The sequence below is a fragment of the Bubalus bubalis genome, chromosome 6 (genome assembly GCF_019923935.1).
Source record: "Bubalus bubalis isolate 160015118507 breed Murrah chromosome 6, NDDB_SH_1, whole genome shotgun sequence".
Classification (NCBI taxonomy): Eukaryota; Metazoa; Chordata; class Mammalia; order Artiodactyla; family Bovidae; genus Bubalus; species Bubalus bubalis.
In genome coordinates this window covers 113,475,657-113,619,835 of record NC_059162.1, presented here as the reverse complement: position 1 = coordinate 113,619,835, position 144,179 = coordinate 113,475,657, and the positions used below count along the sequence as shown (strand labels likewise).

Genomic DNA, 144,179 nt, shown 5'->3' with positions numbered 1-144,179 from the left:
TTAGTTGCTAAGTTGTGTCCAGCTCTCTTGCGATCCCATGGACTGTAGCCCACCAGGCTCCTTTGTTCACGGGATTTCCCAGGCAAGAATACTGGAGTGAGTTGCTATTTCCTTCTCTAGGGGGTCTTCCTGACCCAGGGATTGAACCGCTGTCTCCTGCATTGGACTGCGGGTTCTTTACCACTAAGCCACCAGGCAAGCCCTTTAGAAAGATACTAGGAGCCAAAATCCTCTCCCAGCCATCTTACCAATAAGTTTAACCATAAAGAAGGTCTGTTTGTCTTGGGGAGATACTTCTGTTTTTCTAACTTAAGAATGGATGAAATGATCCTTTTTCCTTTTTCCCTTAGGAAGCCAGCATTGAACTTAATGTTATGCTTGCTTACTCTGTTGTTTATACGACCCCTTGAATAACTGATAAGTGCATTGCCCGGTGTCCAGCTGCATCAGCACAGCAGAGCCTGGGGATCTGTCTGCCCTGTGAACACAGCCAGGGGGAGGCAAGACTAGACCTCTGGTTGGCAGACTTTTTCAGAGGCAGGGAGAAGAGCCTGCTGTCTCTTTGTTTTGTGGTTGCTGTTTGGGGCTCTCTGCAGGCATAGGGGAGACATTAAGGGTAAAGGAATTGTCCCTTTATTATGGTTTATTTTAAACAGCTTCAAGGGGCTCTTTATTGTTTCTTTGTTTTGTTTGCTCCAATTGCTTCAAAGCTGGAGTGTCTTTCTTGGGAATAGAAGATGAGGTCAGCAGAGTCCTAAACAATTCAAGGGAGGATGAAGTTGGTGAGTGGACAATGATGCTTTTTGACAAACAGTGAAAAGAGAGAGGAGATAAAAAAATAATTGGTATTGTATTTATTATGGTAAGAGAGATTAACTGACACTTGAATTCAAAACCTTGGTAAAGAAAAAGATGGTTTGTACCTCTGGGAATAAATCATCTCACACTTTCTCAGATGAACCAATCACCTGGATGGATTTCTTTAAAAAGTTGATTCACAGGGCTTCCCTGGTGGTTCAGTGGTCAAGACTCCACACTCTCAATGCAGGGGGCCTGGGCTCAATTCTTGGTCAGGGAACTAGGAACTCACATGCCACAGCCAAGACCTGGCACAGTCAAATATATATACAAATTTTTAAATTAAAAACATAATTGGTTTACAAGGCCCATCCCAAGGGGAACTGCTCATTCTGTACACCTGTAGGAGTATGCATATTAACCTAGGCCCCTGGGAGGCCGGGGCAAGGTGCCTTAGGAAGGCTCGCTTAACACAACACAAAAGTTCACAGACAGCTGGTAACTTCATTGTGTGCGATGATTACTTTGCTCTGGATTCCTCACCCCCTGAGGTCTCTGGGGACTGTACCAGGGAAGATTGCACCAAGGAGGATAAAAGAGGAGCAGAACCTTTTCATCCTTCCTGGAAAAATAGCTCCAAGCACTTTGGCAGATTGACCGGCTGGGTTGAGGCCTGGGATATTGGGAAGGAGGAAATGGAATCAGTCCACATAGTTAGTGGCTCAGGACAGTGGCCGCAGGGTCCCTGGGCAGTGTTTAACCCGCCCCCAGATGCAAACAGCCTTATAGGACGGCCTCTGACAGGCTCCCCACCTGCCCTGAGGAGTCAAGTAAGGTGCACACAGCACAGGTGTCCACAGGCTACGTGAGTTCAAAGATACAAGAGTAACTGGAAAGATTCATGGTTAATGAAAACAACAAAAACCAAAGTGGGCTGAAATCACACTAAGGAAAGAGATACATCTCTATAGATATTATGAGGTCTATGGGAACATATTTACACAGAGATGGCACCATAAACCTAAATGGATTCAGTTATAAATAACTTCAAGTAGTCAACTTGAGGCTTTGAGATATTGTGCAGTTCATTACTCACCAGGGAAGTGGTGAGACTCTTCTGTGAGAAGTGGGGAGGGGGCGGAGTGTTTTCAAAGTGTTTTGCAGACCTAATACTGTTATTAGGCAAGGAAAGGACTATAGGATAAAATGTTCAGAAGACTCTGGGTTAAAATAAGTGGAATATGATTTTGTTTTTTATGGCAAGACTTCTCTCTTTTCATTGCAGATCTGTGGGTTTGACTACTAGACCCCTTTGGCAAAGATCATCTTTCAAAATTAGTATCTCCTGGACTGGTTCTGGGAAATGCTGGACCACACAGCTCCAAGTGTCTCCTCTGGCTCTTACACCCCGCAGCCCACAGAGAAGTGAGACATGGGAAAGCCACAAATGCCGCTGTGAGTGCAGCGGGAAGAGAGATGGCTGGTGCACAAAATGAAACATTAAACGTTAAAAAATCTATACATACCACTCCCAAAATAATTGCCTCTCCAGAAAGCATATCAGGTAGAAAAGAAAATCACTAGTGTGTGTCCTCAAGAATCAAAATGAAAACCTACTCAAATGCGTTTGTAGTGTGCACATTACAAAAAGAAATTACACTACCTCAAGAGAAGAAAAGACCCCCGTTTAGTAAATGGCAAGTCTCATTGAAGGAAAAATAAATGCAGTGGCCCTCTGTGACATCCAAATTCTGATGTACTGGGCCTCAAGGAATCAGACACAGTCATGCCAGCAGCAACTGGACCCCACAGAGCAAGGCAGCCCCTTCTCAGGAGAGCACACATTGCTCTGCTTCACCCACAGCAGCAGGAGCCTGGGGTGGGGGCAGTGTCCAGGGAGGTCAGAGAAGGGAGACGGAATGGACACAGACAAGAATACCTTGTGCTTTCCTTTTTTCTTCTTCTTTTTCATTTTTCTTTCCTTTGTATAGGCAATGATTTGGCAAATTTAGAATCTTGGTCAATGAAATGTGATAAATAGGGATCATTAGAGCAATGCTACATTTTGCAAATTGAGTGAAGATAAAATTAAGAGAAGACAGCTTTAAGGAAGGCAAAATTACAGCAAAGTTAGCTTCAATTTAGAGAAAAAAAGAAAAGTGTAGACTTCATTTTACCAGGAAATGAGAGTATTAGCTCTAGCTTGAAATAGGCCAGTAGCCTCACTTTTCTGCACCTCGGTTCTTTCCTTTACAGTATAATGTCAGCACATACTGGGACCTCAACAACTTGGAGGTCTTAAATAGGGAATGATATTTTTACTGGAAGGGAGAAAGGCTACTTTCTTTAAAGAACACTTAATATAAATCTCAAAGAAACAACTAGAATCATATTTAAAGCTGAAATGCTCCAGAAAGATCTGTTTAAGATAAGACAGGAAAGGATGCTCATTATCACCACTCCTCTTTAACTTTATTCTAGAAATTATAGCCAATGCAATAAGACATGTGAGAGAAATAGCTTTTTTAGAGAGAGAAAATGCCTATTGTCAGAAGACTACATAATTGTCTATCTAGAAATCCCGAAATAACGAACAAAAATAGCCAACAACAAAAAAATAGAATTATAACTTAAAAAAGTAGAACTTAGAAAGACATATATGTTAATGATTGTTATCCAAAATATACTAATGACTCTTAAAATTCAACAATAAGAAAACAATCAATCTGATTTTAGAAATGGGCTGAAGGCTTTAACAAACACCCCACCAAAAATGAATCACAGATAGCAAACATAGAAAGATACTCCATATCGTATACCAATAAGAAAATGCAAATTAAAATGAGATAGCACTACATACCTATTAGAATGGCCCAAATTCAGAACATCGACAACAGCAAGTGCTGAATGTATAGTAACAGGGACTCTCATTCATTGCTGGAATGAAGAATGATACAGCCACTTTGAAAGTCTGACAATTTTTTTTCTTATAAAACTAAGCATATTCTCACCATATAATCCAGCAATCCCACACTTTGGTATTTATCCAAAGGAGTTGAAAAGCTGTGTTCACACAAAAGCCTACGTAGGGAAGTTGTTTAGTTGCTAAGTCGTGTCCGACTCTTATGACCCCAAGGACTGTAGCCCGCCAGGCTCCTCTGTCCATGGGATTTTCCAGGCCAGAATACTGGAGTGGGTTGCCATTTCCTTCTCCAGGGAATCTTCCTGACTCAGGAATCGAACCCTCATCTCCTGCATTGGCAGGCGGATTCTTTATTAATACCACTGAGACACCAAGGAAACTCACAAGGACGTTTGCAGTAGCATTATTTATAATTGTCAAAATTTGGAAGCAACGAAGAGGTTCTTCAGTAGGTAAAGAATGAATAAACTATGGTACATTCAGGAAACAGAATATTATTCAGCACTGAAAAGATATGAGCTATCAAGGCTTGAAGAGACATGGAGGAAACTTAAACGTATATTACAAAGAGAAGGAAGCCAACTTGAAAAGTCTGAATGCTATATGATTACAACCATATGATATTGTGGAAAAGTAAAAACTATGGAAGCAATAAAAAGATCAGAGATTGTCAGGGTTGTTGTGGGGGAGGGGGGAGGGAAGAAAGAACAGAAAAAGTACAGAGTGTTTGTAAGTGAAACAATTCTATGTTGTACTGTGGATACACATCACTATGCTGTTACTGCTGCTGCTAAGTCGCTTCAGTTGCGTCTGACTCTGTGCAAGCCCATAGACGGCAGCCCACCAGGCTCTGCCATCCCTGGGATTCTCCAGGCAAGAACACTGGAGTGGGTTGCTATTTCCTTCTCCAACGCATGAAAGTGAAAAGTGAAAATGAACTTGCTCAGTTTCACACATCACTACATATTTATCCAAACCCATAAAGTAGACAACACCAAGAATGATCTCTAATGTAAACTATGGACTTTGGCTGATCGTACTGTGTCATTTGTAACAAATACAGCACTGGGCTGGGATATGGACAATAGGGCTGGCTGTGCATGTGTTGGAGCAGGGAAAATTTAAGATCTTTTTCTTGACTTTCTGCTCAACGTTGCTGTGAGCCTGAAACTGCTCTAAAAAATAAGGTCTATATTTTAAAAAGAACTCAATAGCTTGTGAGATGTACCTAAATAAATGAGAACCTCCTTATGAATGGCAATATCTAGTAGGAAGAAAAATTCACTGTATCTGTGTATCCAACAAACTGAGGGTTGAAAAGAATTGCTGGAGGCTTTCAAAAAGCAAAACTTCAGTTTGCTATGCACTGAGAACTATTTACATAATATTTACATTGGGTTTATAACTATTTATATAGCTTTTACATTGTATTAGGTATTTAAGTAGTCTAGAGATCATTTTGGAGAAGGAAATGGCAGCCCACTCCAGTACTCTTGCCTGGAAAATCCCATGGATGGAGGAGCCTGGTAGGCCACAGTCCACGGGGGTCACGAAGAGTCGGACACGACTGAGCAACTTGACTTTCATTTTTCACTTTCATGAATTGAAGAAGGAAATGGCAAACCACTCCAGTATTATTGCCTGGAGAATCCCAGGGACAGAGGAGCCTGGTGGGCTGCCGTCTATGGGGTCGCACAGAGTCGGACACGACTGAAACGACTGAGCTGCAGCAGCAGCAGAGATCATTTAACTTATTCAAGAGATGTGCACAAGTTGTATGTAAATACTATGTCATTTTATACATGGGACTTGAGCATTGTCATACCATCCACAGAGGTCTTGGAACTGTATACAACCTTGTAGATTATGTATATATGTACAAATATGCCTTATGTATATCCAGGAATAAACTTAGCATAAAAGTGTAAGAATCCATTCAAGGAAAAAAGAAAACTATAAAAGACATCTAACAATAAATAACTGAAGAGGCTTGGAGAAACCTACCGTGTTCTTGGATTGAAAATCTCTTCAGTGTTGTAAATATAACGCTTTTACCCCAAATTGGCTATAGGTTCAATGAGAGACCAGTGAGCTTCCATTTTTCTTTTTAATATAATGACAAAGTGATTCTAAAGATAATCTGAAAAAATAAACAGGTGGAAGTCCTAATAATTTCTTTTAAAGATGAGTAATGATAAAGGCCTTAAAACATATTATAAACATAAAGTAATTAAAATATGAATACATCTAAATAAAAGAGACAGCTCAGTCACAACTTAATGTGAAAACAGTGACATAATAAATTGGTGGAAAAAGAAGGATCATTTAATAAATAGTGCTGAGAACATGGTTAGCATCTTACGAATAAACAAATGAAATTCAATCCTTACCTAATGTAGTCTAAAAACTAAAGTAACAAGTTAAAGAATTTTAAAAATAAAAATGAAAAACATCTGCTTTCTTGGTCTGCATTAGGAGAAACTTTCTAGGAACAAGTGCAATGCAAGGGTTTACAAATTTAAAGATCAATACTTCTAGAATCAGAAAATTTTAAACATATAAGTTTTGATAATGAGAATGTTACAAATTAAACATATATATGAGAACTAATGTTATAGTCAGGGTCAAATTTATAGCCTTAAGTTCTATTATAATTAACTAAGAAAAAATTGAAATAAAGATACTAAACATTCAGGAAGGGAAATTATAACAAAATTCAGAAAAAAACTAATTTGAGAAAATAGTAAAAAGAAAATAAGGAAACAAATACACGTATTAATAAGCTAAAGGCAGCTTTTGACAAATAAATCCTTTAAGAAGCAATTAACAAAACAGATGACATTAGACTGCTTGTATCATGAGGGTAGGAATCCTACACATTTCATTGACCTTGGGATCCTCAACACATAAAAGATTGCGTACAATTTAGTAAGTCAATAAAAACCACCTTTGAAAGAATAAAAATAGATATACAACTTAAAAGTATAGTGAAAAGATGACAGAAAACATAATCATATAAAATTAATAAAAATGTGGAGATAGCATGATAGGGAAGTTAAAAATTTAAATATTTCCATAAATTTAAAAATCTCTATGAAATAGAAAACAGTGGAAGCCAACAAGAAAAAAAAAAACAAAACCCTAAAGTAAAATCCATGAGAAACTTGTTTAAAATATCTCCAAATAAGAATCTAAGGCCAGACAATTCAATCTGTGACTATTACTTTAAAATTAGAAAAACCTACAATATCCATGCAGTGTAAACTGTTCCAAAATTTAGTTTTTAAAAGTGTGTTTGGAGGCAAGAAGGAAGGGAAGGACAATTCAAGCTATAAACTGAGGAAGAACATATTTATAATATTATAAATATTAGCCGTCTCACATCTCATGCTTAAAATGTTTTGGCTATCAAAACATTTAAAATATTTTTATATGTCAAGAAATGTCATAAAGAATGATGAGTAAAGTAACAGACTTGGAAAAATGCTGGTCATGCCAAGAGATAATTAGAGAAAGGAAAGTATATTCCTGACCCTGTATGTTCTCTCACTAAGTGAATATATGCAACAAAAGAAGAGATGCAAATAGATTATAAACATTGTTTAAATATCAGCATCATTCAGTTCAGTTGCTCAGTCGTGTCTGACTCTTTGCGACCCCACGAATCGCAGCACACCAGGCCTCCCTGTCCATCACCAACTCCTGGAGTTCACTGAGACTCATGTCCATTGAGTCCGTGATGCCATCCAGCCATCTCATCCTCTGTCGTCCCCTTCTCCTCCTGCCCCCAATCCCTCCCAGCATCAGAGTCTTTTCCAATGAGTCAGCTCTTTGCATGAGGTGGCCAAAGTACTGCAGTTTCAGTTTTAGCATCATTCCTTCCAAAGAAATCCCAGGGCTGATCTCCTTCAGAATGGACTGGTTGGATCTCCTTGCAATCCAAGGGACTCTCAAGCATCTTCTCCAACACCACAGTTCAAAAGCGTCAATTCTTCTTTGGTGCTCAGCTTTCTTCACAGTCCAACTCTCACATCCATACACGACCACTGGAAAAACCATAGCCTTGACTAGATCGACCTTTGTTGGCAAAGTAATGTCTCTGCTTTTGAATATGCTATCTAGGTTGGTCATAACTTTTCTTACACGGAGTAAGCGTCTTTTAATTTCATGGCTGCAGTCATCATCTGCAGTGATTTTGGAGCCCAAAAAAATAAAGTCTGACACTGTTTCCACTATTTCCCCATCTATTTCCCATGAAGTGATCATTAGGGGATAAAAATATTAAACAAGATCAAATTTGCAAACATGAAAAGAAAAGATAATACCCAGTTTTGACCAGGGTTGTAGGAAATAGTACTCACATATAAGGCTAGTTGGAGGTAAATTTGAATAACTTCTGTAGAGGATGATTTGGCAATATGCTCAAAAGTCTTAAAAATATTCAAATCTATCAGCTTCTAAATCCCACTTTTTGGAATAATACTTTTTATCCAATATGTAATATCTCTTCTTGGGATAACCAGAGTATACCCAGGTTGCACCAAAGATGTTCATTTTAGCATTGTTTATGCTCACAAATATGGAACCATGTCTGATATTTTGTTGATATAAATTCTTCGAAGTGTTTTCAATTTCATTTTCTCATTTAATTCTCAGAAAAATCTCTTGGTACTAAGATTATAATGCCCATTACAAAGCTTCAAAAATGATAAATATCTCAGGCAAGTTATAGAACATACTTGAAACACTTGGGCTAATTGAGCAGGAGCTTGGACTGAGCCCAGGTCTCTGGAGGTCTGGTCCACATGGTCTCTACCATGTTAGGATACTAGAGATGGATCTTAGAAATTACATGGGTCATGCAAATCCCAACGTTGGATCAGTAACTTGGGCTGGTTAGCAAATGACTGAGCATACTTGCCTTCTTATTATAACAATAATCTTCAGACTGCATAAAATGTTGGTCTGTAACTCTCCAAACAGAGCAGAGAATGGTTTTGAGGACAAAGCCACAGGGAAAAGATTTGGGGAAACTAAGAAGTACTCCAGAAGTTTGTTTCAGGAAAACCCAGCTTCCTCAACAAAAATATTTTTATTTTAAAATAAAGTAATAGCATCATTCCTTTAATTATTAATATCCATGCATGTGTGCTAAGTCATTTCAATCATATCCAACTCTGCAACTCTATGGACTGTAGCCCGCCAGGCTCCTCTGTCCATGGGATTTCCCTGGCAAGAGTACTGGAGTGGATTGCCATTTCTTTCTCCAGGGAATCTTCCCAATTCAAGGAGTGAAACTATGTCTCCTGCCTCTCCTGAATTGGCAGGTGAATTCTTTACCACTAAGCCGCCTAGGAAGTCCTTTAAACTATCCAATAGACTTTAGATATCAGAATGAATTAATATACACTATCATCCAAACACCCTCTTCCAACAACACAAGAGAAGACTCTACACATGGACATTACCAGATGGTCAACACTGAAATCAGATTGATTATATTCTTTGCAGCCAAAGATGGAGAAGTTCTATACAGTCAGCAAAAACAAGACCAGGAGCTGACTGTAGCTCAGATCATGAACTCCTTATTGCCAAATTCAGACTTAAATTGAAGAAAGTAGGGAAAACCACTAGACCATTCAGGTATGACCTAAATCAAATCCCTTATGGTTATACAGTGGAAGTGAGAAATAGATTTAAGGGACTAGATCTGATAGACAGAGTGCCTGATGAACTATGGACAGAGTTTCCTGACATTGTACAGGAGACAGGGATCAAGACCATCCCCATGGAAAAGAAATTCAAAAAAGCAAAAATGGCTGTCTGGGGAGGCCTTACAAATAGCTGTGAGAAGAAGAGAAGTGAAAAGCAAAGGAGAAAAGGAAAGATATAAGCATCTGAATGCAGAGTTCCAAAGAATAGCAAAGAGAGATAAGAAAGCCTTCGTCAGGAATCAATGCAAGGAAATAGAGGAAACCAACAGAATGGGAAAGACTAGAGATCTCTTCAAGAAAATTAGAGATACCAAAGGAACGTCTCATGCAAAGATGGGCTCGATAAAAGACAGAAATGGTATGGACCTAACAGGAGCAGAAGATATTAAGAAGAGGTGGCAAGAATACACAGAAACTGTACAAAAAAGATCTTCATGACCCAGATAATCACAATGGTGTGATCACTGACCTAGAGCCAGACATCCTGGAATGTGAAGTCAAGAGGGCCTTAGAAAATATCACTACAAACAAAGCTAGTGGAGATGATGGAATTCCAGTTGAGCTATTTCAAATCCTGAAAGATGATGCTGTGAAAGTGCTGCACTCAATATGCCAGCAAATTTGGAAAACTCAGCAGTGGCCACAGGACTAGAAAAGGTCAGTTTTCATTCCAATCCCAAAGAAAGGCAATGCCAAAGAATGCTCAAACTACTGCACAATTGCACTCATCTCACACGCTAGTAAAGTAATGCTCAAAATTCTCCAAGCCAGGCTTCAGCAATATGTGAACTGTGAACTTCCTGATGTTCAAGCTGGTTTTAGAAAAGGCAGAGGAATCAGAGACCAAATTGCCAACATCCACTGGATCATGGAAAAGGCAAGAAAGTTCCAGAAAAACATCTATTTCTGCTTTATTGACTATGCCAAAGCCTTTGACTGTGTGGATCACAATAAACTGTGGAAAATTCTTCAAGAGATGGGAATACCAGACCATCTGACCTGCCTCTTGAGAAATTTGTATGCAGGTCAGGAAGCAACAGTTAGAACTGGACATGGCACAACAGACTGGTTCCAAATAGGAAGAGGAGTACATCAAGGCTGTATATTATCACCCTGCTTATTTAACTTCTGTGCAGAGTACACCATGAGAAACACTGGACTGGAAGAAGCACAAGCTGAAATCAAGATTGCTTGGAGAAATATCAATAACCTCAGATATGTAGATGACACCACCTTTATGGCCGAAAGTGAAGAGGAATGAAAAATCCTCTTGATGAAAGTGAAAGAGGAGAGTGGAAAAGTTGGCTTAAAGCTCAACATTCAGAAAACGAAGATCATGGCATCTGGTCCCATCACTTCATGGGAAATAGATGGGGAAACAGTGGAAACAGTGTCAGACTTTATTTTTGGGGCTCCAAAATCACTGCAGATGGTAATTGTAGCCATGAAATTAAAAGACGCTTACTCCTTGGAAAGTTAGACCAACCTAGATAGCATATTCAAAAGCAGAGCCATTACTTTGCCAACAAAGGTCCATCTAGTCAAGGCTATGGTTTTTCCATACATGACTGGTTTTTCCAGTCATGTATGGATGAGAGAGTTGGACTGTGAAGAAGGCTGAGGGCCATAGAGTTGATGCTTTTGAACTGTGGTGTTGGAGAAGACTCTTGAGAGTCCCTTGGACTGCATTGAGGTCCAACCAGTTCATCCTAAAGGAGATCAGTCCTGGGTGTTCATTGGAAGGACTGATGCTGAAGCTGAAACTCCAATACTTTGGCCACTTCATGCGAAGAGTTGACTCATTGGAAAATACCCTGATGCTGGGGGGGATTGGGGGCAGGAAGAGAAGTGGATGACAGAGGATGAGATGGCTGGATGGCATCACCAACATGATGGACATGAGTTTGGGTAAACTCCAGGAGTTGATGATGGACAGGGAGGCCTGGCGTGCTGTGATTCATGGGGTCGCAAAGAGTCAGACACGACTGAGCAACTGAACTGAATTGAAATGATCATCCATTAAAAGACAACCAGCACGAAAAAATTCTTTAGCCATTGAAAATTTTGCATGCTTCCCTTTCTCTTTGAATTTATATTTCCATTCCTATAGAATTTAATCTGATGTGAAACATTTTTTGTTTGAAAGCATTCCATTTATTATATGTCTCTGAATCAAAAACGAATGTGTCCATGAGCAGGAGCTAAAATATGTTTTTAATATCCCATGTCCATATGCACTGTGATGCTAAAAATTACCTCTGGATCACATTACCATTACAATTATTAGTAGCAAAGAACTGACCAAAATACAAGTAGATTTCATATTTTGATGGATAAATATTAAAGGGGAAAAGTTAGAAGAAATTTATCTCTTCACGAGATGAATGATGCTATCTCAAGTTTCAATCGTTTCTTGAGTAGGAATATTCTCCTTTTAGAATAAGTTAGAATTCACAATGAAACTACTTCTATGTTTTTCATTTTTATAACTACCAGCACTAAGGATTTTTCTCTTGCATGCAGAAGTTGGTTTTTTAAATTTTTTAATTTAATTTTTTAAATCGGTCAGTGTCACTCAATTCTTTGAATTTTCTGAGTTATGTGCCAAAAGCATGCACTGCTTTTTCATCAAGAAAGAAAATAATTTTAATGATAATCAACTGTTGACTTTTTGGAAAGCAAACATAGAAACTGCCACCTGGTGTGTGAAAGGATTTTTATCTAGCCATTAAAGCCTTTCAATATTTTCAAGATCATCCCTGACATTAAATGGAGAAGTAAATGGCAACTCACTCTAATAATTTTTGACTGGAAAATCCTATGGACAGAAGAGGCTGGTGGGCAACATTCCATGGGGTCACAAAGAGTCAGATATGACTTAGCAACTAAACAACAACCAACATTAGAATGTCTTTGCGCAAAGATCCTGTAGGTGAGTAGGAGGCAGTTCCTTTTTAAAATATACCAAACAGGAAGTGCGAGAGGGGAACCCCAACTTCATCACCTGTTGAGGACACTAGACTGTCCAGATGACTCAGTTCCTCCTGCCTGATCCCCACTGGAAACTCTTCTCATTTCTGCGGGTGTGTGGCCCCTGGCTGAAGACCTCTGGTCAACAGGGCTACTGATCACCTGAATCAGGAACCATAGTCAAAAAGAAAAATCAAAGAGGGTCCAGGCTAGGATGGCAGACTGACCATCAGAATCTAGTTTTGTTCTCTCCAAACAACACCTAGTCTCATTTTGCTAAATCAGTGAAAGACTGGGGAGGAATTAGAGGAGGAAGATGGAGACAGGGCCCCAGGTGAGCAGGAGCAAAGATGAAACATGACCGCAACAACTTTGGGAGAACTGGAAAGAAGATGGGTGCAGTGATGACTGAAGAGCTTAAAAAGTTGGCTTCACTTTCAGGAAGGAAGCTGAGAACCGATCTGACTCTGAAAGGCCCTGGGAAGAGCCAGCTCTAGGCACCTGTGGAGCTGGTGGTGAACCCAGGGCAGCCTGTGTGTGCTAACGGAGGCCAGTACTTTCAGGCTGGAACCCTGTGACTCTGGAGACCCACCGGGTGAGGTCTGTGTCCTGGACTCACTGTCTTTTACTCGAGGACGGACCTCCTGGGTCAGCCTGACCCGTCTGGGCTTGTCTTCCTTGTGTGTTGATGAGGTTTCTATTCTCCCCTCAATATACTGGCCCCTGGTCCACCTGAGGTCCCTAATTTTACCCTACAAAAGTGTTCACATTTGGCCTCCTTGACAGCTGGAGGTGAGCCAGCAAGCTTAGAAGCTTAGAAAGCGTGACCAGCTCCCTGACCTTGTTCCTCCTGTGGTCCCCAGTCCACCCCTCCCATCTGCCTCATGCCCCAGCTAGGATGGTCCCTGTGGCCCCCAGAACCCACTCAAGATCTTGCTTATGGCTGCCCCAGAAGGGGCTCTTGTAAACTCTCAGGAAAGTGGAAGCCAGGCTCTACAATAGAGATGGTTCCATTTCCTCTCCTGGGAGCTTTCATTTCCAAGCAGGGTTACAATCTTTTCTTTATGTCATAAGCACTAAATTTGTGCTTATTACCCGTTTCTCTAAACCAAACAACACGTTGCTCAGAAATATATACATAGGTGGTAAAACAATAAAGAAAGCAAGGGTGTATCTAGCCTGAAAGTACCGGAAGGAAGTTCTTGGTGAGAGGCACCAGGCAGCCCTGCAGGACTGCTGATGCCTTACTTTTTATCACCAAGGTGGATGCACGGGTGTTTGTTTTATTACTGGCTTTCAATGTTTGTATTTATTTCATACACACGCACACACGCACACACACACACACACACACACACACACACACACTCTGCTGAGAGCTCAGCCAGTGCCATTAATTCTCCCAGGGAGGACCAGTTCAGAGTCTCTGCGTGATTGAGGTTCTGACCTGAACGTTTAAGGAGCAGTTCAGGGCTTTGGTGACCCTCTTACGATGTCACTCTGGGTGTCCTGCTGCAGGGACCACCCAGTTTCCCTGCTAAGTCTCCAGGTGCTTTCACCAGCTCCAGAAGCATTGCTGGAGAAGAGCTTCTCTTCTTAGAAATCTGTCCTCCCCAACGCCTCCGTGTCCACCAGTGACTTTTTCCTCCACATTTCCTTCAAAGCATCCCGCCTTTCTTCCTGTTGAAGAAATAGGGCAACCAAACTGCCATCAGTCTGGAGAAACCTGTGCAAGCTCCTTTCCTCTCCAACTGCCTGGGTTTGAGGCCTTAGAAGCCTTGACTTAGGGAGTCAGTGACACAAGCATCCTCATTACTGGAAGTGCTGCTTCCCTGCAGAGGAGAGCAACTTGGGGACCAGTTCTGGATAGTTCGTGAGCTTTGGGCACTGGTGTCAGACTGCAGATGGCGTATCCTGGCTCTGCAGCCATGCCCAGCTTGATTCTCCCCCCTCTGCTTGTTCCCTCGTCTTTACAGAAGATGCTGAGATGCAGCCCAGTAACCCGCCTCCAAACACTGGTCCTTCCGGCCCTGCTTAGCTCTCAGGTCTCCAAGCCACTGTCGCGTGCTGCTGAAAGCCAGGGTGAGGGTGTGCTCCTCCTGGCCACGGAAAAGTGGCTTCCAGGAAACATCCCATATAATGACACTGCACGGATGCAGTGCTGGTGGTCCTGAGACTGGGTGGAGCAAGCCTTTGTCCTCCAAGGCTCATTTTGGATTCTCCCCCTCTGTTAACACCCCAGGGTTTACAGCACACAAGCTTTCATGAGGAACGCTGCTCTCCAATCATACTCTCCTCCTTCTCACCCTTTAGGCTGGCGTTCCTTGAAGACATCCCTTATGCACACTGTGTTTGGCATACAGTTCATGCTCCCCAATTTTTCATTAATCTGATTTCTAAGTGAATGAGCTTGGAACCAAGCAGGAAGCGTGTTTTTTCTCAGCCAAAGCCATTGATGGCAAATTCCTCCCTCACCTCCACATTTCTAGAGCATAAGCAGGACAGGAACAAGCAGAACACGGAGGCCACTGAAGTGGAGATGTCGATCCAGGACCCGAAACCCCCCACTCCTAGCCCAGGACACTCACCCCACACAACAGGGAGTAACCTGTTTTGCATGCTTGGTGGATGAAGGGCAGAGCTTGGTGCAGTGGTGAAGGAGAGGAGAGGGAACAGGAGGTCCTGAGTGTCCTGGAGGAATGTCACATGGGGAGGGGATGCCCTGGAGTAAACCTGCAGCTAAAGACCATCTAGTCAAGGCTATGGTTTTTCCAGTAGTCATATATGGATGTGAGACTTGGACTATAAAGAAAGCTGAGCACTGAAGAACTGATGTTTTTTAACTGTGGTGTTGGAGAAGACTCTTGAGAGTCCCTTGGACTATAAGAGATCCAACCAGCCATCCTAAAGGAAATCAGTCCTGAATATTCATTGGAAGGACTGATGCTGAAGCTGAAACTCCAATCCTTTGGCCATCTGATAGGAAGAACTGACTCATTGGAAAAGACTCTGATGCTGGTAAAGATTGAAGGCAGGAGAAGGGGATGACAGAGGATGAGAGGGTTGGATGGCATCACAGACTCAATGGACATGAGTTTGAGTAAACTCCGGGAGTTGGTGATGGACAGAGAGGCCTGGTGTGCTGCAGTCCATGGGGTCGCAAAGAGTCGGACATGACTGAGCTCCCTCACTTCATCATGTGAGCGCAGGGTTGCCCCACTCTGATGTCACACCTCTTGAGCAGGTAATTCAAAGAGGATGCAGATGTGGCTTCAGAGACCCCAGGCCACGTCCAGGCTCTGTTGGCTACATTCCTCCAGGAACCTACATCCCCCAAAGTGGGGACGATGATGCCTGTATCAGTCGGGTGACTGGAGACAAAATGTGTGTACATTTTAAAGTAATTGGCCCTTGACCTTTTGAAATTAAAACTTGTTTTTGACAACAGAGACTGGCCAGAAGATTGGATTTGGGGGAGGAGGGGAAGAGGCAAAGGCTGTTTGTGGTCTTGACCATGAGTACAAAGGTGCCCAGAGGAACCGTCAAATGAACTGGAGAGCCGGAGGTGGGCAGATTTAGAGGGCCTGTGATTGCATAGACTTCTAGCTCCTCCAGACCTCGCTGCCCAGAGCCCGTGTCAGTTCATTTTCCTGAGACAGTCTGACCCTGTTTGCACGGCTCCTCGTGTCTCTGTGGTTCTCCTCTCCATCCAGTGTAAGCAGGACTCTGCTTTGTCTATGGAATGTTCTAGAAATCATCTCATCTTCAGTCCTCTCCGTGAAGGCCATTGAGGCTTCCCTGAGAATCAAAGCCCCAGTTTCGCCCCCGCCACCCTCACTGCCTTCCACGATGCTGACCCCGGAAGTGGTCCCCACAAACCTCCACTAGCTGCATCTACTCATGCAGCTTCTGGCTTCCGGAACAGATGGGCGGGGCTTGGATAAGCAGACCCTGAAGCTACAAACACATCCCATAGGAGGCCTAGTATAATTCCAGGTGCAGAGAGAATTGATGAAGCCCCCAGCAAAGCCTGCCAAGGGGTCTGGCCCACCAGGCCGAGGCTCAGCAAACTGGCTCCCACATCTTTCAGAAAGGAAGAACTTACCAGGTTGCTGGGGAGGCCGGAGCCCCTGACGCTGTTGTCTTGATGCACAGTGAGCCGGAGGCCGTTGTCCTGACCTTCTCTTGAGTGCTGACTTCTGAATCTGTCACAAACCAGCTATGTAAGATAAAATGACAAAGCAAAAAAAAAAAATGCAAACACAAAACAAAGCAGTTGTCTAAGCTTTAAAATCAAAACCAGATGTCTGATCATCAATGAATACCTACTTTTATTGATTGACACTTAACTTCTTGCTGAGATATAGGAAACATCCCACTCTTATGATCAACACGCAGTTTATCTCACGGAGGGCCTCTTTCCTAGAAACATGACTAATAGGCATTTGGGTGTGATCCCTGCTTTCCATGTGACCAGGGGAAAACCAGGGTCAGGATAGCGGTCATGGGCAGTCTTCCTAGGGCGCTGCTGACACTTGGTGTTCTGGGAACGTCATTCCCACATTCTAGAAGTCTCCCTACCCGGCTCTTTTGAGAGGACCCCAGTGCTCTCTAGGCTGCTGCCATCAGCAATCCTGGGGGCTCCCCTCCCTGCCAGGTCCTAAGCTATGAGCCGTCACTGGGGCTGAGAACCTGGAGGCATGGGGGCTGCTCTCCTTCCACCACGCCTGAAGCGAGGCTGCCAGCACCATTGCTGGGTGCCCTGGGCTGCCTGAGGTCCCTGGGGGCAAAGCCCTCCATCACTCTCGGGTACCAGATGAGCTGCAGGCCGCGCTCTGTGCCTCCGGGTCATCCAGCCACTCCTTAGTGCGCACTGCCCCGTGCGGAGCTCCAAGCACAGCCCCACCCTCAAGGGCCTCTCAGGACCCAGGCGCATTTCCCATGTGGTGGCGTCAGTGCTTTGATAGAATCCATCAGAGGAGTGTCCACAGCAGCTTTGGGGTCCCAAGCTCCCCAGAAGAGAGTCTGGAACGTGAGCATGGGTGATGAGTGATCTGGGTGAGAGGCAGATAGGAAATGGGGTGTTCAGGCAGTGGGACTCACCTTTGTGCTGGGTTCATCAAGACCTCAGCATGCTGCTTCTCCACCCCCTACAGAGAGGCAGCTACCATGGCTCCCTGCCTCCTTCGTCCTTCCTTAGGAAGGGGCTGAGCTTGAGTTACGGGGCAGACCATGCTCAAAACGGCCCTTCCCCTCAGGGCTGTGGATTAAAGGACTGTCCCACCTCCTGAGCCTTCCTAGGGGGTGTTAGTTCATTGTGTGAACAGCCCAGCTGGCCTCCCCTCAGGAGCTCCTAGAATCCACAGGTCTTTTCCCCTATGGGATGGACCCCAAGTCCAGTCTAGCCCTCGGAGGGTCCCAAACACCCCCTTGTCCCAGAATGCTCTTTATGATACACACAGCACCAAACCATAAAACGTGTGCAAGAAAGCCCAGTGTTAGGAGTTCCATCTCTTTTCTCCATATCACTGACCTCAAGGCTTTTGTTAAATGTCACCTATCATACATTTTCAATCCCATCATTATTCACCAGACCTGCATGGCTGGCACCTTAAGCATGAGTTTTGTGGGTGACCAGCTCCACGCACATGGCCTCGGTTCACATGGAGACCCCGGCCAGGTGCCTAAAGCTCTCACATCAGAGACCGATCTGAGTTGTCCCAAATTTTAGTGGTAGGTTTGGAGCCAGAATATGAAGCCTTTATTTTTCAATTTGATATTTTGATGTATAGATTTGAAAAAGGAATAAAAGTGTGTTCTAAAACAGGGGTCCCCAACCCCTGGGCCCCTGACCAGTACGGGTCCGTGGTCTGTTAGGAACCAGGCAGCAGAGCAGGAAGGGAACAGCGGGTGAAACCAAAACCACACCCCTACCCCGCTACCCCCCTACCCCCATCGGCCAGCTCCCCCATTCCCCCTTCCCCCTCCCATTCCCCTACCCCCTCACCCCCCAGCCTCCCGTAAACCCCTACCCCTCTCCACTCTTCCACCAGCTCCTCCCCACCCCAGTCTTTGGAAAAGTTGTCTCCCACAGAACTGGTCCCTGGTGCCAAAAAGGTTGAGGACTGTGGTTCTAAGAAGTTCATCAAAACTGAGCAGTGTCGTGGGGGCTGGGGAGACCTTGTAGAAAGGTAAGACTTTTGACGGGGGCCTGGCCGTCTGGTCCTGTCCCTCCCCAGTGTGAACACAGCACTGGTTTCTCACGAATCCCAGCAGGCACAGGCAAACCCGCTCAGCCACACACTCCGTGAGGATGAATGGGACAGGACACTGTGCTGGGCTGGGCCCAAAGAGGCAGAGAAGCGCTCTCTCAGACCCGCGGCTGGAGGAGGAGGGGGCGCCGGTGCACCGTGTCAGTGGGGACTCCTGACAGCAGCGGATCCAGCGGGAGGGCACAGGCGCCCTCCCTGCCTTCCCTGCATCCTGGTCTCCTCGCTCGGGGGCCAGCACCACCGTCGGTCATTTGCAAGAACGGGGACGCCCCTGCAGCCTCTCCCACCTCAGTTCTGCTCATCCAGGTTTCTCCACGGCAGCACTATTGACCTTTCGCATCACTTTTTGTAGAGGGGCCGTCCTGAGCAGGTAGGATATTGAGTAACATCCTTGGCCACTAAGATGCCAGTCAGTGCCTCCCTCCAAGTTGTGATCCATACACTCCGTGAGGATGAATGGGACAGGGCACTGTGCTGGGCTGGGCCCAAAGAGGCAGAGAAATGCTTTCTCAGACCTGAGGCTGGAGGAGGGATTTGTCAGCCATCCTTTGAGGGTCTAAATCGTCCCTAGTTGAGAAGCACTGCATTATTTTTCTCTCCTTAATCTGCCTACTTCCCTTTATCTCTGCCTTTGTCACCCTGTCTGGTCTCCCCAATGGTCACTACGTTTGCCATCCAGCATGTCTACATTTTATTATTCCTACTGCAGCAACGTCGACATTTTCTCAATAGAAGTCCGGTCATGTCACCCTCTGCTGAAAATACGTCCGTGGTTCTTGTTGCTCTTAAGACAAAGCCCCAATCTTCCACAAGGCCCACAAATCCCTATTCGTGAAATGCACGTGTATCCCTAGCCCCATCCTGCCTTACACTCTTCGTTTCAGCTGCGCTGGTCTTTAAGTTTCAGACAGTCTTACAACTCCGGCTTCTCCTCCATTCAGGCCCCTCTCTCCCTCACTTAGTACCTGAGCTGTTTTTCCAGCATCACACTCATTCGCATACCTGTGCTCCATCCCCCATTGAGAGAAGCCCCTGGTTCCTTGCTTGTTCGTGGATGGAGGGAGGGCAGAGGCAGGAGGCAGGCTCTCCAAAGAAGAGCCTTGGAAATGCTCAGAAGTTCACCTGGGGCGTGTACCAAAGAGAAGGCTATTGTTTGTGAATCCTCATGCATTAATTTGGTTTCAGTCCAGATACAGTTTTGGAAGGAAAGAAACATTAATTCTGTCTGACTTGCTAAGTAGGGAGGAGTCTTTCATGTCAGTGACTGATGTAGTAATCGGTAACCAGTGAGCAGAAGGTGGTCCCTCGAGATGAGAGTTGAGCAAATGGACACCTGAGCAGGTCATGCCTGGGCAGATCCCACCTGGGCAGGCACCTAGAATCCAGATCAGAGTGAGCACATCCTGGGCTTAATTGTAATTTTAAACTTTTTTCTTGAAAAATTGTTTCTTATTTGTTTAGTGTGTAACTATGTGTTTGTTGCCCAAATTTTGAGAAATGTACAGAATAGAAATAAGCAAATTTAAATCCCCTATAATTTCACCTCACAGTCCCTGCCAATTGGTTCATGTCATTGTTTTAATTGTTAGCTTAAAAACAGGAGTATTTGCTCCATGTTGTTCTGTAGCCTGTTTTTGCACCTACGCTGTAAATCTCGCATTTCCCAGTGCCATTTTAGAGTCTCTGAAAATGTGATTTTCATGAACATAGGGTCCTACCTTGCAGATGGCAATGAATGGTCTCAGAGCATTGACATCACTAGCAACAATTTACAGATCTTGGCATTTTCAAGGAATTAATCATTTCTTTCTAGACAGAGTTGATTAAAACTGTGTTTAAAGTTTCCTGATTATTTTTGTGGTGTTTTCAAATTTTAGTTACTAATTTCAATTTAATTGCTAAGTTCACACGAAAGAGCCACTTTCGTAATTCCCAGTTTTCCTGTGTGTTATTTAATAGTCACTTTTGTAAATATCCCATGGATTTTTGAAAGAAGTTACATTTGTTTTTGCATGTAAATCTTTTTAATAATTATCCTTTAATCAATTATATTATTTTATTATCCAAAATTTCTATGCTTCTTAAAATTTTCTGGTCATTCCATGACTTGCAAATGAAATCTTCTCTTGGTTTGTTAAAATTTTCAGTTACAAATTTTTTTGTATTGAATTTCGTCTTAGATTTTTAAGTTTCTTCCTTAAATATGTCAGTGCTGTTTTATTTGGCACATTAGGATTCAAGATCACTAGTTTCATCATAATTATGTCTTTAGCAACCTGAAATAACCTTTTTTGTTTAATAATTTCCCCCGCATCCCATTTTATCTGATAAAAGATTTGAAAATTCTGCTTCATTGTACTTATGTGTGCCTAATATATCTTTGTCCACCTTAAAAAAAAAATCTGTTGTGTCCTTTTGTTTGGGGTGAGTCTCATAACAAAATTGGAGAAGGCAATGGCAACCCACTCCAGTACTCTTGCCTGGAAAATCCCAGGGAAGGAGGAGCCTGGTGTGCTGCAGTCCATGGGGTCGCTAAGAGTCAGGCACGACTGAGAGACTTCACCTTCACTTTTCACTTTCATGCATTGGAGAAGGAAATGGCAACCCACTCCAGTGTTCTTGCCTGGAGAATCCCAGGGACGGGGTAGCCTGGTGGGCTGCCGTCTATGGGGTCCCACAGAGTCGGACATGACTGACTCGACTTAGCAGCAGCAGCAGAAGCAGCAGCATAACAAAACACATTTAAATTTTGCTTTTGATCTAGTCTTAGAGTCTCTTAAAAGAAAACTTTATTTTGTTGTCTCGAAAAGGATGTTTGCTCTTACTTTTACCATCTTATTTTTATGCTTTTGCTTTTTTAAAAATGCACACTTGATATCCCTTTTCTGTCTTTTGCTCTATGGAGTATCTTTTTTTTTTTTTCTTACTATAATTTGGAAGATATATATCCTGTCCTTCCTGTCCCAGCTGCTGCTGCTAAGTTGCTTCAGTCGTGTCCGACTCTGTGCGACCCCACAGATGGCAGCCCACCAGGCTCCCCCGTCCCTGGGATTCTCCAGGCAAGAACACTGGAGCGGGTTGCCATTTCCTTCTCCAATGCATGAAAGTGAAAAGTGAAAATGAAGTCGCTCAGTCGTGTCCGACTCTTTGAGACCCCATGGACTGCAGCCTACCAGGCTCCTCCATCCATGGGATTTTCCAGGCAAGAGTACTGGAGTGGGGTACCATCGCCTTCTCCGAGGCTTCCTTAAAATTGAGAGATAATTGATACATTATCTGTGTAAGTCTGAGGTGATCTATTTATACATCACAAGATGATGCCAGCAATAGCTTTAGCTAACACCTCGTGTCCCTGTTTAAATTCTAACTTTACCTCTAAGTTGTGAGATGCTTCACCCTTTGCCCAAAGCTGCCATCTCTTTGCTGACTTCATATCTACTAAAATGGCATTCTTTGCCTGCATTTAGAACCAGGCTGTGGAAGCTGAGGATCCACCCCCTGACCCCCTTCCTGACTGCCCTGAGGCTGACAGAAACTTCTTGGAGCCCCAGGGGAAGGGAAGGCCATCAACCACAATTCTGGGGTCAGTAGGTGTTTGATGAGGCCCTTCCCACCTGGAATAGGAGAAGTATTTCCAGAGAACCAGGAGTGTCAGGCGGCCTCATTGGTGATGAATTTAAAAAATACAGACTGGCAGAACTGTTGGTGGTTGAGAGAAGGAAGTGATCACCTTCACCTGGGGAGCAATGTCTGGGAAGGGCCTGGCTCCCTCTGGTCTGACTCAGAGCTCTGTTTCAGAAGCCTCATTGTGCATCAGCTAATGAGCATTCCTCAATCTGTCCTCATCTGCACCATCATTGGCAGAAATCCCTCCTCGACTGGGGCCAAGCTTCATAGATATTCTTAGCTTCTGGTGCAGTTGCGATTTTGCACGTGCCTTCATGCGTCTTTCAGTGGGAGGATGGGAGAGGGTGAATCAGGCAACCAGGCACCTGCTCTGTACGCCCATATCAACCAGGAGTCTTCAGGTTTGGTTCTGAGTGACAGAGTGAGCCATGACGTTGTAAATGTTTGCTCCAAAAGCTAATGGTGCTCATTTCAGCAGATACCGCAGTTCAGCGTTTCCCAAAGTACATGTTGAGGGGAAAGAGATAATAAAGCATGCTGCATTTGGAAAAGAATTAAAGCAAGGGAAGGAGAGAGCTTCCACGGTCAACCTTACTGGGGAATCAGTATGGTCTATGTTCCTTGGACATTCAAGATATACCTCAGTGTCTTAAAGGCTAATGGTATTCTGCAGCAAACTGATTTCACTTTATCGAGACCAGCACATCTCAAGTTTAGGCTTTGAAACCTTTTTGGTAGGGCACCTGGTAATGTCTAACAGAACTGGTGTTTCTCCCCAATGTTTATTGCAGCACTATTTACAATGGCCAAGGCACAAAAGTAACTTAAATGTCCATCCAGGAATGAAAGGATGTAGAATATGCGATACATATACACAATGGGATATTACCTAGTCATAAAAAAGAATGAAAATGCCATTTACAGCAACCTGGATGGACCTAGAGATTATCATATTAAGTAAAATGAGCCAGGTGGAGAAATACAAATATCATATGATATCGTTTATATGTGAAATCTAAAAAAAGAAAGATACGAATGAGTTGATATGCAAACCAGAAATACACCCACAGACATGGAAAACAAACTTATGGCTATCAAAGGGGAAAGGGATAAATCAGGAGTCTGGGATTATCAGATACATACTACTGTATACAAAATAGATAAGCAACAAGGATCTACTGTATAGCATAGGGAAGTAGAGTCAATACATTGCATTAACCTATAAGGGGAAATAATCTGAAAGAGAATATGTATATTTACATATAGACACTGAAACTCTTTTCTGTGCACCAGTAACTAACACTGTACATCAACTATGTCCAATGTCTGTCCACGCTCAGTCATTTCTGACTGCTTGTGACCCCACAGACGGTAGCCTGCCAGGCTCATCTGTCCATGGGATTCTCTGGGCAAGAATACTGACCCAGGGATGGAACCCACATCTCCAGCAGCTCCTGCCCTGGCAGGCAAATTCTTTACCTCTGAGCCACCTGGGAAGCCCAAATCAGCTATACTTCAATTTAAAATATATAAATTACTTAAAAAAAAAAAAGAACCGTTGATTTCCATTATACATGTGGGAATCTGTGGTCAGCGTGGGCATGAGAGAGTCTGCCCACAGTGGGAAGGCAGCCCGTCTCCTCTAGCCACTGCCCAGTTTCACCAAAGCTCTGGTCTGGGAGCCTAGCTAAAGGCACATAGCTTGTTGATGCTTCTAAATTTTTCAAATTCGTTAGCGCTCCAGACACCAACATACCTAGAGCGTGTTTTCTTAACCTTCCACAGAACCAGCGTTACTGACTTATATTTAACAGTATGTTTTCAAACAGCAACTGAAAATGCTGACTTCTATGTTACTCAATAGGCAAATATAACCTTTGGAGGTATATTTCATCACAAGTACAGTTTCATCATAAACACAGATAAATGTGTCTCATTCCCTTTTCAACTATTGAGGGTCATCTGTGTTTTTCTCTTAGCCTTGGTTACCAGGAAACTCAAACAAATACAGTGTTCTTTCTCTAAGTTACTTTCTCACTGTTGTCTGGAAATAGCGGATTTCTCTGTTCATTTGGCATAATCTCTGATTTTTTTTCCGAGCTTTATTAATATATAACTGACATATTGTACTGTGTAAGCCTAAGTTGTACAAAGTGATGATTTGACATAGTGTGAAAAGATGACCACGATAAGATTAGGTGTCTGTCGCCTCCCGTAGTAACCACTTTTGTATTTGCGTGTGATGGGAACTTTAAGGTCTACTCTCCTAGCAACTTTCAAGTGTGCAATACAGTACTGTTAACTACAGTTGCCGTGCTATGCTTTAGATCCCTGGAGCTTAGCTACCTTCTAACTGGAGATCTGTACTCTCGGACCACCTTCACTCAATTCCCACCCACCCCCGCCCCGGAAGCTATCACACTACCCCAGGTTTCTATGAGTTTGTAACCTCTGAACTTTTAAATCCTCAATTCTCCTGTTTTACTTTATGACTATTTTTTATACCATTAAGACTCCCTTTAGAACCAAGTAGTAGTCACAGTCTCTATCTTCATGTATTCTTTGTGAAAAGGAAGTCAAGAAAAATCTAACATTTCCCAGTCCAGACGCTAGAAACAAGTGTCATGAACTCATGAATCAAGAGTACAAACAGTAATGTTAACAAAGAAAAAGGTCTATTTTTCAGTGTCAACAAAATCTAGAATTATTCTGATTTAATACTTTAAGCTCCAAGATTATTCTGATGTTCATTTCCATAACTATAGCCAGTTTGAGTTTTTCTTTTTACTGTGAAAGTCACAAACATACCCAAAGTTGAAAAACTCCCTGGGCCCATTTGCCAGCTTAAAGTTCAAATCATCAGCGTTTTCCTAATATTGTGTCACGTTTTGTGTCGGTTTCTGTTGTTCAGTTGCTCAGTCATGTCTGACTCTGTGACCCCATGGACTGCAGCACGCCAAGCTTCCCTGTTCTTCACCATCTCCCAGACTTTGCTCAAACTCATGTCCACTGAGTCGGTGATGCCATCCAACTATCCCATCCTCTGTCGCCCCCTTCTCCTCCTGTCTCCAATCTTTCCCAGCATCAGGATCTTTCCTAATGAGTCAGCTCTTCACATCAGGTGACCAAAGTATTGGAGCATGTCTTTCCAATGAATATTCAGGATTGATTTTCTTTAGGCTTGACTAGTTTGGTCTTCTTGCTGTCTAGGGGACTCTCAAGAGTCTTCTCCACACATTTAAAAACAGTTTAAAGCGAATTTCTAAATCATGTTTTTAACATACATACGTAAATTTTTAGCATAACCACCATGCCATTAGCACATCTTTAAAAATTAACAAGAATTTTTAATATCATCTTATTGGAAAAGACACTGATGCTGGGAAAGACTGAGGGCAGGAGAAGAAAGGGGCAATAGAGAATGAGATGGTTGATTAGCATCATTGACTCAGTGGACACACGTTTGAGCAACCTCCAGGAGATGGTGAAGGACAGGGAAATCTGATGTGCTGCCATCCATGGGATCACAAAGAGTCAGACACAAGTGAACAACAATATTCATTCCATAATCAAATGTCTCCAGTTTTCACAAAAATCTCTTTTTACAGCCAGTTTGTTCCAATCAGAGTCCCCTGTAAGGCCTATACTCTGCATTCAGTTGTTATGTTGGAGATATACATATCATGTTTCTTACATATCATGACTTTCTATAGTCTGGAACGAGACATGTAAGGATGGAAAAGCATTCTCTTTGATGATGTGACTCGTTACAAATGCTACAGAAAACATCACAAAGCAGTTTCCTTTTTAGCCTAAATATTACACCACGCAAGTGTAGCAGAGGAAAAAGCTTTCCTGGCCCTTCCTAGAGTCCCTGATTAGATGTGAAGATCAAATTGACAAAGACAGATCAATAGAAGCAAATCATACCAATTTACTTAATGTAAGTTTTACATGACTTGGCAACTTTCATAAGGAAATTAAGGCCCAAAAGAACGATTTAACTTGAGTGTTTCTATGCTGGGCTTAGCGAAGAAGGGGCAGCATGGAAACACGCTAGGACAAAGGCTATGAGCTAACGGTAGGTAAGTGGGAGAAACAGCAAGGGCTGTGTGTGTGGAATCTTCTCGGCGTCCCTCAGTCTTGGTGATAATGATGCTCTTCTCCAGGTAGAGGAAGGGCACCTCTCTCATGCTATGATCGGCTCTTGGGGAAGGTCCCAGAGCTCTTCCTGAACCTGCTGTTCCCTCAAATCCCTTCATCACCTTAAAGTATTCAATATGCCAATATTCAAATATGTGCCATATTTGAGGGTGGTCTGCGAAGAATCCCATGGAATAGAAGAGCCTGGTGGGCTCAGTCCTTAGGGTCTCAAAGAGTCAGGCATGACTGAAGCAACGAAGCACATTCTCATTAGCACATTAGTCCTAAGCCTTATCATGAGAAAATAAAAAAATTCTGTTATTACAATTATGTACTCTTTTTAAACAGCCAACAGAATGCACAGTGAATTTCATATTTTCTTTTTATCATGATGTGTATCAAGGCCATTTCTGTTTTACCAGAGTCTGCATAATTATCATTTGAAATAGGTACATATTATTTCACCTTCTTGGCCACTATTCTACTGCTTTAGCCATTTTGGAGCCCTGGCTGGATCCATCAGGGGATGGAAACGGGATTGCTAGCCAAGGTTGGAAATTTTTGTCCCCCACCCCCAGGCTTTTGGCCCCCTATATTGCTTTTAGCCCCCATTGGTTATGGGTCTATGGGGGCTTCCCAGGTGGCCCAGTAGTAAAGAACCTGCCTGCCAATGCAGGAGACATAAGAGACTCAGGTTTGATCTCTGGGTCAGGAAGATCCCCTGAAGGAGGGCATGGCAGCCTACTCCAGTATTCTTGCCCGGAAAATCCCATGGATGGAGGAACCTAGCGGGCTACAGTGTATGGAGTCGCAAAGAGTCAGACGTGACTGAAGTTACTTAGCATGCACGCAATGGGGGTCTATGGAGGTGAGGAGGAAGAACGCGAGGGTGGCAGCAGGGAGTTGAGGGAAGTTCACCATTTTCCTGGGATGCACCTGAGAGGTTTGCTTCTCTTCTGTCCTCTGGGATGAGGCACCCTCTCCCTGAAGGACCAGCCGGGGGAACCGCGTATTCACCCCTCCTCTGAGACTAGTCGTGGTTAGAGACGAGACCAAATCTGCCAGCTTGTGTGTCCATGACAAGCTTGGAGGGTTCAGGCCCCAAGCGGCAAGGAATAGGTGGGACCACGATCACTCCAGTTCTGTCCCCAGTGAGGGCAAATGGGTGATGGACATGGAGTTCAGGACCTACAGAAAATCAAAGTTCTTAATGTTAAATAACGTGATGTCTTTCTTTTTCTCTCTCTCTTTCTTCTTTCATCGGAGTATAGTGACTTACAGTGCTGTGCTAATTTCTGCATTATAGCAAAGAGACTTAGTTATGCAGATACTTTCGTTTTTATTTTCTTTGCCATTATGGTTTACCCCAGGACATTGAATATAGTTCCCCGTGCTCTACAGTAGGACCTTGTAGTTCATCCACTCTCTATATAAATAGCTTGCATCTGCTACCCCCAAACTTCCAGTCCATCCCTCTCCCAACCCTGCAGTCCCTTGGCAACCAGGAGTCTGTGCTCTGCATCTGTGAGTCTGTTTCTACTTTGAAGACAGGTTTATTTGTGTCATATTTTAGATTCTACATGCAAGTGACGTCATGGGGTATTCGTCTTTCTCTATCTGACTTACTTCACTTAGTTGGATGATCTCTAGGTCTATCCAGGTTGCTACAAATGACATTATTTCATTCTGTTTATGGCTGAGTAGTATTCCATTGCATGTATGCACCACATCTTCTTCAACCCTTCATCTGTCTATGGACATAAATAATGCAATATCTTCTCTATCATTAGTTGATCATCTTAGAATAATCCTGTGCCCAAAGGCTGGTTTCGCCAGGTGTGATCTGTAGGAAAACAAAAACAAAAACAAAAACCACTATCATCTCATTTGTTGTGGCAAATGATGCATCCCACATAAAACAAGGATCACAATCTGGGTGCCTCTTGTGACCACAATTGTAAATAATAATACTTTGATAATATTATTTTCATTGTCATCAAAAAAAGGATTTTCTAGGAATATTTTTGTGCATTTAGATATTTGGGGGGTTGAAATGAATCTTGAATTAAACATTTTTAGAAAGAGATAAAGAGGGGGAGAGAGAGATATTGTTTATCAAAACAGTGATACTAACCATCAGGAGGCAAATATAAATACAAGGCTCAAATGAAGCCATTTTTAAACACCAGTCACAGAGGTTTTAAACAGCAGCAATTACATTACAGAGAGAAACACTGAAAACAATTTTGTCCCACACCAAGTTCTTCCAATGCAACCTCTCAGACATAGCTCCATAACCCTGTTTTAATGAAAGGAACCTTGACAACAGAATTAATCAAGCCAACAATTCAGTTGGGAAGGACCTGCCAACTGAAGCTCCCAGAGATGAGGTCGGATGTAGGGAGACCACTGGAACAGCGGTACCCTGTGGGGGCTGCTGCTGCTGCTAAGTCACTTGTCATGTCGGACTCTGTGTGACCCCATAGACGGCAGCCCACCAGGCTCTGCAGTCCCTGGGATTCTCCAGGCAAGAACACTGGAGAGGGTTGCCATTTCCTTCTCCAATGCATGAAAGTGAAAAGTGAAAGTGAAGTCGCTCAGTCGTGTCCGACTCTTCGTGCCTCCACGGACTGCAGCCCACCAGGTTCCTCCGCCCATGGGATTTTCCAGGCAAGAGTACTGGAGTGGGGCCCCGTGGGGGAGGGGCTCAGAATTCTTGCACCTTAATATTTTGAATCTGCCAAAGCTCGAGCAATGAGAAAAAGCCTTAGAAGTCACCTCACGACATCGTTTTGATTTCCAAAGTGGCAACGAACTGTATTACTTGCAGTATCAGCATAACTGAGCCAGCATCGTTAGGAAGTCTGAGCGAGGCACACAGCTGGCACATTGTGCGTTCAGATTGACGCGCTTCCAGCGCGAGTGTCCCTGATGTTTGTTCGGGAAAACCGAGCCCTGTCACAGAATCTGCGAGACGACGCTTATCTGACAGCTCTGGGAAGTGCAAAGCCAAGCACGAAGGAAAGAAATATGTTCCCAACAGTAAGTAGCAGATGTTCTTAGATCAAATATTTCTGTGAAAAACTATAGAAGAATCAACTGATGAAACAGCAGAGGATATTTTCAAGGCTTACATCATGGTTTAAAAAAAAAGAGAGGAAGAAGAAATCTCTTGAGCTCAGCTTCCTTGGCTTCTTCATCTGTAGAGGGAGGGTCGGGGCTTCTGCTAGTGGTAAAGAACCAGCCTGCCAACGCAGGAGGAGTAAGACACATGAGTTCAATCCCTGGGTTGGGAAGATCCCAGGGACAAGGGTATGGCAACCCACTCCAGTGTTCTTGCCTGGAGAATCCCATGGACAGGGGAGCCTGCAGGGCTACAGTCCGTGGGACCACATAGTCTGACACGACTGAAGAGACTTAGCACACAGGGAGGCAGAGGGAGTGTGGAGGTTACATCACACCTAAAACCACGGCTCTCAATGTGGTTCTGGGCAGAGGCAGGTATGTGATTCCAGAAGGAAGTGTTTTACTACCAGACATGGATCAGAGGTATTAGTACTAAAGCAAAGATGCAGAAGCAGAAGATAAAAAGGCAAAACAAAAACAAAAACAAAAAAAAAAAAGGAAGAAAGCAAGAAACAGTGAGGAGTGGTCACCCCTAGGAAAAGTGAAAATATTGTCTCAAACATAACCCTCTTGGCTACTGCTAAAACGCCACAGCATGTGAAATTTTTGCAGAGTTGGGGTGAAAAAAAATCAAGAATCCCACAAACCTGGCGTTCAAACCAAAACACTTTTGCAATCTTTTTTTAAAAAAATATTTGTTTTATTTTTTTAGCTGCACTGGGTCTTAGTTGTGGCATGTGGGACCTAGTTCTCTGACCAGGAACAATTTAACCCGGGGCCCCTGGAACTGGGAACGTGGGTTTTAGGCATTGGACCACCAGGGAAGTCCCCATTTTTGCATTCTTCCGCCCTTTCTACCTCCGGGCCTGATCTACCTACTACGTGTCACCCAGTCTTGAAACTCGGACCCTTCCTTCAAGAACCCTCTCTCTCTCTAAGCCTGGGAGTGTCGGAGATATTACCAAGGATGCAATGGCCCTGTGAGGACCCACTGGTGACCCACACATGGCCATCTTTCTGGTCCTTCCTTTCTCGTCCTTCTTCCCTTCTCCATCCAGTGGAAACCGAGGCTTCTCTCCCTTATCCCTGCTCCATCTCTGAACCTGTGCATCCAAACAGGTCCAGGGCTCAGCTCACCTGTCTGCTGTTTGTCAGGACCACTGTCCTGGAGGCCCTTATAGTTGCGAATAACAAAGCACTCTGCTTGCTCCCTTGTTTTTTACAGTTCATTTTGTCACTACCAGCTCCACAGTTAAGCTTTGCTGCTGCTGCTGCTGCTAAGTCGCTGCAGTCGGGTCCAACTCTGAGCGACCCCATAGACGGAAGCCCACCAGGCTCCCCCGTCCCTGGGATTCTCCAGGCAAGAACACTGGAGTGGGTTGCCATTTCCTTCTCCAATGTGTGAAAGAGAAAAGTGAAAGTGAAGTCACTCAGTCGTGTCCGACTCTTAGCGACCCGATGGACTGTAGCCTACCAGGCTCCTCCATCCATGGGATTTTCCAGGCAAGAGTACTGGAGTGGGTTGCCGTTGCCTTAGCCAAAGTAAATTTGGCATCTATTTGGAAAGAGAGAGACTGGGAAGCGTACCCATCCCCTGTCCCTGCTGTGTTTGGATTTTGCCTCTGTTATTCCCACCTCCGCATATCTGTTATTCCCACCTCCGTGTATCTGGGACTGCTAATAACCCACACCTGCAGAATTGGCCCTGCCCCAGTGCTGAATTCTGCGAGAGGCAGAACACTTGCTGAGATGCCCAACCACATGTCCTTTGTTGTATTGAGGTGAGATTGTAATTAACTGGCCTCCCAGGCCTGAGACTCAGAAGCTCACTGGCCATCACTGGTGTTCTGAATTGTTCTCCAAGTGTCTCTCTACAACAGCACCCCCATCACTCAGCTTCTCAAACCAGAAACACGAGGACAGGGGGATCACCTTTTTCAGTTTCCACTTCTTCAAGGCTCTGCCTTCCATGGGATCAAACACTTGGTCTGCCTCTGGGACATTCTCAAACCTGCTCCACATTTTTCTGACTCCAGGCACCACCCATGTTCATGTCTCAGCAAAATTACTATGATTGTTTCCTAGTGGGCTTTTCAGACCTTCCTTACTTATCTCAACCTAACAAACTATGTGATATTTTAAATAAACACAAACCTGATCATATTAATCTTACAGTTTTCCTTCTGTGCTTTCCATTGAGTTTGGCATAGGAGTGGCTTTGCATTTGGGGTTGCCTTGATGCTAAAGCTGAAACTCCAATACTTTGGCCACCTCATGAGAAGAGTTGACTCATTGGAAAAGACTCTGATGCTGGGAGGGACTGGGGGCAGGAGGAGAAGGGGACGACAGAGGATGAGATGGCTGGATGGCATCACTGACTTGATGGACATGAGTTTGGGTAAACTCCGGTAGTTGGTGACATACAGGGAGCCCTGGCGTGCTGCAATTCATTGGGTTGCAAAGAGTCGGACACAATTGAGCGACTGAACTGAACTGAACTGAACTGGCTTGGAACACTTTGCCCAAGCTGTTTATATGACTCGATAGCATCACTTTCTTCAGATCTTTGCTCAAGTATAATTCTGACTGCCGTACATAAAACTGTAGCTCCCATACCTCTTATTCCCCATGTTCTTTCCATCTCTCTATATAATTTCTCACTATCTGACCCACTAGAACTTTTTTTTTTAATTTAAGTATAGTTGATTTAAAATATTATGTTAGTCTCAGGTGTACAATGAAATAATTCATCAGTTCAGCCTCTCAGTCTTTGCGACACCATGGACTGCACCACACCAGGCCTCCCTGTCCATCCCCAACTCCTGGAGCTTGCTCAAACTCATGTCCATTGAGTCAGTCATGCCATCCAACCATCTCATCCTCAATCCATCTTATTATCTCTTCTTGCTATTCTTTGGAACTCTGCATTCAAATGGGTATATCTTTCTTTTCCTCCTTTGCTTTTCACATCTTTTCTTTTCTCAGCTATTTGTAAGGCCTCCTCGGATAACCATTTTGCCTTTTTGCATTTCTTTTTATTGGGGATGGTCATGATCACTGCCTCCTGTACAATGTCACGAACCTACGTCCATAGTTCTTCAGGCACTCTGTCTACCAGATCTAATCCTTTGAATCTATTTCTCACTTCCACTGTATAATCATAAAGGATTTGATTTAGGTCATACCTGAATGGTCTAGTGGCTTTCTGTGCTTTCTTCAATTTAAGTCTGAATTTGGCAATAAGGAGTTCATGATCTGAGCCACAGTCAGCTCCCGGTCTTGTTTTTGCTGACTGTATAGAGCTTCTCCATCTCCTTATTGTTATATCTATTTTATATATCAGATCAGATCAGATCAGTCACTCAGTCATGTCCGACTCTTTGCGACCCCATGAATCGCAGCATGCCAGGCCTCCCTGCCCATCACCAACTCCCAGAGTTCACCCAGACTCACGTCCATCAAGTCAGTGATGCCATCCAGCCATCTCATCCTCTGTCGTCCCCTTCTCCTCCTGCCCCCAATCCCTCCCAACATCAGAGTCTTTTCCAATGAGTCAACTCTTCGCATGAGGTGGCCAAAGTACTGGAGTTTCAGCTTTAGCATCATTCCTTCCAAAGAAATGCCAGGGCTGATCTCCTACAGAATGGACTGGTTGGATCTCCTCGCAGTCCAAAGGACTCTCAAGAGTCTTCTCCAACACCACAGTTCAAAAGCATCAATTCTTCGGCGCTCAGCCTTCTTCACAGTCCAACTCTCACATCCATACATGACCACAGGAAAAACCATAGCCTTGACTAGACGAACATAGTAGTATGTATCTATTAATCTCAAATTCCAAATTCTTCCCTCCCATCCTTTTCCCCTCTGGTAGCCATGAGTTTGTTTTCTATGTCTGTGAGTCTATTTCTGTTTTGTAAATAAGTTCATTTGTATCATTTTTTTTTGATTCTACATATAAGTGATATAATGGGGTATGTGCTTTTCTCTGACTTATTTCACTTAGTATGAGAATCTCTAGGTCCATCCATGTTGCTGCAAATGGCATTATTTCATTCTTTTTTATGGCTGAGTAATATTCCATTGCATATATACCACAACTTCTTTACCCGTTCATCTGTGAATGGACACTTAGCTTGTTTCTACGTCTTGACTATTTAAATAGTACTGTTGTGAACATGGCGTGCATGTATCTTTTCAAATTAGAGTTTTTGTCATTTCAGATACATGCCAGGAGAGGGGTTGCTGGGTCGTTTAGAAACTCGATTTTCAGTATGATTCTCCATAGTGGCTGCACCAGTTTACATTCCCAGCAGCAGTGTAGGAGGGCTCCTTTTCTCCGTGCTCTCTCCAGCACATGTTGTTTTCAGACTTGCTGGTGATGGCCATTCTCACAGCCATGACCACTTTATTGTTCCCCAATGACTTCCTCTTCCACTTCATCCTGGGCCCCCAGTGTGAGCTCAGTAAAGCAGGTACCTTGTACCTTTTGCTTATTACTCTGGTCTCAATACATACAATGATGCATGTCACGTGGTAAGCACACAACAAACATTCACCAGTGTTGAATCAGATCAAGAACTTAGTAGTGAGTGGTGGATCAGGGTTTAAATTCAAGCAATCAGACCCCAGAAATCTTGATACTTGCCATTAATACGCTTCTATGAGCACTTCTAGAAGTGCTCAGTCGCTACAGTTGTGTCTGACTCTGTGTGCAACCCTATGGACTGTAGCCTGCCAGGCTCTTCTGTCCGGGATTCTCCAGGCAAGAATACCGGAGTGGGTTGCCATGCCCTCCTCCAGAGGATCTTCCCGACCCAGGGATGGAACCCAGGTCTCTTATGGCTCCTGCATTGGCAGGCTGGTTCTTTACAACTAGTGCCACCAAGAAATCACAGTAACAGATCACAGAAGGTATCTCCTGCAGATACACAGGAGACAGGTAGTAAAATGTAATTTTGTAGCATTTATAGTTGAGAATTTTAGATTCCATCAAAAGAAAACACAACTCTGTGAAAATCTGTGAAATGGTTTCCAAAATTACCAGAAAATGCTGTGTGGCAAAGTTTTGAAAGAGAAACATAAGGCTATTTACTATTTCTGAGGGAGACGACATTGAACCCAAGCAAGCAAATAAAGAAAAACAGTAACAAAACAAAGGAAAATGCAGTTGAGTGCTTGTCTTGAGACAGACGCAAATGGAAGAGAGTTCTCCATCATCCTTTCTCCGCTGATGGGGGAGAGGAAAGATCCTTCCTGCCCCCGCAGTGGACAGGTCAAAGGCAATCCATAGATGCGGATGGAAGCATCAGAAAGATAGAAACAGTTGCAGAAAGTAAGCTCCTCCCCTGGTGGCTCAGAGATAAAGAATCCACCTGCAATGCAGGAGCCACAGGAGACACGGGTTGGATCCCTGGTTTGGGAAGACCCCCTGGAGGAGGGCATGACAACCCATTCCAGTGTTCTTGTTTGGGAAATCCCATGGATAGAGGAACCTGGAGGGCTACAGTCCCTAGCAATCTCCTCCCACCTGAAGGGTTTGAGGGTGGGGGGATGTCGCAGAGAGCAAATAGCTTATTACTCATTCAGCCAAGAAGCTTAGACATTCCTTTTACAAAGAAACAAACTGACACAGGAAGGCAGAGTTCTCTACCCCAGGGCCTTAAGTCAAAAATTAATAACATTAGAAAACATCCTGACTGTTTGGAAATTTTTTTAAAAGTCCCCTAAATAGCAGTTTGTGAATCTTTATCAAAATTAACAATATACTGACACTATACCCAGCACATCGGTTTCTTTTTTTAAATATTTATTTTTGAAATATAGTTGATTTACAGTATTGTGTTCATTCCAACGTATTTGTTTCTGAGTCACCAACCTCCAGAAATATTTGCCCATTCAGCAGGATATATGTCTCTAGGATAGTCACTGGAGTCTTGTGTGTGACAGTAAAAACCCCGGGGGAATCCAGATACCATCCATAAGGTTGTTGTTAATGTTTGGTTGCTAAGTCACGTCTGACCCTTTTGTGACCCCATGGACTGTAGCCTGCCAGGCTCCTCTGACCATGGGATTTCCCAGGCAAGAATACTAGAGTGGGTTGCTATTTCAGAAGAGGGCGGGACTGAGGCACCCCACCTCCCGCCCTGGAAGAAGAGGAGGATCAGGATGGGTGGAGGGGTGGGGACAGTGGAGAGGGATGGCCCCTTCCTGTTCAGAATACTCCTGAGTCTTTCAATATTTTCCAACAAGAATGTTTCCATCCATGTATTTTTTTTAAAGGCAAAAATGATAAAGAGAATAAAAGAGAATGAATACATAAAACTCTAAGGATGGGCTGGAGAGAGGTCTAGTAACTTCATCAATAAAAGTTATACATGAAAACCAGAAATGAAAAAAAAAAAATCTGTGGATATTACATTACATGAGAAGACTGGGCATAATCACATGCCAATAAACTTTAAAGTGTCAGTAAAGAGGCATCTCATTCTCGCCTGTGTGTTAAATGAAAAATGTTAATCCAAAGGGAAACATGAATAGACTTTTTAAAGATAAAACAATTTTAAACAAAAATCAAACAGTAGAAAAATATTATTTTAAGTATTGCCTCACCCCCAAATTCACTGGGGAATTCATTTAAATTTTCAAGGAAATGAGTCTCCCTTCATAAAATTTCCAAAGAAAATGACACTTTTTTATGTAAATAAGCTATTTTCTAATGTTAACACTTTTGTCAAAGGTAGCATGTTACTAATAGAATTTCAAATATCCTAAAGTACCTGCAAATAAATTCACAGATACATACAATAGTTCAGTTTGTCAGGGAAGCCTTATTCCAGAGAGTCAGAGGCAACATAATGGTAGAAAATCTGTTAACACAAATTTCAGATTAAAAGATAAAAGCAGAAAACTAGCAATCGATGCTGGAGAGACATTTAATAAAGTTCAACAATCATTCCTATTGGGGGCGGGGGGGGGGGATAAAACCTGTCAAGTAACTAAGTACTAGAAGACTATATCTTATACCAAATAGACAATACCGTGCTTTAAGACTGAAGAACCAGAAGCATCTCCAATAAAATATAAAATGGAATTCTATCATGTTCTACTACCTAACGTTGCTCAAGAAAATCTAGCAATAATACGAGGCATAGCTTTTATTAAAAAGACCGCAGAGGACAAAATTATCTTTGAGATATGATCGCTTACTTAGAACACTCATCAGCCACAAATTTTAAACTATCACAGCTAATAGGAGAACCCATAAAAAGGCTGGATTTCAACAATGAACACAAATCAATGATTATAAAATACATTAAGTCTGACTTACAAAAGCAGCCTAAATTGAGGATTCTCAAGATTATGGGTAGCTTATGAACAAGGTTTAGAATGCGGTCTTGCTGGACCTCTATGAACAGGATGGACTGTGGGAGGGTGGCAGCCTGAAATTGTCACTTCATGATGGCCTTGAGCCCACCAGGACTGTAGCCTGCCAGGCTCCTCTGTCCATGGTATTTCCCAGGCAAGAATAGTGGAGTAGATTGCCATTTCCTTCTCCAAGGGACCTTCCTGATCCAGGGATTAAACCCATGTTTCTTGCATCTCCTGCATTGGCAGGTGGGTTCTTTATCAGTTGAGCCACCAGGGAAGCCCTGAGCCCAAGACAGTATGAACTCTAACAGTTGAAACCTTGGTCATAATTTGAAACCTTTCTCACTGTTGGCTGTTTTGTTGCCCTCTGTCTGTGGTTTCATAGAGATGATCTCCTCTAAAAGAAAAGAAAATTGTCCAGTCACCCCAAGAAGAGATCAAGGCAAGAAGTGTCTAGCTTGGCCCCCAGAACACTAATCCCAAAAAGCATTTTGTGTGGCCCCCCTGAGTGAAAGGCCACTGCAGAGGGTTGGGGGTGATGCCTGAGCCCAAGGGCTGGTCCCAGTGGCTCAGCAGGAGAAAAGTCCAGGAGATGACCTGGGCGTTCCTCCTGCATGGCTCTAGGCAAGCTCAGTAACATCCCGAGATGAGCTTCTCCTCCAGGAGGCAACCTGATGCTGGTCCTGCTTCCCCTGTCCAAGCATCAGAGGACCAATGGCATAGCTGGGGTGGGGAGCAGAGTATTGCTTTCTTGGTTTCAGGCAGGAAATCTATTCTTGTCCACTGTTGTCTGAAAGAGTGATTTTCAAAACTGTGGGCCATGATCCAGTAGAGGATAGAGAATCTATTTGGTGGGTGTTGAGCAGCATCATTTAAAAAATGAAACTGAATGGAAGAGAAGAGAATACAGAACGCTGGCTGATTTCACAGATAGCGAGAGCAGTGCTCTTCTGTAACACACCGGTTTCAGTTGTGAGTGTGTGGGCCAACATGATGGAAAAGTATTCATATTGTGGGTTGCAAGCATCCTTTGCCTTGGTTTTGGAGGAAGAACTGGGCAAACCCCTATAGATAAGGGGCTCCTGGGAAAGGAGTTACCAGAAATGTAGGAAGCAGGATGCTGTAAGCATGAAGGCAAACACTTCCCTAAGTACCTGGAGATACAAAGTCGCTCCAGCCAAGCCCTTGGCATCATCCTTGCCTTCCGTTCCTCTCTCATCTCTGCTTCTAAACTGTATGCAAATGATGTCTGGTGTTGTTCAGTCGCTCAGTTGTGTCCAACTCTTTGCGACTCATGGACTGCAGCACACCAGGCTTGCCTGTCTTTCACCAAATCCCAGAACTTGCTCAAACTCATGTCCATCGAGTCCGTGATGCCATCCAGTCATCTAATCCTCTCGTCCCCTTCTCCTCCTGCCCCCAATCCCTCCCAGCATCAGAGTCTTTTCCAATGAGTCAACTCTTACATGAGGTGGCCAAAGTACTGGAGTTTCAGCTTTAGCATCATTCCTTCCAAAGAAATCCCAGGGCTGATCTCCTTCAGAATGGACTGGTTGGATCTCCTTGCAGTCCAAGGGACTCTCAAGAGTCTTCTCCAACACCACAGTTCAAAAGCATCAATTCTTCAGCGCTCAGCCTTCTTCACAGTCCAACTCTCACATCCATACATGACCACAGGAAAAACCATAGCCTTGACTAGACGGACCTTTGTTGGCAAAGTAATGTCTCTGCTTTTGAATATGCTATCTAGGTTGGTCATCACTTTCCTTCCAAGGAGTAAGTGTCTTTTAATTTCATGGCTGCAGTCACCATCTGCAGTGATTTTGGAGCCCAGAAAAATAAAATCTGACACTGTTTCCACTGTTTCCCCATCTATTTCCCATGAAGTGATGGGACTGGATGCCATGATCTTTGTTTTCTGAATGTTGAGCTTTAGGCCAACTTTTTCACTCTCCACTTTCACTTTCATCAAGAGGCTTTTGAGTTCCTCTTCACTTTCTGCCATAAGGGTGGTGTCATCTGCATATCTGAGGTTATTGATATTTCTCCCAGCAATCTTGATTCCAGCTTGTGTTTCTTCCAGCCCAGCGTTTCTCATGATGTACTCTGCATATAAGTTAAATAAACAGGGTGACAATATACAGCCTTGACGAACTCCTTTTCCTATTTGGAACCAGTCTGTTGTTCCAAGCCCAGTTCTAACTGTTGCTTCCTGACCTGCATACAAATTTCTGAAGAGGCAGATCAGGTGGTCTGGTATTCCCATCTCTTGAAGAATTTTCCACAGTTTCTTGTGATCCACACAGTCAAAGGCTTTGGCATAGTCAATAAAGCAGAAATAGATGTTTCTCTGGAACTCTCTTGCTTTTTCCACGATCCAGCAGACGTTGGCAATTTGATGTCTGGTTCCTCTGCCTTTTCTAAAACCAGCTTGAACATCTGGAAGTTCATGGTTCACATATTGCTGAAGCCTGGCTTGGAGAATTTTGAGCATTATTTTACTAGCGTGTGAGATGAGTGCAATTGTGCAGTAGTTTGAGCATTCTTTGGCATTGCCTTTCTTTGGGATTGGAATGAAAACTGACCTTTTCCAGTCCTGTGGCCACTGCTGAGTTTTCCAAATTTGCTGGCATATTGAGTGCAGCACTTTCACAGCATCATCTTTCAGGATTTGGAATAGCTCAACTGGAATTCCATCACCTCCACTAGCTTTGTTCATAGTGATGCTTTCTAAGGCCCACTTGACTTCACATTCCAGGATGTCTGGCTCTAGGTCAGTGATCACACCATTGTGATTATCTGGGTCGTGAAGATCCTTTTTGTACAGTTCTTCTATGTATTCTTGCCATCTCTTCTTAATATCTTCTGCTTCTGTTAGGTCCATACCATTTCTGTCCTTTATCGAGCTCATCTTTGCATGAAATATTCCTTTGGTATCTCTGATTTTCTTGAAGAGATCCCTAGTCTTTCCCATTCTGTTGTCTTCTGCTATTTCTTTGCATTGATCGCTGAAGAAGGCTTTCTTATCTCTTCTTGCTATTCTTTGGAACTCTGCATTCAGATGTTTATATCTTTCCTTTTTTTCTTTGCTTGTCACTTCTCTTCTTTTCACAGCTATTTGTAAGGCCTCCCCAGATAGCCATTTTGCTTTTTTGCATTTCTTTCCCATGGGGATGGTCTTGATCCCTGTCTCCTGGACAATGTCACAAACCTCATTCCATAGTTCATCAGGCACTCTATCTATCAGATCTAGGCCCTTAAATCTATTTCTCACTTCCACTGTATAATCATAAGGGATTTGATTTAGGTCATACCTGAATGGTCTAGTGGTTTTCTCTACTTTCTTCAATTTAAGTCTGAATTTGGCAATAAGGAGTTTGTGGTCTGAGCCACAGTCAGCTCCTGGTCTTGTTTTTGCTGACTGTATAGAGCTTCTCCATCTTTGGCTGCAAAGAATATAATCAATCTGATTTCGGTGTTGACCATCTGGGGATGTCCATGTATAGAGTCTTCTCTTGTGTTGTTGGAAGAGGGTGTTTGTTATGACCAGTGCATTTTCTTGGCAAAGTTCTATTAGTCTTTACCCTGCTTCATTCCATATTCCAAGGCCAAATTTACCTGTTACTCCAAGTGTTTCTTGATTTCCTACTTTTGCATTCCAGTCCCCTATAATGAAAAGGACATCTTTTTGGGGTGTTAGTTCTAAAAGGTCTTGTAGGTCTTCATAGAACCATTCAACTTCAGCTTATTCAGCATTACTGGTTGGGGCAGAGACTTGGATTACTGTGATATTGAATGGTTTGCCTTGGAAACGAACAGAGATCATTCTGTCATTTTTGAGATTGCATCCAAGTACTGCATCAGACTCTTTTGTTGACCATGATGGCCACTCCATTAGAGTACGATATTTATCTTTCTCTTTCTGACTTACTTCACTCTGTATTATAGGTTCTAGGTTCATCTACCTCATTAGAACTGACTCAGATGTGTTTCTTTTTATGGCTGAGAAGTATTCCATTGTGTATATATACCATAACTTCTTTATCCATTCATCTGTCAATGGACATGTAGGTTGCTTCCACGTTCTGAGTTCAGTTCAGTCTCTTAGTCGTGTCTGACTCTTTGCGACCCCATGAAGCGCAGCATGCCAGGTATCCCTGTCCATCACCAACTCCCAGAGTTCACTGAGACTCACATCCATCAAGTCAGCGATGCCATCCAGCCATCTCATCCTCTGTCGCCCCCTTCTCCTCCTGCCCCCAATCCCTCCCAGCATCAGAGTCTTTTCCAATGAGTCAACTCTTCGCATGAGGTGGCCAAAGTACTGGAGTTTCAGCTTTAGCATCATTCCTTCCAAAGAAATCCCAGGGCTGATCTCCTTCAGAATGGACTGGTTGGATCTCCTTGCAGTCCAAGGGACTCTCAAGAGTCTTCTCCAACACCACAGTTCAAAAGCATCAATTCTTCAGCGCTCAGCCTTCTTCACAGTCCAACTCTCACATCCATACATGACCACAGGAAAAACCATAGTCTTGACTAGATGAACCTTTGTTCGCAAAGTAATGTCTCTGCTTTCTATGCTATCTAGGTTGGTCATAACTTTCTATGCTATCTATGCTATCTAGGTTGGTCATAACTTTCCTTCCAAGGAGTAAGTGTCTTTTAATATCATGGCTGCAGTCACCATCTGCAGTGATTTTGAAAACCAAAAAAATAAAGTCTGACAGTGTTTCCACTGTTTCCCCATCTATTTCCCATGAAGTGATGGGACCGGATGCCATGATCTTTGTTTTCTGAATGTTGAGCTTTAAGCCAACTTTTTCACTCTCCACTTTCACTTTCATCAAGAGGCTTTTGAGTTCCTCTTCACTTTCTGCCATAAGGGTGGTGTCATCTGCATATCTGAGGTTATTGATATTTCTCCCAGCAATCTTGATTCCAGCTTGTGCTTGTTCCAGCCCAGCATTTCTCATGATGTACTCTGCATATAAGTTAAATAAGCAGGGTGACAATATACAGCTTTGATGTACTCCTTTTCCTATTTGGAACCATTCTGTTGTTCCAAGCCCAGTTCTAACTGTTGCTTCCTGACCTGCATACAAATTTCTCAAGATGCAGGTCAGGTGGTCTGGTATTCCCATCTCTTTCAGAATTTTCCACAGTTTCTTGTGATCTACACAGTCAAAGGCTTTGGCATAGTCAATAAAGCAGAAATAGTTGTTTTTCTGTTCCATGCTCTAGCTACTGTAAATAGTGCTGCAATGACAAATGGGATACATGTGTCCTTTTCAATTTTTGTTTCTTCAGGGTATATGCCTAGGAGTGGGATTGCTGGGTCATATAGTGGTTTTATTCCTAGTTTTTTAAGGAATCTCCATACCATCTTCCATAGTGGCTGTATCAATTTACATTCCCACCAACAGTGCAAGAACATTCCCTTTTCTCCACACCCTCTCCAGCATTTATTGTTTATAGACTTTATGATGATGGCCATTCTGACTGGTGTGAGGTGATATCTCATTGTAGTTTTGATTTGCATTTCTCTAATAATGAGCGATGTTGAGCATCTTTTCATGTTTTTGTTAGCCATCTGTATGTTTTCTTTGGAGAAATGTCTATTTATGTCTTTTTCTCACTTTTTGATTGGGTTGTTTGTTTTTCTGGTATTGAGTTGTATGAGCTGCTTGTATATTTTGGAAATTAATCCTTTGTCAGTTATTTCATTTGCTATTATTTTCTCCCATTATGAGGGTTGTCTTTTCACCTTGCTTAGAGTTTCCTTTGCTGTGCAAAAGCTTTTAAATTTAATCAGGTCCCACTTGCTTACTTTGGTTTTTATTTCCATTACTCTAGGCGGTGGGTCATAGAGGATCTTGCTTTGATTTATGTCATCGAGTGTTCAGCCTATGTTTTCCTCTAAGAGTTTTATACTTTCTGGTCTTACATTTAGGTCTTTAATGCATTTTGAGTTTATCTTTGTGTATTATCTTGATGTTGGGAAGTGTTTTAATTTTATTCTTTTACATGCAGCTGTCCAGTTTTCCTAGCATCATTTATTGAAGAGGCCATCTTTGCCCCATTGTATATTCTTGTCTCCTTTGTCAAAAATAAGGTACCCATAGGTGCATGGGTTTATTTTTGGGCTTTCTATCTTGTTCCATTGGTCTGTATTTCTGTTTTTACATTAGTACCATACTGTCTTGATGACTGCAGCTTTGTAGTATAATCTGAAATTAGGAAGGTTGATTCCTCCAGTTTCATTCTTCTTTCTCAAGACTGCTTTGGGTATTCGGGGTCTTTGTGTTTCCATATCAATTGTGAAATTTTTTGTTCTAGTTTTGTGAAAAAAAGTCATTGGTAATTTGATAGGGATTGCATTGAATCTGTAGACTGTGTTCAGTAATATAGTCATTTTCATAATATTGATTCTTCCTACCCAAGAACATGGAATATCTCTCCATCTGTTTATATCATCTTTGATTTCATTCATCAGTGTTTTATAATTTTCTGTGTACAGTTCTTTTGTCTCCTTGCTGCTGCTGCTGCTAAGTCACTTCAGTCGTGTCCGACTCTGTGTGACCCCATAGACGTCAGCCCACCAGGCTCTCCTGTCCCTGGGATTCTCCAGGCAAGGACACTGGAGTGGGTTGCCAGTTCCTTTTCCAATGCATAAAAATGAAAGAGTGAAAGTGAAGTCGCTCAGTCGTGTCCGACTCTTAGCGACCCCATGGACTGCAGCCCACCAGGCTCCTCCATCCATGGGATTTTCCAGGCAAGAGTACTGGAGTGGGGTGCCATTCCCTTCTGTTTTGTCTCCTTAGGTAAGCTTATTCCTAGACATTTAACTCTTTTTGTTGCAATGGTGAATGGATTTATTCCTTAATTTCTTTTTTTGATTTTTCATTGTTAGTATATAGAAATGCAAGTGATTTCTGTGTATTGATTTTGTATCCTGAAACTTTGCTAAATTCACTGATTAGCTCTAGTAACTTTCTTATACTATCTTTAGGGTTTTCTATGCACAGTATTATGTCATCTGCAAACAGTGAGAGCTTTACTTCTTTTATGATCTGGATTCCTTTTATTTATTTTTCTTCTCTGATTGCTGTAGCTAGGACTTCCAGAACTATGTTGAATAATAGTGGTGAAAGTGGACATCCTTGTCTTGTTCCTGATCTTAGGGGGAATGCTTTCAGTTTTTCACCATTGAGAATAAGGTTTGCTGTAGGCTTATCATATATAGCCTTTACTATGTGGAGGTAGGTTCCTTCTATGCCCATTTTTGAAGAGTTTTAATCATAAATGGGTGCTGAATTTTGTCAAAGGCTTTTCCTGCATCTATTGAGATTATCATATGGTTTTTTATCTTTTAATTTGTAAATATGGTGTATCACATTGATTGATTTGTATATTGAAGAATCCTTGCATCCCTGGAATAAATCCAGTTTGATCATGGTGTATGAGCTTTTTGATGTGCTGCTGAATTCTATTTGCTAAAATTTTGTTGAGGATTTTTGCATCAGTAGTTTTCTTTTTTGGGTTGTCTTTGTCTGGTTTTAGTATCAGGGTGATGGCGGCCTTGTAGAATGAGTTTGGACGTGTTCCTTCCTCTGCAACTTTTTGAAAGAGTTTTAGAAGGATAGGCATTAGCTCTTCTCTAAATGTTTGATAGAATTCTCCTGTGATGAGCCATCTGGTCCTGGGCTTTTGTTTTTCGGGAGCTTTTTGATCACAGCTTCAATTTCAGTGCTTGTAATTGGGTTGTTCATAATTTCTATTTCTTCCTGGTTCAGTCTTGGAAGATTGAACTTTTCTAAGACTCTATCCATTTCTTCCAGGTTATCCATTTTATTGCCATATAGTTGTCTATAATAGTCTCTTATAATCCTTTGTATTTCTGCATTGTCTGTTGTAACCCCTCCTTTTTCGTGTTTAATTTTGTTAATTTGATTCTTCTCTCTTTTTTTCTTGATGAGTCTGGCTAAAGGTTTGTCAGTTTTGTTTATCCTCTCAAAGAATCAACTTTTAGCTTTATTAATCTTTACTATTGTTTCTTTCATTTCTTTTTCACTTATTTTTGCTCTAATCTTTATGATTTCTTTCCTTCTACTAATTTTGGGTTTTTTTATTCTGCTTTTTCTAGTTGTTTTAGGTGTAAATTTAGGTTGTCTATTCGATGTTTTTCTTGCTTCTTGAGGCAGGATTGTGTTGCTATAAACTTCCCTCTCAGAACTGCTTTTGCTGCATCCCATAGGTTTTGAGTTGTTGTGTTTTCATTGTCATTTGTTTCTAGAATTTTTTTTATTTCCTTTTTTATTTCTTCAATAACCTGTTGGTTATTTAGAAACATGTTGTTTAATCTCCATGTGTATGTGTTTTTTACAGTCTTTTCCTTATAATCGATATCTAGTCTCATAGCCTTGTGGTCAGAGAAGCTGCTTGATATGATTTCAATTTTCTTAAATTTACTGAGGTTTGATTTGTGACCCAATATTGTGGTCTATCCTGGAGAATGTTCCATGTGCACTTGAGAAGAAGGTGTATTCTTCTGCATTTGGATGGAATGTCCTGAAGATATCAATGAGATTCTTCTCATCTAATGTATCATTTAAGACTTGTGCTTCCTTATTAATTTTCTGTTTTGATGATCTGTCCATTGGTGTGAGTGGGGTGTTAAAGTCTCCTATTATTATTGTGTTACTGTCAATATTGTGTAATTTCTCCTTTTAATGTCTGTTATGCAAAAGTAGGAAGTCAAGAAACACTTGGAGTAACAGGCAAATTTGGCCTTGGAATATGGAATGAAGCAGGGTAAAGACTAACAGAGCTTTGCCAAGAAAATGCACTGGTCATAACAAACACCCTCTTCCAACAACACAAGAGAAGACTCTACACATGGGCATCACCAGATGGTCAACACCGAAATCAGATTGATTATATTCTTTGCAGCCAAAGATGGAGAAGCTCTATACAGTCAGCAAAAACAAGACCAGGAGCTGACTGTGGCTCAGACCACGAACTCCTTATTGCCAAATTCAGACTTAAATTGAAGAAAGTAGAGAAAACCACTAGACCATTCAGGTATGACCTAAATCAAATCCCTTATGATTATACAGTGGAAGTGAGAAATAGATTTAAGGGCCTAGATCTGATAGATAGAGTGCCTGATGAACTATGGAATGAGGTTCGTGACATTATACAGGAGACAGGGATCAAGACCATTCCATAGAAAAGAAATGCAAAAAAGCAAAATGGCTATCTGGGGAGGCCTTACAAATAGCTGTGAAAAGAAGAGAAGTGACAAGCAAAGAAAAAAAGGAAAGATATAAACATCTGAATGCAGAGTTCCAAAGAATAGCAAGAAGAGATAAGAAAGCCTTCTTCAGCGATCAATGCAAAGAAATAGCAGAAGACAACAGAATGGGAAAGACTAGGGATCTCTTCAAGAAAATCAGAGATACCAAAGGAACATTTCATGGAAAGACGGGCTCGATAAGGGACAGAAATGGTATGGACCTAACAGAAGCAGAAGATATTAAGAAGAGACGGCAAAAATACATAGAAGAACTGTACAAAAAAGATCTTCACGACCCAGATAATCACGATGGTGTGATCACTGACCTAGAGCCAGACATCCTGGAATGTGAAGTCAAGTGGGCCTTAGAAAGCATCACTATGAACAAAGCTAGTGGAGGTGATGGAATTCCAGTTGAGCTATTCCAAATCCTGAAAGATGATGCTGTGAAAGTGCTGCACTCAATATGCCAGCAAATTTGGAAAACTCAGCAGTGGCCACAGGACTGGAAAAGGTCAGTTTTCATTCCAATCCCAAAGAAAGGCAATGCCAAAGAATGCTCAAACTACTGCACAATTGCACTCATCTCACACGCTAGTAAAATAATGCTCAAAATTCTCCAAGCCAGGCTTCAGCAATATGTGAACCGTGAACTTCCAGATGTTCAAGCTGGTTTTAGAAAAGGCAGAGGAACCAGACATCAAATTGCCAACGTCTGCTGGATCGTGGAAAAAGCAAGAGAGTTCCAGAAAAACATCTATTTCTGCTTTATTGACTATGCCAAAGCCTTTGACTGTGTGGATCACAAGAAACTGTGGAAAATTCTTCAAGACATGGGACTACCAGACCACCTGATCTGCCTCTTGAGAAATTTGTATGCAGGTCAGGAAGCAACAGTTGGAACTGGACATGGAACAACAGACTGGTTCCAAATAGGAAAAGGAGTTCGTCAAGGCTGTATATTGTCACCCTGTTTATTTAACTTATACGCAGAGTACATCATGAGAAACACTGGACTGGAAGAAACACAAGCTGGAATAAAGATTGCTGGAAGAAATATCAATAACCTCAGATATGCAGATGACACCACCCTTATGGCAGAAAGTGAAGAGGAACTCAAAAGCCTCTTGATGAAAGTGAAAGTGGAGAGTGAAAAAGTTGGCCTAAAGCTCAACATTCAGAAAACGAAGATCATGGCATCCAGTCCCATCACTTCATGGGAAATAGATGGGGAAACAGTGGAAAGAGTGTCAGACTTTATTTTTCTGGGCTCCAAAATCACTACAGATGGTGACTGCAGCCATGAAATTAAAAGACACTTACTCCTTGGAAGGAAAGTGATGACCAACCTAGATAGCATATTCAAAAGCAGAGACATTACTTTGCCAACAAAGGTTCATCTAGTCAAGGCTATGGTTTTTCCTGTGGTCATGTATGGATGTGAGAGTTGGACTGTGAAGAAGGCTGAGCGCTGAAGAATTGATGCTTTTGAACTGTGGTGTTGGAGAAGACTCTTGAGAGTCCCTTGGACTGCAAGGAGATCCAACCAATCCATTCTGAAGGAGATCAGCCCTGGGATTTCTTTGGAAGGAATGATGCTAAAGCTGAAACTCCAGTACTTTGGCCACCTCGTGCAAAGAGTTGACTCATTGGAAAAGACTCTGATGCTGGGAGGGATTGGGGGCAAGAGGAGAAGGGGATGACAGAGGATGAGATGGCTGGATGGCATCACTGACTGGATGGACGTGAGTCTGGGTGAACTCTGGGAGTTGGTGATGGACAGGGATGCCTGGCGTGCTGCGATTCATGGGGTCGCAAAGAGTCGGACACGACTGAGTGACTGATCTGATCTGATCTGATCTGAATGTCTGTTAGTGTTTGTCCTATGTATCAAGGTGCTCCTATGTTGGGTGAATAGATAATTAGAATTGTTATGTCTTCCTCTTGGATTGATCCCTTGATCATTATGTAGTGTCCTTCCTTATCTCTTGTCATCTTCTTTATTTTAAGGTCTATTTTGTCTGCTATTAGGATTGCTACTCCAGCTTTCTTTTGCTTCCCATTTGCATGAAATAAATTTTTCTATCCTCTCACTTTCAGTCTATATGTGTCTTTAGGTCTGAAGTGGGTTTCTTGTAGACAGCATATATGGGTCTTATTTTTGTATCTATTCAGCCAGTCTGTGTCTTTTGATTGGAGCATTTAATCCATTTACATTTAAAGTAATTATTAATACATATGTTCCTATTGCCATTTTCTTAATTGTTTGCGGTTGATTATGTAGATCTTTTTTCTTCTCTTGCATTTCTTGACTATATAAGTCCGTTTAAATTTGTTGTAAAGCTGGCTTGGTGGTAATGAATTGTCTTAACTTGTGTTGTCTGAAAAGCTTTTGATTTGTCCATCAATTTTGAATGAGATCCTTGCTGGATAAAGTAATCTTGACTGTAGATTTTTTTCTTTTCAGTACTTTGAATATATCCTGCTATTCCCTTCTGGCCTGCAGAGTTTCTGCTGAAAGATCAGCTGTTAACCATATGGGCTTTCCCTTGTATGTTACTTGTTGCTTCTCCCTTGCTGCTTTTAATATTCTTTCTTTGTGTTTAGTCTTTGTTAGTTTGATTAGTATGTGTCTTGGCATGTTTCTCCTTGGGTTTATCCTATATAGGACTCTTTGTGCCTCTTGGACTTGACTATTTCCTTTTCCATGGTGGGGAAAATTTAAGTTATAATCTCTTCAAAAATTTTCTCATACCCTTTCTTTTTCTTTTCTTCTTCTGGGACCCCTATAATTCAAATGTTGCTGTGTTTAATATTGCCCCAGAAGTCTCTGAGATTATCCTCAGTTCTTTTCATTTTTTTTTTTTTTTACTTTATTCTGCTCTTCAGAAGTTATTTCCACCATCTATCTTCGAGCTCACTGATTCATTCTTCTGTTGCAGATATTCTGCTCTTTATTCCTTCTAGAGTACTTTTAATTTCAGTAAATGTGTTGTTTGCCTATGTATGTTTATGCTTTAATTCTTCTAGGTCTTTGTTAATTGATTCTTGCATTTTCTCCTTTTTGTTTTCAAGGGTTTTGATCATCTCTACTATCATTATTCTGAATTCTTTTTCATGTAGTGTGCCTATTTCCTCTTCATTTATTTGGACATCTGTGTTTCTAGTTTGTTCCTTCATTTGTCTAGTATTTCTCTGCCTTTTCACTATTTTTTTTTTAACTTATTGTGTTTGAGGTCTCCTTTCCCCAGGCTTCAAGGTTGAATTCTTTCTTCCTTTTGGTTTCTGCCCTCCTAAGGTTGGTCCAGTGGTTTGTGTAAGCTCTCTATATATGCTGAGTTTGTTTGTTTGTTTGTTTTTTGCTTGTTTGTTTGTTTTTCCTCCAATGGGCAAGTCTGAAGTGAAGTGAAGTCACTCAGTCATGTCCAACTCTTTGCGACCCCATGGACTGTAGCCTACCAGACTCCTCCCTCCATGGGATTCTCCAGGCAAGAATACTGGAGTGGGTTGCCATTTCCTTCCCCAGGGGATCTTCCCAACCCAGGGATCGAACCCAGGTCCCCCGCATTCCAGGCAGACGCTTTAACCTCTGAGCCACCAGGGAAGCCATGGTAATCCTGTCTGCTGATGATTGTCTGTTTTGTTTGTTGTTCAGATGAGGCATGCTGCACAGGGTGCTACTGGTGGTTGGGTGATGACCAGTCTTGTATTCAAGTGCTTTCCTTTGTGTGAGTTCTCACTATCTGATACTCCTTGGGGTTAGTTCTCTGGTAGTCTAGGGTTTTGGAGTCAGTGCTCCTACTCCAAAGGCTCAGGGCTTTATCTCTGGTCAGGAATGAAGATTCCACAGTTGATTTACTATGACATTAAGTGAGATCAAAACAAATACCCCAAAACGAGAAACCAAAGATGAACCCCAGGCAAAGGGCAGTTAAAAAATTAGGCAAATAATAATTAAAATAATGGAATATACACATATACATATATACCTATAAGCAAAGTCAAAACAGTCCAACAAAAATAAAGTACAGTAGATTGACCTGGTGAACAAAGGAAATCCAAAATTATATTTACCAGTTAAGAACAATGCTGACTAAAGCACAAACTGGAAAACACAACTAAAGCAAGGTGCCAAGTGGGGGATAAAGCAATGAAAACAAAACTAACAAATATGCTGAGAGGAAAGGAAAGAAAGAAAGAATAGATATGCAAAGTTAAATAGAGGTAGATGAAGATTTATCTACATTAAAGATTATCTGCAAGGAGAAAAGTGCAGTAGGAAAGGCAAACAAAGGAATAAATGTAGAAAAAATATAATAGGTTTAAAAAGTTAGAAATTAAAATTACAAAAAGGAAAAAAGAACAAAAAGTGAAAAAAGGAAGAAGAAAGAAAAACAGAAAAAAAAAAAAAAAAAAAAGGAAAACTCCACAGAACTGCAGAAACCCAACGTAGAGGCAGATTTACGACAACAATAAAAAGTGTGACTGAATACACACACACACACACACACACCCATAAGCAAAATCAAAACAGTCCAACAAAAATAAAGTACAATAGATTGACCCAGCGAACAAAGGAAACCAAAACTCATATCTAACCGTTAAGAACAAAACTAAATAAACCACAAACTGAAAAACAAAGCTAAAGCAAGGTGCAAATTGGGGAATAAAGCAATGAAAATAAAACTAACAAATATGTTGTGAGGAAAGGAAAGAAAGAAAAGAGAATAGATATGCAAAGTTAAATAGAGGTAGATAAAGAAGATTTATATACATTAAAGATTAAATGCAAGGGGGAAAGGACAGTAGGAAAACCAAACAAAGGAATAAATGTAGAAAAAATGATAACAGGTTTGAAAGATTAAAAACTAAAATTTAAAAAAAGAGAGAAAAGAAAATTTCACAGAACTACAAAAGCCCAATGTAGTGGCAGAGGTTTATAACAATAAAAAATGTGACTGAGAAAAGATAAACACTCAATAGCTTAACTAGATTTCACAGTGGCAATAAACTCGACTTTCTTTTGCCTGTGGCATCTCTGCCCCAGTGAGAGTTGAGAGTGAAGATGGTGCAGATGCTTGGCTTGCAGGAACCTGGTGGCACCAACTGTGCAAGGATAAGGACTGCCTCTGCTGCAGGACGTAAGGCCTTATCAGTCTTTTTTCAAGCCTTTCGTAGCTGGCGATCAGAAGGTCTCTTTGGCCAGTCTTTCTCCATAGTTCCGCCCATTCAGGCACTTAGAGGGCTCCCTCGCTTAGGGTCCTTCTCTGTTGTTTGGCGCATCAGGCACTTAAAGGGGCGCCCTGGGTGGGGTCCTACTCTGTAGTTCAGAGCATCAGGCTTTTGATGGGCTGTTCAGCTGCCAGTGTTGGCGTGTTGCTTCCATGCCTGCCTGGCTTTCTTTCACAGTCACTTCCCACCGCAATATCCTCCTCACATCCCCTCAATCTGTCCACAGTCAACAGCAGCCCTCACCCTGGGATTGCTCCACTATCCCCAAACTCCAGCTCCCAGCCTCTGTGTCTTTCAGGGGACCTGTGTTCCCATCTAGGGTGTGTATGGCTGTGGAAAGGACTGTCTTATTCTCATTCCATTTCAGTCAGTTCACTCACTCAGTCATGTCCAGTTCTTTGCAACCCCATGGACCACCGCAAGCCAGGCCTCCCTGTCCATCGCCAAATCCCGGAGCTTGCTCAAACTCATGTCCATTGAGTTGGTGATGCCGTCCAACCATCTCATCCTCTGTTGTCCCCTTCTCCTCCTGCTCTCAATCTTTCCCAGCATCAGGGTCTTTTCAAATGAGTCAGCTCTTTGTATCAGGTGGACAAAGTATTGGAGTTTCAGCTTCAACATCAGTCCTTCCAATGAATATTCAGGACTGATTTCCTTTCGGATGGACTGGTTGGAGCTCCTTGCAGTCCAAGGGACTCTCAAGAGTCTTTTCCAACACCACAGTTCAAAAGCATCAATTCCTTGGCACTCAGCTTTCTTTATGGTCCAACTCTCATATCCATACATGACTACTGGAAAAACCATAGTTTTGACTCGATGGACCTTTGTTGGCAAAGTAATGTCTCTGCTTTTTAATATGCTGTCTAGGTTGGTCATAACTTTCCTTCCAAGGAGTAAGCCTCTTTTAATTTCATGGCTGCAGTCACCATCTGCAGCGATTTTGGAGACCCCAAAAATAAAGTCGTCACTCTTTTCACTGTTTCCTCTGTTTCCCCATCTATTTGCCATGAAGTGATGGGACCGGATGCCATGATCTTAATTTTCTGAATGTTGAGCTTTAAGCCTACTTTTTCACTCTCCTCTTTCACTTTCATCAAGAGGCTCTTTAGTTCCTCTTCACTTTCTGCCATAAGGATGGTGTCATCTGCATATCTGAGGTTATTGACATTTCTCCCGGTAATCTTGATTCCAGCTTGTGCTTCATCCAGTCCAGTATTTCTCATGATGTACTCTGCATATAAGTTAAACAAGCACGGTTACAATATACAGCCTTGATGTACTCCTTTCCCGATTTGGAACCAGTCTGTTGTTCCATGTCCAGTTCTAACTGTTGCTTCCTGATCTGCATACAGATTTCTCAAGAGGCAGATCAAGTGGTCTGGTATTCCCATCTCTTTAAGAAATTTCCACAGTTTGTTGTGATCCACACAGTCAAAGTCTTTATCATGGTCAAATAAAGCAGAAGTAGATGTTTTTCTGGAATTCTTTTGCTTTTCCTATGATCCAACGGATGTTGGCAATTTGATCTCTGGTTCCTCTGCTAAATACAGCTTGAACACCTGGAAGTTGTCGTTTCACAGACTGTTGAAACCTCTCTTGGAGAATTTTGAGCTTTACTTTGCTAGCATGTGAGATGAGTGCAATGGTGCAGCAGTTTAAACATTCTTTGGCATTACCCTTCTTTGTGATTGGAATGAAAACTGACCTTTTCCAGTCCTGTGGCCACTGTTGAGTTTTCCTTATTTGCTGGCATGTTGAGTGCAGCACTTTCACAGCATCATCTTTTAGGATTTAAAATAGTTCAACTGGAATTCTAGCACCTCCACTAGCTTTGTTCGTAGTGATGCTTCCTGAAGCCCACTTGACTTTGCACTCCAGGTTGTCTGGCTCTAGATGACTGATCGCACCATCATGGTTATCTGGGTAATTAAGATCTTTTTTGTATAGTTCTTCTGTGTATTGTTGCCGCCTCTTCCTAATATCTTCTGCTTCTGTTAGGTCCATACCTTTTATGTCCTTTACTGTACCCATTTTTGCATGAAATGTTCCCTTGGTATCTCTAATTTTCTTGAAGATATCTCTAGTCTTTCAATGATGTCTGCTTTGCCTTAAATATATATCAGAATCCTATCACGTTCCACCCTTTCATCTGCAAAATGGAGGCCAGAATGTCTAGAAGCTGTCACATGATGCTGGCATTTGGAGACTCCCCAGGAAGGACATCTTATGACTTTATTCTGGTTAATTACCATGAAACTTGTGAACCAGTGACGAGAAAGGCAGCACACTTTTATAAAAGCCATGTCACCCACCGCTTTATCTTTTAGCAGACAATACAGGTTCCTTCTCTGTGATGCTGCCAACTCCAGGACTTCTGTGACGCTGGCTCCCTAGTGAGAGCCTTGAAGCTCTTGTGCTTCCTCAGAGGTTTTGACTGTGTCAGGCTTTGTGGAGAGGTTCCCATTTCTGGTTAGGACCCTAAGCGACCTTGAGCAGCCTCTGACGCAGATGATTCCACATGGCCCTAGGGGAAGCTGCCTTGTTCGTCTGGGCTGTGGTTTTTCCATTTTTTAAAAAAAGGGAAACCAGCTGTCCCCTGAGTCAAATTATTGTGACCGGTAGTAACTCCCTTAGAAATATCTGTGAAAGTTACAGGGTTCAAATCAATACTGGGTAAAATTAAGCAGTTTGCTGTGTCTCCTTCTAGAAAAGGATTTTGTAAAACAGCATCAGTTTTCTGGGGAGATCTGTCTATGGGCTTTGCAGATTAGGAGCTGAACTTACAGATGGACCAGGGGGTGAGGACAGGCCAGCACATCCAGGGTTCCACCCATAGTCCTGGTTTATCTGCACGAGCCCCTCCTGCCCCTCTGGCTAAGAAGCTGTAACTCAACCCAAGAAGCTGTTAGAACAATAAGCTTGCACATAACATAGTTGGCTGCTTCCCAAGATGGCAGGCTGAGCACAGCAGCGGCTTGATTTTGACGCTTATGCCTAAAATCCTCTACTTTGGGGGGCTCAAATAGAATTGCAGAGAGATGTCAGTTACTTAGAAATGGCAGACTCTTCTCCTTTGCTTCATTTTCCAGATTAGTGCTTCTGTCACTAGTCCTGTGTCAGATGTGCTCAGTGAGGGCTCAGTTGCTCACTCAGTCATGTCTGACTCTTCGTAACGCCATGGACTACAGTCCATCAGGCTCCTCTGTCCATGGGATTCTCCTGGCAAGAATACTGGAGTGGGTTGCCATTTTTCTCCCCCAGAAAATCTTCCCGATCCAGGGATCAAACCTCCATCTCTTGTGTCTCCTGTATTGTCAAGCAGATTCTTTACCACTAGTCTACCTGGGAAGCCCATGTCAGATATAATTGTTGGCAAACAAAGATTGAATTATGTACAATTTAACATGTACAGAGGACTTGTAAAGGACTATTGGAAAAATGGATCAGAACTTAATCATTTCTCTAGAGAAAAATTGTTTTACTCTTACAAAGCACAGTGGGTCTTAGTGATGTCAGTCCTGGTAACTGGGCAAGGAGATATCTGCTCAGGGATGAAGTTTGGGATCTTGGCATGAGCCAGGGAGTGGTGGGTGGATGTGGACCAATTCATCCACACTTGTAGAGGAATCATGACATCTGCTCGTAAGTTGCTGTTTTGTTTGTTTGTTTTGTTTTGCTTTGACGTGAACTGTTTTTAAAGTCTATTGAATTTGTCACAGTACTGCTACTGTTGTTTATGTCCTGGTTTTTTGGCCATGAGACATGTGGGATTGTATCTCCCTGACCAGGGATTGAACCTGCGCCCCATGCATTGGAAGGTGAAGTGTTAACCACTTGACCACCAGGGAAGTCCCCCCTCTATAAGGTGATGGATTGGAGTCAAGGCAGCATTCTGTGGCCCTGGAGCCCTGCAAGTCAACTCATTCATATGTGAGTCCATCCTTGGGTTTGATCTCAGCCCTTTGCTAGTCTGCCTGTGAGCATCTGCTTGAGTTTGGTGTAGGGCACACTCAAGGCTGTCCATCTTCCCTCCCTCCCACTGCTTGGCTCACAAGTTATTTCTAAGAAAGTTTCCTCCCCAAAACCTCCAAAGTAGATTGAGGTCCCTGTGCCTTAGAGTTCTTACAATACCTCTTTGCTTCCTTCCATGTTACTCAGCACATCATACTGTAACTGCCTCTTCTACTAGATTGCAAATTCCTGGAAGATAGATATTTTTCTAAATTCATCCTAGAGTTCCCAAACCTGACATAGCAGCCACTTGAATTAGTCAGCTATTGCTGTGTAACAGATCACCCCAACCAACAAGCAAACAGCAGAGCCCAGATTAAAACCAGTCTCTGGAGTCTGATTTAGAATTCTCTTCCCTATCCCCTGACTCCTCTAATGGTTAATAAAAGACTCCCCAAAACTACTGGCTGTGGATGTGACATCATAGAGACGAGTGAATCACATATCAGTGGATGCATTAGGGATTCTGTTGGTCCTGACCTCCTTTACATCCAAACACCTGTTCTAACTATGTGGGTGTCAGGGAGATTGTGAAGGTGGATCGCCTGTACCCCCAGGAGTTGCTATAACAGTTCTCAAAGTGGCGTCCCCAGAGCATCAGCATCACTCCATTACTTGAGCTCCACCCCACACCTACTGAATCAGAAACTCTGCAAATGGGGTCCAGCCCTGTGGCTTCACAAGCCCTCAGGTGATTGGGATGCATGTTCAACTTTGAGACTCACTGATCCAGAAGTTTCCAAGTCACCACTAGCCCATGGTTGGCTGCCCTGGTGGTACATGGGGCCAATGAAGTAAAGGCGACCTTAATACATCAAGACATCCTCCCATGTCTATGAGCACTGCAGTCAGAGTCAGGAGTGGAGAGGCTGGAGAATGGATTTATGCAATAAGCTTGTTGTGGTTGCTTGATCTTACATTTGACAGCAGCAGGTTGGAAAGACTGGCTGAATTGTCCCACAGAACAAAGGGATGATTCCTTTTATGTGTCAGAGCATGCCCCTTCTTTCTCAGTCCTCTCTAGTCCTTACCTTCCTAGGCTTAAATTTTCACTCTGGTTCCTTTAAGCAGTTATCCTCAGTTCCATTTTTTCTGGCTCTGAGTGTGTAGAACCCCCAAACAAAACATGTCTGGTCCCATGGTGGTTCATGCTCGTGGCTCTGTCAATCTGCCTGTGTAGCCTTGGGAGTGGGAGGGGCGCCCCGTGATTCTGAAGATGCCAGGAGGTGGGAACGTAAAGGTGAGTCACACAGACCAGGCAGCCCAGGTGAATGAAATGCTGCAGCTTCAGGTTGCACTGTTTCCTCTCTGCTTAAAGACGCAGCCTCCTCTTCCAGGAAGGCCACCATCACAGGCTGGGGTGGACCTCCATCCCTGAGCTCACCTCCGTGGCAGCAATCTTCTGCTGCAACCTTCAAAGCTGCAACCTGCTGACTCCTTATCTGCCCTCTGTTCCGGGTCCACGAGCCAGGCCTCTGTATTCCAGCAACTTACCCTCTGACGTCCAACACGATGATTAATTGTACCTAGGTGTCCAGTAGATGTTTGTTAAGGGAGCAAACACTCCAAAGAAGCTTTCCAGACTCTAGGCAAAATTTCTGCCCAAAAGTCATGTGCGTCTGTGTACATTTGAACACTGCGTGTGTTCATGTGTGTGTATGTGTTTGAGAGTATGTGCTTACCTTTAAGGGCTTCCCAGGTGGCTCAGTGGTAAAGAATCCACCTGCCAATGCGGAAAACTGGGAGACACAGATCCGAACCCTGGGTCAGGGAGATCCCCTGAATGAGGAAATGGCAACCCACTCTAGTCTTATTGCTTGGAGAATCCCATGGACAGAGGAGCTTTGTGGACTCCAGTCCATAGGGTTGCAAATCGTCAGACACGATGGAACGACTGAGCATGCTTAGCTTTATATGAATATGTGTGCCTGTGAGTAGGTATGTATATGAGAGTGTCTATGTGTTTGTGTGTGTGTCTGGCTTTGTGTATGTGTGTGTGCGTGTGTGTAATAAGGTGTATATCTCTGTGTGCCCCTGTAGAGGCGGACGTGTCCTGGGGGTGGGTGCATGGCATGCAGGGTGTGGCCAGAAGCAAAAACAGAACCATAAAGAAATTCACCGTTCAGAAGGCTCATGTCAGAAGTGGACATCAGAGCAAGGCACTCCAGGAGGAAAATGCTAGATTCCAAAGCAAAACATGTCTTTCATTTTCTTGCTGTGACATTTGCTGCAACCACAGCCCCGGCTCCAGTGCCACGTGGTCAGTGTGGTTCTTTTCCTCACGAGGAAGTGAGAGCAGGTGCGGGCTCAGCTCTGAGCTCCTTTCCTAAATAACTTCCCGTCTGGGGTCCCCATTCGAGGCCTCAGTCCCCAGACTTCCCCTTTCCCCAAAGTCGCTGCGTCTTTCTGATCTAAGAGTTTAACCTCTGAGACCAGAGTGTGCTGACCCATGCTAGGTCTCTGGCTTGTTTGCTCACAGGCTTCGGGATTTGCAGTCCTCGGTGTTCTGTCTGGGCAAGAGTGCGTGTACGTGTGCGTGTGGAGAAGGGGGAGAAACTGACCGACACAGATGGGATTACCTTTCAGGAGACAGGCAGAAGGATGAAGAAACGACAACCAGGCAACAATTCCATATCCTCACGTTACTAAAAGTCCTCCTGCCACCATCTTTGCAGGCTTTTCATTTAGGTCAAGAGTTTGGGGGCCAGGTTGTCTTCTCCTCACTTCTAGGGAGACTGCTGTATCTGCTCTCCTCTGCCACAAAAATACAGTGCAAATATCATGCCCAAACTGGGTGCTTTACTTATCATTCCACATATTTCTTTTATTAAATTAGTTTGTTTATTTTCAGCAATGTGGGTCTGACCCAATAAGACAAGTTCTCACAAGGGACTGAGGCCTTCCTGGAGACAGTGTGAAATGGGCTGGATTGGAAAGGGGCCAAATGCTGGCTTTGGTGATGGAGGGTCCACAAGACAAGGAAAGTGAGGGTCTCCATGGGCTGAGAATGACCCGTAGCTGATGATCCTCAAGACAGGGACTTCAGTCCCAAGAAATTGAACTCTGCCACCAATTAGAATGAGCTTGCAAGTAGATTTGCCCCTAGAGCCACCAGCAATGAAAGTAGGCTGCTGACCACTGTGATTTAAATCTTGTGAAACCTTGAGCACAGAAATGAGTTGAACCCTGCCTGGATTTCTGAACCAGAAATCTAGAACCGTAAGCTATAAATAGATTTTGTCTCAAGTCACTAAGTTGGTGGTATTTATTACATAGCATTAGGACACTCATAACCCACTCCAATACTCTTGCCTGGAAAATCCCATGGACGGAGGAGCCTGGTAGGCTGCAGTCCACGGGATAGTGAAGAGTCGGACAAGACTGAGCAACTTCGGTTTCACTTTTCACTTTTGTGCATTGGAGAAGGAAATGGCAACTCACTCCAGTGTTCTTGCCTGGAGAATCCCAGGGACGGCGGAGCCTGGTGGGCTGCCGTCTATGGGGTTGCACAGAGTTGGACACGACTAAAGCGACTTAGCAGCAGCAGCAGCAGCATGACACTCATATAGCCTGGTTACTTTCTTTGAAGGAGAAAGGGAAAATTTAGAAGGAAAGAACACACATTAATATCTCACTGAAGCAGCCTGCCATAGCTGCACTGATACTTGCTCTCCTACAGGGGAGAGAAATTGCTACTATATCTTTGGGCTTCCCAGGTGGCTTATTGGCAAAGAATCCACCTGCCAATGCAGGACGATCCAGAGACTCAGGTTCAATCCCTAGGTCAGGAAGATCCCTTGGAGTAAGAAATGGCAACCCACTATAGTATTCTTGCCTGGAGAATCCTAGGGACAAAGGAGCCTGGTGTGCTACAGTCCACGGGCTCACAAAGAGGGAGACACAGCTGAGTACGCATGCACCATATCTTCACCAGCAATGACTTTTATAATTTTGTTTTGTTGACAAGTGAAAAATGGTGTCAGATGGGTATCCTTAAAGGCCTGGGAATAATCTGTTGGAGTGAACATTGTCGTGGACACCTACAATTACTCCTTAGGTAATAGTTCTGTGAATGGGGTAAAACAAAAGTATGTGTTTAATGATTTAGATCAGTAACTTCATAGCTTTCCAAAGAGCTCTCAGCCACCATGTAGAAGATCACACACTCCTGCCAACACGAGTTTTAGTTGACTTTTTGTCTGTCTGTGTTTGTTTAAGTAAAATTTGTATTGAAATATGGCATTGTGTTAGTTTCCTAGGAATGCTATTATTTGCTCCAAGCAGATGTGTGTTCTCTCACAGTTCTGGAGGCCTGAAACAGACTTTGGCAGAGCCATGCTCCCTCCTAAAGCTCTAGGGCAGGGTTCCCCAACCTCCAGGATCCAATGCCTGATGATCTGAGGTGGAGCTGATTTAATATATTAGAAATAAAGTGCAGAATAAATCTAATGCACTTGAATCATCCCCAACCCCTCACCCAACTCCTGCCCAGTCCATGAAAAAATTGTCTTCCACAAAGCCAGAACCTGATGTCAAAAAGCTTGGGGACTGCTGCTCTGGGGGAAGACCTTTCTGCTGTGGAGGAAGACATTTTCCTCTGCTAGGTTCTTCTGACTGGTTTAAGAATTAAATTGACATGAGACAGATTAACAAGAGAAAGCAAACAAAAGTTTAATAATATCCCCATGGGAGAGACCCCGGAAAACTGAGTAACTCACTAAAATAGCTGAAGTCCTTCCCTTAAACACTATCTTCAGCTAAGGATAAGAGAGGAGGTTGGGGAAATATATGGGGTTTCAAAGAGGAAGAAAGTGATTCTCATAGAGATAGAAAAGCAAATGTCTGGTAAACAAGTGTTTTCTGAGCCTGCAGGGACAATGGACACAGAGGGACTCTGATCTCCAGGCCTTGCCAGTGTCCCCACCTCACCTGGCCCATATTCTTTGCCAGCATCGTTGGTGATAGCTCTCTTCTGCAAAAAGACCCTTCGTCTAAATTCTTTAGGCAGTCAAGGGAAAGGTAAAAAGTAAGACTTCCTGAGTCATCCGGTTCTTAAAAATAATCACCCTAAAATAATCCCCACATCCAAGAGACACATTTTGGGGCGGCCTACATCGCTCCCTGCTGCGGCTCTGCCTCCTTCCAGCTCTGCTGCTGTCATCCTGGAATTCCCTGGCTTGTGGACACATCACTCCAACTTCTATATCATCACATTACCCTCTCTTCTGTGTGTCTGCATTTTCCCTGTTTTTTATAGGGACACTTGTTACTGGACTTAGAGCCCACATTTAATTACTCAACATTCAAAAAACTAAGATCATGGCATCTGGTCCCATCACTTCATGCAAATAGATGGGGAAAAAATGGCAATGGTGACAGATTTTCTTTTCTTGGGCTCCAAAATCACTGCAGATGGTGACTACAGCCATGAAATTAAGAGACCCATGCTCCTTGGAAGAAAAGCTATGACCAACATAGACAGCATATTAAAAAGCAGAGACATTACGTTGCCGACAAAGGTCCATCTAGTCAAGGCTATGGTTTCTCCAGTAGTCATGTACCGATGTGAGAGTTGGACTGTAAAGAAAGCTGAACATTGAAGAATTGAAGAATTGATGCTTTCAAGCTGTGGTGCTGGAGAAGACTCTTGAGAGTCCCTTAGACAGCAAGGAGATCAAACCAGTCAATCCTAAAAGAAATCAACCCTGAATATTCATTGGAAGAACTCATGCTAAAGCTAACGCTCCATTCTTTCGCCACCTGATACAAACAGCTGACTCACTGGAAAAGACTCTGAAGCTGGGAAAGATTGAGGGCAAGAGAAGAAGGGGATGACAGAGAGTAAGATGGTTGGATGGCATCACTGACTCAGTGGATATGAATTTGAGCAAACTCTGGGAGATAGTGAACGACAGGGAAGCCTGGTGTGCTGCAGGCCATGGGTCATAAAGAGTCTGACATGGCTTAGCAACTAAACAACTAATCCAGAAAGATCTCACCTCAAGATCTTTAACTTAAATAAATCAACAAAGACCCATTTTTCAAATAAAGGTCACATTCATAACTACCTGGGCTTAAGACTCAGATAAATCTTTTGGAGGATCACCATTTACCCCAGTATAGACATCCGAATATAAAAGTCCACAGACCATAAGTGGATAATTCAATGAACTTTTACACACTGAACACCCCTATGTGACAACCGCCTAGAATGACACCAGAACTGCAGAGACCCCCCGACACCTCCTCTCCGCCAGCCCCTTCCCTCCTCCCCAGAGTCAGTCTCCATTCTGACCTCTGTCACTCCACTGGCTCTGCTCGCATTTGAACTTCACGTAGGTGGAATGCTGTGTGCCCAGCACTGGGGAGAACAGCAACTCTACTGTCTCAGTTTCTTCTGGCAGTACACCCAGAATCTCAAGAGAGCCACCTAATAGTAGAAGAAATAAGCAAAGGAGTTAATAAAATGACCAAACTTACTGTAAGTCCACCAAAGTAAGTTGCTTTTTTATTTAGAGATATGTAACTGAGAGACTTCACTTTCACTTTTCACTTTCATGCATTGGAGAAGGAAATGGCAACCCACTCCAGTGTTCTTGCCTGGAGAATCCCAGGGACAGGGGAACCTGGTGGGCTGCTGTCTATGGGGTCGCACAGAGTCGGACACGACTGAAGTGACTTAGCAGCAGCAGCAGTAGCAACCAGTTAAATGGAGGAGGAAATGGCAACCCACTCCAGTGTTCCTGCCTGGGAAATCCCATGGACAGATGAGCTTAGTGGGCTACAGTCCATGACGTCGCAAGATTCAGACGTCACTTAGCATGCTTGGGGGAGGGGAACCAGTTAAAAATAAAATGTTTTAAATCCTGTTTCTAATAGCACCCACAAAAAGAAGAACTAAAGAAATCCTTCCTAATAAATATGAGGGGGCAAATAACTAAAAGTAAAAATTAAGCTGAAAAATAACTTAGTTTTTAAAACATAGTTAAAACTATGTCTAAAAACATAGTTAGTTTTGACATGTATATCTGACACATAGCAGCTATGTGTCAGAATGGAAAATGCTCTACTTGAAAGTGAATAGCCTTCCCAAATGAAGCTGACAGAGTAAGTAAGTAGAAACACTGAAGAAAACTGTCCCCACGAAGAGAAGTGAGGGCATACGGGCTTCCCTGGGTTTGTACGCTGTGCCGATCTACACTGAGTGCTTCTGAGTACCGCAGGCACAAGAAGAGCTGCACGTCAATGACCAGAGATCAGCCAGAACCAGGTCTGCATTTAACATATGTTAAATGAGGCATCACTCATTAACAGAAAATGAAAGATTTCTCAATCAAGGATGACCCAGTAATTGACAAGATATTTGAGGGAAATACCTGCTTCTAACTTTACCACACATCAGAATAAACTGTAGATTGATCAGAGCTCAGTTATTAAAAAAAAAATAGAAAAGAGAGAGGGGGAAAAACTCCTTGGCTTCTGTATAGAGAAAGGACTTCTAAGTTTAAAACCAATGGAAGGCAGTAAGAGGGAAATGGTATATTGGCATTCACATAAAAATTTTATGCCAAATATCACAAAAAACATGAAAGTCAAATTATAGGCTGAAAAAAAATTTTTTGATAAAGATGACTGAGAAAGAATTTAAATGTCAATAGATAGTTCCAAAGCATCAGTGAGAAAAACTGAAATGTTCTATTAATGAAATAGGCAAAGAAAAAGCTTTAAAAATTCAAGAAAGATGAAATGGAAGAACTTTATAAACAAATGACAATATAGTCAATCCTGCTAAGAATGAAGAAAAGCAAAGTTGAAGAAAAGGACCAATTTTTGCTTTCACTAGCGTTTGTGAAGGTGTGTTAGATAAGCTGTGCATTTTCACATCTAATGATGGGAGAATAAATTTATACAGTCTTTTTGAAAATCAGTTTAGCAGTTTGTATCAAAAGCTGAAAACATTCTAATATACTTTAAGTGGAAAAAACACAAAGGTTTGAATTGTGTGTGTATGTATATATGTGTGTGTATATAAATTGGGCTTCCCCAGCAACTCAGCAGTAAAGAATCCATCTGCAATGCAGGAGACACAGGAGACTTGGGTTCAACCCATGGGTCAGGGAGATCCCCTGGAGGAGGGCATGGCAACCCACTCTAGTAACCCCAGTATTCTTGCCTGGAGAATCCCAAGACAGAGGAGCCTGGCAGAGTACAGTCCATATGGTCACACAGAGTCGGACCGGACTGAAGCCGCAAGTGTGGGCAGGACGATAGAAGATGAATGACGGATACTGTCGGGAAGAGAGAGGCTGGACCATTAAGAACATCTTGAACTTGTGCTGTATAGAGGGAGATAGGAGTGATGGGGCCACTGGATGGGTTTCGTACATGAACGTCACATAATCAGGTGTGTCTGTGGGAAAGATCAGCAGCGCAGAGAATAAACAGGGGGAAGGGGAGATACTGTACAGAGGGTGATGGGTTCAGAAGCTTCTAGAACCTTCCTTCTGGAAGACAATGGAGTCCTAAACAAGAACAGTCATAGTTAAGTTGAAATGTTGCAGGGGGGCGGGGGGACTGTTTGGAATGACAGCTCCTCAAAGGACTTTTGTGATTACTCCTGGTTTCCTCCCCTTAGAAAAATAATTGGCTAATAGCAGACAATCAATAAATGTTTGTTGAATGTATAAGTGAATCAGTAAAAAGACACTAGATATTTAGAATATAATACTAGAGAGAACTGGTGAATTTCCAGATGTAAGAAATAATGGTAGAGAACTTTAGGAAAGGTTGAAATCAAACAATAATTCCTCCAAACAATCATGTCAAGAAGCAAATTCATCCAATGTTGCCTTATAGGCTTCCTGAGATATTATTTTATTATAGTAATTTTAGTTATAATTCTACAGACCATCAAAATTTTTTCAAGGGCCACTTAACTGTTTTTCTTCTAAAAGGGAACAGACCCATTCTGTGGACATAAGCCCTTTGCTAGGATTAACAGAAAAAACATTTTCTCCTTGCTTCATTGTCTTATAATTTAATTTTAGATTTTTTTTAATACAGAAATTTTGCATTTTTATATTTTGAAAAGTATAAGATGTCACTCAGAGTTCCCCAGCACAGAACCATTGGTGTTCAGTGCCAGTTTCCTAGCTGTGATATTCCGCTACAGTCATGCAAAATGTATCCATGGGAGAAAGTGGGTGAAGAGTCTAGGGGGATCTCTCTGTTCTTTCTTACAACTGCAGGTGAATATTTTATTTTAAAATTAAAAAAAAACCCATCCTTGAAAGGCTCATCTTCCTCTCTGAGGATTTTTCCACAGCAATGCCAAAAGAAAATCTTGGATTTGCGTACAGCCTCTGGAAAATGTGAGTTATCTGTACTTTCTTTGTCAATGAGCCCAGAAGAGAAGAGTGTTGCTTGGCTGTTGTATTTGCAGCTTTTCTGTTTTCGGTGGTAATTCCAGAGTAAACACACCTCTTATTTACAGCCCCCAAACTGTGAGAGTGTCACCATGGTTATCCTTTCGCTCTTCTGAGCTTTATCACTTCACTCCGGATGTGGTTTGTTCTGTAGAAGACTTGCCACCATTTCAAAGGAGCAAAAATGAATCATTTCTGATGCTCTATGCACTGGCATGGTACCACGTTGCTTATCTCGAGATGGTTCAGTCCAGGCCCCATGAAGAGGGCTCTGGTTCAATCAACGTGGTCCCCTGATTGCAGTCAACGCCTGCAGAGGCACAGCCCTGGCTGTGTGTGTGTTTGTGGTGAGCTGAGGGGTGGGAGACAGCAGAGAGCTGGGGGACAGAGAGAAGCCTCACCCAGGCTTGTCCTCTCTCTCACTCTCCTCTTCTTGACTCTCAGGATGTCTCTGGTCTCAAGGCTCTTGTAGCCCCAACCTTTTTCCATCCCCAGGCATTTGATGCAAGGGAGGCGCTCTGCACATGCTGGCTGGCTGGCTCAAGTTTCTTGTTGCCCCATGACCTGTCTTTTATCTCCATTAGTCACCCAATCATCTTTGGAACCACTGCACAGCCTCCCAGACTGTGATCCCTAAGTGCCCATTTGGCCCTTGTCCAACTCTGTGGTCAACCAGAACTATCTCTAAAATATTACTCTCTTGCTTAGTGTCCCTGGGACTCCAGAGCAGCTCTGGGTAAATATGAAATATGGTGCACACAGACTTCCCTGACCTGATTATGCTCGCCCACCCAGCTCTGCAGGCCACCCTCCAGCTCTATGTGCAAGGCATTGAAGGGTGGCCCCACCTAAAGGGCCCCACAAAGCAACTGTGGGCACCTAGGAGCCCAGGGGTTCCTAACTGGGAGCGGCAGGGTTTGGGGTCCCAGCCAGAGTCCCATGACTTTGAGAGTGTCTGCATTCTGACTCCACTTCCTCCTAAACTGTCTGGGGCTTAGTATCTGCTAGACGGCAGTGTGCCTGGCTTCACAGTTGACCTTAGATAGTCAGCATCTTGGTGGGGTTGGCGAGGCAGGTCCCATGTGTGACTGCAGGGTACCAAGAGGCCACCTGCCCCAAAGAGCTTCACCTCCTGACCTACGAGCCCAGAAAGTACATTGACAAGAGCAAACAGCCACTCTGTGGTCCTAACACAGATTTCTAGCTGTAATACCCACTAATCCTCTTCATGGGTTTTCTGATTCAGTCTGGTTGGGCATTCTTGAACCTCTGCAGCCATCCACAAAGCCTCCCTCTTCCTGTGAGCGGGAAGGGCAGTGCTGGAGCAGGACCGAGAGCAACAGGAGGCTGGAGACTGCATTTGGGGACTTCCCTGGTGGTCCAACAGTTAAGACTCCAAGCTTCCAATGCATGATGGAGGGAGGGGGGATGGGCTGGATCCCTGCTCAGGGAACTAAGATCCCATGTGCCTTGGGGTGCAGTCAAAAAGTGAAAAAAAAAAAAAAAGATTGCATCAGGACAAGGACTGAACCAGGATGCTGGATCCCAAACCTGAGCACAGATACTTGTCTGGTAACATCATGGACACTGCCCAGAATCCATACATACTGGGGTACTGTGCTGTGCTGTGCTTAGTCGCTCAGTTGTGTCTCTTTGCAACCCCATGGACTGGAGCCCACCAGGTTCCTCTCTCCATAGGGATTCTCCAGGCAAGAATACTAGAGTGGGTTGCCATGTCCTCCTCCAGGGGATCTTCCCAACCCAGGTTTCCTGTGTTGCAGACAGATTCTTTACCAACTGAGCCACCAGGGAAGCCCAAGAATACTGGAGGGGTAGCCTATCCCTTCTCCAGCTGATCTTCCTGACCCAGGAATTGAACCGGGGTCTCCTGCACTGCAGGCGGATTTTTTTACCAGCTGAGCTACCATGAACAGCTAAGTAGTACAGTTTGGCATGTCTAGCTAATTGAGCTTGGACATCAGCCAATCCAGCTCCTTCCTTTACAACTGAGGAAACTGAGGTTCAGAGAGATTCTGAGGCCTGCCCCTCTTGCAGCTAGAACAGGCAGGAACCTTTGTGAACCAGCCAGGGCCAGCAGGCCTGAATCACAGCTTGATCACTACACCGGGGCAGGCCTGCTGTTCGTAACTGTTCAGGCCTAGGCTTGTTCCTTACAGACTGTAGTATAAGCAGCACTGCCGAGGCGTGTGCAGTGCATAGACCACACAACTGTACAGAGAGGCTGAGAGCCAGAGTCAGGGTGAAGATCGGGAGCGACACCAGGCCTCGTCACTCGGCTGGGTCGGCAGCGAGAATGAAAGCAGGTGGAGTGCAGCCAGCTGACAGCAAGGCCCTTCCCGGAGACAGAGAGCTCCTTGGGCATTTAGTCTCGAGAGGAGCTTTGATGGGTCCAAGATGCTAACCACTGAGCCCACGCACACTGGGCCGGGGATCCAGGGTCCCAGCCCCGGGGTCAAACCAAGTCAGGAGCGACGTCCAGCAGCCCTTTGCACTAACAGGCCCGGCGCCCAGAAGGAGCACACGGGCAGAGGTCGCGGTGCACACTCGCAGGCAGATGGCAACACCTCTGCCGGTGGCGCCAGCCTGAGGAAAGTCAGAGCCGCTGCAAGGCATTTAAAAGTAGACAGTAAGCTCCAAAGGATTAGTGACCCTCAGATTTGCAGGCCTTTTTCAGGTTACAGACATGTGTGGATACCTGTTTTACTTAATCCCTGAGACGCGGGGCTCATGGTCCCCCCATGCTCCAAGTGTATTTCGCAAGTTACAGGCAAGGACAGACGAAGAACTTGAACAGAAGAGCCTGGTTCCAGGTGCCCGGCCTGCACCACAGCGCTCCCTTCTGGCCAGACTGGAAACTTCCGTTCTGGGGCTCAGTTCAGTTCAGTTCAGTCGCTCAGTCGTGTCCAACTCTTTCCATGGACTGCAGCTCGCCAGGCCTCCCTGTCCATCACCAACTCCCAGAGCTTACTCAAACTCATGTCTGTCGAGTCAGTGATGCCATCCAACCATATCATCTTCTGTCGTCCCCTTCTCCTGCCTTCAATCTTTCCCAGCATCAGGGTCTTTTCCAATGAGTCAGCTGTTTGCATCAGGTAGTCAAAGTATTGGAGTTTCAGCTTCAGCATCAGTCCTTCCAATGAATATTCAGAACTGATTTCCTTTAGGGTGGGCTGGTTGGATCTCCTTGCAGTCCAAGAGACTTTCGAGAGTCTTCTCCAATACCACAGTTCAAAGCATCAATTCTTTGGTTCCCAGAAGGATGAAAGGAGCAGGTCAGGGTGGGCACCTGACTCAGGCCACGTGGGAGAGAAGTGGGGTGAAAGTGAAAGAGACATTCTAACAGGCAGACCCTGACCACAGCAACAGAGCACTAGTGTCTGAACCTCTGGGCACCATTCTGTCCCCAAAGGTGCCAGAGATCTAGTCCTCCCACACAGCTGCTCCGTGGGCATCTCTGTGTGTTTTTTCCGAACCAGTTCTTTTCTGAAAAACTTGCCTCTTTTTGTGTTCACGTGTCTTTCTCCCTGGCCACCAACCCTGGCCAGCTGTTCTATCTTCTGTGTTTCTTCAGCCCTTTATTATCCTACATTCCATACCAGACTCATTTTGGACTGGCTCATGATTTTTCTTTTTTATTAAAAGAGTATATTTATGGAGAATGCAGAGAATGTAGAAAAACACAGAGGCAAAAATAGACATCACCTGCAATCCAGCCCCCACGATATAAATCCCATTATAGTTTATATTGTGTGTGCTTAGTCACTCAGTTATGTCTGACTCTTTGCAACCCCATGGACTGTAGCCCACCAGGCCCCTCTGTCCATGGGATTCTGCAGGCAAGAACATTGATGTGGGTTGCCATTCCCTTCTCCAGGGGATCTTCACAACCCAGGGATTAAACTGGGGTCTCTTGCATTGCAGGCAGATTCTTACCTTCTGAGCCACCAGGGAAGCCTGATAGCTTGCATTATTTCCTTCTAAATCTTAAGTATATAATTAGATTGACACTTTACAAATAATCTTGTAATTTATTTTGTTGCTTAGCATTACACTGCAGGTGTGTCGAAACATTTTCCAATACTCTTTTTAATGGCTTTATCACATTCCATCCTGTGACTGGTCCATGATGTATATTGTAATGTGGTGCTGGAGAAGACTCTTGAGAGTCCCTTGGACTGCAAGGAGATCAAATCAGTGAATCCTATGGGAAATCAACCCTGAATATTCTTTGGATAGACTGATACTGAAGCTGAAGCTCCAATACTTTGGCCGCCTGATGCGAACAACTGACTCACTGGAAAAAAAAAATCAACCCTGATGCTGGAAAAGATTGAAGGCAGAAGGAGAAGACGGCAGAGGATGTGATGGCTGGACAGTGCCACGAATGCAATGAATATGAACTTGGGCAAATTCCGGAAGCTGGTGAGGGACAGGGAAACCTGGTGTGCTGCAGCCTATGGAGTCTCAACTTGGCGACTGAACAACAAATCTCCCTTGCTGGATATTCTGATTGCTTTGAAGTTTACTTTTGGGGACAATGCTATAGATAATAGCTTGTCAGTGAATTTCTGTCCGTGGGGTAGAATCCCCAAAGTGAAAGCACCAATCAGAGGGTCCCAGCAGCTTGAAGGCTCCTGACAGTCCCGCCCAGCTGAACCCTCACTTTTGCAGGTGTGACCTCTCTCACTTCTCCTGCTCACCCTGGATCAAGCGGCCGCATGGCCGTGACCTTTCACTTCTGTTTCAACGTGCATTTGTCTGATTATCAGTCAAGTTAGCATCTTCGCCATGGGGATGGCTAAAATCTCTGAAGGGGACAATGAATGACAGTTCTCTCCCCTGCCTTTGGTCCAATAATTTCAGAAGTCAGACCAAAGAGGGACGGAGGGCTGAAACATCACCTCTATTCCTAATAAAGATGAAGACAGAGGACGCAGCTTCATGTGAGAGCCAAACTGCCTATGAACTAAAGTAAGAATTCAGTATCATCCTTTCTCTGAATCTTTTCTTTGTATCCTTTCTCTGCCTCTGGAGTGGTGCAGGTTGGACAGTTGGCAAGGACAGGCCCTCCCTGATGTGGGTACTTCCTCATGAGTCTCAGCTTAGGGGAGCAGAGGAGGGTCACCCTTGCAGGCATCTGGCTCTCGGAAGGGAAATGGAAGTAATGAGTGAGCATCCCTATTTACTTTTCTGAAAGGCCCTCTTCTCTTAGGAGAGGCTCCCCAAGTGACTCAGTGGTAAAGAATCCACCTGTCAATGCAGGAGCCCCAGGAGACTCGGGTTCAATCCCTGGGTTGGGCAGATCCCCTGGAGGAGGAAATGGCAACCCACTCCAGTATTTTTGCCTGGGAAATCCCACGGACAGAAGAGTCATGGAGATGGACACGACTGAGTGGACTGAGCACATACACACACTCCTCTTAGGAGAAAGTAAAGGAAGAAGCTGCAGGATATCAGTAAATTTGGGGAAAAGTCCCCCAATTGGGATGTTTGGAGAGTGGCAATGAGCCCCTTCTCTTTTGCTTTTATATGCCAATGGTGTTTTCTCCTATTAGTATTTATTTGTCAGTATATTTCCATCTGGGTTGACTTGTACCAGTGCCTTGTTGAGTCCTTTTTTTCTACTTTGTCTTTTCCTCTGAAGTAAAGTGTTTTCGAGCTATGAAAGTTTTACGTTATTTTTTAGCCAGATCTATCATTTACATCTGAGGAATCGGCCACCCCCACCTCTACCACATTTGGGAGAGTCCCCTGGGCCAGGCATTCTGCTCAGACCTGTGCATGTATCACCTGAAATCTTCACAGCAGCCCAAGTGGGGAAGAAGCGATTCTCCAAGCCGAGGTTTGCCAGGTGAGGTGAACCGCCAGTAACGTGGGCGTGGTAGGGCCAGGATGATCGGACGCCAGCTGCTGTGTCCATAAAGGCCAGGTCGACCTGGAGTCAGGCGCGGTGGCTCAGGGCTCAAATTCCACTGTCAAGCTTTTGGGAAATGAAAATGCTCATTTTCATTAAGGTTCCTAATTCCTATGCCAGGAAGTGAGCCTGTCTTCATGGATAATTTTTGGTAGGGATGATACAGATTCCAGTGTAGGAATGATAAAAGACCAGGGAGAGGCTGTGACTCATTTTAATACTGTGTTTTGAGAAACATCAAAGCTACCGCAGATTTATCTGTCTGCCTGGAAACACAGCTGTTCCCGGAAAGCTTATCCTTTCATACTTGTCTCAGACTTCATACAGTTGGTGGCCCCTTTCTTTCCATTTTTTTTTCATTTATATGCATAAATTATATTCATTGAAATTATTCAAAAACTGCGGTAAGGTATCTAAAAATAGTTAATAGCCCACTATCTCCGCTATCAACCTTTTAAAATAATAGTGTTTAAATGATAATAAATTCTTGAATAATAAATAACTGGAATAATATTACTTAAATAATTAATAATTCAATAATAATGAGTACTACCACTCATGGAATGCTGCTTTTGTACCAGGAATATAGCATCATTCATTTACTCAGCAGAACGAGTAAATGCTACCCTAGCATCCAAGTTAAGGTAAATGCTACCCTTATTCCTGTTTCACAGGCAAAGAAACTGAGGTTCAGAGAGCTTAGTAAGTTCCATAGGGTCCCACAGCCAGAGCTGGGCTTCCGCATTAATGTTTGACTCCAGAGGCCATGGTCTTAGCTACTCTACTCTGTCCATCCTGGGCAAAAATGGTGCATATGTTAACGCTCTTTGCTTAGATAAACACGGAGGAACATTATATAGGTCAGATCACCACCTTGTCTTTCTTTTCCTCTTTTCTTTGTAGCAAAGTCACTTGTTTTCCTTGACAATATACTCGGGTATCATATCAGATGTAAGCAGAGGACCCAGTGAATCTTTTATAGTAGTAGTCTTACAATCTGTGTGAATATTCTGTATTTAACCCCTTCATCACTCATAGACTGTTTCCATTTGTTTTCTCTTGAAATAAATGCTGAAATATGTATCCTTACACACAAAACTTCATGCTTTTTACATTTAAATAATGTGCTTTTTACATCAAAAGACTAGATGACTAACATTGGAATTGCTGTGTCAACAGCCTTGCATATTTAAAATTTTAACACATCAGTCTCATGTGGCCATAAGCTATTTCTACCAGACTTTTAAGGAACAAATCTTTTTAATTGTAAACAAATTCTGTCAGACAAGAGAAAAGAGGGATTACTTTCAAACTCATTATATGAATTCATAACCCCGATATAATACAATGCCATGACATCACAGAAAGGAACTATTTGGTCCTAAGTAATTCATGCATATAGATATAAAATATTAGAAAACATAGCCCCAGAGTATAAATAAAGATGAGGTGACACATTTTGCATTTGTGCCAGTTGTGCAAGGATTGTTTGATGATATAAAATTTACTACATTAATCAGTCAAAAGAGAAAAACAATATAATAAGCTCAGTAAATTCAGAAAAAAACATGTGATAAAAAGAAATGCCCAATCACAATTTTTTAAAAGTTCAAAATTTGGAAACAGAATTTCCTTGAATGGTAAACTGTATCTATAAGAAAAGTAGGACAAATGTCTTCCTTGATGAGGAATGTTAAAAGCATTTTTTAATTGAAAAATATGAATCAAGGATGCTCTGTCATCATTTCTATTTATCACTGTGTTCCTAGCCAGTCTGTATAACAAAAATGATAGTAATAAATTGAGATAGTAAAATAACTAATTACAAATAGACTATTCTTACACCAATGATGAAAACATCTCATCGTCTGAATTAAAGATTATTACTATTCCAAAGCTGTGCACCTGAGATCCAAAGAAAAAGGCAAACAACTAAACTCTCATTTATTTCACAAAAATAGACACAATTCCACTAAGTGAGTATGTAAAAATGGCTTTGCATCTCCCCACATCCTTATCAGAACACTGGCATGGGTAGCCTTTCCTTTCTCCAAGGGATTTTCCCAACCCAGGGATTGAACCCGGGTCTCCTGCAATGCAGGCAGATTCTTTACCATCTGAGCCACCAGGGAAGACCTCATCAACATTGGCTGTTATCAATATTTTCAGATTTTGCAGATCTATGGTTGAGAATTTGGCTGTTGTGTTGTTTTTATTTGTACCATTTGCTCAGATGGTAGAGAATCTACCTGCAGTTTGAAAGACCTGAGTTCAATCCCTGGGTCAGGAAGATCCCCTGGAGAAGGGAATGGCAACCCACTCCAGTATTCTGGCCTGGAGAATCCCATGGACGGAGGAGCCTGGCAGGCTACAGTCCATGGGGTCACAAAGAATTGAATACAACTGAGTGACTAATGTTTTCATTTCAGTCTCACAGCCAGTGGTGAGGGGACCATCTTCACACACCCACTTTTCCTTGTGCTGGTTGTTCCACCTGCACTGTGCAACCTGACGTTTGTTCTTCTCCTGCCTGCTCTGGGATTTTGGAAAATCTGCTTTCCAGCTCCTTGCTGACCAGTTTTCTGTTGGATTCAGCCACTGGGAGATGCTGGAAGCAGATCAGGAGGATGGGGCAGGGAAGGTCTCTGCAGCTGACTGTAGAGAAAGACCCAGAGTTGACAGATGCTTTTGCTACTGAGCTGGTGGAAAAGTGGGTGATTCCACATTCCACTGATCCAGGCAGGGGCCATGGACGTCTCCATCCTTGGTCCAGGCAGCATCTCTGGTGGGTCCAGAATCCACCCATCAGAGTTTCGAACAGCCGTGGAGTAGGAGAAACAGGCGGGCTCCAGCCTCTGACCTCTGGTCTTCACCCCCACCTCCCTTTTCTCATCATTTCCTTCCCCCTTCTTCTTTGCTCTCCCAGCCCTTCCAAAACCTTTGCAGCCACCTTACATTCCCTAGGCTTGAAACATCTAGAATAGTTTCTGATTGCACCCTGCCCAAAACTTTGTGTATATAATTTGACCCATTTTCAGAGTTGAGTTTATTTTCATTTCTGTTCATTAAAGAAAGCATTATTTCTATGTGAGCTATTAACTTATCTGCCATATGCCCTGCAAACATTTTCTTCTAGACCATGTGTGGTTATTAATCTTGTTTATGATGTCTTTTCCAGAGAGCTGTCCCCTTTGCCTTATGATTTCAAAATCTGGAGGTGTGACTATATGTCCCCAAGCTTATTGCAGCTGCATACAGCATTTTCAGGCTTATCTAACGCCTTTCTGATGCCCACTCAGATGTTATTCTCTGGATCCTTCTGAGTTCTGAGGCCAAAGTGGTGTTTCTCGTACCTCAGTCAATAGATATGCTGCCTGCCTCACTTCCAAGTCCACTACTGGTTATAAAAATTACACAAAATGCAAAACTAGAACAAGCAAAGGATGTGAAAATTGAAATTATGACTGAGTCACCAAGAAATAGTATATGGTAGTGGTGGTTTAGTTGCTAAGTCATGTCCGACTCTTTGCAACCTCATGGATTGTAGCCCACCAGGCTCCTCTGTCCTTGGGATTTCCCAGGCAAGAATACTGGAGTGGGTTGCCATTTCCTTGGATTCTTTATGGACTGAGCCACCAGGGAAGCTCAGTGCTACAAAAAATACATAATACTCCATAATAGTCGATCCTTGAGAAAGAACTCCATGATTTCTGGGACCAATATCCAAACCAAGGAGTGGTGAGAGTGTGGAGGGGGTCAGGCTACGTGTGACGGTTTTGGAGAAAACCCTACTGTGTGCTTTGCTTCTCCCTCACCAAGAGAGAGGGAGGTGGAGGGGGGCCCGAGCCCTCACCTCAAGCAGAGAGGGGGCTTTCAACCAGACTAACCACAGGCTCTATTTATGAGACCACTGCAGCTGAGGGACCCATGGGACTGTGGACTGGATGGTAAGACACAGGCTGCCTCTCTGCTCTAAGAGTTGCTGCTGCTGTGCACTCAACTTCATTTCTAGGCTGTGGGGAAGCCAAGAATGTGTAGGTATGTCTACGCATGAGAAATGGCCTCACTTGACTGTGAGGGAGAGTCAGCATGAGTCCTGCCTGACAGGGTACACAGAGGGGTGCAAGGACCCCAGCAGCAGGAAGCTGGGATGATACCAGCTTCCTAGATACGAGTGGACATGAACCAGCTCAATGGACATGAACTTGGGGTGAACTCCAAGAGATGGTGAGGGACAGGGACACCTGGTGTGCTGCAGTCCATGGGGTTGCAAGGAATTGGACATGACTTAGCAACTGAACAACAACAGATACAAGTGACTACCAGCAAGAGAGGAGAGAGAAATAGAGTATTTCCTGCTACATCAGAAAACAAGAATGTCAGAGTCATCAGTGATTCAGCCCTCCAGTGTGAGCTGGTGAGCCCTAAGAGTACTCAGGACGGAGAAAAATACCTGCCCATCTAGCACCCATAAGATTGCAGCCACTCTCTACGGGGAGCCCCAAGGGAGCTCAGGTTGTGAAAAAATGCAGGATACTGACCCAGGATAGCTGGGACGCATATGAAAGGAATGATTTCAGTGAGCCCAGACTCTTGCATCTTCTCCTACATAGAAAAGCACTAAATTCTTCAACTTGGAATATCTGGATTTCTTTAAACAATAATCTTTTGATGTTAAGACTCCTTGCTCTTTTTTTGTAAAACTTCTATATAACCTGGCTCCTCCACTCACTTCCTCAGAGCAGCTCTCTCAGGGTTACTGAGATGTGATCTCTTGGGCTTGAAGTCCAAAAGATTCCCACCAAATAAAACATAGCTCTCAACTTTTAGATTGCGACTATTTTTTAAGTCGACAGTAGAGTTGCCCTGGTCAAGGGAACTCAGGAAAAATAGTCAGGAGAGGGCCAACATTAAATACCCATGAGACAGAGAACAAAGCCAGCCCATGGCAGAACAGAAAACCCACCCAGAGTTCACCCTGCTTACACAAGGGGATATTACCTCTAAGTCAAATTGATTTGGCCATTCCAGGTGACTGGTTGCTTTAAATTCTGGATTAATGCTATGTTTTGTGACTAAAGGCAGCCACAGGGCTGTCTTCACAGAAGACTGAGCATGTAACATGCAGGTTTTTATTCACAGGCAAAGGAAAAACTTCCCCCACTAAATGGATATTAAAGGGCAGGGAGAGACAAGAATAAAAGTGTGTTGTAATTACAGCTTCTGTATGTGCTTATTTCAAGCAACACTTATAGGTACAAAAGTCAATAGCTTATTTCTGAGCTCAGAATTTTGGCAGAAAATATTAAGAAGATAATTCTAGGCACAGTAGCAAAAGAAGCAGAATAATTAGGAATAAGATAAATCAGAAAAATGCGCAAGACATGTGAAAACAACCACATATAAATTCTGCTGATGAGTATTCAAAAGAAAAATACGATACAAAGAGATACAGACAAAACACATTGTCTGTTGTTGTTGTTTAGTCACCAAGTCATGCCCAACTCTTTTATGACCCCATGGACTGTAGCCCACCTGTCTCCTCTGTCCCTGGGATTTCCCAGGCAAGAGTACTAGAGTGGGTTGCCATGCCCTCCTCCAGGGGATCTTCCTGACCCAGGGATCAAACCTGCAGCTTCTGCATTGGCAGGTGGATTCTTTACCACTGAGCCACCTGGGAAGAGATCCAGACCAAACCCATCATTATAAAAACTGTTTATTATTCTCATACTCATTTCTGTTAGATATGATCCAATCTGTAGCCCAACAGAATTTTTGAAATGTGATCAAGTAATTCTAGGCTTTAGTTGTAGGAAAAATATATATAGAATAGCTGGTCATTTTTGAAAAAGAAAAATTATCAAAGAGTAAGTCTTTTCATAAATTAACATGAATGAAGTGAAAATTCATTTATTCATTCTACAAATATTTTGAGCATCACCTGACCTGACCAAAGTGCCGTTTGATATGTGGGAGCCTCCACATAGAAGCAGAAAACACCCGTGAGAGGCTCTTCAGTCTCTCTGTCTCCCTGCAGGGCAACTGGGAAGACACGTGCTCCTGACCAGGGAACTGTGTGACCCTAGAGCCAAGGGCAGTCTAGACCTTCACCACCTGGGCTCTGAGGAGTGGTCCAGCGAGCAAGGGAGAACTTGCATTCTCTTTCCAGACTTGACCTCCAAGTCATGCATCACTTTGAGTGAAGTCTGTGAATCACACACCCAGCCAGAGTCACGGGGGAGATAAGGCTCCCCAGAACTGCAGAGGGGACTGGGTCTAGCAGAGCCCAGTAGGGGCAGATGGTCACGGCTGCCTGTGGGGTGTCTGTCTGTTGCTGGGGTGGGGGAGCTTCCCTGGTGGCTCAGTGGTAAAGAATCCCCCTTCAATGCAGGAGACCTGGGTTTGATCCCTGGTTGGGAAGATCCCCTGGAGAAAGACATGGCAACCCACTCCAGTATCCTTACCTGGGAAATCCCATGGACAAAGGTGCCTGGCAGGCTACAGTCCAGGGGGTCACAAAGAGTCGGACACAACTGAGTGACTAAGCACACACCCACCCCAATGGCAGGTGTTAAGTCCTTGACGACCCTGAGCACGTAGCCCCAGGCTTCCTGGCGCCTAAGGACTCATAATGCTCACCCCTGTCACCCTGCCCTGTTGCTTCACCATCGGTCAGTCAAAGAACCATGCACCAGCTAGTCACCTACCCCGTGACCCCTGCTCCTCCCCAGCTGTCTTTTAAAAGGCTTTGCCAAAACCCTTATGGGAGTTTGAGGTTTGGGGGGCAGGAGCCTCCTGTCTCTTGCAGGGTCCTGCAGTAAACCTTTCTCTGCTCCAGACTCAGACATTAAGGCTTGTTTGGCTTCACTGTACCCCTGGGCACAGCAACACATGCTAACAAACTGGGCTGGGACCGGGGAGGGGGAGTGAGGCCCCTGGGGCACCACTTTTAACCTGCATGGCCCATTACTCTTGGGCCAGGGACTGACTGCCTCCCTAAATCTGGTACCTCACTCACCCTACCCTAGTTCCAAGGCCAAGGCAGCAGCAAGAAGGAACCTGCATGTTTTGAATGTAAGCCCAGGTTACCTCCTGAGACAGGGCAGCTGAGAGCACCGGGACTTGTACTGTCCCTGGGTTGCTGGTCAGTGGCCTCAAGGAGGCCTGTGGTCAGCAACCTTCCACCAAGAACCAAGTAAGCAAAATGAGCATTTTATGTCATAAAAAAGATACTCAGCTACATTCTCTGGAGACTTATTCAGGTTGTTAACGTATCAACTGTTGTTCTGTTACTCAGTCGTGTATGTCTAACTCTTGCGACCCCATGACTGCAGCCTGCCAGACTACTCTGTGCATGGAATTCTCCAGGCAAGAATACTGGAATGAGTTTGACATTCCCTTCTCCAGGGGATCTTCCCGACCCAGGGATTGAACCCTCGTCTCAGCAAGCGGACTGTTTACCATCTGAGCCTCCTGAGAAGTCCAATGTATCAGTTGTTCTTTCCTTTCCATGGCTGAGCAGTGTTCCACTGTGCGGGTGTCTTGGGGTGTTTAACCATCTGCTCTTCGAAGGGCATTTGGGTTGTGCAGTTTCTTGCTATTTTGAATAAAGCTGCTGTGGACACTCATGTGCAGCTGCTGTTGTTCCGTCACTAAATCGTGTCTAACTGCGACCCCGTAGACTGCAGCACGCCAGGCTTCCCTGTCCTTCACTGTCTCCCAGAGTTTGCGCAAACTCATGACCACTGAATTGGTGATGCCATCCAACCGTCTCACCTTCATGCATATTCAGTTACATTTTCATTTCTCTGGAATCAGTGCCGAAGGGCAAAGGGTTTTAACCCTCAATATAGCAGTTGGGGACAGCAAGATGTTTCTAGTGCTTAGACAACAGAAAAGTGCTTTCTGAGTAAAGGAGGAAAGAGCAGGAAGAACTGAACAGTGCGCGAGCCTCCTTCACGGGAGCCGTGAGCGCAGGTAGAGGTCATATAAGTATTTCCCCATCTGCATTTCAGTGTCCTCTTCATGTGCACAGGCGAAAATAGAAGCACAAATAGCTGGAGGAAATACAGCCTGTGAAACCTACACTGTAAATATTAATTGTAAAACACGAAACTGAGAGCTCTGCAATTACTACATCATTTATAACGGGGGCCGTGACAATAGACCAGGAGTGTCTGGTCCCGCCATTCTGTAGTTCGCCTGCAGGTATGAATGTGGGGAGTGATTTAATCAGGGGCCCGTGATAAAGCTGGGTCACAGTGACTATGTAGCACCTGCAAAGCTCTCAAAGAAAAGGGCATCCTCTTAGCATACATATGTTAATTTAAAAGAAATTTAAAGAAAATTTGACTTTTACATTAATCCTGTACAATGATGATAAAAAGATAGGTATTGGACCTGCATGTGAATCAAAGCTTGGTAGCTAAACAAAAACGTACTTCAAAGACAATGAGCAGATTTCCCTATAAAAAAATCGTATCTATTCACATGAAGCAAAATCTTGAGAAATAGCCTCAGAACATAGAATAAGGGATAAAGAAGTGAAAAGATGATAGATAACAAATGTGAGAGAATTTAATGGAAAAATAAATCCAACCATCTAACAATATTCCCCCAAAAGGGAAAATAATGCAGAAATGTGTCTGAACACAGGAAAGAATTTTGAAAAAAGCAACTTTCAGACCTAATAAGTGCTCAATCGCTCAATTATGTCCGACTCTTTGTGACCCCATGGACTGTAGCCTGCCAGGCTCCTCCTCTGTCCATGGGATTTTCCAGGCAAGAATACTGGAGTGGGTTACCATTTCCTTCTGCAGGGAAATGGAGACTTCAGTGTAAAAAAAATGTGGCCAAACTCTTAGCAAACATGATTAAAATCTGGCCATACCTGACCCTGATCTGAATTACATTTCCCCCATTTGGCTGAACCGTGCAGCTCTTGGGATCTTAGTCCCCCACCCCCAGGGACTGAACCCATGCCCTCTGCAGTGAAAGCATGGAGTCCTAAGCACTAGACCGCCAGTGAATCTCCTGAATTACATTTTTAAAACAGTCAGACTCTATAAAAATAATTTTTCCAGAAGATAAAAAATAACTCCAAATGTGTAATGTGTTACCTTCAAAGAATTAAAAAACAGATTGAACACAAACTTCTTTAGAAGTTCAACCTAAGAAAATTAATTTGCTTTGAAAAAAGCAATAAAATGTAGCCCCTAGCAATTTTTTATTTAAAGGATTTGTAATTAATATTTGCAAGCAAGAAGCTGAAGAACATTTTTAATGCATAACTTCCCTTGTAATACAAGATCATAACTCCTTCTAACATAATAATTTATAAATATTCTTGAGATTTCATATACAGAACCATATTTAAGAATGACTAAGTTTTGTTGAAAGAAAGTGAGTAGGTGATAAGGATTTAAATTAGTTAAGCCTACAAATAATAATTCTTTTAAATTTGCACATGAATTTGAAATCATAACAAATAATAATAAATGAAACTAATATGAAAACTAATAATAAAAATAATGATGTGATATGGTTTACAATCTCTGATAAAATTGCAGAAGATTGGATGATGTTGGAATAATAAATCAATTGGTAATCTTCATCTCCAATAAAAAGTAAAACACACTTGATTTTTTTTTAGCATGAAAATAATTAAACATAGGTTCAAGACTTTTTGAGAAATTGTAGCATAAAAACTAGTAAAAGCTGAACTCAGATTTTAAACCTCCAATTTCTGAAGAAGTGAAAGGAAATAAAACCCAGTGTTTATAACAAAAGAGAGAAAGAAATGAGAGGGTGAAACAAGAAGATATATAAGATCTAGCAAAATACTATGCCAATAAAAGTGTTTTGGATCTCTTATCAAAAAGCATGGTCTGTATTATATTTTGAAAAATTCATTAACTAGATTTCTACAAGAAATCTATGCAAGAGAAATAGATGATTAAATATAAAATAAACTCTGGGCCCAAAACAACAATAACAGCAATTTTAAAATATGTATATAAGTATGGAAAAATTAATATCAGACAATTTTAGGAAATAAACACAAAGCAGGACCCAAAGTTATTTTTTTAATTTATTTATTATTTTTGGTAGCACTAGATCTTCATTGGTGCAAGAGGGCTTTCTCTTGTTGCAGCAAAAAGGGGCTACTCTTCCTTGCAGTTCGTGGGCTTCTCATTGTGGCGGCTTCTCTTGTCTTGGAGAACAAACTCTAGACCCCTGGGCTTCAGTGGAAGTTGTAGCACGTGGGCTTTAGTAGCTGTGGCACATGGGCTTAGTTGCTCTGAGACAAGTGGAATCTTCCTGGATCAGGGACTGAGCCCATGTCCTCTACATTGGGAGGCAGATTCTTATCCACTGCACCACCAAGGAAGTCCCCAAATCATTTTATATTCAGATAAAGTCCATGGCTAAGCTACATCATAAAATATATTTATGTGATTAATAGCTTAATGTGGATGGAGAAGGAAGGGGCAACCCATTCCAGTATTCTTGCCTGGAGAATCCCATAGGCAGAGGAGCCTGGCAGACCACAGTCTGTAGGGTCGCAGAGAGTTGGACACGACTGAAGCGACTAAGCATGCAACTTAATGTGAAAATTCAGAAAAATAAGACTGGTGAATTTCATAACTGAGCGAGTAGAGGCCTCAGCACTACTCTGAATTGCTGTCATCGTGCTATGGAAATGAAACGGCGTTAATCATAAAAAGGCGAGGGGAATAATAGATGTAGTCTGCACCTGGTGCTCTAGATGGCTTCACAAACGTCACAGCAGTTTTGTAAGCACTGAACTTTTGAACATGAGATTCAGGCAAAGCGCCACGGAAAACAAAGTCTGATTCTCCTTAGGCTAATTAACCATACAATTTCTCTGATAGTTGCTCTTTTCTGGGGTTTACCCCCAGTGTCCCTGTTTATTCACCGTTCCTTCGTTTCTCAGGCACATGGCACCAACCATGTGGGGATCTTTGATCACACAGAGCAGAGGCCGCTGGGGCCTGGAAGGGCTCTGTATTAAATTTCAGTAGCTGTATATGTAACCTGTCTAGAGGCATATTTCAATCTCCTCTGCTAATGTAATTGCCATCTCTTTAACCACTTACATAATCAACCACTGTTTACTAGGGCCAATGTATATTTGACCCTGGGGTGACAATGTGTTTTACCCATCAATGTGGAACAGCCCAGCTGGCCTGGGTGTGTTGAAAATAGATTTTGATTTGGGGGGAAGAAACTAGTTTTTAAAACTATACACGAGTAATACATGAATGGGCTTCCCAGGTGTCTCAGTGCATAAAGAATCCACCTGCAATACAGGAGATGCAGGAGACTCAGGTTCAATCCCTGGGTCGGGGAGATCCCTTGGAAGAGGGCATGGAACCCACTCCAGTTTTCTTGCCTGGAGAATCCCCATGGAGAGAGGAGCCTGATGGGCTACAGTCCATAGGATTGCAAAAAGTTGGACATAATTGAGCATGCATGCATGCAATACATGCTGCTGCTGCTGTGTTGCTTCAGTCATGTCCAACTTTGTGTGACCCCATAGACGGCAATCCACCAGGCTCCCCCATCCCTGGGATTCTCCAGGCAAGAACACTGGAGTGGGTTGCCATTGCCTTCTCTGTGCAATACATGAATACATTCTTAGTGTGAAAGAATCAAAGATACATAAATACACTGAGGAGATTGAAATATGTCATGATCACAGACTCAACCTGGATGCTGGGGTACAGTGTTAGCCTCTCAGTCGTGTCCAAGTCTGAGATCCCATGGACTGTAGCCCACCAGGCTCCTCTGTCCATGGAATTGTCCATGGGATTTTCCAGGTAAGAATACTGGAGTTCATAGCCATTCCCTTCTCCAGGGGATCATCCCGACCCAGGGATTGAACCTGAGTCTCCTGCATTGTAGGCAGAGTCTTTATAGTCAGAGCCTCCAGTGAAGCTGGGTTAACAGTGGTGCCCTGAACAGACAGAATCCCTGACCTAGCAGTGCTCCCTGCTCATAAGACAGCCTGAAAGTCTGATTCTTTGAGAAGCAAAAGGTTCACTGCTATGATGATAACACTCAACACCTCTCATCTGGGCTCTACTGGGGAAGACATAGTTTCATCTATTGTTTTATTTTCATTTTCTTCCATTTTCTTCCAGAAGATGGAAAGCCATAATTGCTGAGTGTGTGGATTTATTTTTCTGTTTTTGTGCTGCTATGAGATATTTAAAGACAGTCTTTGAGAGGGAAAAAAAAATTCCAAGAAAGAACCTTCTGTTGTTGAAAACTCTAGGTTTTTCATGTGATAATATGTGACATGAAAGCATATAAGAAAAAGGATTCTTTTAAAATTTTCAGTGTTTTTGAATTCCTCCAATTAAAATATGTGTGGTTTTAGGCCCAGAATTGCTGACATTCACCAACAATCCAAATCTGCTTCTGCTTAGAGTTCAGGATGCTTGGAGACTTGAAAGCAGGAGCTGGAAGGAAGCTTTGGGATCTTGGGGGGAGGGGATGTGGGTGTGCAGCTTAAGAAGTGAACAGGTCCTGTTTCACGTGGTGGCTGTTCCACGTGCCCCTGCCCGTGGGTGTGGTCCCTCCATTCTCCTGATGACAGGCTGAGGCGCTTCTGGACTCAGCTGTGACTGAGGGTCTGTAGTGGCTCATATTCCAGGCCAACTTGGGAAACCACACTTGATTCCTGAGAGCCCAGGGCGGTGAGGGTTCTGAGTGCTACACCTCTGATGAGCAGGAAGAGGGATGGTGGCCCCCATGACCGTCATAGGGTGTAGCAGCATTTACCCTTTTGGCTCTGTTCACCCAGCCCAACCCCATCTTCATCTACTTCTGGTTTATTCTTTTATTTTGAAGATCACCAATTTTACCCATTCTTGCTTTCATATTTAGTTATAGAAAATAAGAAATATAAGAAAAATCACTCAGCTCCTCCAGCCTGTCATCTAGTACATAGCTATTCTTTACAAGGGTAGCCTTCCTGAATTCCTCCTAATTCATTTAGAGCTATTTATATTCATTGGCAGACACATTCATATAAAACAGTGTGTGTGTGTGTGTGTGTGTGTGTGTGCACATGTGTGTCAACTCTTATGTATACAAATATAATTTTTTAAACAAAACTCTCATGGACATATTTCTAGATTAGTATGTATAACTACCTCATTTTTAATGGCTTCCTGCTGCTGCTGCTGCTAAGTCGCTTCAGTTGTATCCGACTCTAGCAACCCCATGGACTGCAGCCTACCAGGCTCCTCCGCCCATGGGATTTTCCAGGCAAGAGTACTGGAGTGAGTTGCCATTGCCTTCTCCAAATGGCTTCTGAGTTCCTCTATTCAAATCTACAGTGATTTATTCCATCATTCTATTTTGCTACAAATGAAAGTGTTTTTCCAGCTTTTCCCCTATTTTCCTCAATTATTTTCTAGCAATACAACCTGAACATCCTGTAACATTATGTGTGCTATTATTTCCGTAGTATGGATGCTCTGCAGTGTCATTATGGAGTCAAAGCGTATGGTGTTCCATTAGCCTATTCAAAACAGTGTTGTTGATACCCTAAGCCGCTGCTTCTGCTAAGTCACTTCAGTCGTGTTCGACTCTGTGTGACCCCATAGAAGGCAGCCCACCAAGCTCCCCCGTCCCTGGGATTCCCCAGGCAAGAACACTGGAGTGGGTTGCCATTTCCTTCTCCAATGCGTGAAAGTGAAGTCGCTCAGTCGTGTCCGACTCTAGCGACCCCGTGGACTGCAGCCTACCAGGCTCCTCCGTCCATGGGATTTTCCAGGCAAGAGTACTGGAGTGGGGTGCCATTGCCTTCTCTGTGATACCCTAAGAATAGACATTAAATGAAGAGAATAAATAAAAAATCTAATATATAGGAATTTAATATCAAGAAAATGTAGATTTTCTAAATGCTAATGGAAGTATAAATTCAGAAAAAATCCTTGTAATTAACCATCTATTTGCAAAAATATACTTGATATCCTCCTCAGACAACATACAAAGTAATTTACATGTGGATTAGAGATCCAAATGACATAACAACTATTTAAATATTACCAGAAAATATAAAAGATTTATTTTCCTAACCAAGGAGGCGTGAGGGGTAGAGATGGGAACAGGGTGGAAAGCCAGCCTTTACAAGGAGAAAGCTTATAAACCACACATAATAACATGGGCATCCTTGATTTCATGAAATTTAATGCTGTGCATATCACACACACAAATATACAAAGTGAAAGGCAAATGACAAACTGAGCATTTCAGCATATTTAAGAGCAAATGCACTATTTCTGCTTTATTGACTAGGCCAAAGCCTTTGACTGTGTGAATCACAATAAACTGTGGAAAATTCTGAAAGAGATGGGAATACCAGACCACCTGATCTGCCTCTTGAGAAACTTGTATGCAGGTCAGGAAGCAACAGTCAGAAATGGACATGGAACAACAGACTGGTTCCAAATAGGAAAAGGAGTACGTCAAGGCTGTATATTGTCACCCTGCTTATTTAACTTATATGCAGAGTACATCATGAGAAACGCTGGGCTGGAGGAAGCACAAGCTGGAATCAAGATTGCCGGGAGAAATATCAATAACCTCAGATATGCAGATGACACCATCCTTATGGCAGAAAGTGAAGAGGAACTAAAGAGCCTCTTGATGAAAGTGAAAGAGGAAAGTGAAAAAGTTGGCTTAAAGCTCAACATTCAGAAAACTAAGATCATGGCATCTGGTCCCATCACTTCATGGCAAATAGATGGGGAAACAGTGGTTGACATTATTTTTCTGGGCTCCAAAATCACTGCAGATGGTGACTGCAGCCATGAAATTAAAAGATGCTTACTCCTTGAAAGGAAAGTTATGACCAACCTAGACAGCATATTAAAAAGCAGAGACATTACTTTCCCAACAAAGGTCCATCTAGTCAAGACTATGGTTTTTCCAATGGTCATGTATAGATGTGAGAGTTGGACTATAAAGAAAGCTGAGCACCGAAGAATTGATGCTTTTGGTGTTGGAGTTGACTCTTGCAAGTCCCTTAGACTGCAAGGAGATCCAACCAGTCCATCCTAAAGGAGATCAGTCCTGGGTGTTCATTGGAAGGACTGATGCTAAAGCTGAAACTCCAATACTTTGGCCACTTCATGCGAAGAGCTGACTCATTGGAAAAGACCCTGATGCTGGGAAAGATTGGGGGCAGGAGGAGAAAGGGACAACAGAGAATGAAATGGTTGGATGGCATCATTGACTTGATGGACATAGGTTTGGGTGGACTCTGGGAGTTGGTGATGGACAGGGAGGCCTGGCATGCTGCAGTTCATGGGGTTGCAAAGACTCGGACACAATTGAGTGACTGAACTGAAGAACAAATGTGTTCAATAGGTAAAGATTTCTTATTAGACAAAGATAAACATCTTAACCAAAAGAATACAAACAAATAATTAACAGACATTGTACAGAGAAGTAATGCATTAGAAAAAGATGCTCAACTCTGCTAATGAGGAAAATGAAAATTTAAAAATCAAGAAGGAACTATTTTTCTACCTTATATTTTTTTAAAAATTAAAAACTGATAATAGCCAGTAGTGATAAAACCTTGTACAAATGGGTATTCTTATACACTCTTAACTGAGGTTTAAATTCGTGTTCTTTAGAAAATAATTTTGCAGATTTTATTTAAATATTACATTCACTAGTCTTCCTCTTGATAAAAGGACTTTCCCTGGGACTCTAGCCCCATTCTAGGCTCTTAGGGAGAGCTATGATTTGAGTACCTCTGCTTTCTCTAAGGGGTTGGTAGATGCCTATGTCTCTGATACCACAGAGGGGGTCACCCTGCACAGGCAGACTGTCTACCTGTGCTCATCTCATTCAAGCAAAATGTCATTATGTAAGACTTACTACCCTCTATAGTTGGCTTCTCTGATAGCTCAGCTGGTAAAGAATTCACCTGCAATGGAGGAGACACTGGTTCAATTCCTGGGTCAGGAAGATTCCCCTGGAGAAGGGATAAGCTACCCACTCCAGTATTCTTGGAGTTCCCTGGTGGCTCAGACGGTAAAGGATCCACTTGTAATGTAAAAGACCTGAATCTGATCCCTGGATTGAGAAGATCCTCTGGAGGAGGGCATGGCAACCCATTCCAGTCTTGCCTGGAGAATCCCATGGACAGAGTCACAGAGAGTCAGACACGACTGAGCAACTAAACACACAGACACCCTCTAGAGTAGTTGGAGGTGCTCCTTTGCTTGAAATCTTGATTTCCAAGCTCCAACTTTGTGAAAGCCGCGTTCTCTGTTTGTTCTTGGACAGAAAGAATGAATGAATAAGTTTTAAAAATAAACATTGCATTCCTGATGAAGTAGTATCACGCAAGACTTAAGTAATACTTTATAAAATAATTAAGAATGACAAGAAAGCTTAAAACCATAGATATTCTTCTTTCATTTATTCTGGAAATAGAATGGCCATATGACCCAGCAATCCCTCTGCTGGGCATACACACCGAGGAAACCAGAACTGAAAGAGACATGTGTACCCCAATGTTCATCGCAGCACTGTTTATAATAGCCAGGACATGGAAGCAACCTAGATGTCCATCAGCAGATGAATGGATAAGAAAGCTGTGGTACATATACACAATGGAGTATTACTTGGCCATTAAAAAGAATACATTTGAATCAGTTCTAGTGAGGTGGATGAAACTGGAGCCTATTATACAGAGTGAAGTAAGTCAGAAAGAAAAACACCAATACAGTATACTAACACATATATATGGAATTTAGAAAGATGGTAATGATAACCCTGTATGCAAGACAGCAAAAGAGACACAGATGTATAGAACAGTCTTTTGGACTCTGTGGGAGAGGGCGAGGGTGGGATGATTTGGGAGAATGGCATTGAAACATGCATATTACCATATGTGAAATGGATCGCCAGTCCAGGTTCAATGTATGATACAGGGTGCACAGGGCTGGTGCACTGGGATGACCCAGAGGGATGGGATGGGGAGGGAGGTGGGAGGGGGGTTCAGGACTGGGAACACATGTATGTGTTCATGTCAATGTATGGCAAAACCAATACAATATTGTAAAGTAATTAGCATCCCCCCCAAAATAAATTAATTAAAAAAAAAAGAATGACAAGAAAGCTTAATAACCACTAGATATTCTTCTTTCATTTATTCTGTGTTAGAATGAATAATGGTTTTTCTACTCTATTGATTGTTTTTAAAGAAGCACCATTTAGAGACATTCCCCAATTCTACTTTTCTATTTTCTATATTAACCTCTCCTCTGTTCTGCTTTTACCAGGCTCTCACTTCTTAAGCTGCATATGTAGCGTTTAATGCATTTTTAAATTAATCAACATGTGGAAGGTGATGAATTTATCTCTAGGGATGACCTTGGCTGAATTACATTATTTTGATATGTAGTATTCTTATGACCATTTTCTAAATAATAGGATGGTGAGGAAGTAGAGTCAACGGGTATAGATGACCCTTTTAAGACAGAAAAGGGAAGGAGCATGGAGGAAGCAGATGGAGAGGAGTGTGCAGTCAGGAGGGGAGTCTCCTTGAGACTAGAAAGAACTAAGCACATGTAAATGCTGATTGGGAAAAGCCAGTGGAAGGAACATTGATGGACAGTACAGAAGTGGGAAGAGACACCAGTAGAGTAGAGTCAGGCCCTGAGGGTAGGAATATTGAGCACTGTCCCTGGTGGCTCCTTTCAAATGCACCGTCACTCTGAGCATGTTGCCTTGGCTGCCTCCAGAAAGGCTCGGAGGTAGAGAATGGGCTTGTGGACATAGCCGGGGAAGAAGAGGCTGGGGCAAGCTGAGAAAGTAGCATTGACATGCGCACACTGGTTGGTTGGCTTGGTCGCTAAGTCGTGTCCAGCTCTTGTGACCTCAGGGACTGTAGCCCTCCAGTCCCCCTTGTCCATGGGATTTCCCAAGCAAGAATACTGGAATGGATTGTCATTTCCTTCTCCAGGGTATCTTCCTGACCCAACAATTGACCATGCATCTCTTGCATTGCAAGCGGATTCTTTGCTGCTGAGCTATCAAGGAAGCCCATATATACCCTATGAGAGTTGGACACAACTGAGCAACTAAACACACAGTGGGTGAAATAGATAACTAGCAGGAAGCTGCTGTATAACACAGGGATCCCAGCCTGGTGCTCTGCGATGAATTAGAGGGATGGAACAGTAGGGGAGGGTGGCTTAAGAAGGAAGGGATATATATACATACATACATATACATATATATGTATGTATATTTATATATATAATTATATAATTATAAAATATATATTTTTATATATAATTATATATATGTAACTCTATATATGTAATTATATATAATTATATATTTATTATTATATAAATATATATATTTATATAATTATATATAATTATAATTATAACTGATTCACATTGATGAATGGCAAAGACCACCACAACATTATAAAGCAATTGTCCTCCAACTAAAAAAAAAGAAACACGCCAGCTCTGGGCCCCTCTCCTCTGCATCTGCCCATCCCCATCACCCAGCCGAAGTTGACTTATGTCCTGGATCCAGCCAGTGCTACAGGAGGAAGTGGAACAATGTTGAGTTCCCATGTGTAAATTGTCTTTGCTGGGCTGCTCTCCGGACTTGGCTTGGGCTGAGCTGGCTGGCTTGGGATGTACAGACCAGCAATGGGAGGCAAGGACTCCAGCTGGAAGTAGACTCAGGTCAAGTTGCAACTAGAAACCCCACAGGCCTGCTCAAAACAGAGCTATGATAGTCTCATCCTCCCCTAAGGCCTCTGATGGCTCTCCAGTGCCCATGCAACATACCCAAACCCTCCCAGTGGCTTTCCAGGGCTTCTGGTGCAGAGCTGTAGGTAATACTTCTGGATCATCCATCACACTCTTTCTCTAGGGGGTTAGAATATTGCCCTCACTTCCTTTGTTCATGCCTTAAATGTTGGATCCTCTCTTTCCTTCAAGTTTATTGCAAAAGCCACTTCCCCCACGAAGCACGATCTGGATTCCCGTACACAGAAATTACTTTCGTTCTCCTCTAACTGCCATCACCCTTCCCTTGTGTCCTCTTTAAACACCAGGGTCCCCATCTTGAGCCTAAATCACTTCATTTGGAACTCAGCCAAGCCTGGACACGTCTGTAGGATGCCTGGGATGAAATTTCCAGGGATCAATTTACCTGGGAGACCATGCACCTCTTGACAAGAACTCATCCTGAGGGAACAAAACCAAGGCCAGCAGGAGGTCAGTGACAATGAACTTGAAGACACCAGCCATCTAGGCACCAGAATCCATACAAATATCAGCACTGGGGTTGACCCTGTGGGGGAAGACCAGCCCCAGGGACTAGATAAGATCTCAGAGGCCTGGGCATCAGTGTTGGCAGCTCCAGGGAGGATGTCCAGGCCATCTGACAACAGCAGGGGCCACGTTGGCAAACGGAAGAATGTGAACTTGAATCCACCTAAGTCAGGAAGGAGGACGTATTGGCTCACACATCCTGGAAAGATTGAAGGCAGGAGGAGAAGGAGATGACAGAGGATGAGATGATTGGATGGCATCACCAACTCAATGGACATGAGTTTAAGCAAGCTCTGGGAGTTGGGGATGGACAGGAAAGTCTGGCGTGCTGCAGTCCATGGGGTCACAAAGAGTCAGACATTTATTGAGTGCCTGAACTGACCTGACTGACATCCCGGAAGGCCAGGGCAGAGTTGGCCTCTGGGAACCCAGATCCCAGGGTCGAGATGACACCCTCAGGTGTGACTTTGCTCCCTACCTCTTCCTTCTCTGCTCTGAGCTTGTTCCCTTCATGTGCAGTGGGTTCACCCTTATGCAGCCGTAGACCTGGCCATCGTTGGCATTGCCTACTATCAACCCGGCTTGGTTACCCAGAGCATACCTCAGTACTGCAAGGGTGGATTGGGCTTGGGGAGAACCCCTGTGCCCACCCAGAGACTAATCAAAGAGGCCAGTAGAATGAATCAGGAATATAAATGGGTAGTCACATGGCAGTAAGCTGGTTGTAGTAGAGGAGGAAGTGTTTCCCATAGGAAATGATGATCTGACTACCCAAGGAGGGCAATGCTCTATGGAGGTGTCTTCAGGGGCACTGGGAGCACAGCTGCAGTGGAGACATCCCTGGGACCCCATTGGGAGAGGAGAATGGTGGTGGATCTCCACAAGGAGACCAGGGGCCATGTTTCCTGAACGCAGGAGGCTACCGGAGCCAAGCGGGAGGAAGTTGCAAAGGCAGAGATCTCACAACTTAGAGGTACCCCTCTCATGATAGTTTTTATCGCCTAATTGTGATGCCCTGAGTGAACTGGGTCACACTGCTTTGTTATAGACATTGTAGATGTAAATTACAGTCCTTACAAAGTCCTGAGTTCCTTGACCACCGGACCTGTTTCTGCTCCCCCAGAGGACACAGCCCAGCACCTTACGTAAGGCAGAAGATGTAATTAGCAGTCAAATATATTCATTTTTATTGTGATCAAAAGGCCCAGCTTTACTTTTTTATCTAAACCTGTCATTTGGGACATAAATTAATCCCTAACACTGAGTCAGCCCCTAATAGCCATGGTGTTGTGGTCCGTTATGGAGCTACTCAGGTGCTCCTACCAAAGTGCCAGCAGCGGAGGTTACAACATCTCAGACATGATGGTCCCTTCCCCCTCCTACCGTGCCCTGTGGATTTCAGAGAACCTCTGTCAGCTGGCCCTCAGGGTATTTCCAGAAGGGAAGGGATGTGCGACTTGCTCCTGTTCCAGATAAAGCTTTGAGGCAGGTCCAACCTCTGCATGTTTGGACTCCGAGCCCAGGACTTGTTTCGACACATTGCAAAAGGACGGTTAGTAAGGACGGTTCTGGGTGAATTACATCTTTCTGAAGAGCGTGAAGTTTTTGCCAAACAGCGCCTTTCCTTTTGCTGGAAACTACAACTTCCCTGATATGTAGACACTTTTTGCCATGAATCAACGACCCAGACCACTTACCACAAATTACAAATGACAGGCTGAAATGAGCGTTGTCATGTGAATTTCCATCTCAGTGCCTTCAGCGCTCTAGGGAAAGCTGCTTGGTACCCCATCCCGGTCACTGGAAAGTTGCCTGATGAAAATGGAAAGAAAAAATGTAACCCTCTCTCTCTCCGCTCCCGCCCTCTGCCTCTCCAGACCCCTGCCCTCCATCTCCCCTCTGTTTCACATCCTATGACTCACGGGACCTGCAAGTGAGTCACTGAGATCCCTGCAGTAAGTGTGCTTGGCCAGGGCCGGGTACCCGTCTTGTCAGGAGGCGCCTCCCACACACACTCCTTCGGACATGCCCCAGCAAGCCTAGGGAAGAGAGAGACCTCAGAGCTGCTGTCTCCTTGCTCAAGCTCTCTCTTCCCTATTGAGAGACATCCTTACACCAACCCTCCTAGCTGAAGGCAGTCGGAACTTCCTGCAGTTGAACAATTCTTGTGGGTGTTAGATTGTTTTTCAAACACAGCGAACCCTTCCTGGTCCTCCCCTTACCTGGTCAGGGTCTGAAGACACTGCCTCCGCGTGTCCAGCTGCAGTAGTGAGAAATCTCACAGACCCTCAACAAGCTGATGATTTCTGACAAATTGGAACCTAAGTTGCTTGGTTGAGTGTGCTGTGTTCAGTCGCTAAGTTCTGTCTGCCTCTTTGTGACCACATACATGGACTGTAGCCTGCCAGGTTCCTCTGTCCATGGGCTTCTCCAGACAAGAATACTGAAGTGGGTTGCCATTTCCTTCTCCAAGGAATCTTCCCTACCCAGGAATGGAACCCAGGTCTCTGCATTTCAGGCAGATTCTTTACTGTCTGAGCCACCAGATAAACCATAAGTTGCTTGGTTAATAGAGCATATTTGCAGAAAATATTCTTGGCACAGTGCCCAAAAATTGGTACCTCTACATAGATTAAATTTCTCTTCCTTTCCCTTACTTCTTTTTCTATTTTCTTTCCTTTTCTCTTCTGTATTAGCATGCAAGCTTTTAGAAAGCAGAGTGCTGACTATCTGGCCCAACTCCTTGAATCATGCTTAGCGCATGCTGAGCTCAACAGATATTTGGTTTATTGACTAATTTTTCAAAATTGATGTCAGAATGTTCTGAGCTCAGGGAGGTAATGGACCTTCTCTGCTTTCTTCCCCCAGTGAGTCACCCATAGACTACTGCAGGATAACAATGGCAACGTTTTACGTGCTAGACACAGTGTTACACATTTCACATAGGAGCATCTCACTGAATCCATGTAAAACTCTATGGTGTTGGCATTGCTATTATTTACATCTTTACCATCAATGAAACTAAGATTCTGGGCTCTCCAGCCTATAAGTGGATGAGCAGGAATTTGAATCTAGGTCCTGCTGACTGCAGAGGCTGTATCCATCCCTAGGTGTCAACAGGTCAAATTAATCACCTTATGTGACCCAAGTGGAGAAGGAAATGGCAAACCACTTCAGTATTCTTGCCTGGAGAAGCCCATGGACAGAAGAGCCTGGTGGGCTACAGTCCAGGGGGTCACAAAGAGTTGGACACAGCTGAGCAACTAACACATGTGAGACCAGAGAGAAGTAACATTCCATTCAAGTTTCAGCAGGGCGGAATGCAGGGGTATCACATCAAGACTGCTGGGACATTGAGTCAATGACAAAGAAACCCATGAGGGCAGCCAATCTAAGCCACACAGCCCTGCAGTATCATAGAGAAGCCCCCAGTCTCACAGGACATGACCAGGACTCTACTGAAGAGCAGTTATTCCAGGAAACCAGGTCACAGAGAACCAGATCTTCACTTCGATGGGAACACAGACTGTCCTCTCCATCACTGATGTGCAGCCATCTCAGGAGTCATGGGAGTCCTCTGCCCAGACCCCAGCCTGCACCAGGTGAGGGTAAGTGTGCCCTGCACTCCATCCCGTTTGGTCTTCTGAACTCCAAGTGGGCAATCTCTGTGTCTCTTGGCTCAACTCAGATAAAGATGACTTTTTCCAAATGAATTTTATCACAGATGAATATCTGTGCCTATCTAGCCTAAATATGTATGTGTGTATATATATATGATATTATACAGACACACATGTACCCCTACTGAACCCAGAGTTCTTTGCCCAGTATAATTGAAGCTCAGTAATAGCCACACACGGAACAACCAGACTAGGAACAAACCTCAGCACCTGGACCAACGTTCCTCTCCTCCGATCCCCACATGGTCTATGGCTGGTGGGCTGGCGTTGCTTCTAACAGTAACGTTTGCTTTGCATTCAGAGTCTCCTCACCTCAGCAAGAAACATCATGGCTTCTCAAGTGTCCATCCAAATAGTCTGGCATAGAGAGATGTCTCTGATGCGCTGTGTAAGGGCCACTCCTGGTGGTGTTTGGCACCAAATGCTGTGGACCCAGTTTTCCCCTTTGACCTTGGCTGGGGTCACCAGGCCGCCTACTTGAGCAGCTCCTGCTAATGCAATTCCTATCAATGCTTCTGTTTTGAATGAGTGACTCTGGATTCTTTGTGCAAACAAGTCTTTCTTCTGAGTATCAATAATTAACTGCTAAACCGGTGAAGTCCAAAGCTCTCTCAGAAAAATTGTTAACATTTAACCATGAAGACAATCCTGGTTTACATTTGTTATATATATATTTTTTCTTTATATTGTACACTCTAGCAAATGTAATCGTTTTGATTTTGCAGCTGCTTGATAATCATGTCCTAATCTTTCTTTCACTCAGTCTATCTTTGAAAGTTCTAGAAGTACATATGTTAGCCTCAAATACATTTCTACTAAGCCCCAAGCAGACCCAGGATCCTGACTGTGCTCCAAACCAAATTTTACTGTTAAGTATAAATTGCTACTTTGTTGATGTTTATTTTAATGTTTTTAATAAATGTTTCTCCACCAAATATGAAAGAGAACAATTGGCATGCAGTGAACATTTATAACAGGCTCCTTTGTGTAGTTAAAGGGCAATGCCATCTGTAGCCTCTTTTATTTAGCCAAGGTAGCTCAATTTTTTCCATCAATAACAATAAACAATGAAACCTCATCTGTTTGGGGAACGGTGAAAAGGGACTTCGGCTTCAATCACGTGTTATAGTTATTAATCATCCAGCTAATTGGCTGAGGAATACCATTGCCTAGGGCAGTATAAATTAGTTTGACCCAACAGTATTTGCTTAATCAGATTTCACAAATCAACTAGTGGAAAAAATAAATGAATGTATGCAAGGCTCTAAACTGGACGTTAGATGACTGACATCTGTCCTTGTGTTTAAGAATCTTACAGTCCAGTTGATGACACATGACATGGCTTTTCTGAGCAAGATGGTGGGCCGTGACTTTCACTTAACAACCACTACATAAATTGGAAAAGACTCTGATGCTGGGAGGGATTGGGGGCAGGAGGAGAAGGGGACGACAGAGGGTGATATGGCTGGATGGCATCACTGACTCGATGGACGTGAGTCTCAGTGAACTCCAGGAGATGGTGATGGACAGGGAAGCCTGGCGTGCTGCGATTCATGGGGTCGCAAAGAGTCGGACACGACTGAGCAACTGAAATGAACTGAACTGAACTGAACTGACATAAGTTGCCTTGAGTCATTTTTGAAACAAGCATCCTTCTGTATCCCTTTGTCTGTGTGTCCATAGGTACACGCAAGCACTACATGCCCTAATTGCAGAATGGAGTTAAAAATTAGCCACCTCCCAGAATCTGTGTGGCATTTCTGCAAATACAGTGTTGACAGGACCAGAGAGAAAAAAACCACTGACTTCTGAGAAATGCTTCAGGTTCAGAGATAAATATGCCTGTGAAGGAAGTATGCTAGGTCCCAATTTAAAGTGTGGGCTCTCGGGGACTTTCCTGGTGGCCCAGTGGTTAAGACTGTGCTTCCCCAACAGGGGACATGGCTTTGATCCTTGGTTGGGAATCTAAGATCACACATACCGTGCAGTGCAGCCAAAAAAAGAAAATTAAAAAAAAATTAAATTAAAGTATAACATAGGATCTTGGAGGATGGGCTATACAGGCAGCCTGGGTTCTCCAAAGTCCCCTAACTTGACTTTGCTTCCCTTGTGCACAGTAGAGGGCTGAAACCCTACCAGTCATGGAGCTTGCTACTGATGCATTGGCATCCCAGGCAGAGGACCCAGGATGTGTGTGTGTGTGTGTGTGTGTGTGTGTGTGTGCAAGCCCACCTGTGTAGTGGCCATGAGCACCTTCCTTCCCACCAGTGTCTCTCTAGGGATCCAAACCAGGGTCAGGATGAGATGAACCTCCTGGCTGAGCCCCATGTCCGACTCTGGCAAGCCGAACCACCAGACTTCTGGGCCCCAAAGCTGACAATCCACTACCAACCCTTCTCTCACTTAGGGCTGCTGGACAAAATATAGGATACAGTTAAATTTGAACTTCAGATAAACAACAAGAATGTTAAAGCAAAAATATGTCCACAAGATTTCACAGGACATGGATATAACCAAAAAAATTAGATGTCCATGTGACATTCAAATTTAAAAGGACATCCTGTTTCTTTTGTTTGTTTCTTCATTTCTGCTAATCACTTTACCCTTGAATGCCTGGGATGGCATGTGAACCATCTCAGCAAGGCAGAGTTAACAGTATAGGCCCCTGGTACAAACTGCCTGCACTCTGACCCCACTACTTACAGGCTTCAAAACCCCAGCAAAAACCTCTCAGGGCCTCAGAGTTTTCATCTGTAAAATGGAGATGATAGTAGCAAATCCCCACCAAGATTTTTACTGATTTAAAACCTGACGGGCAGAGAGGAAGATGATTGTCAGATTGGCCGAGGTGTCTGCTCTGGTGAAGATTGACAAGCACAGGCTTGAACTGTGAGGCTGAAATCTGCCACCAACTCCCATCATACATTCCTGCCATTAGATAGGCGCCTTCAGAAGAATACAGAAACCATAAAATAGAGGGGGCTTATCTGTGTTTTTCTTTTCCTTTCACAATGAAAACATGAATTTCACGCGTTATAATACGGACAGATAAAGTCTTCTGATGAGTTGGCAGAGCTGCAGCCCCCACACAGGACGTTAATGGGGGCTAGCAGGTGCTTGCTTACCGCGTCGTTCCCATGCGCGGTCCTGCTGGTAACTTGGCAGCCACCCTGGAAATCGTGAAAATGACTGACACGTCTATTTTCACATGTTCGTCTGCCAAGAATGAGGCTAGACTAAAACAATGGGATTTTTTTTTTTTTTTCTCGGCAGGATGTGGTTCCCCAGGGCTGGGAGAGGAGGGGAGGTTGGAGGCACTGGGGGAGGGCTCCTTGTCTTCCCTAACCCAGTGCTGTGACCAGGCTGGTCTGTCTGTCCACACCTGACCATCCCTTGGGAATACAGATCCTGTTGCAAGTTCATTTCAAATCTCTGAACGTGTGACTTAGGAATTCTACTACTCCCTCCCTGCCCTCTCTTCTCCCAGAACACTGCGTGAGTGAGTGCTAAATCGCTTCTGTCGTGTCCAGCTCTTTGCGACCCAATGGACTGAAGCCCTCCAGGTTCCTCTGCCCATGGGATTCTCCAGAAAAGAATACTGGAGTGGGTTGCCAGGCCTCCTCCAGGGGATCTTCCTGACCCAGGTTCTCTTAGGCTTCCTGTATTAGCAGGTGGATTCTTTACCACTAGTGCCACCTGGGATGCCCCCCTGGAATACAAATGTGTGTTCAAAAGAGAATAATGAGCGTCAAGGGCAAGATGATGTTGAAAAGAGAGTGGGAAGTCCACCTGAGTGATGCCAGTGAGTAGGGAATGAGCAGAAGCAACACGGGATCCACTCATCCCTCAGTGATTTCTTCATCCAACCTCTTCGTGCACGGGGGGTGTGCTCGGTGGGTGATGAGCACAGGAAGGAATCAAAGGAAATAAGGTAGTCACATGTTGGCATTTTCCTGGGGGGAACCACTGATTGAGAGACGAGGGCTGGGAGGGGTTTTTCTGAATTTCAGAAACACCAAACAGAAGTTACCTTGCTCATCACTGCACACTATGCTCTCCTTTCAAAAGCAAGCAGACATTTGTATCTCATGCATTACAGTAAAGTAAGTGGATTGTACTTGCCACAGAAACACAGCTCATAAAACCAGCCTCAGTGCCACACATCATAAGGGAGCCAGACCAGCTTCACTTTCCACGGTGATGCTCAAGCTTCCAGTTCAGGATCAGGCTGCCCATTTCACACCATCATTCCTTGTTTTGTATTTTAGCACTTTTAAGAGAGATTTCTTATAATTTATTAAGTGTTGTGTTTCTTGAATCTGATTGACAGCACAAATCACGTTTTCTCTATGCTTGTTCTTTTTCTTCCTTTTGAAGAAATATTACTTCAGAGGAAGGCAGGTCTTCTGGGTCTGCCAGGACGCACTAGTCTCTCTTTCTGATATGGTGCTGAGTTATCTTGGCTTGAGGATCCTTGCCCAATTTGTCAGACCAAGTTCTTTGCTTGAGCAGCCTCGACTTACAGACTGGTAGGCATTCAGCTAGACTCTGCCATAGGTCACTGTAGGTTCTGACAAAGTCCTTCAAGAAGGAGCTCCAGGTCCGTCCAAGGAAGGCGGAGGTTGGGGGCAGTGGGGATGAGGAAAAATTGGACATTACCAGTCAGCTCAGGGCCTGGAAAGCTGGGGCTGACCCTGGACTCAGAGCTTCATCCTTGGCTCTTTGATGGAGCCAGGGTTTCACAGAAAGCTTCCCCATGGTGCCCACTTCTCTGCACGGTCTGAGGGCCACACCTGGCACACGCTGGCTGTGGCAGTGCAGAGCTGCCTGTGGTCGTGAGAGGGCGCAGGCTCATGGCCACCAAGCTGTCATCACCCCTTCACCTGCGACATGGCAGCTTTCACATCCCTGTGATCATTTAGGGGTGTGAGACGGTCACTGGACCTCCCCCAGGACCTCTGGTGTTTCCCTCTTTCCTCCTCTCTGCTGTAGACCTCTGCTCTCCCCACTATTGCCCTGAGGCTGAATTGAAGCCAAGCCGAGGCAAATCATCGCAGATGGGATGAGAGCCACCTTTGTCCTTCTGAACAAATGCAGTTCTGGAACTGGGAGAGCTTTTGATCGTTCAGGGCATCCAGCCAGTTGCTTGGGACCTGCGTGTGCTCTGGCACAGAAGTCGATAGTGGTGATCTGGAAGCATTCTTTTCTCTTTTGGTTGTCTCCTTTTCTACAGTTTTATTTCTTTACTTATTTTTGGCTGTGCTGGGTCTTCATTGCTGCAGGGGCTTTCCTCTAGTCGCGAGGATCAGGGGCTCTCTCTAGTCGCGAGGATCAGGGGCTCTCTCTAGTCGCGAGGATCAGGGGCTCTCTCTAGCCGCGAGGATCAGGGGCTCTCTCTAGCCGCGGTGCACGGGCTTCTCACTGCAGGGGCTTCTCCTGGTGCAGAGCACGGGCTCTGGGACACAGGTGCAGCAGCTGCGGCACACAGGCTGTTTCTCCGCAGCATGTGGATCTTCTGGACCAGGGATCGAACTCATGTCCCCTGCACTGGAAGGGAGATTCTTTACCACTGAGTCACCAGGGAAGCCCTGGTTTTCTCCTTTAAAAAAAAAATTCATTTATTTTCTAATTGAAGGATAATTGCTTTACAGAATTTTGTTGTTTTCTGTCAAACCTCAACATGCGTCAGCCATAGGTATATATATATCCCCTCCCTTTAGAACCTCCCTCCCCATCCCACCCCTCTAGGTTGATACAGAGCCCCTGTTTGAGTTTCCCGAGCCACACAGCAAACCCCCCTTGGCTATCTATTTTACATATGGTAATGTGAGTTTCCATAAGGTTTTCTCCTTTTTAAAGAACTTGGTGTTTTAATTGTATTGTACATAGTTAACAAACACAGATCAATTTTCAAAATCGTAGGGGGACTTTCCAGACAGTCCAGTGGTTAGGACACCTGCCAATGCTGGGATCCCTGGTCAGGAAGCTAAGGCCCCACGTGCCTTGCAGTCAAAAAACCAAAACAGAATCAATATTGTGACGAATTTAATAAAGACTTTAAGAACGATCTGTGTGTGTGCCTGCTAAGTTGCTAAATCGTGTCTGACTCTTTGAGACCCCATGGACCATAACACGCCAGGCTGCTCTTTCCATTGGGTTCTCAAGGCAAGAATACTGGAGCGGGTTGCCATTTCCTTATCCAGGGGATCTCCCCAACCCAGGGATCAAACCACCCGCATTGCAGGCAGATTCTTTACCACTAGTGCAAACTGGGAAGCCCTAGAAATGGTCTACATCAAAATAAACAAACAAATAAATAAATATAAAATATCATGGAAATCACCACCCAGAGCTAATCATTCAGGATTTTGATGTGGAGTGTTTTCTATCTATAGTTTCTAAGCCAAGCTGACCATACTGAGTGTAGTGTTTGGCTAACTACGGACTTACACTTGACAAAGAGTTCCTTTAATGGTGGTTTAATTAATTCTGCTTTATTTCCCTGGTTACAGGCATGTGCTACCCAGTCTTAGATCAGAAGATGGGCTCTTGGGAAGACTTGGAGGCCAAGAGGTAGAGAGGATTCACAGAAAAGAGGCACGGTTCCCGCTGGAGGCTGAATGCGCTCTGATGAACCATTTGGATTGGTGACTCTCTCTCTCAGATCCCGTGACCTGTCAGAGTCCTCACATTTCCCACTTCCAACCCCTTGTGGAAACCTCTTCACCACAGCTTTTCTAGGATGAGGAACCATGGCCAAAGGCAGACTCTGGGGTAAATGAATGTGCTTGCATCACCCTTCTATTTTTCATAAATATTGAGAATGATACGTCTACAAAGTCTATTGACTTGGTAGGTGTTGAAACCAGTTGACTAAAGTTAGCCTGTAATCCTAATCTCCACTGAAATGTGCTTCTCCATAAGTTGCTTCCCCATAAGTCGCTTCCCCAAGTAGGTTTCACTTGTGAATAAGCCTCAAAAGTATGGTGTTTAGGGCCAGCCTTAGCAGGCGTCTGAATCCAAAGTCAGGCCTCTTATTGGTTCTGGCCAGCCTTCTGCATCAGAACAATCAACCTGAAACATATGAGTTGGAATTGGTACAAAAGGGATGAACAGTGACAGTTTGAATGAATAACAAAGTTGAAACATACTTCTGAGACTTCTATAGCCAACCAGCCTAGGGGCCCTGGTATATGATTCACTCTCTTTCCCATTACTAGAAATGTTTCTCACTATTGAATGTCTTTTACTTGTCAGGGCCAAACCTTTTAAATAGGTGAGGGATGAGCTGTCAGTTCAAAAACAATTAAGGACTAAATGTGCTATTGCCTGGCTTCGTATTTTTAAATGCAGTGGCATCTCTTGTCTTTAGGTCAAAGGGAGGAAGAAAAATCTGAGATAGTTTCCATGTATAAACCAGGCAGACATAACGTACAGCAGGTGAGCTCTCATCACACCAAGTTCATATGTCAAGTTCAAGTCCAAGTTCATATGTCAGTGCCCTTAGGTTGACTCTGCTCTGCAGTAAACCCTTCCCCCACCATCACCACCATAGGGACCATCCAGTCACTGCTGCTTCTCTGTGCATCTGTGTGAAATTGCCTTCTAGATATGATCCCAGCCAGAGCCATGAGCATCCCCAAGCCCTCTGTGCTGGTGAAAAACCCATGAAACAGCCAGTATATGCCCCAAGGACAGAGTGAGAGAGGCAGGGGTTACTTGGAGCAGTTGACAAAGAAGTCGGCACCAGGAAGAAGAGCATCATTATTTACAGTCAGGAGGTGGAACTTGATGGAGCAAGACCCACAATGTCCACGAGGCCCAGGGCAATGGGTGCTAAAGAGCTGCTCTGCTGAAGACCAGAAGGCAAGGGAGATGGATGCAGATGGGACTAGATGGGATTCTGACATCTCAGGGGGCTACACAGGGACCTGGGCTCAGGTGCTTAAACTGGCTGTGATCTCTAGTAAGACACTTGCTTATTTAGGCAAGGCTGGATAATGAGTGTTTTGTAGGACTTAACTAGTGCCCTTCTTAAAGTTTGTGCCCTTCTGAAGCCCCGAATGTGTTGTAAAACAGCCCATTTTACCCTGTTTAAGACTGATTTAGAGAGTTTTTGTTAAAGATGCACTTTTGGAGGGAAAAAAATGAAGAAATTGAAACTATCTTAAGGACAAAATGATCTTTTGCCTTCTAATTGCGCTCATTGTAGACAATTTGCAAAATATAGGAAAACATAAAGAAGAAATATAAAACAAGCACATATATACCAACTGATGACAGTGAATTTTATATTTTTCATGACTTGTCTAGTGAATTTTAACATGGTTGTGTAATTGAGCAGAATCTTATGGGGCCTTGTGAGAACAGACCACCCCCTCCCCCAATCATGTTCCCTACCTGCCTCTTGTCTGTAGAAAAATTTCAGCCTCCTAAGCCCTCTTCAAGTTCCAAAGAGTAAATTTAATCAGAGAAATGAGAAAATGCAAAAAGAAAGAAAAAGTTAAGCAAGACAAAATAATAGTAGTTGAGCCATTAAACAAAGTCTAGGGCTTTTGGTTCCTCCTCTAGGGCTATCGATAATATTCTGAACATTTTCCTCTGAGCTGTTTTGCAGCTACTGGAACCCCCTACCATATGGAAGAAGTTAACTGTATGCTGATTACCAGGACCTAGACCCCAGGCTGGTTGGAGCTAGAAGGCTGATAAAGTTGACTCCTAATTACCTCACCAGCAACCAATCAGAAGAATGTCTATGAGCTGATTATGCATAATACATAAGGGAATGACAGAGGATGCAATGGTTGGATGGCATCACTGACCCAAAGGACATGAGTTTGAGCAAACTCTGGGGAGTTGGTGATGGACAGGAAAGCCTGGCGTGCTGCAGTCCAGGGGGTCGCAAAGAGTCAGACACAACTGAGCGACTGAATTGAAATGATACATAATACAACTCCCTCCCTGTCTTTGAAAATCTGTCCCTGAAAGCCTTCAGGGAGTTTGGGCCTTTGAAGCTCTGGACTCCTTGCTTGGCACCTGCAGTAAACTCTGCACTTCCCTTCACCACAACCCAGTGTCAGTAGATTGGTTCTACAGGGGGTGGGTGAGCAGACCCAAGTTTAGTTAGTAACAGTTGTTATCATATTAAAACTACAGTTTGCATTGTGTATGTTTGACTTAATAATGCAACACATGCATCTGTCTTTGCCATTAAGAATCTCTTTTGAAAGCACAGTTCTTAATGACTATAGCCCATTCCACTCTACTGAGGCACCATACTGTCTTATCTTTACATATTAAACTGTTTCCAAAAATTTAGTGACTTAAGCAGTTTTGTAATAAATATATTTATACAGAAGTTTTAACTATGATAGGATTTTTTTCTTGGAAAAATTCTCAAGCAGAGTTAAAATGAGAAAAGGATTTTGAGATCATTCCCTGTACCACCATGGGAATGCCAATTGCCTCCTAACCATTATTCTGTACAGTAAATAAAATACTAATTGACCACATATAGTGATCTTTAAAACAGTATTACAAACACATGGCAGACTTTAGATATCAGTTAGAAATTCTGTTTAGATACAATAAATGAAATCTGTTTAGTAGAGGCTTGGGTGAATTTTTTTCAGGTAATGAAAAGATGAAGGGTAAGATGTCCAAGAATATTATGGGTGCTTCAGGGAATCCAGTCTATTTTCATTATCATGCTTTTTCATCATCAGCCTGTGCCTTTCAGTCTCATGATCACAAGATGGCTGCTGTGCTTCCCTCTCTCTGTTCATTCTCCCTTTCTTTCTTTCAACAAAATAGCTTCAACCACTGCATGATTTGGTTAAAACTAGCTGAGAAACTTGGAACAAATCACTCTCTGTACTTTTAAAAGTCTGGATTTCATCAGGTATAAAATTAATGGTTTTGGATCAATCTTGATCACTCCTTATGTGTAATAATCAATGCATATTTATCATAAAAATCTTGCCATTCTTAGGCTGGGATCCAAAAACAGAGGCCTCTTTCCTAAGTCACATGAGAAGTCTGTGGCAAAGCTGAGATCAGATTACAGGTTTCAATCTGTGATGTGGGTTTATTTGATTTTGCCACTATCATGTCTGAACTTGATTCATTAAGAAACACACTTAAATTTAACAAGAATGACAAAATTAAGGTTGCTATTCAATTTCTCATCTCTCCTGTGTTCATTATTTAAATAGGGGGGAAAATGGTCTTTCTTATCAAGCTACTCAGCATAAACAGAAATTACATTAGGTTATTTCATTTTTTGTCATATTGTTAAATCTGTTGTGATTGAATTTAAATATGCATTGAGCATAACATTGTCTCCCAGATTAAAGTGATTTATAATAAATTTTTGAGATCCTCTTGAGTGGTTAGATAATGGTTAGGTTAACATCTTTATTTTAAATCAACATTGAAACTGTTGAGACTTTCCACTGGATATTGGCTTCTTTGAGGAACATTCCTGGAAAAAACATAGTTTGTGAGTCATCCTGTTAATACATCATCACACATAAAGTAGATTTCACCATATATTTGGCTTCCCCCCCCCCATTCTTTCAGGCTCTTCTTGAAAGTGTGACTTTCTTAGGAAAACAGTAATTCACTCATCATGCCTTAGCCAAGATGCAAAGTCATCTGAGCACCAAATCCATCAAAGTCTTGGAAAACCCACTATAACCACTGAACACGCTGGGGGAGATTTGGTCAATGAAACAACTGACTTCCCCCTCCCCCCATGTTCTCAGCTTCTTTTCAGTGAAATTCATTCTGCAAGATTGGGGAGGGAGGCAGAGCAATGTTGTGTCTCAGGAAGGAGTGGTGAGTGGGAAGGTACAAGGTCCCAAGTGGTGATGCCCTTAGCTCCCTGCCAAGGGTCCTCTTTGGACAAAAACATCTCCAACAGAAATCCCTGGGATTGCCTCAGATTATGTGCACATGAAAATAAATTCAGAATCAGTTACATAAAGGCAAAGAAATAAGCCACTGTGAGTGAAGTAGCAAGCAACAAACTACAGAATAAATTCTCCAGATGTGAAGTTCATAAGCCAGAATTAAAAATATTACTGCTAAAAACATAATAAAGAGTAGCACTTTCAAACTGGAAGAGGGGAAAAATGAAAAAAGAAAGTGAGGGAGGGGAGAAGGAGAAGAGGAAGAGGAAAGAGGAAAAAGAAGCCTTCATACATAATAATCACAGTAGATAAAAATAAACTTTCCATTGAAATACAAAGTGTTTCAGTAAGTAAACAAAATCTACTATGGCCTATTTAAATGAGACTTACCTAAAGCATGAGGATTCTGTAAATTAGAAGCAAACAAATTAAAGATACAGGCAAATACTAGAGATATCTGGAGAAGCTGTTAAAACATCAGACAACATAAGCTATTGTTAGGAATAAGAATGGCAACTGTATATTGATGTAACAGTTCTAAATTTGTGTTACCCTAAATAGTTACAACTTTCCAGTAGTCATGTATGGATGTAAGAGTTGGACTGTGAAGAAGGCTGAGCACCGAAGAATTGATGCTTTTGAACTGTGGTGTTGGAGAAGACTCTTGAGAGTCCCTTGGACTGCTAGGAGATCCAACCAGTCCATTCTAAAGGAGATCAGTCCTGGGTATTCTTTAGAAGGAATGATGCTAAAGCTGAAACTTCAGTACTTTGGCCACCTCATGCGAAGAGTTGACTCATTGGAAAAGACTCTGATGCTGGGAGGGATTGGGGGCAGGAGGAGAAGGAGACAACAGAGGATGAGATGGCTGGATGGCATCACTGACTCGATGGGCGTGAGTCTGAGCGAACTCCAGGATTTGGTGATGGACAGGGAGGCCTGGTGTGCTGCGATTCATGGGGTCGCAAAGAGTCGGACACTACTGAGTGACTGAACTGAACTGAAATAGTTACAAAATATATAAGGCAATAATAGGTAGAACTACCAGAAGAAATGGACACACTCTACACCAGGGTGGAAGGTTTCAACATATCCTTCTCAATTACTGATATGCCAGAAAGGCAGAAACATTAGTACAGGAGTACAAGATCTGTTCAACCCTTGTTAACAAACCCAGCTCAAAAGCATTCAGCATTGGGGAAATATACATTCTTCCTAGCATTCAACAAAGAGGAAATAGACATTCTTCTCATGTACAGATGGAATATCTACAAAAATTGAACATGTTGTAGACCCAAAAGAAAATCTCAAAACAAAAACATTCCACATCCGACAGAGCATGTTTTCTGACAACAATGTAATCAGTTCGAAATGAATTTAAACGTATGTATTTTTTTAAATGTACAGTTCCATGTATTCCACAGATAAGGTGGTTTCATTGAAAAAGATATTTGAGAAATAGTGGGTTAAAACAAAGTTTAATGATAGTAATAGCAATAATGAAGAAGAGAAGGAGTTTTTTTGCTGTTAGAGTAACCATATGCCTTAATATGGTAATGCGATCAAACATTTCTAAGAGAAGATGCTTTATGCAATGTTTCATATGTTTATTGTACCAAATAATTTTCCACTCATGAAGTAATGCATGGGACCAGTGTTCTGTGGAACATGCTTTAGGAAACATTTCTCCACAGCAACTCCTGGACATACTTCATGTGCGTCTGTGCCTGCTAAGTCACTTCAGTCGTGTCTAACTCTATGATCTCATGGACTGTAGCCCAAAAGGCTCCTCTGTCCATGGAATTTTCCAGGCAGGAATACTGGAGTGGGTTGCCATGCCCTCCTCCAGGAGATCTTCCCAACGCAGAGATAGAACCTGTGTCTCCAGCGACTTCCGCATTGCAGGTAGATTCTTTACCACTGAGCCACCAGGGAAGCTCAGACATACTTCATATAAACCATCTCTTTTATTAACCCTATTTACTTTATCCTAGCAACTGCAAGGCAGGTTAGGACGTCTCCCAGGATGTATCTAATAAAACCATGAACTGATGCTTCTGATGAGAGGAGCAAGACTCCATACAGCACGTTATGATGACCAGGAAAGAATTATTTCAACAGGAAGAAGACATTCGAAAATAGGAATACTTTAAATTGTCTTCATTTTTCTAAAACACTCCAGCTGCTCTAGTCCCCATCAAAACTCTGAGACGCTGTACAATCCTTTCAACTGCTCCTCAGACTTGTCAGGACAGCCTGTCTCTTCTGGGTTTGACCCACATCCAAAACAGCTCACTTTCTAGACAGTTTAGAGACTTGACTTTCTTTCCAGATCAGTGAGGCCATGACAGGGCGATGAATCACTCTGTAGACCAAGAGCTAATCCATTATGTTGCTGGAGCAATACACTATTTTTGCCTGGTTCTTGGTCTTTTTCATGGTCTCTCCCTTTTGCACTGAAATAATTATTTTGTTCTACTATCAGGGACCCATTAGTATAATGTTAAAGAGGACCCCAAATAGATCACAGGCTGGAAAAGCAGTGGACCCCCTCTGGAAAGGGCCAGCTCTGAGGAGTGGGTTTTTCCACGCAGGAATCTCACATTCTAGGATATGACATAAGCTCACACATTGTGGGGCTTCCTTGGTGGCTCAGTGGTAAAGAATGCACCTGTGATGCAGAAGCTGCAGAGGACATGGGTTCAATCCCTGGGTCGGGAAGATCTCCTAGAGGAAGGCATGGCAACCCTTTCCAGTATTCTTGCTTGAAGAAGTCCATGGACAGAGGAACTTGGCAGACTACAGTCCATAGGGCTGCAAAGAGTTGGACACGACCGAAGCAACTTAGCAGGCACACGTTATGAGTTCATGTGACAGTCATACAGCTGAGGAGATACATGTGTTAACCCAAGATAGTGATTTTTAAAATGTGTCCAAAAATTCGAGATATTCCTCTCTTCACAAAATGGAGCTTAATTATCCTTCCCGTGAGTATGGGTTGGACTCAATAACTCATATCTAATGAACAGAATATGGCAAAAGTCAAGGGATGTAATTTCAGAGATGAGATATAGAAGACTCTGTGGCTCCCATCTTGGATGTGCTCACCTATCTCTTACATCTCTTCCTTTGGGGGAAGCCATGTCATAAGAACCCCAAGAAGAGGTCCACACAGCAAGAAATTGAATCCTCCTGCAACAGCCACATGGTGGGGGAAGTGGAGGGATGCTTAAAAGGGGAGCCTCCAGCCCTAGTCAGACCTTCAGAAACTCAATTCCCTGTTGACAGCTTGAATTCAACCTCATGAAAGATCCTGAGACAAAACCACCCAGCCAAGCTGTTCCTGGCTTTCTGACCCTCAGAAAGTGAGTTAATAAATTTGGGGGATATTCCATATGCAGCAATAGATAACTGGTATACCCAGTGATCAGAGCTGCTTAGGGCATAGGGAAGTTGTGACAAAATCATCCCTGGTAAGTATCTATTCCACACTTTGGGCACTGTACTGGGCTGGTGGGGAAAAGGAAATCCTTTTCATCAGATGGCTGAATGCCATCTGATGGAGGTGCCAAGGATAGAGAGATGCTTTCAAGATACAGGAATGGTCTCTGCTGCTCAGGACTCTATGGAAGGAAGATAGAAGGTACGATCCTGACCACGTGGACACAGCAATGGAGTTGGCAACATGTTGGAGGTGAAGGTGATGCTGGTAAAGGTGTCCTTGAGGATGGTCTCCTCTGCTGCAGGAGAGAAAGACCCTGGTGTGGTAGAAGTGTGGACAATCCTGGGTGCCAGTGTTAGCTTTGGCTGGCTGGTGATGGTACATATGGTAGTCAGCAGGAACTGGAAAGACCCCAGGGGGCCCCACCAAAGCTTGGCCTTCAGTAGACACTGCCAAGCAGACCAAGTGTTGGGGTTACTGGCACTGAGGGTGTAAAGATGAGAGCTTGTGAAGGTGTTGGCCAATCAATGCCTTGGGCTTCAACTGATGGATCAGTCTACAGGGAGAGATCTTGATTTCTCCTGCCCACAGAGATGAAAGCTCACAACTGGATATTTGAGTTGGAATTTGAAAATTAAAACCGGAGATGTACCTGTCCTTTTGAGACTGGGATTTACTCAAACTTTACAATATGAGGGGCCTTTCTTTATTATTTCTTCAACCATTTATTTTGAGATTTAATTTAAAAAAATGAAATGAGCTGGAAAATAAGTTTAAAAAATCTTAAAGAAATAAATAAAATTTAATAACTTATTGACACAAAGCTTCCCAGCACCCAATCTCATGACAATTAATTCTAATGTGATACTGTTAAAATGTATATATGTCTGAAAAAAAAATTTAACATGGAATTTGTTTTCCATTCCTGATGGGTTAATTATTCAAGTACTGTCAAGTTAACATTGTCACTATATTTTCCTGGGTAAAGAAATTGTTTCGTTATTGTGAAACTTGTTTCAGGAATAGATTTGCATTAATTTATTGAGTTTCACTGACAACCAAACTTGGTAACTCTACAGTATAATATCAGGGTATATGGTAAAGTGAAGGAGCAAATTTATCTATTTTTTTCAACAGATGTTCACTGGAAAGATATCACGTGTCAACCAATGTGTTAAACACATATAAAGTGAGTAGTTAATAGCCTGGGACCAAAACGTGGTTGCCAGTAGAAAGGTAGCCACGCTAATGCTTCAGATAATGGTGAAGGCTAGTAGCTATTCAGTATTCTGTGCCTTGAGTTGTACTATTGTACAAGAATCATCTACCAAATTGTTACAATGACACTATGAAGCTGTTACAACTAAGGTCCTCATTTTGCAGATGAGAAAAAAAAAAGAGCCTTTTTAAATTGAATTAACTTGCCCAAAGTTACACACATAGTCTGAAGCCCATACTGACAAACAAGATCAGTCAGATTTCAAAGCCTGTACTTTTAGCTTCTGTCTCAGCAAGAGAAATAGAATGGGAGCTGCCTACACTAAGAGAATTTTATTAGAGACTCTAGATAAAATTTCAGAATTAAAATCTGTACGTGGAAGCAGTAAAAAGAATCAACATCTGTGATGTGAAGAACCAACTGAGAAGTTCTCACAGAATGCAAATGAGAAGGACCAAAAAAAAAAAAAAAAAAACCACCAAACACTGGAGACTGTGAAAGCTATATGGGAAATTGGATTTTCTGTGGAAGAGATCCGAATCCATGGGAAAGAAGTAATAATATATGAGAGAAAAAGATTTGTATTTCAGAAAAATCTGACTCTGCGCCTTGAAAAGTTTTGCTAAGTACAGAGTAAAATTGCCGAAAAATATAAACAATAAATTAAACAGTGTGTTCTGTATAAATGTCTTTATTTTTACTAAACTGCAAGGAAATGCACAGATCTTTAGTGTTTGGGGGTCTATGAATTTTGACCTACAAATGGACAGAAAAGAATCCCAAAACCCTAGTAAGTTCTTTTGTATTCCTTTCTAGTCAATCCCTGCTCCAGAGGAAACCATCCTGATTACTCTCATCATAAATTAATTTTGTCTGTACTTGAACTTCATCTAAATGGAACTATACAGTAAGTAACTGTCTGGCTTCTTCCGCTCACCATATGTCTTCACAATTCATCAGTGGCTTATTTCTTTCCATTGCTGAGACATATTCCATTGTATGAATAAACAACAATCTGTTTGTCATTTCTCTTGCTAATGAACATTTGGATTTTTTCCAGGTTTGGGCTGTAATAAATAAAGTTGCTATGAAGATCCTTGTGCAAGGATTCTTGGAGACATATGTTTTCATTTCTCTTGGGTAAATACCTAGGAGAGGATTCGCTGAAACAGGGCAAGTTTATGTTCAACTTTGTAAGAAACTGCGCAGTTCTACAAAGTGGTTGTACTGATTTACACTCTCACCAGTGGCATGTCAGAATTCCAGTTCCTTCACAGACTGGTCAGCGTTGAGTGCTGTCAGTACTTTTCACTTTTGAGTCTGAAGTGGTTTCAATTTTCATTGTCTTGAGCACTAATGATGTTGAGCATCTTTTCATGAGCTTAATGGTCATGGTCTGTCTTCTTTGATGAACTGTCTATTGAAATCATTCACCAATTTTTCATGTAATGGTCTCTCATATTAAGCCAGATGAGAAATTGCAACCATTCGAATCGAGAAAGTCACACTGCTGATCGTATAAGTGTTTAAGTCTGGTTCAGAACAAGCTTAGCCATGGGTGTGCTGTGTGCTAAGTTGCTCAGTCGTGTCCGACTCTTTGCAGCCTCGTGGACTGTAGCCTGCCAGGCTCCTCTGTCCATGGGATTCTCCAGGCAAGAATACTGGCGTGGGCTGCCATTTCCTTCTCCAGGGGATCTTCCCAACCCAGGGATTGGACCCGAGTCTCTTAGTTCTCCTGCACTGGCTAGCAGGTTCTTTACCACTAGCGCCACCTGGGAAGTCAAAAGTCATTATCAGAATTGTCTTTGTAATGAAGACCTTTGTAATATAAAGAAGCCTTTTGTGAGTCATTTCTGTGGAAGTCCTGATACCTTTATTGGTCTTCATTTCTAACTATCTCCCTTCATTTGGCTGTGTATTTACACATGGCTTCCTTTGTGGCTCAGTGCAGGATACCTGTGTTCCATCCTTGGGTCAGGAAGATCCCCTGGAGGAGGGAATGGCAACCAACTCCAGTATTCTTGCTTGGGGTACCCCATGGGCAGAAAACTCTGGTGGGATACAGTCGATATGGTCACAAAGAGTCAAACACAACTGAAAATGACTATCACTTTCACTTTTCACTTGAACATACGATTTACTATAAATGCTTTTAGGTGGAAGTTCCCAAAGCAGAAAGCAAAAACAGCTCAATCAGCTTTATCATATTTATCTTTGTTTTCACTTAGCTATTAAATGCAAATTATGAAATTAGTTTTCTAGTAATCACATTAATTAAATATAAGAAATAAGTTCATACAAAATAACACAAATATGAAGTGAATTTTAGATGGTATAAAAGTAAGAGAATAGCCTACTATCTCTTAAATTGCAGCATCTGTACTATGAATTCATGAATTGTGATCTCTATGTGCTTCTTATTTCTGTGGTTTCTTGCTTCATTTTGCCCTGAAACGTATAGGAAGACATGGTTAATCAGAGCTAAACTGTAATAAAATACTATATTAGAGCAGTTCATTATAAAATAAAATTTAAACAATAGAGATAAGAAATCAACTCTAAACATAAAAGAAATTCTTAGAAGCAGAGAATGTTGAGAGCATAGAAGCAATTCTCATAGAAATAATACAAGAAATCTCTTAGCTGAAGATACTTGCAAATCCTCAAATTGTAAGGCCCATCAACACCAAGAAAAATAAATGAAAGGAGATCTGCACCCAGTGATGATGTATTTCAAGAGTAAAGAGCATTTATTTTGTGCATCCAGAAAAACATTTGAAAAGTGATCACATAGTCAGATTACCATCAACCTTATCTTTCGTGGTATAAAGTGCTAAAATCCAACACATCGATATCTACAATTTTGAAAGCAAAGTATTATAACCAAAGTATTCTATAACTTAAGCTATTGCTTATTTTTGAGAGTAACATATAAATTCTCAGATACAGAAGAATTTAGAAAGAATATTCATTGGAAGGACTGATGCTAAAGCTGAAGCGCCAATCCTTTGGCCACCTCATGCGAAGAGCTGACTCATTGGAAAAGACTCTGATCCTGGGAAAGATTGAGGGCAGGAGGAAAAGGGGATGACAGAGGATGAGATGGTTGGATGGCATCACCGGCTCAATGGACATGAGTTTGAGCAAACTCCAGGAGATAGTGAAGGACAGGGAAGCCTGGCATGCTGCAGTCCATGGGGTTGCAATGAGTCAGACATGACTTAGGGACTGAACAGCAAGAAGGTATATTGTTTTAGCTTCCTATTGTTTTAGCTTCCTATTGCTACTTTAACAAGTTACTGCAAACTCAGTGGCCAAAACAACACAGATTTCCTCTTTTTCAGTCCTATAAATCACAAGTCCTAAAATCTAGGTGTCAGCAGGGCTGCATTCCTTCTGGAGTGTCTAGAGAAGATTCCTTTTCCTTGCATTTTATAATTCCTAGAACTCATCTGCACTCCAGGTCTTGTGATTTTTCCACCCCCCATCAAAGCCAGCAAAGTTACATCTCTCTGATCATCTTTTGTCATTACAGTTCCTCTGACTTTCCTTTTCTGCCTCTTTTCCATCTAAAAAGACCCTTGTGATTACATTGCCTCCCCCAAAACAATCCATAATCTCTCTATATCTAGATTTTAACTTGATTACATCTACAAAAACCCTTTTGCCATGTAAGTTACCGTGTTCACAGGTTTTGAAGATTTACATGGACATTTTTTGGAGTTGGGGGGGCATTATTCTGTTTAGCACCTATTACCCACTCCAGTGTTCTTGCCTGGAGAATCCCAGGGACGGGCGAGCCTGGTGGGCTGCCGTCTATGGGGTTGCACAGAGTCGGACACAACTGAAGCGACTTAGCAGAAGCAGCAGCAGCATATACTAAACAGGGTCCTTCTTGAAAACAAGTAAAGATCATTTAAATTTAAATTTAAGTTGGAAGAAAACATAACAGTCAAACAAATTTCAAAACAGAAAAGCAGTGATTGGGGCATGCTGTAACAATCTCTAAAATAATCGGAGAGCGACAGTACTATTAATGGGGTTTCCCAGGTGGTGCTAATGGTAAAGAACCCACCTGCCAATGCAGGAGACATAAAGAGAGGTGGGTTCGATCCCTGGGTCTGGAAGATGCACTGGAGGACGGCATGGCAACCCACTCCAGTAGTCTTGCCTGGAAAATCCCATGGACAGAGGAGCCTGGTGGACTACAGCCACAGGGTCACAAAGAGCTGGGCACGACTTACTCCTTGGAAGGAAAGTTATGACCAACCTAGACAGCATATTAAAAAGCAGAGACATTACTTTGCCAACAAAAGTCTGTCTAGTTAAGGCTATGATTTTTCCAGTGGTCATGTATGGATGTGAGAGTTGGACTATAAAGAAAGCTGAGCACCGAAGAATTGATGCTTTTGAATGGTGGTGTTGGAGAAGACTCTTGAGAGTCCCTTGGGCTGCAAGGAGATCCAACCAGTCCCTCCTAAAGGAGATCAGTCCTGGGTATTCATTGGAAGGACTGATGTTGAAGCTGAAACTCCAATACTTTGGCCACCTGATGCGAAGAGCTGACTCATTTGAAAAGACCCTGATGCTGGGAAAGATTGAGGGCAGGAGGCGAAGGGGACAACAGAGGATGAGATGGTTGGATGGCATCACCGACTCAATAGACGTGAGTTTGGGTAGACTCCGGGAGTTGGTGATGGACAGGGAGGCCTGGCATGCTGCGGTTCATGGGGTCACAAAGAGTCGGACACGACTGAGCAATTCAACTGAACTGAACTGAGGTGACTTAGTACACACACTATTAATACTTGAACAGACAGAAGGACCTCTAATAGGCCCAAACATCCATATGAATTTAAATCAACAAGAAAATGAGAAAGAAATCCAGTATTAGGAAAATTAAAAAATCATTTAAGGAAAAATAAAAAGTTTAGATGCTAAACTAACTCATGCCCATTGACAGTAACAAATTGAACATACATATTCAAAAAGATAAAACCATGAAACCAGCAGGGGAAAGTTTAAGTGAATAATTCTATAATTTTAGAGTAAGATAAAATTTTCAGTATAACTACCAAACCAAAAACTCTTAAAGGAAACCCCTGCTGGATATGTTTAAAAACATAAACAGCTAAATAGTAATCATTTCTATCTGACCAAACTATCTCAGAGTTAATGGTTTAAAGATCAATGGTTCATTATTTATAACAAAAGTGACAAAAGTTAATATTCTTCTTATATAAGACAAAGTTTACAAATCAATAATCAAGAGACTATCACCACAAGAGTGAACCTACAAGGGACAAAACCAGACACTTTGGGAAAATAGTTGAATAAAACCACAAACACGAAAGGAGCTTTTGTTATTGTTTAGTCACTAAGCTGTGCCCAACTGTTTGTGACCCCATGGGTTGTAGCACACCAGGCTCCTCTGTCTTACCTACTGTATGAACCAATTTTTTTTTTTTTATGATAATGCTCTGTTTTGGTGTGAGCAATTTTAATTGGTTCACACCTTCCACAAGGTAACTTTACAACATGCACCAGAATTTCAAGTTTGCAAAGTCTGTAGCAGCACATGGAAGTCTTCAGCAGGTGGCTGGAGTAATGCCTCAGTAAACAGGGGCGGGTTAGGCAGCTCCCCAAGGGCTCCTCTCTCTCCGGGATGCTGGGAATCTTGTTCACAGACAAACGCCCTCCCTCCCGCCTCCTGTGGGACTCCAGCATCTGCATTGGCCCAGCAGGTCTCTTTAATTCAGGCTTCACTATTGCAAATTCAGGGACTGGGGTGGGCAGTCATGGAAGCAGGAATGCGGTGGTCATTGTTCAGTCCCTCAGTCACGTCCGACTCTTTATGGGACCCCATGGACTGCAGCACACCAGGCTCCCCTGTCCTTCGCTGTCTCCTGGGGTTTGCTCAAATTGATGTCCATTGAGTCGGTGATGCTACCTAACCATCTCCTCCTCTGCTGTCCCCTTCTCCTTTTGCCTTCAATCTTTTCCAGCACCAGGGTCTTTTCCAATGAGTCGAAATGAGCGTGGACAGACAAAATGCACCCATTCCTGTGGTCTTTGCCTGGTTTGGTGAGGTGTGACTACATGGGCAGTCTCTGCTCTTGTTTTATCCCCAAACACAGCCTTTTCCTCTGCATTTGAAAGGTTTATGGCAAATAAGTTCCACTCCTCTCTCCCTATCTGGAATACTTTGGGGATTTCATGTTCCTTAGCCATCAATAGGAAAAAAGGGGTGGGAAGAGGCAGTGTGAATCTCTTAGTTACTTGAAACGCAAAACAAATGCTTTTAGATAAACACTAAAAGCATCACAGCCCTTTTTCTTTTAAAATCTCTGTAGTTAGAAGTTGACACCTTTGAAGATGCAGGCCCATCCTCCCCTGGGAAAATTCAGTCTTGGCGTCTTAAAAAAAGAATTAGCTGCTGCTAAGCCAGCACACACCAAGGGCAGAAAATACATTTCAATAAATTAATCCTTTATATAATTGAAATATTAACACTAACTCTGGGGCATGCACATTCACACATACAGATATATACTGTCTCCTCCAAAAAATCAGACAGCATTTTTCACTAACTGCATTTAAACTTCAAATAGACCCAACAGAGCCATATGTATAGATTCAAAGTCTAAGACTTCAGGAGACTCTAGTCCAGTCTACCTTGGCCCCTCTTGTCCCCAGGGTATCTCTCACCAGCAGTCAGACCCACAACACCATCTTCCATCCAACTTTGCATTTCCATTGGGAATGCATATTTTTAATTAAATTGTTTAATTAAGAGTTATGTGAATTACATGCAAATTCCATTTTTTCATAGAAAATTCAAGAAAAAAGCAAGTAATCAAAATCCTTGAGAATCCTACAAAATCAAGTACTATTAACATTTTATTGAATATCTTAGTCTTAGAGAAAATTTTTTCTCAGAAATAGAATCATACTGTTTGAGACCTATGTTTTGCAATGAATATTTGATGAAATTTTCCATGACATTATGTATTTAGAATTGTTTTTTAATTGATGCATATTTTTTAATTGTTCCATTCTGTGGATTGCTCCATTTTATCTTAACCCTCTGATAGGCACAGAGTAAAGGGACAAAGTAGGTGATTAAATAGTTAATCCCCATAGGGGACTGTAAGTATTAAAAATATGAGAGACCCCTATAAGTTAATGATTACTAAGAGAACAGGTTTCCTTAACCACAAAACCAAGCAGGCTTGCTTAGCAACAAAACCAGGCAGCAGAAGCACAAGACCTGCCCCAGAACAAGAAAACAGTGGCTGCGAGGGACCCACAGCCTGCCCTGTAAGTTCAGCAGTTAAAGATCCTTAGGATATGTTCTCTGCACACATGAAAACATGAAAAGCAATAATTTGTGGACCTAGCTTGACCATGTAGGGACAAGAAAACTCTGTTCATCCTGGAGGAGGAGCTAATGATGGGAGAATGATGTTTACTCAAGAAAGACAAAGAAGGTCTTCTCCCCTTCTCTGCTCTGATTATAAAACATGCCGCTGAGTTCTCAGGGCATGGCATGGCATTTCTCACTCATCCACTTGTAAACCTAGTCTAATAAGTCACATTTTATCTATCACTTATCTATCACTTTGCCTCTCACAGAATTCTTTTCTGTGCTGAGACGTAAAGAACAGAGTTATTCAGAGTCCCTGAAAATGACACCTAAGGTTTCCCTCCCAGCTGTTAAATGTTTTGTATTTTTCATTTTTCACTATTTTGTAGAAACCAGCTAAAATCTGTGTGCAGATTCATGGTTCCTCATATAGGATAATTCCTAGAAGTAAAATTCTTCCAAATTTACATGCTTCAAAGTTTTTTTTATACAAAGTCATTCTCTGAAGATCTGTAAAGATGTACACTCCTGTATGACCAGGCCACTCAAGATGGCTGTTCTCTTGCTCTCTGTACAGTCCCTACTGGACCAGTCCCTGTGTCTTCTGTACTCCACTCACCTGGCTGATCTCTCTTCATCATAAAGCCTAATCAGTAAATGCCTACACACTTGCCCTTGACCTCAGCTAGAGATTGTTTTAATCTCTAGATCAGAAGTATCTTTACTATGATAGTTTATCAAACGGGGAGGACTTCTCTCCTGGTTTCCCTGGCAACCTGTGAGCCAACCTGATGTCAACTCCCTGTATAACTTGTAACCTCCCTCTCCCTCTGGGAGGGAAGACCGCTGCCATGTCCTGCCTGCTGTCTGCCACACATGGTGGGGCGTCACTCCAGGACCTTGCTTCAGATGAATATTCCTGCTTCAGATCCCTCACCCATTAAACTGTTGATGTCTCTGGGGCTGACTCTGGACCCTTTCTGAGGCCACGGTGCAGCCCAACAGCTCCTAACACTGTAAGAAAGTCCTAGTTTCTTCATATCCTCACCAACCATGGGGATGGTGTTTTAATTTGATAGGCAAGGTATTTGCACACATGTTGCTGATAATTCTGTTCTAGGAATGCTTCAAATGGAAAGATATGAATTTCATATTTTGTGTAATTTATATTCTCATCAAAGATATGGGACATTCAACAATAATATAACCATAAAGAAAAGTATGAATTAATGATCCATATTTATTTGCTGACCTTGATGTGATGTCTTTGAATGGTCATGAGAGTGAAATGAGAGAGCTTTAGTACATAGTTTATTTATGAAAGCAATGAAGAAAAGGGGTAGCCTTCTTTAGGCAGAATTCTACATGTAAATGCATGAATTGTCAAGAAAATGGAACTGTGGGGAGTGAGTAGTGCAATTTGCCTGAATATAACTAACACTGATATTATTTAGATGGGTTGTTTCTAAAACTTCCAAGGGATGATGAATTCCTGGCAATAGAAGACTTCAGTATCTAATTTAGTTGTTTCTATGGCAACAACTTATGAGTAAATAAACCCTGATGAATAGCATCTATCATCAATGCTTAACCACTTAGGGTATCATCAGAAAACATGCAAATGCTGAAATATCTTTTTTTTTTTTTAAGAGAATGAGAAGTTCTGAATGTCTTACAAGCTTCTTCCCAGAATTCTAAGGAAAAATTACTTAAATTTCCAAAGATCTTCAAATTATTCGATCACTCAACAACTTTTATTCAGGACTTCCTTTGCACCAGGGTCCTGAAATAGTTTATTATACTTGGCTTCACACTCAGTTCTGGCCAACACATTTCTCGGATGCTAGAATATTATGCGGTTTATACATGAAATACTCTTTCCCTACTTACTGTCCCTCTCCTCCAGCCAAGGAAGTAAATTTGTTATGAAAATGAGCTGTAACAATTTATAATCCTTGGGCAAAGCTGAACTGGCTCCCTGATTTAAAAGCAAAGAGAAAAAACTATTTTGGTGAGGAGGAGATCCAAAAATTTTAGGTGTCTGCCCAGTCTTGTATTGTCTTGTACAGGCCAAAGTTAAAAGGGGAAGTTCTAAACCAGCTCCTACAACTGACCAGCTAGATGGGCAGTTGTATATTCTAAGATGGATGCCAAGGAAGGTGTAAATGTGAATCAGCTTTATTCTTAATAAAGCTTAGCAAGTATAGCTGAGATTGTGGAATTCTCTTCCATCAGCCTTCAAGTTCTTGGCTGAATTAAGCTTTGTGCTGAACTGTAGTACCAGAGAAAAGAGGCTCTTGAGAGCCTCTTGGACAGAAAGGAGATCAAACCAGCCAATCTTAAAGGAAATTAACCCTGAATATTCACTGGAAGGACTGATGCTAAACCTGAAGCTCTAATCCTTTGGCCACCTGATGCGAAGAGCTGACTCATTGGAAAAGACCCTGATGCTGGGAAAGATTGAGGGCAGGAGGAGAAGGGGACCACAGAGGATGAGATGGTTGGATGGCATCACCGACTAGATGCACATGAGTTAGAGCAAACTCAGGAGATAGTGAAGGACAGGAAGTCCTGATGTGCTGCAGTCCATGGGGTTGCAAAGAGTCAGACACGACTCAGCAACTGAACAGCAACAACAACCTAAAGAGGTGTCTGTGCAGAGAGGCGATGTTCTGGGTGACCTCATCCTATACCATCTCTGTCATCCGGGTTTCCACCTCTGGGTATTGCTTCTCCACAGGACTCTCAAATTTCAAGTCTTCACTGTTCCTGAGAATAGATCTTTTTTTAAGTGGAAACATCCTGTAAGATGGACTCACCATTACATTCAAGTGCATTAAGAGCCGTTTCTGATCCTCACAAGGCAGCAAGAAAACGTTAAGATATTCTATTTCCCAAAATAGAAATAAGAAAACCCCAAGAACTAATTTTGCTCACTTGTCTGTAATTGATCCAGCTTGGCATTCTCATTAGACTAAAATCCTCCTATTTTTCACTTGGATTAGCCGTCCTCTCTGCTTTTCCATTGTGAGGAGGGGCAAGATTGGATTGCTTGTTTTGTAAGATATGTAATTTTCTAAAAAGGCCACTTGTGCATATGCGTTTTCAATCAGGGGTGCAGATCTCAAAAAAAAATGTTGATTGATATTCCATTGAGGGCTTCAACATATGGTTCTTTGTTTAAAGGATTTTAGATGAATCAATTCATTGAGGAAGTGCAACTCTGGCTATAAGAGTATCTGCTCTTTCATGACAATGTAGCTGAATGTGTGTGTGCTAAGTCACTTCAGTCATGTCCAACTCTTTGTGAGCCCATGGACTGTAGCCCGCCAGGTTCCTCTGTCACAGGATTCTTCAGACAAGAATTCTGGAGAGGGTTGCCATGCCCTACTCCAGGGGATCCGACCCGGGTATCAAACCCAAGTCTCTTCTGTTTTCTGCATTGGCAGGAGGGTTCTTTACCACTAGTGCCACCTGGGAAGCCCCTGACCATGTAGCTACTTTAGTATAAAGACACCAGATACACTTAGTAACATAGGCTGTAAGCGCCCTTAAAGGCAGGAACCTGGTGTTATTCACAAGAGATCTCTAATGTGTAGCTCAGTGCCCCAAATGCAATAAGGGTTAAATGAAATGCTTTTGTGGCTGGTGAGATACACAGGATCTGTGGGCAGAAAACCAACAACATTGGATGGATATCTTGAATATCACATTCCTGCTGGCACTGCAGAAACGTCTTAGGTTCTTAAGACTTTCCTGGTGGTCCAGGCCTAAGACCAGCTAAGACTGCATCCCCAGTGCAGAGGCCCAAGTTCAATCTCTGATCAAGGGACTAAATCTTGCATGCTGCAACTAAAGATCCTTTGTGCTGCAATTAAGACCCACTGCAGCTAAATAAATATCTAAAGAAATATTTATAAAAAAGAGAAACTTCCTAAATTCTTGACTGGAACCATTCATTCAGCAGCATCTGTTGGGGACTTAATCTCCACTAGACCCCAGACATAGCAAACAGCTGCTCCTCGGGACACACTGCATCTCCCTCCTGTGCACACCAGTGGGCTGTGTTCCCTAGCCTCCCTCCCAGGACCGAGGCCTCAGGCCTGGCTCTAGCCCATGGGATGTGAAGATGGAGGTGTGCCTCTCTCAGGCCTCGCCCTCCTCCTGCCCTTTCTCCCTTCTAGTTGGCTGGAATGGGAACAACCATGGCAGCTGTGGCCATGTGGTAAGGATGATAGATCTTGCTTCATTCAGCCTAGGCTCCTAAGAGACCCCACCATCCTCCCTGGGACTGTCAGGTAAACCAGAGAAGAGCTTCTATTATGCTAAGGCCAGCCCCGACTCACACACTTGAGATGCAGAGTTATAGGAGATGTGGTCCTGGAATCAGGGAGCATCCAATCCTAGCCTGGACTTTGATGATCAGAAGACCACCACGGGGCCCTTCAAGCCTCCACAGAAGAGAATCACAAACAGAGAGAGCCCTCTGTGATACGTCCACTCCATGAACTGCAGGGCCTTCACGAGAAGGCCCTGGGTGGAGACCAACCATCAGATCACCTGTCCTCAGGGATGAATCAGTGTTATAGCTGGACAGAGGCAGGGGCTGAGAATCCAGGACCAGTTTCTATAGGAGGCCAGAGGGGTAATTCTGATGCCTCCAGTTTCACCAAAGTGAATCAGCAAGTGACCGCAAAAGAGGCCTCTTGTCAGGAGAAGCAATTCTGACCGAGGCACAGCTCCAAAGCATACAGCAGGTGGTTTGCAAGCAGGGGAACTGTTCCCACTGTGATCATTTAAAGGGCTTTGGATTCACAACACAGAGACCAGACGTGGTTGCCAAGAAGAGGGGTTTGGGGGAGGGGTGGAGAGGGAGCTTGGAGTTAGCAGGTGGAAGCTACTATATGTGAAATGGATACACATCAAGATCCTACTGTATAGCACAGGGGGCTATCTTCAAACCACAATGGAAAAAAGAATATTTTAAAAAAGAATGTATGTATGTGTATAACTAAGTCACTTTGCTGTATAGCAGAAATTAACACAACATTATAAATCAACTGTGTGCACATCAATAACCTGATGCAAAGAGCTGACTCATTGGGAAAGACCCTAATTCTGGGAAAGATTGAGGGCAGGAGAAGAAGGGGGCGACAGAGGATGAGAAGGTTGGATTGCATCACCGACTCAATGGACATAAGTCTGAGCAAGCTCTGGGAGACTGAAGGACAGGGAAGTCTGGCGTGCTGCAGCCCATGGGGTCACAAAGAGTTAAACACTACTGAGAGAATGAAAAACAATATATCAATGAGAAATAATTAAGTGGCTTCGGTGACCTCAAATATTAAAGTACTTTTTTATGTATTTCTCATCGGTTCTCAAAATGACCTGCCGACCAGTGAGGCAAGTCAGTTCAAGGCCATGCAACCTTCTCAGGGAAGAAGTCAGAATACAGATCTGACGCTGACTCGGCATTCTTTGCCACCAGGCCAAGCTGTAGTGCATGTCAGAGCTGAAGATGCACTTTCTTCAGTAGTCCCTCGTATTTCTTAATATCTTTAGTGAATCCACAGACCAGCAGCAGATATACTCAGTCAGGACCAGGACCACATGATTGGTGCTCTGCCCCACCCCAGCCACTTCAGCACCCTTGAGACGACCTTATAGCTACACAGAGCATGGAGAAAATGTCACAGGGTAAGATTTAAATGTCAGGATATCAATCTGGACCTCAGATCCAGTTCCCCAGACAGAATACCAATGAGGAGGACCTGAGGATTATAATAAGGATGCTGGGCTATTCGCTGAGAATGTCAGGGTCTCTGAGGTTTAACTGGCTTGTCTGAACCTCCATTTCAGTGAAAGTTAGAAACTCTGACATTATACTTCCTTTCTTTTTGTTCTTCGCAAACATTTCCTTCACATTACTCATTTTGATTCAGTAAGTATTTGCCAAGTACCCACTAAGGGAAAGGCTTTCTGTCAGATGGCCATTGTCCATCTCCTGGATGGCAAGAAGGCCAGTGTGGAAGATAATTATTAAAAATGTGGACATGGATTGTGCCTGGGTTCTCCAATCTTCTGGAGGCCCTTTCCGCTATACTTCAAATTGCTTGAGCTCCACTAACAAAGGGAAATCCGTCATTCTACTGGCATTTGAGTATTAGAGGGTTAATACACAGCAGACAGTGCCCTATTACCATAAAAATATATATTATCAGCCCAGCACTCAAACTCAACTTTTTTAAAATTATTTTTCTATTCATGCTCTATTTTCTGAATGTTTTCAATGAATATGCATCACCTTTGTCTTTAGGGGAAAAAAACAGCTATTTGCCTTTTGAAAAAATTATAATTTTGAAATGTTTAATTAGGTTTTAAGCTGTTGTAAGAAACCAAATTCTTTCATGTACTTCTAGATGGAATTTTAAATTCATAACATATTGACAGGTGGGAATTTGACAATATATATTTCAAGTTCTAAATATGAAATCCATTTGACACTACCATTCCTTTGCTAGGCATTTATTCTAAAGAAATATGCATATATACCCACAAAGTCATGTACTCAGAGGTGATTGTTAGAGTTCAAACCCCAAAGATTCCCTTTCCTCCTGCAGCTTCATTCATGTACCTACTCATCAAGTGTTAACTGGGCTCCTACTAGTTCCCAGGCAACATTCTGTGAGATGAGCAAACGCACCCTGCTCATGTGACAATCTCATTATAATCAAGGGAAAGATCCGGACAACTAACCCACAACTAATTATACAGTAGAAGCTATTCTCTCTTCATCCAAAATATGGATACATCTAGTCCTCTCTCATTCTCACAAGCTGGAGGCTCTTGTGCATATGACTTTACTGGAGGCTAGTGCAAAACCCAGAGGGATTCTAGATTAGAACTAAGAATGCCTTCAAACCGAGTGTTGGACTTTACTATTACTAAACATTTTCTGGTCATCCCACGCCACCAGGCTTGCTTTCCTGAGATCCAGCCTCTGGACCCCCTATCCCTTAACCATTTTCTTCAATCTCCCCCTTTTTATGGGTTAAATTTTGCCCCCCCAACCCTCCCTCAGAAGATAGAATGTTGAAGTCCTCACACTCAGGACCTCAGAGTGTCATCTTATTTAATCAGTGAACCAATGAAGTTGCTCTGACTCTTTGCGACCCCATGGGCTGTAGCCTACCAGGCATCCATGGAATTTTCCAGGCAAGAATACTGGAATGGGTTGCCATTTCCTTCTCCAGGGAATCTTCTCAACCCAGGGATCAAACCCAGGTCTCCCACACTACAGGCGGACACTACTGTCTGAGCCACCAGGGAAGCCCCGATCTTATTTAAAATGAGACTTTTTCATGGGTCATCAAGTTGAGTGAGATCCTTTGGGTGGACTCCAATCCAGAATGACTGGTGTCCTTATAAGAAGATAAACATTGGGCTGATATGCACAGAGGGAAGATGATGTGAAGATGCCCAAGAAGGCTGGAGGAAAACAGAATAAGAGCAATACATCCACAAAGCAAAGAATGCCCAAGACTGCCTGCCCTTCATCAGAAGCCAGGAAGAGGCAAAGAAGGATTCTCCCCATAGGTTCCAGAGGAAGTGAGGCCCTGCCAACTCCTAAATCTTGGACTTCAGCCTCCAGAGCAATGAGACAATGCCAATCTGTTGTTTCAAGTCACCTGGATTGTGGTGCTTTGTTATAGCAGCCCAAGAAAACTGATCCACTCCCATTATTGAGATCCAAACTCTACCTTCCCATCCAATGGCTGTCTGCAGAAAACCCAAGCCTTCTAGACTTCACCATAGAGAACAAAAATAGCTCACTTCAATCTCCAATAGCCTGATCTCCTTCAAGGCTCTCCCAAAGCAAAAAGTTATTTACTCCAGTGATAAATTTTGGTCATTTTCCTACAAGGAGGAAGCAGATGCAAGCAAATCAATTCAAAGAAATGAAGCCCAGAAGCTCTGGATGAAGCTGGCACTGGGGACCTGGATCTCTGCCCACAGAAGGCCACTAACACTCAAGGAACCCTGGAGCCACAGCCTCCACTGCCTCTGTCATGGAGATCTCTGGAGTTTGAAGTCCCTGGGCTGGACCCCTCTGGGGTCACCAGCTTCTCAGAGACCCATCCATCAACACTATTATCATGCCTTCCTCTACCCGGTCACCTGTACTGGTGATGGGGGAAACAGGGTAATAACAGACATCCTCAGTGAAGCTGTTGTTGTTTAGTTGCTAAGTCATGTCCGACTCTTTGCCACCCCATGGACTGCAACATGCCAGAGCGAACTCTGGGAGATAGCATCCTCCACTACCTCCCAGAGTTTGCTCAAATTCATGCCCATTGAGTCAATAGTACTATCCAACCATCTCATCCTCTGTTGCCCCCTTCCACTTTTGCTTTCCGTCTTTCCCAGCATTAGGGTCTTTTCCAATGAGTTAAATCAGAAACCCAGATTTGAGAGGAAAGGGGGTGGGTTCCATTTGGGATCCATGGTGCTAATTTTCCTCCTCTGTCCTAGAGTTTCAATATCTGATCCCAGGGTGGGGGGAGAATGCTGAGCATGTGTGTGGGCTTTCTGTACCTATAAAGGTATAGAAATTTCTCATCCAGATCCCATTTTAATTTCTAAAAATAAGCTAGACTTATAATTATTGGTTTCTGATTTAAACACCTAATAGAGGGTTTGAATGTAGAAAAACACCAGCTCTTTAAGAAAAGTCACAAAGATGAACGAGCTGTCCACAAAACTGATCTCTGTGGCCCCACACAGGTCAATGACAGTTCAGTGAAAGGTCATTAACAAATACAAACTGTGATCAATTATTTAAATATCACTTAAGACAAACGTAGTGCAAAGCCTTTACAAACCAGACACAATTGATTTACTGAAAATAATGCTGTGCTTCCAAGAGACCAACCAGGTTCAAATCGATAAAATTACCTCCAACCATAAACCTTTCCTCCAAGGCCGATTTATCATTATCCAAACCTTTTAATAAAACAAGCATTTGATGAGGATTTTTCTGAAAAAGCGTGTTAGCCAAGAGAATAATTTGTCCCTCTGTTCACACAGGCTGTCCCCTCTTGGTGAGGTTTTTGTTTAAAGGAATTGAAGGGAATCTGTCTTATTCTGCACTTTTGTTCAAAGGAATTGAACGGAATCTGTTTACTCTACACTTTTTTTCAGAATAGAAACTTCAAGATTCAGAGTTCAATTCAACTTGATGATCACTAATTGGGCATCTAAAGAATGGATCTTAACTTTTTTCCTCCCCACTGCCAGACAAACAATGGATGGTGTTCATACCTACAAAACCTTCCCCCAAGTGACCTAGTTCAGTTCAGTTCAGTCGCTCAGTCATGTCCGACTCTTTGCGACCCCATGAATAGCAGCACGCCAGGCCTCCCTGTCCATCGCCATCTCCCGGAGTTCACTCAAATTCATGTCCATCGAGTCGGTGATGCCATTCAGCCATCTCATCCCCTGTCGTCCCCTTCTCCTCCTGCCCCCAATCCCTCCCAGCATCAGAGTCTTTTCCAATGAGTCAACTCTTCACATGAGGTGGCCAAAGTACTGGAGTTTCAGCTTTAGCATCATTCCTTCCAAAGAACACCCAGGGCCGATCTCGTTTAGAATGGACTGGTTGGATCTCCTTGCAGTCCAAGGGACTCTCAAGAGTCTTCTCCAACACCACAGTTCAAAAGCATCAATTCTTCGGCACTCAGCTTTCTTCACACCAATTCCATATCTTTCAATCACATTGAGGAACATGTATCAGAATGCAAGAGAATGATCGTGACAATATTACAAGGATAATATGAAACACATTCTACTTCTGAACAGTAAAAATAAAACTTACAAACTGTGGTGCCTCAGCTACCATTAGAGCCACCATAATGACATATTAGTGAAAAACACTGAGTATAAGATGCTCAGTGTTCGTGATCAAAGCCCTGTCTATGCAATATTATTTTAATGACTTTAAAAGGGATATGCATTCATGGAGGAGAAAGAAGCATGACCTTGAAACCTGTTAATTAGGGAAATGAACGTCTGATTCCTTCATTAATGGCTCCAAACCCAGTCTGCCTCTGCAGTGTGGTTTTGCAAACCTCTTCTCTGAGATTGTGCAGGGAATTTAACTCTTCTGGGGCAAATCTGATTTTCCCAATGGTCAAGTCCTTTCTACCCCCCAAATGGTCAACTTCTCTGTTGCCTTAATATACCAACCATGCTAGAAGGAGAAAGGGGAGAGTCCCAGGGGATTATGTAATAGAAGGGATAAGAAAAGGCCTGTCCCCAGATCAAGATTCCCTCTGGACATGTCAGCAAGGCAGGCAGTAAGTGTAGGGGACAAGGGCCTGACGTTGGAGGCTAACTGGTGACTTTGGGTCCCCACTGCATGAGGGCTGGTCCTCAGCTAGAACATAGTGGGTGAGGGCCTGAAGTTATCTGCAGCCTTTTCATTGTTCAGTGATGTCTTCAAAGCACATGTTCATTACACTTTTTAACCTTTCATTGTGGGAATTTTGAAACATAAAAAAGTAGGCAGAATAGTATAGCGAACCCTAGCTGCCGCCTCCAGTCTTCAACAGTTATCTGCTCCTGGCCCATCTTGTTCATCTATCCCCAAAATTTCCCTCTGAAACTGGGTTTCCTGAAGATTTTTTTTTTTCCTTTTGGCCATGGTGCTAGGCTTGCAGGATCTTAATCCCCCAACCAAGGAGCAAACCTGGGGCCCACCAGTGAAAGCACCGAGTCCTAACCACTGGACCACCAGGGAATTCCCACATGAAGAATTTTAATTTACCCCAGATAGTCATTATTCACTTGATCAGTTGGGGCCAATTACTTAATCTCTTCAATCCTCAGTCTCCTCATCTCAAAGATATGCACATTTCCTCGGGGAGACTGACATAACAGGTATGGAAGTCTTAAGAACCAGCGCTCAAATGGTAATAAAGGCAACCTTAATAGGAAAAGGAGTACAGCAAGGCTGTATATTGTCACCGTGCTTATTTAACTTATACACAGAGTACATCATGAGAAACGCTGGGCTGGATGAAGCACACGCTGGAATCAAGATTGCCAGGAGAAATATCAATAACCTCAGATATGCAGATGGCATCACCCTTATGGCAGAAAGTAAAGAACTAAAGAGCCTCTTGATGAAAGTGAAAGAGGAGAGTGAAAAAGTTGGCTTAAAGCTCAACATTCAGAAAACTAAGATCATGGCATTCAATCCCATCACTTCACGGCAAATAGTTGGAGAAACAGTGGAAATAGCGGCAGACTTTATTTTTTTGGGCTCCAAAACCACTGCAGATGGTGACTACAACCATGAAATAAAAAGATGCTTACTCCTTGGAAGAAAAGTTATGATCAACCTAGACAGGATATTAAAAAGCAGAGACATTACCTTGCCAACAAAGGTCCATTTAGTCAAGGCTATGGTTTTTTTCCAGTGGTCATGTATGGATGTGAGAGTTGGACTATAAAAAAAGCTGAACACCAAATAATTGATGCTTTTGAACTGTGGTGTTGGAAAAGACAGTTGAGAGTCCCTTGGACAGCAAGGAGATCCTACCCATCCATCCTAAAGGAGATCAGTCCTGGGTGTTCATTGGAAGGAGTGATGTTGAAGCTGAAACTCCAATACTTTGGCCACCTGATGCGAAGAGCTGACTCATTGGAAAAGACCCTGATGCTAGGAAAGATTGAGGACAGGAGAAGAAGGGGATGACAGAGGATGAGATGGTTGGATGGCATCACTGACTCAATAGACATGAGTTTGGGTAGACTCCGGGAGTTGGTGATGGACAGGGAGGCCTGGCATGCTGCAGTCCATGGGGTAGCAAAGAGTTGGACATGACTGAGTGACTGGACTGAACTGAATTAACTTCCTGCTAGATGCTGTCATGGAATTCTGAATGTAACCAGCACAGTGAACCAGGGGACCCATGGGACAGAAGGATCCAGCAATTTTGTCTTCTTTTATATCCCTTTAAATGAATTCTGATTTCCCCTGTTCCAATGAAGACTTGGGAAGTGATTTGTTTTTTCCTAGCCATTCTTAGGGAACACACAATCCTTCTCTGGTTACTGGAATGTCCAGTCCATGTAGGGCTGAAGCGTAAGGCTTCTTTCAGATACAGCCCCTCCCCCTCCTCCCATGCCCATGCAGGCGGTAAGCCACACTGGGGCTGGGGGTGTGGCTGTTTCTTCTTTATTCCACTCCTTCCTGTCCCCCCTTAATCATTCCCTGCACACACGCACACACATTATAAAGCCACAGACAAGAAGCAGTCATCTGAGCCATGATGTTCTGAGTTGAAGGGCAGAGGATTATACTGACTCTTACTCATGGGGGGCATTTCTAGGTCCTTGGGAGAAACTCTGTTCCCATCCCTGAATACTACTTTCCTGTTTCTCCATAATATAGACAGATCTCTAACCGCTTTCCGCTTCCACATCCCATCTCCTATCCCAGTGCCATCATGGGACCCAGCAGTACCTTGAGTTTCTCTCTGATGAAGGATATTGCTGGACCCGATGCCTTCCACCGTGGGCTCACCTGTGTGGACCCATGAGCAAATGCTTGTGGATTCTTTGCCCCAGCACATTCTGGGCTTGTGGGTCAGTCCCAGGATTCCCACCTCCTGCAGCTCACCCATCAGTAGCTGACCAGCTCTTCTCTGCCTCTTACACCAATCTGAGGGAGTCGGGAGCCAGGTCTCTGTGTCCCCAAACTGCAAGGGGCTTCATATCCCAAACTCTCCAGGGCATCCTGGTGAAAATCCTCAAACCATGCTCAAGGTTGGCGCAGATACCCTTCACCCTCTTTGTAAAACCCTTTCTCTCACTGGCCACATCCCATCTTTATTTAATGTGGGTGAAGGTCTTAACAATTGTGCAACTGGGTTTCTTAATCTATGTTCAAATCTCAGCGTGGAGGTGTAGGTAGGTTGTCACATCTGTTGTCTTCAAGTTTCAGTTGAACCAAGACAGGAGTTTTAATGTATTACTCTATCATTTTACAACAGTGAATAACCTGGACATCGCAGAGCATGTGGCCAGAGTTGGAAGCTTGACTGGAATCTGTCTCTTCTCTTTTTAGAGAGGGTCTCCTTTTGGGAAATGCAAAACTTGGTGCATTTTTAATTTTTTTTATTCTTGCAATACAGACACCTTTGTTCTATTTTTTCACGTTATTCCCCTCTCTTGGCCCCCTGTGTTTCTGTGGGTATGTTGATGACTTTTCTGTGTTGGCCATTTGTTTTTCTGGATGGAGTTGTTCATTAATATTGGAAGCTGAGACTTGTTCAGTTAGAGATAATGTGATGGCATAAACAAATATTTCAGTATCAAACAGAGAAAAGTGATATATATATATATATATAATTACAGAAAGCATAAAAAAGTATAAAGCTTCCATGAAAAGCCACCAAAAACAACCCTAAGATTAATGACAATCTCAGGAAAATAGTTTCAACTCACATGAGCTTTGCTCTCATAAAGAACTCTTAAGAATCAGTTAGCCAGAAATATTCTCAGAGGAAAATAAAGGCATTTAATTTAAAAAGAAGCAACATATGTACATTTCAGCATTAATTAACAAAGTGAAGATTTAAATAACTATGTGATATTGTTTTTTTTTCCATCTCTAAGCCTAAGGATAAAAAATAATCATATTTCATGTTAGCACAGACTAGAAATTTTTCATGTTTTTCTTCCAGGAATATAATTTGATATAACATTTCCTAAGATGCATTTTTTCCTACATGAATCAAGAAGCCTAAACATGATGCGTGTCACCTGAGGAGTGCTGTCTGGCTTAGGATAAGGGCAGCGTTCCAGGTCAGGCTCTGCACCCTGAACCCCAGTGCTGTCTGGTTGGGGAGAGCTGCCTCAAGGATTACGGCACAGTGACGGGTGCCCTTCCAACTCAGTCTGCACTGAAGTGTGGCCAGGCCAGGCTCTCGGAGCAAATTCCAGTGGACCACATAAGAGGCTGATTCACACCAAGGATCATGTCTAAGGGCTCCATCCTAATTTGGCTTTCTGTAGTCATCATCTTCTACTTCCCCCAGATATGTATTTGTTCCTCATCTCCAGTAGGTTAATTTAGAAAGTAGAATACAAAAAAAGGAATATATCAGTTCAGTCACTCAGTTGTATCCAACTCTTTGTGACCCCGTGGACTGCAGTATGTCAGACTTCCCTGTCCATCACCAACTCCTGGAGCTTACTCAAACTCATGTCCATTGAGTCGGTGATGCTGTCCAGCCATATCATCCTTTATCGTCCCCTTCTTCTCCCATCTTTGATCTTTCCCAGCATCAGAGTCTTTTCAAATGAGTCAGTTCTTCTCATCAGGTGGCCAAAGTATTGGAGTTTCAGCTTCAGCATCAGTCCTTCCAATGAAGTTAGGACTGATTTCCTTTAGGATGGACAGGTTGGATCTCCTTGCAGTCCAAGGGACTCTCAAGGGTCTTCTCCAACACCACCGCTTAAAAGTGTCAATTCTTTGGCACTCAGCTTTCCTGATAGTCCAACTCTCATATCCATACATGACTACTGGAAAAACCATAGCTTTGACTTGATGGACCTTTATTGGCAAAGTAATGTCTCTGATTTTAGTATGCTGTCTAGGTTGGTCATAACTTTTCTTCCAAGGAGCAAGTGTCTTTTAATTTCACAGCTGCAGTCACCATCTGCAGTGATTTTGGAGCCCAAGAAAATAAAGTCTGCCACCGTTTCCATTGTTTCCTTATCTATTTGCCATGAAGTGATGGGACCAGATGCCATGATCTTGTTTTCTGAATGTTGAGTTTTAAGCCAACTTTTTCACTCTCCACTTTCACTTTCATCAAGAGGCTCTTTTTAGTTCTTCACTTTCCGACATAAGGGTGGTGTCATCTGCATATCTGAGGTTATTGATATTTCTCCCAGCAATCTTGATTCCAGCTTGTGCTTCATCCAGTCCAGTGTTGCTCATGATGTACTCTGCAAATAAGTTAAATAAGCAGGGTGACAATATACAGCCTTGACGTACTCCTTTTCCAATTTGGAACCAGTCTGTTGTTCCATGTCCATTTCTAACCGCTGCTTCCTGACCTGTGTACAGATTTCTCAAGAGGCAGGTCAGATGATCTGTTATTCCCATCTTTTTAAGAATTTTCCATAATATGTTGTGATCCACACAGTCAAAATCTTTGACATAGTCAATAAAGCAGAAATAGATGTTTTCCTGGAATTCTCTTGCTTTTTCAATGATCCAACAGATATTGGCAATTTGATCTCTGGTTTCTCTGCCTTTTCTAAACACAGCTTGAACATCTGGAAGTTCATGGTTCATGTATTGCTGAAGCCTGGCTTGGAAAATTTTGAGCATTACTTTATTAGCGTGTGAGATGAATGCAATTGTGTGTTAGTTTAAGCATTCTTTGGCATTGCCTTTCTTTCGGATTGGAATGAAAACTGACCTTTTCCAGCCCTGTGGCTACTGCTGAGTTTTCCAAATTTGCTGACATACTGAGTGCAGGACTTTCACAGCATCATCTTTTAGGATTTGAAGTAGCTCAACTGGAATTGCATCACCTCCACTAGCTTTGTTCATAGTGATGCTTCCTAAGGCCCACTTGACTTTGCATTCCAGGATGTCTGGCTCTAGGTGAGTGATTACACCATCATGATTATCTGGGTCATGAAGATCTTTTTTGTATAGTTCTTCTGTGTATTTTTGCCTCCTTTTCCTAATGTCTTCTGCTTCTGTTAGTCCATACCATTTCTGTCCTTTATTGAGCCCATCTTTGCATGAATGATCTCTTGGTAGTTCTAATTTTCTTGAAGAGATCTCTATTCTTTTCCATTTTTTTATTTCTTTGCACTGATCACTGACGAAGGTTTCCTCATCTCTCTTTGCTATTCTTTGGAACTCTGCATTCAAATGGGTATATCTTTCCTTTTCTCCTTTGCCTTTCACTTCTCTTCTTTTCACAGCTATTTGTAAGGCCTCCTCAGACAACCATTTTGCCTTTTTCCATTTCTTTTCCTGGGGATGGTCTTGATCACTTCATCCTATACAATGTCACAAACTTCTGTCCATAGTTCTTCAGGCACTCTGTCTATCAGATCTAATCCCTTGAATCTATTTGTCACTTCCACTGTATAATCGAAAGGGATTTGATTTAGGTCATACCTGAGTGGTTTTCCCTACTTTCTTCACTTTAAGTCTGAATTTGGCAATAAGGAGTTCATTATCTGAGCCACAGTCAGCTCCCAGTCTTGTTTTTTGCTGACTATATAGAGTTTCTCCATGTTTGGCTTCAAAGAATATAATCAGTCTGATTTTGGTATTGACCATCTGATCCATGTCCATGTGTAGAATCATCTCTTGTGTTGTTGGAAGAGGGTGTTTGCTATGACCAGTTCTCTTGGCAGAACTCTATTAGCCTTTGCCCTGCTTCATTCGGTACTCCAAGGCCAAATTTGCCTGTTACTCCAGGTGTTTCTTGACTTCCTACTTTTGCATTCCAGTCCCCTATAATGAAAAGGACATCTTTTGGGGGTGTTAGTTCCAGAGGGTCTTGTAGGTCTTCACAGAACCATTCAGCTTCTTCATAAGTAAGAATTCATAAGGAATACATAAATAAGTGTTTATTATAATGAAGATGGATTTAATTTGCTTCCATTTACTCATAGTTCTTAACAGAGACATTCTTGAAACACATTCAAAGTATTCCATGCACATTCTCCATACTGATATCTCCTACATTGGCAGGCAGGTTCTCTACCACAAGTGCCAGCTGGGAAACCCGATAGTGGAAGGAGCATATGCCAATAAGACAGATTTAACCTCAGGTGTGTGTGTGGGGGGGGGGGGGGAGGGCGGGTTTGAGCAGTGTCAATAGGACCCCCTGTTCTTCACCATCTGTGTTTTGAATCAATAAGATACAGGAAGAGCTGCCAGGCCAAAGATGAGACTAACAGCTTTATGACTGGCAGAAGCTTCCTGGAGACATGGCTTGAGAGTCTCAGCCAGGTGAATTCATGGTGTTTTGTCACGTAAGTTGCAGATGTCCACCTGACCATGAGCAAAGCTAGACACCCCAGGACTTTGCCCTTAGGGGCTAGTCCTAAGTACAGGGAAGGACCATGGGCCAAAGGACACCTCTCTGTAGGCAGGTTCCTGAAAGGAAGTGAGAAGAACTGAAATGCCCAGACCACTCTCTAATCATTACCAATGAGCCCCTGATCCTCTTCCTCCCTGGGAAGATGTGAATGACAGGTGACAAGAAAGAGGCTTAGCCTGACTTGGCAGTTCTGAGTCCTAGCCTACCTAGGCTCCTTCAAACACAGATGCCCACACACAATCAACAGATGGGTGGAGATGGAAACCAGGCACAAGCCTTTTCAGTCCCTCCTCCCCAGGTGATTCTGCTGTGTGACCCATCCCTGTTCAAGCTGAAACCCACCTGTGAGGAAGGAAGCCTCAGGTGTGGGGACCTGTAGCCACAGACTGGATGGGGGACTTGCTGAAATGTATTACCAGGTGGTCCTCACGATGACTCCCCAGGCCTCCCAAATCCACGCTTCCTACCATCCAAGGATGATCCAACCAGGACCATCTACGTCTGAACCTTCTACAAAACAGGCCAGTGACCTCCACATCAGCCATCCTGACCATACTGGTGCAACCCATGGTCTCCAGCAAGCCGGGGTAACAGGTTCGCAGGAAGAGCATCTGGAATATGGGTATTTTTCCAACTCATTAAAGTCCAGATGATGTCGACGAGTCCAGCAGGCCTGACCCCTGCCACTGGTATGCTGAACAGAAAGGAAGGCAGTCACCCTCTCCCACAGCTGCAGAGTTCCGCGAATCTACACAGGCTCATGGAGACTGTTCACAGAAGGCTCTAATCACACAGTTTCAATTAAAGGGAAGTAAATGCAACGACATCATTGTTTGACAACATGTGGGCTGTAAATAGTGGGTGCTGATTTGCGCGAGGGAGTCGGGAATTATTGGAAGGCATTAACATTAACAAAGCCTCTTCATCAGGATGACTTGCTACCGCCAAACAGGCACATCTTTGAAACTGATTCATATGAAATGTCCATGTCCTTGGGGATCAGTTAACAATTATGGCTTTGCTCACCTGCTGTCTTTTAGTGCTGTTCTCTGGTTGATCTGAACCCATCCTCTGGGACTGGAAAGGGGGCAGGACAGGAAGGAGGTGGGCCACCACGCCAGTTTCCTAGAGAGGGTGTCCTGGGCTCTTTTTCAGTGACTGTTGCTCCCCTCTCCCAGCAAGCTGACCTCTGGGTAGAGAGCAGAGTGGATCTGACCTCACAGCATGGGGGAGAGAGGGTCTTGAACCCACGACTGACTCCAGGTTGTCCTTGGACCCAAGCAGCAACTGCAAGGCAAGGAGACCTACAAGCCTTGCAGAGGCTCCATGCTCCTCATTCCTCTCTGGACCCTGCAGAGCTGACCTGAGTGGTCCCCATCTTTATGTCTCCTTGCCCTCAGCTACTGCTTGTGTTCAGTAAGTGGGGATGCTGGAAGGAGATGGAGGCGGGAGGAAAGTGTGACCAGGGAATCAATCTCCCTGCTTCTTTCTCCATGGGGTCCCTAGGGGCTGCCTGGTCCCTAGACTTAAGGTCTCAGCTCCTGGGAGGCAGCTTTCTTTGTCCCCAGGTCCAGGGTCCACTCCCACTCCTGGCCAGGCACCCTGGGGTCCCCCACTGGTGCTCGCTGGTCTTCAGGGTCTCAGCCTCGGCTGTGGGGCTTGCCCACCCCTGCCTGTGGGAACTTCCAGACTCCCAGGCCCCCTCTTTTGCATCCCTTTGGACTTCAGAGTGGTCTCAGCCCAGATGTGGCAGACTGCCCCCTCTGGTGCGGGGAAATGGGCCAGCTGGTCTGTGCGAACCCCAAACAGGAAGTGGGATGAAAGCCCCCGCTTCCACTTTGACTCTGGCTTTTTGAGGGTCTCCATCCTTTTCCAGTCCCCATGAGAGCTCAGCCCGAGGGGGAGGCAGGAATCTGACTTTTCCGCTCCTGGCCCTCCACTCCTCGCCTCTTCCTCCCTCCCACTCTGCAGGGCCTCCTCCTTCAAGCATCCCTGGGGACCTCCTCTAGCTCAAATCGTCCCCTTGGCTCCCCAATGAGCCCCTCTCACCCTCTTCTTCTGGGGGCACCAAGGCACAATCCTGAGTCTTAAGGACAGATGGGTTTACTGAGCAAGAAGCTTACCTACACTGGAATCTTCCTTGCTATACCAACATAGGATCAGAAATTCATATTTGACTAACATTTGGGGAAGTATCTTCTTTAGGACTTCAGGCTATGACAGTGGAATATGTGCTGTGCTGAGTCGCTCAGTAGTTCTGGCTCTTTAAGCTCTCCTAAAAAGTCACTTGAGAAAAATAAGCAAAAACAGGCTCCCCCGGCACCACTGCAGGACTTATCAGAGCCTTGGGTATGCTGTTGTGCTTTAAGACTCTTTAAGCGGGGGACACACAGAATGCCTCCTTGTTCATGATGTTTGACCTCAGATGTCTTTTTTCTACAGAGCATCTCACAGAGCTGGTGTTCCACCAGGCGCTCTGGAAAGCACTGTTCTGATAGGATTACATTTAGAATGTCAAAGTTCAAAACCATTTCAGAAAAATAAGAGCAGCAAAATGTATTTCTCTAAGACAAAGGGCAGATGAGAAAGAGAGCAGCGAGGAGCATCAAGCTGAGAGCAGAAAACATGAGAGCACAGAGGGACAAGAAATGGATGAAACCCACTTATTAAAATATCGAGATTCTCCCTGGTGTGCTGCTTACAGAAATACCCAAAGGGGAGGAACAAGGACAGGAACAAAGGAAAAGATGAACAAATACACAACGTGCAAATATTAGCACATAAAGAGAAGACATGGAAATAGAACTGCCAAGAAATTGAATTCTAAGTAAATACTATGTAATGGGGCAAATAGGGCCATTTTTAATGGACACAAAACCCAATCCAATATGAGAAGATAATGATGGTAGAGCTTTACATGCTGGCTTAAGCTGAATAAAGCAAAAATTATTGTAATTGCAAAGGACATTGAACAGAAGAGCGATTGTAAGATTTTAAATGGTATGGGGAGGGGGGAGGGAGGAGGGTTCAGGATGGGGAACACATGTATACCTGTAGCAGATTCATTTTGATATATGGCAAAACCAATACAATATTGTAAATTAAAAAATAAAATAAAATAAAGCAATACTGTCAGCTCAGAAGAGATCAAACTCAAATATTGACACAACAAATTTGCTCAATGTAATTAGTAAGAAATTTATAGACATGTCATAATTTTTTTACAAATAAATAATTAGCTTTATTTCCTGTTTTTAATATCCATGAAATTTAAAAGCTTGAGTATATGCTTTCTTCTACAGAGCTCATATATTCCCCAAAGGAGTGTACTAGACACTTTTTTTTTTTTTTTTACCATGACACAGAAAACCTACAAACTAATAATATGGGCTCAAAAGAAAGTACCAAGTCACTCAGAAATCTAATTAGAGAAAGAACTTACAGTTGCCTGTACACCCTGGGTATACATTTAAAATGGATAACCAGCAAGGCCCTACTGTAGAGCACAGGGAACTCTGCTCCATGTTATGTGGCAGCCTGGATGGGAGGGGAGTTTGGGAGAGAATGGATACATATATATGTATGGCTGAGTCCCCTCAATGTTCATCTGAAGCTATCACACATTGTTAATCGGCTATACCCCAATACAAAATAAAAAGTTTGAATAAATACATAAAGGTGAAAGTCACTTGCCTAAAAACCTGTAGGAGTAAGAAACAAATAAAAATATACAATGGTGAGTTACTTAGAGGAGAACGAAAATGAGAACACACCATTTCAAAACAGCATGTGTCATTGCCACTGAGATAATCAGAAAGAAAGGCACATTTTCTAAAAATTCTCTTCAGGTTTTCTTTTTTGTTTTTAAACAAAATTAGTCCTAAGGATACCTAGAGAAGAATAAAAAATAAAGCAAAAATTAATTAATTGGAAAAAAGGATGGAATCCATAAATATAACCAAGAGATGCTTCCTTTTATAAATTAACAAAATAGTCAAAACTTTATCAAATCTAATTTTTAAAAATCCAAAATATAAAGAAATAAAATAGAAATTTGTACATTGTTATAAAAAATATATGACACTTTTTTAAATATGAGTCTACTTAGCAAAGTTGTGCAGTGATAAACTTGAAAATATGAAAAAAATACCTTGGGCAATTTTTTTTTTTTTTTTGCAATAGCAAAATCCAATTTTTTTTAAATGAAAACTATTTGTACAATGTATACAATTAGTATTTTGAAAAAATATTTATATCAAACAAAGATTTGCTCTAGTTTTGCAAAATGTAAATTGAAAAGGTTGACATATAAAAGGAACATTTTGCCAGTTCCAAAGCAATGGCAATTGCTGAGGCTAGATGCAGTAACGATGCATCCCCTTCCTTACTCAGTGATAAGCTAGGATAGTCTTCGCAAAACATTCGATTTTTAAATTTTTTAATAACAAGACTAGTAATCAAAGAATATTGTAGAAGTTTGCACACAATTGTTCCTTACAGGCTGTGGTTTTAGTCATCCTTTAAAGCAAATTGCAGTGATAATAAATAGAAAATCTGTGAAATGCTAACTAAACTTGATTTCAACATTCGACCAGCAAGTATGGCAACTATAAAGCAGCTTCATGTTTGGCAAGGATATAAAGATTCTAAGGAAAAATCCTGCTTCACACCTATGTTCTAAATCTGAACACACACACATACACATAGATTATATAGAATTTATCCCAGGAATGGGATAAAATGTAAACAATGCATTATATTAATATTTTTTAAAAGAAAAAATATATAAAGCCCTTTCAAAAAGTGTTAAAATGCATTTGATACATTTTACCTCCCTTTTCAGATATAACTCTTTGAAAACCAGGACTGAACAGATTCTCGCCTCACAGATTAAGAACAATTATTTTAAAACAATGGTCATGATCACAGTTGGTGATTCACTTGAGGCACTCAGTGAAATCATGATAAAATGAGAACTGTGACCATGGCTACTAATTTATCCATTATAGAAGAGGGCTTCAATTCTGAAATAGTCTGAGAAGAAGAAATACCTTGAACTTAATTGTAAAGAAGCAACTAGAAATATCTACATTTAGAACATATTCTACAAAACAACTAGTCTGTATTCTTCAAAACAGTACCATGCAAAACAAAAATGAAGATTCAGATTATTTACTATAATAAAGATATTATTATTACATAATAATATATAATAAAGACATGTATTATATATTAAGGATATCTTTATTATTATAAAGATAATAAAATATTTATCCAGATTAAAGGAGACTAAAGATACATGACAACTAAATGCAATATGTGATCCTATATTAGGGGAAAATGATTTTACAGAGGCATTACTTGGACAGCTGGTGAAATTTTAATATGGATTATATGTCGTATCAGTTCAATCGCTCAGTCATGTCCAACTCTTTGTAACCCCATGAACCACAGCACACCAGGCCTCCCTGTCCATCACCAACTCCTGGAGTCCACCCAAACCCATGTCCATTGGGTCGGTGATGCCATCCAACCATCTCATCCTCTGTTGTCCCCTTCTCCTCCTGCCCTCAATCTTTCCCAGCATCAGGGTCTTTTCCAATGAGTCAGCTCTTCGCATGAGGTGGCCAAAGTATTAGAGTTTCAGCTTCAATATCAGTCCTTCCAATGAACACCCAGGACCAATCTCCTTTAGGATGGACTGGTTGGATCTCCTTGCCATCCAAGGGACTCTCAAGAGTCTTCTCCAACACCACAGTTCAAAAGCATCAATTCTTAGGTGCTCAGTTTCTTTCTAGTCCAACTCTCACATCCATACATGACTACTGGAAAAACCATACCCTTGATTAGATGGACCTTTGTTGACAAAGTAATGTCTCTGCTTTTTAATATGCTGTCTAGGTTGGTCATAACTTTGCTTCCAAGGAGTAAGTGTCTTGTAATTTCATGGCTGCAATCACCATCTGTGGTAATTTTGGAGCCCAGAAAAATCAAGTCTGACACTGTTTCCCTATCTATTTGCCATTAAGTGATGGGACCAGATGCCATGATCTTAGTTTTCTGAATGTTGAGTTTTAAGCCAACTTTTTCACTCTCCACTTTCACTTTCATCAAGAGGCTCTTTAGTTCTTCTTCACTTTCTGCCATAAGGGTGGTGTCATCTGCATATCTGAGGTTATTGATATTTCTGCCAGCAATCTTGATTCCAGGTTGTGCTTCTTCCAGCCCAGTGTTTCTCATGATGTACTCTGCATAGAAGTTAAATAAGCAGGGTGACAATATACAGCCTTGACGTACTCCTTTTCCTATTTGGAACCAGTCTGTTGTTCCATGTCCAGTTCTAACTGTTGCTTTCTCACATGCATACAGGTTTCTCAAGAGGCAAGTCAGGTGGTCTGGTATTCCCATCTCTTGAAGAATTTTGCACAGTTTATTGTGATCCATACAGTCAAAGGCTTTGGCATAGTCAATAAAGCAGAAATAGATGTTTTTCTGGAACTTTCTTGCTTTTTCTATGATCCAGCAGATGTTGGCAATTTGATCTCTGGTTCCTCTGCCTTTTCTAAAACCAGCTTGAACATCTGGAAGTTCACAGTTCACGTATTGCTGAAGCCTGGCTTGGAGAATTTTGAGCATTACTTTACTAGCGTGTGAGATGAGTGCAATTGTGTGGTAGTTTGAGCATTCTTTGGCATTGCCTTTCTTTGGGATTGGAATGAAAACTGACCTTTTCCAGTCCTGTGGCCACTGCTGAGTTTTCCAAATTTGCTGGCATATTGACTGCAGCACTTTCACAGCATCATCCTTTACTGGACTGGAATGGGGGAATTTAACTCAGATGACCATTTTATCTACCACTGTGGGCAGGAATCTCTTAGAAGAAATGGAGTAGCCATCATAGTCAACAAAAGAGTCCAAAATGCAGTACTTGGATGCCTTCTCAAAAATGACAGAATGATCTCTGTTTGTTTCCAAGGCAAACCATTCAATATCACGGTAATCCAAGTCTATGCCCTGACCAATAACGCTGAAGAAGCTGAAGTTGAATGGTTCTATGAAGACCTACAAGACCGTTTAGAACTAACACCCAAAAAAGATGTCCTTTTCATTATAGGGAACTGGAATGCAAAAGTAGGAAGTCAAGAAACACCTGGAGTAACAGGCAAATTTGGCCTTGGAGTACAGAATGAAGCAGGGCAAAGGCTAATAGAGTTCTGCCAAGAGAACACACTGGTCATAGCAAACACCCTCTTCCAACAACACAAGAGAAGACTCTACACATGGACATCACCAGATGATTGACACCAAAATCAGATTGATTATATTCTTTGCAGCCAAAGATAGAGAAGCTCTATACAGTCAGCAAAAACAAGACTGGGAGCTGACTGTGGCTCGGATCATGAACTCCTTATTGCCAAATTCAGACTGAAATTGAAGAAGGTGGAGAAAACCACTAGATCATTAAAGTATGACCTAAATCAAATTCCTTATGACTATACAGTGGGAATGAGAAATAGATTTAAGGGACTAGATCTGATAGATAGAGTGCCTGATGAACTATGTTCGTGACACTTTAGAGGAGATAGGAATCAAGACCATCCCCAAGAAAAAGAAATTTTAAAATGCAAAATGGCTGTCTGAGGAGGCCTTACAAATAGCTGTGAAAAGAAGAGAAGCAAAAAGCAAAGGAGAAAAGGAAAGATATACCCATTTGAATGCAGAGTTCCAAAGAATAGCAAGGAGAGATAAGAAAGCCTTCCTCAGTGATCAATGCAAAGAAATAGAGGCAAACAATAGAATGGAAAAGACTAGAGAGCTCTTCAAGAAAACTAGAGAATCCAAGGGAACATTTCATGCAAAGATCAGCTCAATAAAGGACAGAAATGATATAGACCTAATAGAAGCAGAAGATGTTAAGAAGAGGTATTAAGAATACACAGAAGAACTGTACAAAAAAGATCTTCATGATCCAGATAATCAGGATGGTGTGATCACTCAACTAGAGCCAGACATCCTGGATTGTGAAGTCAAGTGGGCCTTAGGAAGCATCACTAGGAACAAAGCTAGTGGAGGTGATGGAATTCCAGTTGAGCTATATGTCATATAATAGCAATAAAAAATGTTAAATTCCTTGCATTTAACAATATTGTGATTTTGAAAGAAAACGCTTTTGCTTAGGTATCCATACTTAAGTATTTAGAAATGTATTTAGACTTGAAGTATTTAGAGATGAAGAGATGAAGATTTATAATGTCTATAACTTACTCTCAAATGATATACAAAAAGGTCATAGATATTATAGATAGAACAAATGTGGCAAGTTGCTAACTACTGATGAATCAAGATGAAGAGATATATGGGTATCTATTAGATACTTCTTGCAACTTTTTTTTTTTTAGAGATTAAACAGCTTGTTTAATAAAGTATTAAAATTTTTAAGCAAAATGCATTCTTTAAAAAAAAAAAAACAGAAAATTGGACCAAAGTTACTGGATAAATGGCTGATAACTACTTGAAAGATGAGTCCATGTCGTTAGTCATTAGGGACAGAATTAATGATAAACAAACAATGGCTTATTGTGGAATACCATACTGCAATGAAAATAATGAACAATTGCTAATTATAACAATATGGGTGAAGCTCCCAAACCTAACAGTGAGGAAAAGAGTAAAGGCAGACAAAAGCATATATAGTCTACAGTCTCATTTATATAAACTTTAAATACAGGCAAAACTCATTTACGGAGTCAGAAATTAGAGGGCATGGGATTCAGCAACCTGCTTGTAGGTATTGTTGTTGCTGCTTAATCTCTAAGTTGTATCTGCCTCTTTTGTGTCTCCAGGGACTGTAGCCTGCCAGGTCCCTCTCTGTCCATGGCATTTCACAGACAAGAATACTGTAGTGGTTTGGGTACATATCCTAAAGGAATAAAATCAGTATCTCAAAGAGATGTCTGTACACCCATGTTTATTGAATCATTATTCACAACAGCCAAGGCATGGAAACAACATGTGTCCATCAGGGATGAATGGATGAAGAAAATGTGGTATATACTGATATATACACAGCAGAATATTATTTGACCTTTAAAAAGAATGAAATCCTGTTATTTGTGACAACATAGAAAATCCCAGAGGACATTAGGCTAAGTGAAATAAGCCAGGCACAGAAAGGCAAAAACAGTGTGATCTCACTTACATGTAGAATCTTAAAAAGTCTAACTCATAGAAGCAGAGTTTAGAATGGTGGTTGTCAGGGACTGGAGAAGAGGAGGGTGGGGGGATAGGGGAGTTGCTGGATGAAGGGCCCTAAGTTTCAGTTACACAGGATAAATAGGCATGGAGATCTAAAGTATAGCATGGTGACTAATGTTAATAATACAGTATCGTATATTTGAAATCTGCTAAGAGAACAGATTTTAAATGTTCTCACACAGAAGAAGAGAGGTAACTTTATGAGGTGATGGATATGTCAATTAGCTTGACTGCGGTCAATATTTCACAATGTATATATAAAACAAAGGGGCTTCCCTGATGGCTCAGTGGTAAAGAATCTGCCTGCTTGCAAAGCAGGAGATGCATGAGACGTAGGTTCAATCTCTGGGGTGGGAAGATCCCCTGGCGGAGGAAATGGCTGCTCACTCCAGTATTCTTGCCTGGAAAATCCCATGGACAGAGGAGGCTGGTGGGCTACAGTCCAAAGAGTCTTAAAGAGTTAGATGCGACTGAGTGACTTGAGCATGCACATATATCAAAACATCACATTCTATGCCATAAATATGTATAATTTTTGCTGATTGTAACTCAACAAAGTTGATAAAAAAGAAATTAGGGGCAGAAGGGGCTTGTAGGGTGCTGATGGTGTTCTGATTCCTGCTCTGGGTAATGGATACATCAAGTGATTCGCAATGCTAAAATCCATCAGGCTATATACTTATTATATGTGGTTTTTTCTATTAAAAAAACTAATGGTTTCTTTAAAAAAGAAGTGAAAATACTATCATCCTTCACTGGAAGAAAAAACACATATAAGAAAACTTTTCAAACTGAAAAGAAGTCCAGCAGAAGTAGCTTGCCAGCTTATCTCACTCTCACTCATTTCCTGGAGTACCAGCTGGATAATCCCCGTTATTAGCTCTGGAATAGTGAAAAGGTGAGTCACGCTGATTAATGCAGCCTGGTTTTGAGAGGAGCTTTGAGTAATTCCCA

General features: G+C 42.9%; 2 long non-coding RNA genes across 4 annotated transcripts; both read right to left on the bottom strand.

Annotated features, from left to right (window-relative positions):
• Positions 1–12,464: 12,464 nt before the first annotated feature.
• On the bottom strand, positions 12,465–16,861 carry LOC102390393. Its single transcript, XR_327124.4, has 3 exons — positions 16,735–16,861; positions 16,511–16,610; positions 12,465–14,085 (listed from the first exon to the last, which is right to left on the bottom strand). It is a non-coding gene; the product is annotated as an uncharacterized LOC102390393 (long non-coding RNA).
• An 8,515-nt stretch (positions 16,862–25,376) lies between these two features.
• LOC112585739 lies at positions 25,377–94,400 on the bottom strand. Of its 3 annotated transcripts, XR_003110297.3 has the most exons (6): positions 94,083–94,400; positions 91,898–92,012; positions 61,775–61,909; positions 58,059–58,233; positions 28,074–28,290; positions 25,377–27,635 (listed from the first exon to the last, which is right to left on the bottom strand). It is a non-coding gene; the product is annotated as an uncharacterized LOC112585739 (long non-coding RNA). The 3 variants fall into 3 exon arrangements; XR_003110296.3 differs by lacking the exon at positions 58,059–58,233; XR_003110298.3 differs by lacking the exon at positions 58,059–58,233 and having other exon boundaries at positions 94,193–94,400.
• Between the last annotated feature and the right edge of the window lie 49,779 nt (positions 94,401–144,179).